The sequence below is a fragment of the Ovis canadensis genome, chromosome 22 (genome assembly GCF_042477335.2).
Source record: "Ovis canadensis isolate MfBH-ARS-UI-01 breed Bighorn chromosome 22, ARS-UI_OviCan_v2, whole genome shotgun sequence".
In the NCBI taxonomy this organism is placed as follows: Eukaryota; Metazoa; Chordata; class Mammalia; order Artiodactyla; family Bovidae; genus Ovis; species Ovis canadensis.
In genome coordinates this window covers 13,201,031-13,343,035 of record NC_091266.1, presented here as the reverse complement: position 1 = coordinate 13,343,035, position 142,005 = coordinate 13,201,031, and positions in this window count along the sequence as shown.

Genomic DNA, 142,005 nt, shown 5'->3' with positions numbered 1-142,005 from the left:
GATCCACGCGGCGGACTGCGTGAAACTGCGGCTACCGCTCTGGGGGAAATCGCAAGTGCATGCCCGCATTCGAGACGAGGACTGACTCCCCTGGGGAGACTCCAGAAGTACCCCAAGATCCATGTCAGCACTGGAGAGGAATCCTCAGGTTCCGGCCCCGACTCCACACAAGGTCTTAGGCCCCGGAATCGACGGGAGAGGAATCCCAAGAGGTCCCCGAGGAACTCGCATGGGGACTTGCCTTTCCTGAGGCCACCAGAGCGGGTCCCTGAGGTCCCCGTCGTAAGTCGAGAGCACCTGCCCCAACTCGAGAAAATCCAGGAGGTTTTGCCCTCCAGGCGAGATGAGGCCCATTTCCGCTGAGGCTTCTCGAGGCTAATCACATCTAACCACTGGAACTTCCAAAGGGTCCTTCACACCCTTGCTGCAACTCACGAAGTTCCCCGACATACCCGTCACCACTCGAGAGGAAGCACGAGGGTCCCGCACACATCCAGGGGAGCCCCGTTTCCGCCTCCTAGCTCGAGATGAGGGATCCTTCTCTCTTTCGTAGGGAAAGAATTCCCGGTGTTCCCGTCGCATCTCAAGAGGAGGCGCTCTCCACAGGAAAGGCGAGAGGAATTCCTGGGTCGTGCCACCATTCAAAGAGTCCCCCAGATGTGTCAGTCCATTCCAGAGGAACCTGTTTTCCCTGCGCTGCCTTGACGTTCAAGCCGAGGATCGACTCCCACCACGTGTGCACGTGGGACAGCCCTGTGGAAAGGCTCGTGGGAAAGCCTCGTGGGAAAGACTCGAGGGAAATCCATAGATCCTTTGATCCACGCGGCGGACTGCGTGACACTGCTGCTACCGCTCTGGAGGAAAGCGCAAGTGCATGCCCGCATTCGAGACGAGGACTGACTCCCCTGGGGAGACTCCAGAAGTACCCCAAGATCCATGTCAGCACTGGAGAGGAATCCTCAGGTTCCGGCCCCGACTGCACACAAGGTCTTAGGCCCCGGCATCGACGGGAGAGGAATCCCGAGAGGCCACCGAGGAACTCGCATGGGGACTGGCCTTTCCTGAGGCCACCAGAGCGGGTCCCTGAGGTCCCCGTCATAAGTCGAGAGCACCTGCCCCAACTCGAGAAAATCCAGGAGGTTTTGCCCTCCAGGCGAGATGAGGCCCATTTCCGCTGAGTCTTCTCGAGGCTAAACACGTCTAACCACTGGAACTTCCTAAGGGTCCTTCACACCCTTGCTGCAACTCAAGAAGTTCCCCGACATACCCGTCTCCACTCGAGAGGAAGCACAAGGGTCCCGCACACATCCAGGGGAGCCCCGTTTCCGCCTCTTTGCTCGAGATGAGGGATCCGTTCCCTGTTTCATAGGGAAAGAATTCCCGGCGTTCCCGTCGCATCTCAAGAGGAGGCGCTCTCCACAGGAAAGGCGAGAGGAACTCCAGGGTCGGGCCACCATTCCAAGAGTCCCCCAGATGTGTCAGTCCATTCCAGAGGAACCTGTTTTCCCTGCGCTGCCTTGACGTTCAAGCCGAGGATCGACTCCCACCACGTGTGCACGTGGGACAGCCCTGGGGAAAGCCTCGTGGGAAAGCCTCGTGGGAAAGACTCGAGGGAAAACCTTAGATCCTTTGATCCACGCGGCGGACTGCGTGAAACTGCTGCTACCGCTCTGGGGGAAAGCGCAAGTGCATGCCCGCATTCGAGACGAGGACTGACTCCCCTGGGGAGACTCCAGAAGTACCCCAAGATCCATGTCAGCACTGGAGAGGAATCCTCAGGTTCCGTCCCTCACTCCACACAAGGTCTTAGGCCCCGGCATCGATGGGAGAGGAATCCGGAGAGGCCCCCGAGGAACTGGTATGGGGACTGGCCTTTCCTGAGGCCACCAGAGCGGGTCCCTGAGGTCCCCGTCGTAAGTCGAGAGCACCTGCCGCAACTCGAGAAAATCCAGGAGGTTTTGCCCTCCAGGCGAGATGAGGCCCATTTCCGCTGAGGCTTCTCGAGGCCAATCACGTCTAACCACTGGAACTTCCAAAGGGTCCTTCACACCCTTGCTGCAATTCAAGAAGTTCCCCGACCTACCCGTCTCCACTCGAGAGGAAACACGTGGAGTCCCGCACACATCCAGGGGAGCCCCGTTTCCGCCTCCTAGCTCCGGATGACGGATCCTTTCCCTGATTCCTAGGGAAAGATTCCCGGCGTTCCCGTCGCATCTCAAGAGGAGGCGCTCTCCACAGGAAAGGCGAGAGAAACTCCAGGGTCGTGCCACCATTCCAAGAGTCCCCCAGATGTGTCAGTCCATTCCAGAGGAACCTGTTTTCCCTGCACTGCCTTGACGTTCAAGCCGAGGATCGACTCCCACCACGTGTGCACGTGGGACAGCCCTGTGGGAAAGCCTCGTGGGAAAGCCTCGTGGGAAAGACTCGAGGGAAAACCATAGATCCTTTGATGCACGCGGCGGACTGCGTGACACTGCTGCTACCGCTCTGGAGGAAAGCGCAAGTGCATGCACGCATTCGAGACGAGGACTGACTCCCCTGGGGAGTCTCCAGAAGTACCCCAAGATCCATGTCAGCACTGAAGAGGAATCCTCAGGTTCCGGCCCCGACTCCACACAAGGTCTTAGGCCCCGGCATCGACGGGAGAGGAATCCCGAGAGGCCCCCGAGGAACTCGCATGGGGACTGGCCTTTCCTGAGGCCTCCAGAGCGGGTCCCTCTGGTCCCCTTGGTAAGTCGAGAGCACCTGCCGCAACTCGAGAAAATCCAGGAGGTTTTGCCCTCCAGGCGAGATGAGGCCCATTTCCGCTGAGGCTTCTCGAGGCTAATCACATCTAACCACTGGAACTTCCAAAGGGTCCTTCACACCCTAGCTGCAAGCAGTTCCGCGACATACCCATCTCCACTCGAAAGGAAGCACGTGGGGTGCCGCACACATCCAGGGGAGCCCCGTATCCGCCTCCTAGTTCGAGGTGAAGGATCCTATCCCTGTTTCGTAGGGAAAGAATTCCCCGGGTTCCCATCGCATCTCAAGAGGAGGTGCTCTCCACAGGAAAGGCGAGAGGAACTCCAGGGTCGTGCCACCATTCCAAGAGTACCCCAGATGTGTCAGTCCATTCCAGAGGAACCTGTTTTCCCTAAACTGCCTTGACGTTCAAGCCGAGGATCGACTCCCACCACGTGTGTACGTGGGACAGCGCTTGGGAAAACCGCGTGGGACAGCCTCGTGGGAAAGACTCGAGGGAAAACCATAGATCCTTTGATCCACGCGGCGGACTGCGTGACACTGCTGCTACCGCTCTGGAGCAAAGCGCAAGTGCATGCCCGCATTCGAGACGAAGACTGACTCCCCTGGGGAGAATCCAGAAGTACCCCAAGATCCATGTCAGCACTGGAGAGGAATCCTCAGGTTCCGGCCCCGACTCCACACAAGGTCTTAGGCCCCGGAATCGACGGGAGAGGAATCCCGAGAGGCCCCCGAGGAACTCGTATGGGGACTGGCCTTTCCTGAGGCCTCCAGAGCGGGTCCCTGAGGTCCCCGTCGTAAGTCGAGAGCACCTGCCGCAACTCGAGAAAATCCAGGAGGTTTTGCCCTCCAGGCGAGATGAGGCCCATTTCCGCTGAGGCTCCTCTAGGCTAATCACATCTAACCACTGGAACTTCCAAAGGGTCCTTCACACCCTTGCTGCAACTAAAGAAGTTCCCCGACATACCCGTCTCCACTCGAGTGGAAGCACGTGGGGTCCCGCACACATCCAGGGGAGCCCCGTTACCGCCTCCTAGCTCGAGATGAGGGATCCTTTCCCTGTTTCGTAGGGAAAGAATTCCCGGCGTTCCCGTCGCATCTCAAGAGGAGGCGCTCTCCACAGGAAAGGCGAGAGGAACTCCAGGGTCGTGCCACCATTCCAAGAGTCCCCCAGATGTGTCTGTCCATTCCAGAGGAATCTGTTTTCCCTGCGCTGCCTTGACGTTCAAGCCGAGTATCGACTCCCACCACGTGTGCACGTGGGACAGCCCTGGGGAAAGCCTCGTGGGAAAGCCTCGTGGGAAAGACTCGAGGGAAAACCATAGATCCTTTGATCCACGCGGCGGACTGCGTGACACTGCTGCTACCGCTCTGGAGGAAAGCGCAAGTGCATGCCCGCATTCGAGACGAGGACTGACTCCCCTGGGGAGACTCCAGAAGTACCCCAAGATCCATGTCAGCACTGGAGAGGAATCCTCAGGTTCCGGCCCCGACTCCACACAAGGTCTTAGGCCCCGGCATCGACGGGAGAGGAATCCCGAGAGGCCCCCGAGGAACTCGCATGGGGACTGGCCTTTCCTGAGGCCTCCAGAGCGGGTCCCTCTGGTCCCCTTGGTAAGTCGAGAGCACCTGCCGCAACTCGAGAAAATCCAGGAGGTTTTGCCCTCCAGGCGAGATGAGGCCCATTTCCGCTGAGGCTTCTCGAGGCTAATCACATCTAACCACTGGAACTTCCAAAGGGTCCTTCACACCCTAGCTGCAAGCAGTTCCGCGACATACCCGTCTCCACTCGAAAGGAAGCACGTGGGGTGCCGCACACATCCAGGAGAGCCCCGTATCCGCCTCCTAGTTCGAGGTGAAGGATCCTATCCCTGTTTCGTAGGGAAAGAATTCCCGGGGTTCCCATCGCATCTCAAGAGGAGGCGCTCTCCACAGGAAAGGCGAGAGGAACTCCAGGGTCGTGCCACCATTCCAAGAGTCCCCCAGATGTGTCAGTCCATTCCAGAGGAACCTGTTTTCCCTAAACTGCCTTGACGTTCAAGCCGAGGATCGATTCCCACCACGTGTGTACGTGGGACAGCCCTTGGGTAAACCGCGTGGGACAGCCTCGTGGGAAAGACTCGAGGGAAAACCATAGATCCTTTGATCCACGCGGCGGACTGCGTGACACTGCTGCTACCGCTATGGAGCAAAGCGCAAGTGCATGCCCGCATTCGAGACGAAGACTGACTCCCCTGGGGAGAATCCAGAAGTACCCCAAGATCCATGTCAGCACTGGAGAGGAATCCTCAGGTTCCGGCCCCGACTCCACACAAGGTCTTAGGCCCCGGAATCGACGGGAGAGGAATCCCGAGAGGCCCCCGAGGAACTCGTATGGGGACTGGCCTTTCCTGAGGCCTCCAGAGCGGGTCCCTGAGGTCCCCGTCGTAAGTCGAGAGCACCTGCCGCAACTCGAGAAAATCCAGGAGGTTTTGCCCTCCAGGCGAGATGAGGCCCATTTCCGCTGAGGCTCCTCTAGGCTAATCACATCTAACCACTGGAACTTCCAAAGGGTCCTTCACACCCTTGCTGCAACTAAAGAAGTTCCCCGACATACCCGTCTCCACTCGAGTGGAAGCACGTGGGGTCCCGCACACATCCAGGGGAGCCCCGTTACCGCCTCCTAGCTCGAGATGAGGGATCCTTTCCCTGTTTCGTAGGGAAAGAATTCCCGGCGTTCCCGTCGCATCTCAAGAGGAGGCGCTCTCCACAGGAAAGGCGAGAGGAACTCCAGGGTCGTGCCACCATTCCAAGAGTCCCCCAGATGTGTCTGTCCATTCCAGAGGAACCTGTTTTCCCTGCGCTGCCTTGACGTTCAAGCCGAGTATCGACTCCCACCACGTGTGCACGTGGGACAGCCCTGGGGAAAGCCTCGTGGGAAAGCCTCGTGGGAAAGACTCGAGGGAAAACCATAGATCCTTTGATCCACGCGGCGGACTGCGTGACACTGCTGCTACCGCTCTGGAGGAAAGCGCAAGTGCATGCCCGCATTCGAGACGAGGACTGACTCCCCTGGGGAGACTCCAGAAGTACCCCAAGATCCATGTCAGCACTGGAGAGGAATCCTCAGGTTCCGGCCCCGACTCCACACAAGGTCTTAGGCCCCGGCATCGACGGGAGAGGAATCCCGAGAGGCCCCCGAGGAACTCGCATGGGGACTGGCCTTTCCTGAGGCCTCCAGAGCGGGTCCCTCTGGTCCCCTTGGTAAGTCGAGAGCACCTGCCGCAACTCGAGAAAATCCAGGAGGTTTTGCCCTCCAGGCGAGATGAGGCCCATTTCCGCTGAGGCTTCTCGAGGCTAATCACATCTAACCACTGGAACTTCCAAAGGGTCCTTCACACCCTAGCTGCAAGCAGTTCCGCGACATACCCGTCTCCACTCGAAAGGAAGCACGTGGGGTGCCGCACACATCCAGGAGAGCCCCGTATCCGCCTCCTAGTTCGAGGTGAAGGATCCTATCCCTGTTTCGTAGGGAAAGAATTCCCGGGGTTCCCATCGCATCTCAAGAGGAGGCGCTCTCCACAGGAAAGGCGAGAGGAACTCCAGGGTCGTGCCACCATTCCAAGAGTCCCCCAGATGTGTCAGTCCATTCCAGAGGAACCTGTTTTCCCTAAACTGCCTTGACGTTCAAGCCGAGGATCGATTCCCACCACGTGTGTACGTGGGACAGCCCTTGGGTAAACCGCGTGGGACAGCCTCGTGGGAAAGACTCGAGGGAAAACCATAGATCCTTTGATCCACGCGGCGGACTGCGTGACACTGCTGCTACCGCTATGGAGCAAAGCGCAAGTGCATGCCCGCATTCGAGACGAGGACTGACTCCCCTGGGGAGACTCCAGAAGTACCCCAAGATCCATGTCAGCACTGGAGAGGAATCCTCAGGTTCTGGCCGCGACTCCACACAAGGTCTTAGGCCCCGGCATCGACGGGAGAGGAATCCCGAGAGGCCCCCGAGGAACTCGTATGGGGACTGGCCTTTCCTGAGGCCTCCAGAGCGGGTCCCTGAGGTCCCCGTCGTAAGTCGAGAGCACCTGCCGCAACTCGAGAAAATCCAGGAGGTTTTGCCCTCCAGGCGAGATGAGGCCCATTTCCGCTGAGGCTTCTCGAGGCTAATCACATCTAACCACTGGAACTTCCAAAGGGTCCTTCACACCCTTGCTGCAACTAAAGAAGTTCCCCGACATACCCGTCTCCACTCGAGAGGAAGCACGTGGGGTCCCGCACACATCCAGGGGAGCCCCGTTACCGCCTCCTAGCTCGAGATGAGGGATCCTTTCCCTGTTTCGTAGGGAAAGAATTCCCGGCGTTCCCGTCGCATCTCAAGAGGAGGCGCTCTCCACAGGAAAGGCGAGAGGAACTCAAGGGTCGTGCCACCATTCCCAGAGTCCCCCAGATGTGTCAGTCCATTCCAGAGGAACCTGTTTTCCCTGCGCTGCCTTGACGTTCAAGCCGAGGATCGACTCCCACCACGTGTGCACGTGGGACAGCCCTGGGGAAAGCCTCGTGGGAAAGCCTCGTGGGAAAGACTCGAGGGAAAACCATAGATCCTTTGATCCACGCGGCGTACTGCGTGAAACTGCTGCTACCGCTCTGGGGGAAAGCGCAAGTGCATGCCCGCATTCGAGACGAAGACTGACTCCCCTGGGGAGACTCCAGAAGTACCCCAAGATCCATGTCAGCACTGGAGAGGAATCCTCAGGTTCCGGCCCCGACTCCACACAAGGTCTTAGGCCCCGGCATCGACAGGAGAGGAATCCCAAGAGGTCCCCGAGGAACTCGCATGGGGACTTGCCTTTCCTGAGGCCACCAGAGCGGGTCCCTGAGGTCCCCGTCGTAAGTCGAGAGCACCTGCCGCAACTCGAGAAAATCCAGGAGGTTTGCCCTCCAGGCGAGATGAGGCCCATTTCCGCTGAGGCTTCTCGTGGATAATCACATCTAACCACTGGAACTTCCAAAAGGTCCTTCACACCCTTGCTGCAACTCAAGAGGTTCCCCGACATACCCGTCTCCACTCGAGAGGAAGCACGAGGGTCCCGCACACATCCAGGGGAGCCCCGTTTCCGGCTCCTAGCTCGAGATGAGGGATCCTTTCCCTGTTTCGTAGGGAAAGAATTCCCGGCGTTCCCGTCGCATCTCAAGAGGAGGCACTCTCCACAGGAAAGGCGAGAGGAACTCCAGGGTCTTGCCACCATTCCAAGAGTCCCCCAGATGTGTCAGTCCATTCCTGAGGAACCTGTTTTCCCTGCGCTGCCTTGACGTTCAAGCCGAGGATCGACTCCCACCACGTGTGCACGTGGGACAGCCCTGGGGAAAGCCTCGTGGGAAAGCCTCGTGGGAAAGACTCGAGGGAAAACCATAGATCCTTTGATCCACGCGGCGGACTGCGTGAAACTGCTGCTACCGCTCTGGGGGAAAGCGCAAGTGCATGCCCGCATTCGAGACGAAGACTGACTCCCCTGGGGAGACTCCAGAAGTACCCCAAGATCCATGTCAGCACTGGAGAGGAATCCTCAGGTTCCGGCCCCGACTCCACACAAGGTCTTAGGCCCCGGCATCGACGGGAGAGGAATCCCAAGAGGTCCCCGAGGAACTCGCATGGGGACTTGCCTTTCCTGAGGCCACCAGAGCGGGTCCCTGAGGTCCCCGTCGTAAGTCGAGAGCACCTGCCGCAACTCGAGAAAATCCAGGAGGTTTTGCCCTCCAGGCGAGATGAGGCCCATTTCCGCTGAGGCTTCTCGAGGCTAATCACATCTAACCACTGGAACTTCCAAAGGGTCCTTCACACCCTTGCTGCAACTCACGAAGTTCCCCGACATACCCGTCTCCACTCGAGAGGAAGCACGAGGGTCCCTCACACATCCAGGGGAGCCCCGTTTCCGCCTCCTAGCTCGAGATGAGGGATCCTTCTCTCTTTCGTAGGGAAAGAATTCCCGGTGTTCCCGTCGCATCTCAAGAGGAGGCGCTCTCCACAGGAAAGGCGAGAGGAATTCCTGGGTCGTGCCACCATTCAAAGAGTCCCCCAGATGTGTCAGTCCATTCCAGAGGAACCTGTTTTCCCTGCACTGCCTTGACGTTCAAGCCGAGGATCGACTCCCACCACGTGTGCACGTGGGACAGCCCTGTGGAAAGGCTCGTGGGAAAGCCTCGTGGGAAAGACTCGAGGGAAATCCATAGATCCTTTGATCCACGCGGCTGACTGCGTGACACTGCTGCTACCGCTCTGGAGGAAAGCGCAAGTGCATGCCCGCATTCGAGACGAGGACTGACTCCCCTGGGGAGACTCCAGAAGTACCCCAAGATCCATGTCAGCACTGGAGAGGTATCCTCAGGTTCCGGCTCCGACACCACACAAGGTCTTAGGCCCCGGCATCGACGGGAGAGGAATCCCGAGAGGCCCCCGAGGAACTCGCATGGGGACTGGCCTTTCCTGAGGCCACCAGAGCGGGTCCCTGAGGTCCCCGTCATAAGTCGAGAGCACCTGCCCCAACTCGAGAAAATCCAGGAGGTTTTACCCTCCAGGCGAGATGAGGCCCATTTCCGCTGAGTCTTCTCGAGGCTAAACACGTCTAACCACTGGAACTTCCTAAGGGTCCTTCACACTCTTGCTGCAACTCAAGAAGTTCCCCGACATACCCGTCTCCACTCGAGAGGAAGCACGAGGGTCCCGCACACATCCAGGGGAGCCCCGTTTCCGCCTCTTAGCTCGAGATGAGGGATCCGTTCCCTGTTTCATAGGGAAAGAATTCCCGGCGTTCAGGTCGCATCTCAAGAGGAGGCGCTCTCCACAGGAAAGGCGAGAGGAACTCCAGGGTCGTGCCACCATTCCAAGAGTCCCCCGGATATGTCAGTCCATTCCAGAGGAACCTGTTTTCCCTGCACTGCCTTGACGTTCAAGCCGAGGATCGACTCCCACCACGTATGCACCTGGGACAGCCCTGTGGGAAAGACTCGTGGGAAAGCCTCGTGGGAAAGACTCGAGGGAAAACCATAGATCCTTTGATCCACGCGGCGGTCTGCGTGACACTGCTGCTACCGCTCTGGAGGAAAGCGCAAGTGCATGCCTGCATTCGAGACGAGGACTGACTCCCCTGGGGAGACTCCAGAAGTACCCCAAGATCCATGTCAGCACTGGAGAGGAATACTCAGGTTTCGGCCCTCACTCCACACAAGGTCTTAGGCCCCGGCATCGATGGGAGAGGAATCCGGAGAGGCCCCCGAGGAACTGGCATGGGGACTGGCCTTTCCTGAGGCCACCAGAGCGGGTCCCTGAGGTCCCCGTCGTAAGTCGAGAGTACCTGCCGCAACTCGAGAAAATCCAGGAGGTTTTGCCCTCCAGGCGAGATGAGGCCCATTTCCGCTGAGGCTTCTCGAGGCCAATCACGTCTAACCACTGGAACTTCCTAAGGGTCCTTCACACCCTTGCTGCAACTCAAGACGTTCCCCAACATACCCGTCTCCACTCGAGAGGAAGCCCGTGGGGTCCCGCACACATCCAGGGGAGCCCCGTTTCCGCCTCCTAGCTCGAGATGAGGGATCCTTTCCCTGTTTCGTAGGGAAAGAATTCCCGGCGTTCCCGTCGCATCTCAAGAGGAGGCGTTCTCCACAGGAAAGGCGAGAGGAACTCCAGGGTCGTGCCACCATTCCAAGAGACCCCAGATGTGTCAGTCCATTCCAGAGGAACCTGTTTTCCATGTACTGCGTTTACGTTCAAGCCGAAGATATACTCCCACCACGTGTGCACGTGGGACAGCCCTGTGGGAAAGCCTCGTAGGAAAGCCTCGTGGGAAAGACTCGAGGGAAAACCATAGATCTTTTGATCCACACGGCGGACTGCGTGACACTGCTGCTACCGCTCTGGAGGAAAGCGCAAGTGCATGCCCGCATTCGAGACGAGGATTGACTCACCTGGGGAGACTCCAGAAGTACCCCAAGATCCATGTCAGCACTGGAGAGGAATCCTCAGGTTCCGGGACCGACTCCACACAAGGTCTTAGGCCCCGGCATCGACGGGAGAGGAATCCCAAGAGGCCCCAGAGGAAGTCGCATGGGGACTGGCCTTTCCTGAGGCCTTCAGAGCGGGTCCCTGAGGTCCCCGTCGTAGGTCGAGAGCACCTGCCGCAACTCGAGAAAATCTAGGAGGTGTTGCCCTCCAGGCGAGATGAGGCCCATTTCCGCTGAGGCTTGTCGAGGCTAATCACATCTAACCACTGGAACTTCCCAAGGGTCCTTCACACCCTTGCTGCAACTCAAGAAGTTCCCCGACATACCCGTCTCCACTCGAGAGGAAGCACGAGGGTCCCGCACACATCCAGGGGAGCCCCGTTTCCGCCTCCTAGCTCGAGATGAGGGATCCTTTCCCTGTTTCGTAGGGAAAGAATTCCCGGCGTTCCCGTCGCATCTCAAGAGGAGGCACTCTCCACAGGAAAGGCGAGAGGAACTCCAGGGTCGTGTCACCATTCCAAGAGACCCCCAGATGTGTCAGTCCATTCCAGAGGAACCTGATTTCCCAGCACTGCCTTGACTTTCAAGCCGAAGATCGAGTCCCACCAAGTGTGCACGTGGTACAGCCCTGTGGAAAAGCCTCGTGGGAAAGCCTCGTGGGAAAGTCTCGAGGGAAAACCATAGATCCTTTGATCCACGCGGCGGACTGCGTGACACTGCTGCTACCGCTCTGGAGGAAAGCACAACTGCATGCCCGCATACGAGGCGAGGACTGACTCCCCTGGGGAGACTCCAGAAGTACCCCAAGATCCATGTCAGCACTGGAGAGGAATATTCAGGTTCCGGCCCCGACACCACACTATGTCCTAGGCCCCGGCATCGACGGGAGAGGAATCCCGAGAGGCCCCCGAGGAACTCGCATGGGGACTGGCCTTTCCTGAGGCCACCAGAGCGGGTCCCTGAGGTCCCCGTCGTAAGTCGAGAGCACCTGCCGCAACTCGAGAAAATCCAGGAGGTTTTGCCCTCCAGGCGAGATGAGGCCCATTTCCGCTGAGGCTTCTCGAGGCTAATCACATCTAACCACTGGAACTTCCAAAGGGTCCTTCACACCCTTGCTGCAACTCAAGAAGTTCCCCGACATACCCGTCTCCACTCGAGAGGAAGCACGTGGGGAACCGCAACATCCAGGGGAGCCCCGTTTCCGCCTCCTAGCTCGAGATGAGGGATCCTTTCCTTGTTTCGTAGGGAAAGAATTCCCGGCGTTCCCGTCGCATCTCAAGAGGAGGCACTCTCCACAGGAAAGGCGAGAGGAACTCCAGGGTCGTGCCACCATTCCAGGAGTCCCCCAGATGTGTCAGTCCATTCCAGAGGAACCTGTTTTCCCTGCACTTCCTTGACGTTCAAGCCGTGGATCGACTCCCACCACGTGTGCACGTGGGACAGCCCTGTGGGAAAGCCTCGTGGGAAAGCCTCGTGGGAAAGCCTCGAGGGAAAACCATAGATCCTTTGATCTAAGAGGCGGACTGCCTGACACTGCTGCTACCGCTCTGGAGGAAAGCGCAAGTGCATGCCGCTTTCGAGACGAGGACTGACTCCCCTGGGGAGACTCCAGAAGTACCCCAAGATCGATGTCAACACTGGAGAGGAATCCTCAGGATCCGGCCCCGAATCCACACAAGGTCTTAGGGCCCGGCATCGACGGGAGAGGAATCCCGAGAGGCCCCTGAGGAACTCGCATGGGGACTGGCCTTTCCTGAGGCCTCCAGAGCGGGTCGCTGAGGTCCCCGTCGTAAGTCGAGAGCACCTGCCGCAATTCGAGAAAATTCAGGAGGTTTTGCCCTCCAGGCGAGATGAGGCCCATTTCCGCTGAGGCTTCTCGAGGCTAATCACATCTAACCACTGGAACTTCCAAAGGGTCCTTCACACCCTTGCTGCAACTCAAGCAGTTCCGCGACATACCCGTCTCCACTCGAGAGGAAGCACGAGGGTCCAGCACACATCCAGGGGAGCCCCGTTTCCGCCTCCTAGCTCGAGATGAGGGATCCTTTCCCTGTTTCGTAGGGAAAGAATTCCCGGCGTTCCCGTCGCATCTCAAGAGGAGGCGCTCTCCACAGGATAGGCGAGAGGAACTCCAGGGTCGTGTCACCATTTCAAGAGACCCCAGATGTGTCAGTCCATTCCAGAGGAACCTGTTTTCCCTGTACTGCCTTGACGTTCAAGCCGAGGATCGACTCCCACCACGTGTGCACGTGGGACAGCCCTGTGGGAAAGCCTCGTGGGAAAGACTCGAGGGAAAACCATAGATCCTTTGATCCACGCGGCGGACTGCGTGACACTGCTGCTACCGCTCTGGAGGAAAGCGCAAGTGCATGCCCGCATGCGAGACGAGGACTGACTCCCCTGGGGAGACTCCAGAAGTACCCCAAGATCCATGTCAGCACTGGAGAGGAATCCTCAGGTTCCGCCCCCGACTCCACACAAGGTCTTAGGCCCCGGCATCGACGGGAGAGGAATCCCGAGAGGCCCCCGAGGAACTCGCATGGGGACTGGCCTTTCCTGAGGCCACCAGAGCGTGTCCCTGTGGTCCCCGTCGTAAGTCTAGAGCACCTGCCGCAACTCGAGAAAATCCAGGAGGTTTTGCCCTCCAGGCGAGATGAGGCCCATTTCCACTGAGGCTTCTCGAGGCTAATCACATCTAACCAATGGAACTTCCAAAGGGTCCTTCACACCCTTCCTGCAACTCAAGAAGTTCCCCAACATACCCGTCTCCACTCGAGAGGAAGCCCGTGGGGTCCCGCACACATCCAGGGGAGCCCCGTTTCCGCCTCCTAGCTCCAGATGAGGGATCCTTTCCCTGTTTCGTAGGGAAAGAATTCCCGGCGATCCCGTCGCATCTCAAGAGGAGGCGCTCTCCACAGGAAAGGCGAGAGGAACTCCAGGGTCGTGCCACCATTCCAAGAGACCCCAGATGTGTCAGTCCATTCCAGAGGAACCTGTTTTCCATGTACTGCCTTGACGTTCAAGCCGAAGATAGACTCCCACGACGTGTGCACGTGGGACAGCACTGTGGGAAAGCCTCGTAGGAAAGCCTCGTGGGAAAGACTCGATGGAAAACCATAGATCTTTTGATCCACACGGCGGACTGCGTGACACTGCTGCTAACGCTCTGGAGGAAAGCGCAAGTGCATGCCCGCATTCGAGACGAGGACTGACTCCCCTGGGGAGACTCCAGAAGTACCCCAAGATCGATGTCAGCACTGGAGAGGAATCCTCAGGTTCCGGCCCCGACTCCTCACAAGGTCTTAGGCCCCGGCATCTTCGGGAGAGGAATCCCGAGAGGCCCCCGAGGAACTCACATGCGGACTGGCCTTTCCTGAGGCCTCCAGAGCGGGTCCCTGAGGTCCCCGTCGTAAGTCGAGAGCACCTGCCGCAACTCGAGAAAATCCAGGAGGTTTTGCCCTCCAGGCGAGATGAGGCCCATTTCCGCTGAGGCTTCTCGAGGCCAATCACGTCTAACCACTGGAACTTCCTAAGGGTCCTTCACACCCTTGCTGCAACTCAAGAAGTTCCCCAACATACCCGTCTCCACTCGAGAGGAAGCCCGTGGGGTCCCGCACACATCCAGGGGAGCCCCGTTTCCGCCTCCTAGCTCGAGATGAGGGATCCTTTCCCTGTTTCGTAGGGAAAGAATTCCCGGTGTTCCCATCGCTTCTCAAGAGGAGGCGCTCTCCACAGGAAAGGCGAGAGGAACTCCAGGGTCGTGCCACCATTCCAAGAGACCCCAGATGTGTCAGTCCATTCCAGAGGAACCTGTTTTCCATGTACTGCCTTGACGTTCAAGCCGAAGATAGACTCCCACCACGTGTGCACGTGGGACAGCCCTGTGGGAAAGCCTCGTAGGAAAGCCTCGTGGGAAAGACTCGAGGGAAAACCATAGATCTTTTGATCCACACGGCGGACTGCGTGACACTGCTGCTACCGCTCTGGAGGAAAGCGCAAGTGCATGCCCGCATTCGAGACGAGGATTGACTCACCTGGGGAGACTCCAGAAGTACCCCAAGATCCATGTCAGCACTGGAGAGGAATCCTCAGGTTCCGGGACCGACTCCACACAAGGTCTTAGGCCCCGGCATCGACGGGAGAGGAATCCCAAGAGGCCCCAGAGGAAGTCGCATGGGGACTGGCCTTTCCTGAGGCCACCAGAGCGGGTCCCTGAGGTCCCCGTCGTAAGTCGAGAGCACCTGCCGCAACTCGAGAAAATCCAGGAGGTGTTGCCCTCCAGGCGAGATGAGGCCCATTTCTGCTGAGGCTTCTCGAGGCTAATCACATCTAACCACTGGAACTTCCCAAGGGTCCTTCACACCCTTGCTGCAACTCAAGAAGTTCCCCGACATACCCGTCTCCACTCGAGAGGAAGCACGAGGGTCCCGCACACATCCAGGGGAGCCCCGTTTCCGCCTCCTAGCTCGAGATGAGGGATCCTTTCCCTGTTTCGTAGGGAAAGAATTCCCGGCGTTCCCGTCGCATCTCAAGAGGAGGCACTCTCCACAGGAAAGGCGAGAGGAACTCCAGGGTCGTGCCACCATTCCAAGAGACCCCCAGATGTGTCAGTCCATTCCAGAGGAACCTGATTTCCCTGCACTGCCTTGACTTTCAAGCCGAAGATCGAGTCCCACCAAGTGTGCACGTGGTACAGCCCTGTGGAAAAGCCTCGTGGGAAAGCCTCGTGGGAAAGTCTCGAGGGAAAACCATAGATCCTTTGATCCACGCGGCGGACTGCGTGACACTGCTGCTACCGCTCTGGAGGAAAGCACAACTGCATGCCCGCATAAGAGGCGAGGACTGACTCCCCTGGGGAGACTCCAGAAGTACCCCAAGATCCATGTCAGCACTGGAGAGGAATCCTCAGGTTCCGGCCCCGACACCACACTATATCCTAGGCCCCGGCATCGACGGGAGAGGAATCCCGAGAGGCCCCCGAGGAACTCGCATGGGGACTGGCCTTTCCTGAGGCCACCAGAGCGGGTCCCTGAGGTCCCCGTCGTAAGTCGAGAGCACCTGCCGCAACTCGAGAAAATCCAGGAGGTTTTGCCCTCCAGGCGAGATGAGGCCCATTTCCGCTGAGGCTTCTCGAGGCTAATCACATCTAACCACTGGAACTTCCAAAGGGTCCTTCACACCCTTGCTGCAACTCAAGAAGTTCCCCGACATACCCGTCTCCACTCGAGAGGAAGCACGTGGGGAACCGCAACATCCAGGGGAGCCCCGTTTCCGCCTCCTAGCTCGAGATGAGGGATCCTTTCCTTGTTTCGTAGGGAAAGAATTCCCGGCGTTCCCGTCGCATCTCAAGAGGAGGCGCTATCCACAGGAAAGGCGAGAGGAACTCCAGGGTCGTGCCACCATTCCAGGAGTCCCCCAGATGTGTCAGTCCATTCCAGAGGAACCTGTTTTCCCTGTACTGCCTTGACGTTCAAGCCGAGGATCGACTCCCACCACGTGTGCACGTGGGACAGCCCTGTGGGAAAGCCTCGTGGGAAAGACTCGAGGGAAAACCATAGATCCTTTGATCCACGCGGCGGACTGCGTGACACTGCTGCTACCGCTCTGGAGGAAAGCGCAAGTGCATGCCCGCATGCGAGACGAGGACTGACTCCCCTGGGGAGACTCCAGAAGTACCCCAAGATCCATGTCAGCACTGGAGAGGAATCCTCAGGTTCCGCCCCCGACTCCACACAAGGTCTTAGGCCCCGGCATCGACGGGAGAGGAATCCCGAGAGGCCCCCGAGGAACTCGCATGGGGACTGGCCTTTCCTGAGGCCACCAGAGCGTGTCCCTGTGGTCCCCGTCGTAAGTCTAGAGCACCTGCCGCAACTCGAGAAAATCCAGGAGGTTTTGCCCTCCAGGCGAGATGAGGCCCATTTCCACTGAGGCTTCTCGAGGCTAATCACATCTAACCAATGGAACTTCCAAAGGGTCCTTCACACCCTTCCTGCAACTCAAGAAGTTCCCCAACATACCCGTCTCCACTCGAGAGAAGCCCGTGGGGTCCCGCACACATCCAGGGGAGCCCCGTTTCCGCCTCCTAGCTCCAGATGAGGGATCCTTTCCCTGTTTCGTAGGGAAAGAATTCCCGGCGTTCCCGTCGCATCTCAAGAGGAGGCGCTCTCCACAGGAAAGGCGAGAGGAACTCCAGGGTCGTGCCACCATTCCAAGAGACCCCAGATGTGTCAGTCCATTCCAGAGGAACCTGTTTTCCATGTACTGCCTTGACGTTCAAGCCGAAGATAGACTCCCACCACGTGTGCACGTGGGACAGCCCTGTGGGAAAGCCTCGTAGGAAAGCCTCGTGGGAAAGACTCGAGGGAAAACCATAGATCTTTTGATCCACACGGCGGACTGCGTGACACTGCTGCTAACGCTCTGGAGGAAAGCGCAAGTGCATGCCCGCATTCGAGACGAGGACTGACTCCCCTGGGGAGACTCCAGAAGTACCCCAAGATCCATGTCAGCACTGGAGAGGAATCCTCAGGTTCCGGCCCCGACTCCTCACAAGGTCTTAGGCCCCGGCATCGACGGGAGAGGAATCCCGAGAGGCCCCCGAGGAACTCACATGCGGACTGGCCTTTCCTGAGGCCTCCAGAGCGGGTCCCTGAGGTCCCCGTCGTAAGTCGAGAGCACCTGCCGCAACTCGAGAAAATCCAGGAGGTTTTGCCCTCCAGGCGAGATGAGGCCCATTTCCGCTGAGGCTTCTCGAGGCCAATCACGTCTAACCACTGGAACTTCCTAAGGGTCCTTCACACCCTTGCTGCAACTCAAGAAGTTCCCCGACATACACGTCTCCACTCGAGAGGAAGCCCGTGGGGTCCCGCACACATCCAGGGGAGCCCCGTTTCCGCCTCCTAGCTCGAGATGAGGGATCCTTTCCCTGTTTCGTAGGGAAAGAATTCCCGGTGTTCCCATCGCTTCTCAAGAGGAGGCGCTCTCCACAGGAAAGGCGAGAGGAACTCCAGGGTCGTGCCACCATTCCAAGAGACCCCAGATGTGTCAGTCCATTCCAGAGGAACCTGTTTTCCATGTACTGCCTTGACGTTCAAGCCGAAGATAGACTCCCACCACGTGTGCACGTGGGACAGCCCTGTGGGAAAGCCTCGTAGGAAAGCCTCGTGGGAAAGACTCGAGGGAAAACCATAGATCTTTTGATCCACACGGCGGACTGCGTGACACTGCTGCTACCGCTCTGGAGGAAAGCGCAAGTGCATGCCCGCATTCGAGACGAGGATTGACTCACCTGGGGAGACTCCAGAAGTACCCCAAGATCCATGTCAGCACTGGAGAGGAATCCTCAGGTTCCGGGACCGACTCCACACAAGGTCTTAGGCCCCGGCATCGACGGGAGAGGAATCCCAAGAGGCCCCAGAGGAAGTCGCATGGGGACTGGCCTTTCCTGAGGCCACCAGAGCGGGTCCCTGAGGTCCCCGTCGTAAGTCGAGAGCACCTGCCGCAACTCGAGAAAATCCAGGAGGTGTTGCCCTCCAGGCGAGATGAGGCCCATTTCTGCTGAGGCTTCTCGAGGCTAATCACATCTAACCACTGGAACTTCCCAAGGGTCCTTCACACCCTTGCTGCAACTCAAGAAGTTCCCCGACATACCCGTCTCCACTCGAGAGGAAGCACGAGGGTCCCGCACACATCCAGGGGAGCCCCGTTTCCGCCTCCTAGCTCGAGATGAGGGATCCTTTCCCTGTTTCGTAGGGAAAGAATTCCCGGCGTTCCCGTCGCATCTCAAGAGGAGGCACTCTCCACAGGAAAGGCGAGAGGAACTCCAGGGTCGTGTCACCATTCCAAGAGACCCCCAGATGTGTCAGTCCATTCCAGAGGAACCTGATTTCCCTGCACTGCCTTGACTTTCAAGCCGAAGATCGAGTCCCACCAAGTGTGCACGTGGTACAGCCCTGTGGAAAAGCCTCGTGGGAAAGCCTCGTGGGAAAGTCTCGAGGGAAAACCATAGATCCTTTGATCCACGCGGCGGACTGCGTGACACAGCTGCTACCGCTCTGGAGGAAAGCACAACTGCATGCCCGCATAAGAGGCGAGGACTGACTCCCCTGGGGAGACTCCAGAAGTACCCCAAGATCCATGTCAGCACTGGAGAGGAATCCTCAGGTTCCGGCCCCGACACCACACTATGTCCTAGGCCCCGGCATCGACGGGAGAGGAATCCCGAGAGGCCCCCGAGGAACTCGCATGGGGACTGGCCTTTCCTGAGGCCACCAGAGCGGGTCCCTGAGGTCCCCGTCGTAAGTCGAGAGCACCTGCCGCAACTCGAGAAAATCCAGGAGGTTTTGCCCTCCAGGCGAGATGAGGCCCATTTCCGCTGAGGCTTCTCGAGGCTAATCACATCTAACCACTGGAACTTCCAAAGGGTCCTTCACACCCTTGCTGCAACTCAAGAAGTTCCCCGACATACCCGTCTCCACTCGAGAGGAAGCACGTGGGGAACCGCAACATCCAGGGGAGCCCCGTTTCCGCCTCCTAGCTCGAGATGAGGGATCCTTTCCTTGTTTCGTAGGGAAAGAATTCCCGGCGTTCCCGTCGCATCTCAAGAGGAGGCGCTATCCACAGGAAAGGCGAGAGGAACTCCAGGGTCGTGCCACCATTCCAGGAGTCCCCCAGATGTGTCAGTCCATTCCAGAGGAACCTGTTTTCCCTGCACTTCCTTGACGTTCAAGCCGTGGATCGACTCCCACCACGTGTGCACGTGGGACAGCCCTGTGGGAAAGCCTCGTGGGAAAGCCTCGTGGGAAAGACTCGAGGGAAAACCATAGATCCTTTGATCTAAGAGGCGGACTGCCTGACACTGCTGCTACCGCTCTGGAGGAAAGCGCAAGTGCATGCCGCATTCGAGACGAGGACTGACTCCCCTGGGGAGACTTCAGAAGTACCCCAAGATCGATGTCAACACTGGAGAGGAATCCTCAGGTTCCGGCCCCGAATCCACACAAGGTGTTAGGGCCCGGCATCGACGGGAGAGGAATCCCGAGAGGCCCCTGAGGAACTCGCATGGGGACTGGCCTTTCCTGAAGCCTTCAGAGCGGGTCGCTGAGGTCCCCGTCGTAAGTCGAGAGCACCTGCCGCAATTCGAGAAAATTCAGGAGGTTTTGCCCTGCAGGCGAGATGAGGCCCATTTCCGCTGAGGCTTCTGGAGGCTAATCACATCTAACCACTGGAACTTCCAAAGGGTCCTTCACACCCTTGCTGCAACTCAAGCAGTTCCGCGACATACCCGTCTCCACTCGAGAGGAAGCACGAGGGTCCAGCACACATCCAGGGGAGCCCCGTTTCCGCCTCCTAGCTCGAGATGAGGGATCCTTTCCCTGGTTCGTAGGGAAAGAATTCCCGGCGTTCCCGTCGCATCTCAAGAGGAGGCGCTCTCCACAGGATAGGCGAGAGGAACTCCAGGGTCGTGTCACCATTCCAAGAGACCCCAGATGTGTCAGTCCATTCCAGAGGAACCTGTTTTCCCTGTACTGCCTTGACGTTCAAGCCGAGGATCGACTCCCACCACGTGTGCACGTGGGACAGCCCTGTGGGAAAGCCTCGTGGGAAAGACTCGAGGGAAAACCATAGATCCTTTGATCCACGCGGCGGACTGCGTGACACTGCTGCTACCGCTCTGGAGGAAAGCGCAAGTGCATGCCCGCATTCGAGACGAGGACTGACTCCCCTGGGGAGACTCCAGAAGTACCCCAAGATCCATGTCAGCACTGGAGAGGAATCCTCAGGTTCCGGCCCCGACTCCACACAAGGTCTTAGGCCCCGGCATCGACGGGAGAGGAATCCCAAGAGGTCCCCGAGGAACTCGCATGGGGACTTGCCTTTCCTGAGGCCACCAGAGCGGGTCCCTGAGGTCCCCGTCGTAAGTCTAGAGCACCTGCCGCAAGTCGAGAAAATCCAGGAGGTTTTGCCCTCCAGGCGAGATGAGGCCCATTTCCGCTGAGGCTCTCGAGGCTAATCACATCTAACCACTGGAACTTCCAAAGGGTCCTTCACACCCTTGCTGCAACTCAAGAAGTTCCCCGACATACCCGTCTCCACTCGAGAGGAAGTACGTGGGGTCCCGCACATATCCAGGGGAGCCCCGTTTCCGCCTCCTAGCTCGAGATGAGGGATCCTTTCCCTGTTTCGTAGGGAAAGAATTCCCGGCGTTCCCGTCGCATCTCAAGAGGAGGCACTTTCCACAGGAAAGGCGAGAGGAACTCCAGGGTCGTGTCACCATTCCAAGAGACCCACAGATGTGTCAGTCCATTCCAGAGGAACCTGTTTTCCCTGCACTGCCTTGACGTTCAAGCCGAGGATCGACTCCCACCACGTGTGCACGTGGGACAGCCCTGTGGGAAAGCCTCGTGGGAAAGCCTCGTGGGAAACACTCGAGGGAAAACCATAGATCCTTTGATCCAGGCGGCGGACTGTGTGACACTGCGGCTACCGCTCTGGAGGAAAGCGCAAGTGCATTCCCGCATTCGAGACGAGGACTGACTCCCCTGGGGAGACTCCAGAAGAAGCCCAAGATCCATGTCAGCACTGGAGAGGAATCCTCAGGTTCTGGCCCCGACTCCACACAAGGTCTTAGGCCCCGACATCGACGGGAGAGGAATCCCGAGACTCCCCCGAGGAACTCGCATGGGGACTGGCCTTTCCTGAGGCCACCAGAGCGGGTCCCTGAGGTCCCCGTCGTAAGTCGAGAGCACCTGCCGCAACTCGGGAAAATCCAGGAGGTTTTACCCTCCAGGCGAGATGAGGCCCATTTCCGCTGAGGCTTCTCGAGGCTAATCACATCTAACCACAGGAACTTCCCAAGGGTCCTTCACACCCTTGCTGCAACTCAAGAAGTTCCCCGACATAGCCGTCTCCACTCGAGAGAAAGAACGAGGGTCCCGCACACATCCAGGGGAGCCCCGTTTCCGCCTCCTAGCTCGAGATGAGGGATCCTTTCCCTGTTTCGTAGAGAAAGAATTCCCGGCGTTCCCGTCGCATCTCAAGAGGAGGCGCTTTCCACAGGAAAGGCGAGAGGAATTCCAGGGTCGTGCCACCATTCCAAGAGTCCCCCAGATGTGTCAGTCCATTCCAGAGGAACCTGTTTTTCTTGCACTGCCTTGACGTTCAAGCCGAGGATCGACTCCCACCACGTGTGCACGTGGGACAGCCCTGGGGAACGCCTCGTGGGAAAGCCTCGTGGGAAAGACTCGAGGGAAAACTATAGATCCTTTGATCCACGCTGCAGACTGCGTGACCCTGCTCCTACCGCACTGGAGGGAAGCGCAAGTGCATGCCCGCACTCGAGACGAGGACTGACTCCCCTGGGGAGACTCCAGAAGTACCCCAAGATCCATGTCAGCACTGGAGAGGAATCCTCAGGTTACGGCCCCGACTCCACACAAGGTCTTAGGCCCCGGCATCGACGGGAGAGGAATCCCGAGAGGCCCCCGAGGAACTCGCATGGGGACTGGCCTTTCCTGAGGCCACCAGAGCGGGTCCCTGAGGTCCCCGACGTAAGTCGAGAGCACCTGCCACAACTCGAGAAAATCCAGGAGGTTTTGCCCTCCAGGCGAGATGAGGTTCATTTCCGCTGAGGCTTCTCGAGGCTAATCACATCTAACCACTGGAACTTTCAAAGGGTCCTTCACACCCTTGCTGCAACTCAAGAAGTTCCCCGACATACCCGTGTCCACTCGAGAGGAAGCACGAGGGTCCCGCACACATCCAGGGGAGCCCCGTTTCCGCCTCCTAGCTCGAGATGAGGGATCCTTTCCCTGTTTCGTAGGGAAAGAATTCCCGGCGTTCCCGTCGCATCTCAAGAGGAGGCGCTCTCCACAGGAAAGGCGGGAGGAACTCCAGGGTCGTACCACCATTCCAAGAGACCCCAGATGTGTCAGTCCATTCCAGAGGAACCTGTTTTCCCTGCACTGCCTTGACGTTCAAGCCGATGATCGACTCCCACCACGTGTGCACGTAGGACAGCCCTGTGGGAAAGCCTCGTGGGAAAGCCTCGTGGGAAAGACTCGAGGGAAAACCATAGATCCTTTGATCCACGCGGCGGACTGCGTGACACTGCTGCTACCACTCTGGAGGAAAGCGCAAGTACATGCCCGCATTCGAGCCGATGACTGACTCCCCTGGGGAGACTCCAGAAGTCGCCCATGATCCATGTCTGCAGTGGAGAGGAATCCTCAGCTTCGGGCCCAGACTCCACACAAGGTCTTAGGCCCCGGCATCGACGGGAGAGGAATCCCGAGATGCCCCCGAGGAACTCGCATGGGGACTGGCCTTTCCTGAGGCCACCAGAGCGGGTACCTGAGGTCCCCGTCGTAAGTCGAGAGCACCTGCCACAACTCGAGAAAATCCAGGAGGTTTTGCCCTCCAGGAGAGATGAGGCCCATTCAGCTGAGTCTTCTCGAGGCTAATCACATCTCACCACTGGAACTTCCAAAGGGTCCTTCACACCCTTGCTGCAACTTAAGCAGTTCCACGACATACCCGTCTCCACTCGAGAGGAAGCACTAGGGTCCCGCACACATCCAGGGGAGCCCCGTTTCCGCCTCCCAGCTTGAGATGAGGGATCCTATCCCTGTTTCGTAGGGAAAGAATTCCCGGCGTTCCCGTCGCATCTCAAGAGGAGGCGCTCTCCACAGGAAAGGCGAGAGGAACTCCAGGGTCGTGCCACCATTCCAAGAGACCCCAGATGTGTCAGTCCATTCCAGAGGAACCTGTTTTCCCTGCACTGCCTTGACGTTCAAGCCGAGGATCGACTCTCACCACGTGTGCACGTGGGACAGCCCTGTGGGAAAGCCTCGTGGGAAAGCCTCGTGGGAAAGACTCGAGGGAAAACCATAGATCCTTTGATCCACGCGGCGGACTGCGTGACACTGCTGCTACCGCTCTGGAGGAAAGCGCAAGTGCATGCCCGCATGCGAGACGAGGACTGACTCCCCTGGGGAGACTCCAGAAGTACCCCAAGATCCATGTCAGCACTGGAGAGGAATCCTCAGGTTCCGCCCCCGACTCCACACAAGGTCTTAGGCCCCGGCATCGACGGGAGAGGAATCCCGAGAGGCCCCCGAGGAACTCGCATGGGGACTGGCCTTTCCTGAGGCCACCAGAGCTTGTCCCTGAGGTCCCAGTCGTAAGTCGAGAGCACCTGCCGCAACTCGAGAAAATCCAGGAGATTTTGCCCTCCAGGCGAGATGAGGCCCATTTCCGCTGAGGCTTCTCGAGGCTAATCACATCTAACCACTGGATCTTCCAAAGGGTCCTTCACACCCTTGCTGCAACTCAAGCAGTTCCGCGACATACCCGTCTCCACTCGAGAGGAAGCACTTGGGGTCCCGCACACATCCAGGGGAGCCCCGTTTCCGCCTCCTAGCTCGAGATGAGGGATCCTTTCCCTGTTTCGTAGGGAAAGAATTCCCGGCGTTCCCGTCGCATCTCAAGAGGAGGCGCTCTCCACAGGAAAGGCGAGAGGAACTCCAGGGTCGTGCCACCATTCCAAGAGTCCCCCAGATGTGTCAGTCCATTCCAGAGGAACCTGTTTTCCCCGCACTGCCTTGACGTTCAAGCCGAGGATCGACTCCCACCACGTGTGCACGTGGGACAGCCCTGTGGGAAGCCTCGTGGGAAAGCCTCGTGGGAAAGACTCGAGGGAAAACCATAGATCCTTTGATCCACGCGGCGGACTGCGTGACACTGCTGCTACTGCTCTGGAGGAAAGCTCAAGTGCATGCCCGCATTCGAGACGAGTACTGACTCCCATGGGGAGACTCCAGAAGTACCCCAAGATCCATGTCAGCACTGGAGAGGAATCCTCAGGTTCCGGCCCCGACTCCACACAAGGTCTTAGGCCCCGGCATCGACGGGAGAGGAATCCCGAGAGGCCCCCGAGGAACTCACATGGGGACTGGCCTTTCCTGAGGCCACCAGAGCGGGTCCCTGAGGTCCCCGTCGTAAGTCGAGAGCACCTGCCGCAACTCGAGAAAATCCAGGAGGTTTTGCCCTCCAGGCGAGATGAGGCCCATTTCCGCTGAGGCTTCTCGAAGCTAATCACATCTAACCACTGGAACTTCCAAAGGGTCCTTCACACCCTTGCTGCAACTCAAGAAGTTACCCGACATAACCGTCTCCACTCGAGAGGAAGCACGTGGGGTCCCGCACACATCCAGGGGAGCCCCGTTTCCGCCTCCTAGCTCGAGATGAGGGATCCTTTCCCTGTTTCGTAGGGAAAGAATTCCCGGCGTTCCCGTCGCATCTCAAGAAGAGGCGCTCTCCACAGGAAAGGCGAGAGGAACTCCAGGGTCGTGCCACCATTCCAAGAGTCCCCCAGATGTGTCAGTCCATTCCAGGGGAACCTGTTTTCCCTGCACTGCCTTGACGTTCAAGCCGAGGATCGACTCCCACCACGTGTGCACGTGGGACAGCCCTGTGGGAAAGCCTCGTGGGAAAGCCTCGTGGGAAAGACTCGAGGGAAAACCATAGATCCTTTGATCCACGCGGCGGACTGCGTGACACTGCTGCTACCGCTCTGGAGGAAAGCGCAAGTGCATGCCCGCATTCGAGACGAGGACTGACTCCCCTGGGGAGACTCCAGAAGTACCCCAAGATCCATGTCAGCACTGGAGAGGAATCCTCAGGTTCCGGCCCTGACTCCACACAAGGGCTTCGGCCCCGGCATCGATGAGAGAGGAATCCCGAGAGGCCCCCGAGGAACTCGCATGGGGACTGGCCTTTCCTGAGGCCACCAGAGCGGGTCCCTGAGGTCCCCGTCGTAAGTCGAGAGCACCTGCCGCAACTCGAGAAAATCCAGGAGGTTTTGCCCTCCAGGCCAGATGAGGCCCATTTCCACTGAGGCTTCTCGAGGCTAATCACGTCTAACCACTGGAACTTCCAAAGGGTCCTTCACACCCTTGCTGCAACTCAAGAAGTTCCCCGACATACCCGTTTCCACTAGAGAGGAAGCACGAGGGTCCCGCAAACATCCAGGGGAGCCCCGTTTCCGCCTCCTAGCTCGAGATGAGGGATCCTTTCCCTGTTTCGTAGGGAAAGAATTCCCGGCGTTCCCTTCGCATCTCAAGAGGAGGCGCTCTCCACAGGAAAGGCGAAAGGAACTCCAGGGTCATGCCACCATTCCAAGAGTCCCCCAGATGTGTCAGTCCATTCCAGAGGAACCTGTTTTCCCTGCACTGCCTTGACGTTCAAGCCGAGAATCGACTCCCACCACGTGTGCACGTGGGACAGCCCTGTGGGAAAGCCTCGTGGGAAAGCCTCGTGGGAAAGACTCGAGGGAAAACCATAGATCCTTTGATCCACGCGGCGGACTGCGTGACACTGCTGCTACCGCTCTGGAGGAAAGCGCAAGTGCATGCCCGCATTCGAGACGAGGACTGACTCCCCTGGGGAGACTCCAGAAGTACCCCAAGATCCATGTCAGCACTGGAGAGGAAACCTCAGGTTCCGGCCCCGACTCCACACAAGGTCTTAGGCCTCAGCATCGACGGGAGAGGAATCCCGAGAGGCCCCCGAGGAACTCGCATGGGGACTGGCCTTTCCTGAGACCACCAGAGCTGGTCCCTGAGGTCCCCGTCGTAAGTCGAGAGCACCTGCCGCAACTCGAGAAAATCCAGGAGGTTTTGCCCTCCAGGCGAGATGAGGCCCATTTCCGCTGAGGCTTCTCGAGGCTAATCACGTCTAACCACTGGAACTTCCAAAGGGTCCTTCACACCCTTGCTGCAACTCAAGAAGTTCCCCGACATACGCGTCTCCACTCGAGAGGAAGCACGTGGGTCCCGCACACATCCAGGGGAGCCCCGTTTCCGCCTCCTAGCTCGAGATGAGGGATCCTTTCCGTGTTTCTTAGGGAAAGAATTCCCGGCGTTCCCGTCGCATCTCAAGAGGAGGCGCTCTCCACAGGAAAGGCGAGAGGAACTCCAGGGTCGTGCCACCATTCCAAGAGTCCCCCAGATGTGTCAGTCCATTCAAGAGGAACCTGTTTTCCCTGCACTGCCTTGACGTTCAAGCCGAGGATCGACTCCCACCACGTGTGCACGTGGGACAGCCCTGTGGGAAAGCCTCTTGGGAAAGCCTCGTGGGAAAGACTCGAGGAAAAACCATAGATCCTTTGATCCACGTGGCAGACTGCGTGACTCTGCTGCTACCGCTCTGGAGGAAAGCGCAAGTGCATGCCCGCATTCGAGACGAGGACTGACTCCACTGGGGAGACTCCAGAAGTACCCCAAGATCCATGTCAGCACTGGAGAGGAATCCTCCGGTTCCGGCCCCGACTCCACGCAAGGTCTTAGGCCCCAGCATCGACGGGAGAGGAATCCCAAGAGGCCCCCGAGGAACTCGCAAGGGGACTGGCCTTTCCTGAGGCCACCAGAGCGGGTCCCCGAGGTCCCCGTCGTAAGTCGAGAGCACCTGCCGCAACTCGAGAAAATCCAGGAGGTTTTGCCCTCCAGGCGAGATGAGGCCCATTTCCGCTGAGGCTTCTCGAGGCTAATCACATCTAACCACTGGAACTTCCAAAGGGTCCTTCACACCCTTGCTGCAACTCAAGAAGTTCCCCGACATAGCCGTCTGCACTCGAGAGGAAGCACGTGGTGTCCCGCACACATCCAGGGGAGCCCCGTTTCCGCCTCCTAGCTCGAGATGAGGGATCCTTTCCCTGTTTCGTAGGGAAAGAATTCCCGGCGTTCCCGTCGCATCTCAAGAGGAGGCGCTCTCCACAGGAAAGGCGAGAAGAACTCCAGGGTCGTGCCACCATTCCAAGAGTCCCCCAGATGTGTCAGTCCAATCCAGAGCAACCTGTTTTCCCTGCACTGCCTTGACGTTCAAGCCGAGGATCGACTCCCACCACGTGTGCACGTGGGACAGCCCTGTGGGAAAGCCTCGTGGGAAAGCCTCGTGGGAAAGACTCGAGGGAAAACCATAGATCCTTTGATCCACGCGGCGGACTCGTGACACTGCTGCTACCGCTCTGGAGGAAAGCGCAAGTGCATGCCCGCATTCGAGACGAGGACTGACTCCCCTGGGGAGACTCCAGAAGTACCCCAAGATCCATGTCAGCACTGGAGAGGAATCCTCAGGTTCCGGCCCCGACTCCACACAAGGTCTTAGGCCCCGGCATCGATGGGAGAGGAATCCCGAGAGGCCCCCGAGGAACTCGCATGGGGACTGGCCTTTCCTGAGGCCACCAGGGCGGTTCCCTGAGGTCCCCGTCGTAAGTCGAGAGCACCTGCCGCAACTCGAGAAAATCCAGGAGGTTTTGCCCTCCAGGCGAGATGAGGCCCATTTCCGCTGAGGCTTCTCGAGGCTAATCACATCTAACCACTGGAACTTCCAAAGGGTCCTTCTCACCCTTGCTGCAACTCAAGAAGTTCCCCGACATACGCGTCTCCACTCGAGAGGAAGCACGTGGGTCCCGCACACATCCAAGGGAGCCCCGTTTCCGCCTCCTAGCTCGAGATGAGGGATCCTTTCCCTGTTTCGTAGGGAAAGAATTCCCGGCGTTCCCGTCGCATCTCAAGAGGAGGCGCTCTCCACAGGAAAGGCGAGAGGAACTCCAGGGTCGTGCCACCATTCCAAGAGTCCCCCAGATGTGTCAGTCCATTCCAGAGGAACCTGTTTTCCCTGCACTGCCTTGACGTTCAAGCCGAGGATCGACTCCCACCACGTGTGCACGTGGGACAGCCCTGTGGGAAAGCCTCGTGGGAAAGCCTCGTGGGAAAGACTCGAGGGAAAACCATAGATCCTTTGATCCACGCGGCGGACTGCGTGACACTGCTGCTACCGCTCTGGAGGAAAGCACAACTGCATGCCCGCATTCGAGACGAGGACTGACTCCCCTGGGGAGACTCCAGAAGTACCCCAAGATCCATGTCAGCACTGGAGAGGAATCCTCAGGTTCCGGCCCCGACTCCACACAAGGTCTTAGGCCCCGGCATCGATGGGAGAGGAATCCCGAGAGGCCCCCGAGGAACTCGCATGGGGACTGGCCTTTCCTGAGGCCACCAGAGCGTGTCCCTGAGGTCCCCGTCGTAAGTCGAGAGCACCTGCCGCAACTCGAGAAAATCCAGGAGGTTTTGCCCTCCAGGCGAGATGAGGCCCATTTCCGCTGAGGCTTCTCGAGGCCAATCACATCTAACCACTGGAACTTCCAAAGGGTCCTTCACACCCTTGCTGCAACTCAAGAAGTTCCCGGACATACCCGTCTGCACTCGAGAGGAAGCACGTGGTGTCCCGCACACATCCAGGGGAGCCCCGTTTCCGCCTCCTAGCTCGAGATGAGGGATCCTTTCCCTGTTTCATAGGGAAAGAATTCTCGGTGTTCCCGTCGCATCTCAAGAGGAGGTGCTCTCCACAGGAAAGGCGAGAGGAACTCCAGGGTCATGCCACCATTCCAAGAGTCCCCCAGATGTGTCAGTCCATTCCAGAGGAACCTGTTTTCCCAGCACTGCCTTGACGTTCAAGCCGAGGATCGACTCCCACCACGTGTGCACGTCGGACAGCCCTGTGGGAAAGCCTCGTGGGAAAGCCTCGTGGGAAAGACTCGAGGGAAAACCATAGATCCTTTGATCCACGCGGCGGACTGCGTGACACTGCTGCTACCGCTCTGGAGGAAAGCGCAAGTGCATGCCCGCATTCGAGACGAGGACTGACTCCCCTGGGGAGACTCCAGAAGTACCCCAAGATCCATGTCAGCACTGGAGAGGAATCCTCAGGTTCCGGCCCTAACTCCACACAAGGTCTTCGGCCCCGGCATCGATGAGAGAGGAATCCCGAGAGGCCCCCGAGGAACTCGCATGGGGACTGGCCTTTCCTGAGGCCACCAGAGCGGGTCCCTGAGGTCCCCGTCGTAAGTCGAGAGCACCTGCCGCAACTCGAGAAAATCCAGGAGGTTTTGCCCTCCAGGCCAGATGAGGCCCATTTCCACTGAGGCTTCTCGAGGCTAATCACGTCTAACCACTGGAACTTCCAAAGGGTCCTTCACACCCTTGCTGCAACTCAAGAAGTTCCCCGACATACCCGTTTCCACTAGAGAGGAAGCACGAGGGTCCCGCACACATCCAGGGGAGCCCCGTTACCGCCTCCTAGCTCGAGATGAGGGATCCTTTCCCTGTTTCGTAGGGAAAGAATTCCCGGCGTTCCCTTCGCATCTCAAGAGGAGGCGCTCTCCACAGGAAAGGCGAAAGGAACTCCAGGGTCATGCCACCATTCCAAGAGTCCCCCAGATGTGTCAGTCCATTCCAGAGGAACCTGTTTTCCCTGCACTGCCTTGACGTTCAAGCCGAGGATCGACTCCCACCACGTGTGCACGTGGGACAGCCCTGTGGGAAAGCCTCGTGGGAAAGCCTCGTGGGAAAGACTCGAGGGAAAACCATAGATCCTTTGATCCACGCGGCGGACTGCGTGACACTGCTGCTACCGCTCTGGAGGAAAGCGCAAGTGCATGCCCGCATTCGAGACGAGGACTGACTCCCCTGGGGAGACTCCAGAAGTACCCCAAGATCCATGTCAGCACTGGAGAGGAAACCTCAGGTTCCGGCCCCGACTCCACACAAGGTCTTAGGCCTCAGCATCGACGGGAGAGGAATCCCGAGAGGCCCCCGAGGAACTCGCATGGGGACTGGCCTTTCCTGAGACCACCAGAGCTGGTCCCTGAGGTCCCCGTCGTAAGTCGAGAGCACCTGCCGCAACTCGAGAAAATCCAGGAGGTTTTGCCCTCCAGGCGAGATGAGGCCCATTTCCGCTGAGGCTTCTCGAGGCTAATCACGTCTAACCACTGGAACTTCCAAAGGGTCCTTCACACCCTTGCTGCAACTCAAGAAGTTCCCCGACATACGCGTCTCCACTCGAGAGGAAGCACGTGGGTCCCGCACACATCCAGGGGAGCCCCGTTTCCGCCTCCTAGCTCGAGATGAGGGATCCTTTCCGTGTTTCTTAGGGAAAGAATTCCCGGCGTTCCCGTCGCATCTCAAGAGGAGGCGCTCTCCACAGGAAAGGCGAGAGGAACTCCAGGGTCGTGCCACCATTCCAAGAGTCCCCCAGATGTGTCAGTCCATTCCAGAGGAACCTGTTTTCCCTGCACTGCCTTGACGTTCAAGCCGAGGATCGACTCCCACCACGTATGCACGTGGGACAGCCCTGTGGGAAAGCCTCTTGGGAAAGCCTCGTGGGAAAGACTCGAGGAAAAACCATAGATCCTTTGATCCACGTGGCAGACTGCGTGACACTGCTGCTACCGCTCTGGAGGAAAGCGCAAGTGCATGCCCGCATTCGAGACGAGCACTGACTCCCCTGGGGAGACTCCAGAAGTACCCCAAGATCCATGTCAGCACTGGAGAGGAATCCTCAGGTTCCGGCCCCGATTCCACACAAGGTCTTAGGCCCCGGCATCGACGGGAGAGGAATCCCGAGAGGCCCCCGAGGAACTCGCATGGGGACTGGCCTTTCCTGAGGCCACCAGAGCAGGTCCCTGAGGTCCCCGTCGTAAGTCGAGAGCACCTGCCGCAACTCGAGAAAATCCAGGAGGTTTTGCCCTCCAGGCGAGATGAGGCCCATTTCCGCTGAGGCTTCTCGAGGCTAATCACATCTAACCACTGGAACTTCCAAAGGGTCCTTCACACCCTTGCTGCAACTCAAGAAGTTCCCCGACTTACCCGTCTCCACTCGAGAGGAAGCACGAGGGTCCCGCACACATCCATGGGAGCCCCGTTTCCGCCTCCTAGCTCGAGATGAGGGATCCTTTCCCTGTTTCGTAGGGAAAGAATTCCCGGTGTTCCCGTCGCATCTCAAGAGGAGGCGCTCTCCACAGGAAAGGCGAGAGGAACTCCAGGGTCGTGCCACCATTCCAAGAGTCCCCCAGATGTGTCAGTCCATTCCAGAGGAACCTGCTTTCCCTGCACTGCCCTGACGTTCAAGCCGAGGATCGACTCCCACCACGTGTGCACGGGGGACAGCCCTGTGGGAAAGCCTCGTGGGAAAGCCTCGTGGGAAAGACTCGAGGGAAAACCATAGATCCTTTGATCCACGCGGCGGACTGGGTGACATTGCTGCTACCGCTCTGGAGGAAAGCGCAAGTGCATGCCCGCATTTGAGACGAGGACTGACTCCCCTGGGGAGACTCCAGAAGTACCCCAAGATCCATGTCAGCACTGGAGAGCAATCCTGAGGTTCCGGCCACGACTCCACACAAGGTCTTAGGCCCCGGCATCGACGGGAGAGGAATCCCGAGAGGCCCCCGAGGAACTCGCATGGGGACTGGCCTTTCCTGATGCCACCAGAGCAGGTCCCTGAGGTCCCCGTCGTAAGTCGAGAGCACCTGCCGCAACTCGAGAAAATCCAGGAGGTTTTGCCCTCCAGGCGAGATGAGGCCCATTTCTGCTGAGGCTTCTCGAGGCTAATCACATCTAACCACTGGAACTTCCAAAGGGTCCTTCACACCCTTGCTGCAACTCAAGAAGTTCTCCGACATACCCGTCTCCACTCGAGAGGAAGCACGAGGGTCCCGCACACATCCAGGGGAGCCCCGTTTCCGCCTCCTACCTCGAGATGAGGGATCCTTTCCCTGTTTCGTAGGGAAAGAATTCCCGGCGTTCCCGTCGCATCTCAAGAGGAGGCGCTCTCCACAGGAAAGGCGAGAGGAACTCCAGGGTCGTGCCACCATTCCAAGAGTCCCCCAGATGTGTCAGTCCATTCCAGAGGAACCTGTTTTCCCTGCACTGCCCTGACGTTCAAGCCGAGGATCGACTCCCACCACGTGTGCACGTGGGACCGCCCTGTGGGAAAGCCTCGTGGGAAAGCCTCGTGGGAAAGACTCGAGGGAAAACCATAGATCCTTTGATCCACGCGGCGGACTGGGTGACACTGCTGCTACCGCTCTGGAGGAAAGCGCAAGTGCATGCCCGCATTCGAACGAGGACTGACTCCCCTGGGGAGACTCCAGAAGTACCCCAAGATCCATGTCAGCACTGGAGAGGAATACTCAGGTTCCGGCCCCGATTCCACACAAGGTCTTAGGCCCCGGCATCGACGGGAGAGGAATCCCGACAGGCCCCCGAGGAACTCGCATGGGGACTGGCCTTTCCTGAGGCCACCAGAGCGGGTCCCTGAGGTCCCCGTCGTAAGTCGAGAGCACCTGCCGCAACTCGAGAAAATCCAGGAGGTTTTGCCCTCCAGGCCAGATGAGGCCCATTTCCGCTGAGGCTTCTCGAGGCTAATCACATCTAACCACTGGAACTTCCAAAGGGTCCTTCACACCCTTGCTGCAACTCAAGAAGTTCCACGACATACCCGTCTCCACTGTAGAGGAAGCACGAGGGTCCCGCACACATCCAGGGGAGCCCCGTTTCCGCCTCCTAGCTCGAGATGAGGGATCCTTTCCCTGTTTCGTAGGGAAAGAATTCCCGGCGTTCCGGTCGCATCTCAAGAGGAGGCGCTCTCCACAGGAAAGGCGAGAGGAACTCCAGGGTCGTGCCACCATTCCAAGAGTCCCCCAGATGTGTCAGTCCATTCCAGAGGAACCTGTTTTCCCTGCACTGCCTTGACGTTCAAGCCGAGGATCGACTCCCACCACGTGTGCACGTGGGACCGCCCTTGGGAAAGCCTCGTGGGAAAGCCTCGTGGGAAAGACTCGAGGGAAAACCATAGATCCTTTGATCCACGCGGCGGACTGCGTGACACTGCTGCTACCGCTCTGGAGGAAAGCGCAAGTGCATGCCCGCATTTGAGACGAGCACTGACTCCCCTGGGGAGACTCCAGAAGTACCCCAAGATCCATGTCAGCACTGGAGAGGAATCCTCAAGTTCCGGCCACGACTCCACACAAGGTCTTAGGCCCCGGCATCGACGGGAGAGGAATCCCGAGAGGCCCCCGAGGAACTCGCATGGGGACTGGCCTTTCCTGAGGCCACCAGAGCAGGTCCCTGAGGTCCCCGTCGTAAGTCGAGAGCACCTGCCGCAACTCGAGAAAATCCAGGAGGTTTTGCAATCCAGGCGAGATGAGGGCCATTTCCGCTGAGGCTTCTCGAGGCTAATCACGTCTAACCACTGGAACTTCCAAAGGGTCCTTCACACCCTTGCTGCAACTCAAGAAGTTCCCCGACATACCCGTCTCCACTCGAGAGGAAGCACGAGGGTCCCGCACACATCCACGGGAGCCCCGTTTCCGCCTCCTAGCTCGAGATGAGGGATCCGTTCCCTGTTTCGTAGGGAAAGAATTCCCGGCGTTCCCGTCGCATCTCAAGAGGAGGCGCTCTCCACAAGAAAGGCGAGAGGAACTCCAGGGTCGTGCCACCATTCCAAGAGTCCCCCAGATGTGTCAGTCCATTCCAGAGGTACCTGTTTTCCCTGCACTGCCTTGACGTTAAAGCCGCGGATTGACTCCCACCACTTGTGCACATGGGACCGCCCTGTGGGAAAGCCTCGTCAGAAAGCCTCGTGGGAAAGACTCGAGGGAAAACCATAGATCCTTTGATCCACGCGGCGGACTGCGTGACACTGCTGCTACCGCTCTGGACGAAAGCGCAAGTGCATGCCTGCATTCGAGACGAGCACTGACACCCCTGGGGAGACTCCAGAAGTACCCCAAGATCCATGTCAGCACTGGAGAGGAATCCTCATGTTCCGGCCCCGACTCCACACAAGGTCAAAGGCCCTGGCATCGACGGGAGAGGAATCCCGAGAGGCCCCCGAGGAACTCGCATGGGGACTGGCCTTTCCTGAGGCCACCAGAGTGGGTTCCCGAGGTCCCCGTCGAAAGTCGAGAGCACCTGCCGCAACTCAAGAAAATCCAGGAGGTTTTGCCCTCCAGGGGAGATGAGGCCCATTTCCGCTGAGGCTTCTCGAGGCTAATCACATCTAACCACTGGAACTTCCAAAGGGTCCTTCACACCCTTGCTGCAACTCAAGAAGTTCCCCGACATACCCGTCTCCACTCGAGAGGAAGCACGTGGGGTCCCGCACACATCCAGGGGAGCCCCGTTTCCGCCTCCTAGCTCGAGATGAGCGGTCCTTTCCCTGTTTCGTAGGGAAAGAATTCCCGGCGTTCCCGTCGCATCTCAAGAGGAGGCGTTCTCCACAGGAAAGGCGAGAGGAACTCCAGGGTCGTGCCACCATTCCAAGAGTCCCCCAGATGTGTCAGTCCAATCCAGAGGAACCTGTCTTCAATGCACTGCCTTGGCTTTCAAGCCGAGGATCGACTCCCACCACGTGTGCACGTGGGACAGCCCTGTGGGAAAGCCTCTTGGGAAAGCCTCGTGGGAAAGACTCGAGGGAAAACCATAGATCCTTTGATCCACGCGGCGGACTGCGTGACACTGCTGCTACCGCTCTGGAGGAAAGCGCAAGTGCATGCCCGCATTCGAGACGAGGACTGACTCCCCTGGGGAGACTCCAGAAGTACCCCCAGATCCATGTCAGCACTGGAGAGGAATCCTCAGGTTCTGGCCCCGACTCCACACAAGGTCTTAGGCCCCGGCATCGACGGGAGAGGAATCCCGACAAGCCCCAAGGAAGTCGCATGGGGACTGGCCTTTCCTGAGGCCACCAGAGCGGGTCCCTGTGGTCCCCGCCGTAAGTCGAGAGCACCTGCCGCAACTCGAGAAAATCCAGGAGGTTTTGCCCTCCAGGTGAGATGAGGCCCATTTCCGCTGAGGCTTCTCGAGGCTATCACATCTAACCACTGGAACTTCCAAAGGGTCCTTCACACCCTTGCTGCAACTCAAGAAGTTCCCCGACATACCCGTCTCCACTCGAGAGGAAGCACGAGGGTCCCGCACACATCCATGGGAGCCGCGTTTCCGCCTCCTAGCTCGAGATGAGGGATCCTTTCCTGTTTCTTAGGGAAAGATTTCCCGGCGTTCCCGTGGCATCTCAAGAGGAGGCGCTCTCCACAGGAAAGGCGAGAGGAACTCCAGGGTCGTGCCACCATTCCAAGAGTCCCCCAGATGTGTCAGTCCATTGCAGAGGAACCTGTTTTCCCTGCACTGCCTTAACGTTCAAGCTGCGGATCGACTCCCACCACTTGTGCACGTGGACAGCCCTGTGGGAAATCCTCGTGGGAAAGCCTCGTGGGAAAGACTCGAGGGAAAACCATCGATCGTTTGATCCACGCGGCAGACTGCGTGACACTGCTGCTACCGCTCTGGAGGAAAGGGCAAGTGCATGCCCGCATTCGAGACTAGGACTGACTCCCCTGGGGAGACTCCAGAAGTACCCCAAGATCCATGTCAGCACTGGAGAAGAATCCTCAGGTTCCGGCCCCGACTCCACACAAGGTCATTGGCCCCGGCATCGACGTGAAAGGAATTCCGAAAGGCCCCTGTGGAACTCGCATGAGGACTGGCCTTTCCTGTGGCCACCAGAGCGGGTCCCTGGGGTCCCCGTCGTAAGTCGAGAGCACCTGCCGCAACTCGAGAAAATCCAGGAGGTCTTGCCCTCCAGGCGAGATGAGGCCCATTTCCGCTGAGGCTTCTGGAGGCTAATCACATCTAACGACTGGAACTTCCAAAGGCTCCTTCACACCCTTGCTGCAACTCAAGAAGTTCCCCGACATACCCGTCTCCACTCGAGAGGAAGCATGAGGATCCCGCACACATCCAGGGGAGCCCCGTTTCCGCCTCCTAGCTCGAGATGAGGGATCCTTTCCCTGTTTCATAGGGAAAGAATTCCCGGCGTTCCCGTCGCATCTCAAGAGGAGGCGCTCTCCACAGAAAAGTCGAGAGGAACTCCAGGGTCGAGCCACCATTCCAAGAGTCCCCCAGATGTGTCAGTCCATTGCAGAGGAACCTGTTTTCCCTGCACTGCCTTGAGGGTCAAGCCGAGGATCGACTCCCACCACGTGTGCACGTGGGACAGCCCTGTGGGAAAGCCTCGTGGGAAAGCCTCGTGGGAAAGACTCGAGGGAAGACCATAGATCCTTTGATCCACGCGGCGAAATGCGGGACACTGCTGCTACCGCTCTGGAATAAAGCGCAAGTGCATGCCCGCATTGGTGACGAGGACTGACTCCCCTGGGGAGACTCCCGAAGTACCCCAAGATCCATTTCTGCACTGGAGAGGATTCCTCAGGTTCCGGCCCCGACTCCACACAAGGTCTTAGGCCCCGGCATCGACGGGAGAGGAATTCCCAGAGGCCCCCGAGGAACTCGCATGGGGACTGTCCTTTCCTGAGGCCACCAGAGCGGGTCCCTGAGGTCCCCGTCGTAAGTCGAGAGCACCTGCCGCAACTCGAGAAAATCCAGGAGGTTTTGCCCTCCAGGCGAGACGAGTCCCATTTCGGCTGAGGCTTCTCGAGGCTAATCAAATCTAACCACTGGAACTTCCAAAGGGTCCGTCACACCCTTGCTGCAAGTCAAGAAGTTCCCCGACAGGCCCGTCTCCACTCGAGAGAAAGCACGAGGTTCCCGCACACATCCAGGGGAGCCCCGTTTCCGCCTCCTAGCTGGAGATGAGGGATCCTTTCCTTGTTTCGTAGGGAAAGAATTCCCGGCGTTCCCGGCGCATCTCAAGAGGAGGCGCTCTCCACAGGAAAGGCGAGAGGAACTCCAGGGTCGTGCCACCATTCCAAGAGTCCCCCAGATGTGTCAGTCCATTGCAGAGGAACCTTTTTTCCCTGCACTGCCTTGACGTTCATGCGGAGGATCGACCCCCACCACGTGTGCACGTGGGACAGCCCTGTGGGAAAGCCTCGTGGGAAAGCCTCGTGGGAAGGACTCGAGGGAAAACCATAGATCCTTTGATCCGCGGGGCGGACAGCGTGACACTGCTGCTACCGCTCTGGAGGAAAGGGCAAGTGCATGCCCGCATTGGTGATTGGACTGACTCCCCTGGGGAGACTCCAGAAGTACCCCAAGATCCATGTCAGCACTGGAGTGGAACCTCAGGTTCCGGCCCCGACTCCGCACAAGGTCTTAGGCCCTGGCATCGAAGGGAGAGGAATCCCGAGAGGCCCCCGAGGAACTCATATGGGGACTGGCCTTTCCTGAGGCCACCAGAGTGGGTCCCCGAGGTCCCCGTTGTAAGTCGAGAGCAGCTGCCGCAACTCGAGAAAATCCAGGAGGTTTTGCCCTCCAGGCGAGACGAGGCCCATTTCCGCTGAGGCTTCTCGAGGCCAATCACATCTAACCACTGGAATTTCCAAAGGGTCCTTCACACCCTTGCTGCAACTGAAGAAGTTCCCCGACATACCCGTCTCCACTCGAGAGGAAGCACGAGGGTCCCGCACACATCCAGGGGAGCCCCGTTTCCGCCTCCTAGCTCGAGGTGAGGGATCCTTTCCCTGTTTCGTAGGGAAAGAGTTCCCGGCATTCCCGTCGCATCTCAAGTGGAGGCGCTCTCCACAGGAAAAGCGAGAGGAACTCCAGGGTCGTGCCACCATTCCAAGAGTCCCCCAGATGTGTCAGTCCATTCCAGAGGAACCTGTTTTCCCTGCACTGCCTTGACGTTCAAGCCGAGGATCGACTCCCACTACATGTGCATGTGGGACATCCCTGTGGGAAAGCCTCGTGGGAAAGCCTCGAGGGAAAGACATAGATCCCTGGATCCACACGGCCAACTGCGTGACACTGCTGCTACCGCTCTGGAGGAAAGCGGAAGTGCATACCCGCATTCGAGTCGAGAACTGACTCCCCTGGGGAGACTCCAGAAGTACCCCAAGATCCATGTCAGCACTGGAGAGGAATCCTCAGGTTCCGGCCCCGACTCCACACTAGGTCTTAGGCCCCGGCATCGACGGGAGAGGAATCCCGAGGGGCCCCCGAGGAACTCGCGTGGGGACTGGCCTTTCCTGAAGCCACCAGTGTGGGTCCCTGAGGGCCCCGTCGTAAGTCAAGAGCAGCTGCAGCAACTCGAGAAAATCCAGGAGGGTTTGCCCTCTAGGCAAGATGAGGCCCATGTCCGCTGAGGCTTCTCGAGGCTAATCACATCTAACCACTGGAACTTCCAAAGGGTCCTTCACACCCTTGCTGCAACTCAAGAAGTTCCCCGACATACCCGTCTCCACTCGAGAGGAAGCACGAGGGTCCCGCACACATCCAGGGGAGCCCCGTTTCCGCCTCCTAGCTCGAGATGAGGGATCCTTTCCCTGTTTCTTAGGGAAATTTTTCCCGGCGTTCCCGTCGCATCTCAAGATGAGGCGCTCTCCACAGGAAAGGCGAGAGGAACTCCAGGGTCGTGCCACCATTCCAAGAGTCCCCCAGATGTGTCAGTCCATTCCAGAGGAACCTTTTTTCTCTGCACTGCCTTGACGTTCAAGCCGAGGATCGAATCCCACCACGTGTGCCCGTGGGACAAGCCTGTGGGAAAGCCTCGTGGGAAAGCCTCGTGGGAAAGACTCGAGGGAAAAAAAATAGATCCTTTGATCCACGCGGCAGACTGCGTGACACTGCTGCCGCCGCCCTGGTTGAAAGCGCAAGTGCATGCCCGCATTCGAGACGAGGACTGACTCCCCTGGGGAGACTCCAGAAGTACCCCAAGATCCATGTCAGCACCGGAGAGGAATCCTGAGGTTCCCGCCCCGACTCCACACAAGGTCTTAGGCCCCGGCATCGACGGGAGAGGAATCCCGAGAGGCCCCCGAAGAAGTCGCATGGGGACTGGCCTTTCCTGAGGCCACCAGAGCGGGTCCCTGAAGTCCCCATTGTAAGTCGAGAGCACCTGCCGCAACTCGAGAAAACCCAGGAGGTTTTGCCCTCCAGGCGAGATGAGGCCCATTTCCGCTGAGGCTTCTCGAGGCTAATCACATCTAACCACTGGAACTTCCAAAGGGTCATTCACACCCTTGCTGCAACTCAAGAAGTTCCCCGACATTGCCGTCTCCACTCGAGAGGAAGCACGAGGGTCCAGCACAATCCAGGGGAGCCGCGTTTCCCCCTCCTAGCTCTAGATGAGGGATCCTTTAACTGTTTCGTAGGTAAAGAATTCCCGGCGTTCCCGACGCATCTCAAGAAGAGGCGCTCTCCACAGGAAAGGCGAGAGGAACTCCAGGGTCGTGCCACCATTCCAAGAGTCCCCCAGATGTGTTAGTCCATTGCAGAGGAACCTGTTTTCCCTGCACTGCCTTGACGTTCAAGCCGAGGATCGACTCCCACCACGTGTGCATGTGGGACAGCCCTGTGGGAAAGCCTCGGATGAAAGCCTCGTGGGAAAGATTCGAGGGAAAACCATAGATCCTTTGATCCACGCGGCGAAATGCGGGACACTGCTGCTACCGCTCTGGAGGAAAGCGTAAGTGCATGCCCGCATTCGAGACGAGGACTGACACCCTGGGGATACTCCAGAAGTTCCCCAAGATCCATGTCAGCACTGGAGAGGAATCCTCAGGTTCTGGCCCACACTCCACAAAAGGTTTAGGCCCCGGCATCGACGGGAGAGGAATCCCGAGAGGCCCCCGAGGAACTCGCAAGGGTACTGGCCTTTCCTGAGGCCACCAGAGCGGGTCCCTGTGGTCCCCATCGTAAGTCGAGAGCACCTGCCGCAACTCGTGAAAATCCAGGAGGTTTTGACCTCCAGGCGAGATGAGGCCCATTTCCACTGAGGATCCTTAAGGCTAATCACATCTAACCACTGGAACTTCCAAAGGGTCCTTCACACCCTTGCTGCAACTCTAGAATTCCCCCGACATACGCGTCTCCACTCGAGAGGAAGCACGAGGGTCCCGCACACATCCAGGGGAGACCCGTTTCCGCCTCCTAGCTTGAGATGAGGGATCCTTTCCCTGTTTCGTAGGGAAAGAATTCCCGGCGTTCCCGTCGCATCTCAAGAGGAGGCCTCTCCACAGGAAAGGCGAGAGGATCTCCAGGGTCGTGCTAAGATTCCAAGAGTCCCCCCGATGTGTCAGTCCATTCCAGATGAACCTGTTTTCCCTGCACTGCTTTGACGTTCAAGCCGAGGATCGACTCCCACCACGTGTGCACGTGGGACAGCCCTGAGGGAAAGCCTCGTGGGAAAGCCTCGTGGGAAAGACTCGAGGGAAAACCATAGATCCTTTGATCCACGCGGCGGACTGCATGACACTGCTGCCGCCGCTCTGGAGGAAAGCGCAAGTGCATGCCCGCATTCGAGACGAGGACTGACTCCCCTGGGGAGACTCCAGAAGTACCCCAAGATCCATGTCAGCACTGGAGAGGAATCCTCAGGTTCCGGCCCCGACTCCACACAAGGTCTTAGGCCCCGGCATCGACGGGAGAGGAATCCCGAGAGGCCCCCGAGGAACTCGAATGCGGACTGGCCTTTCGTGAGGCCACCAGAGCAGGTCCCTGAGGTCCCCGTCGTAAGTCGAGAACACCTGCCGCAACTCGAGAAAATCCAGGAGGTTTTGCCCTCCAGGCGAGATGAGGCCCTTTTCCGCTGAGGCTTCTCGTGGCTAATCACATCTAACCACTGGAACTTCCAAAGGGTCCTTCACACCCTTGTAGCAACTCAAGAAGTTCCCCGACATAGACGTCTCCACTCGAGAGGAAGCACCAGGGTCCTGCACACTTCCAAGGGAGCCCCGTTTCCGCTTCCTAGCTCGAGATGAGGAATCCTTTCCCTGTTTCGTAGGTAAAGAATTCCCGGCGTTCCCGACCCATCTCAAGAGGAGGCGCTCTCCACAGGAAAGGCGAGAGGAACTCCAGGGTCGTGCCACCATTCCAAGAGACCCAAGATGTGTCAGTCCATTCCAGAGGAACCTGATTTCCCTGCATCGCCGTGACGTTCAAGCCGAGGATCGACTCTCACCACAGTGCCACGTGGGACAGCCCTGTGGGAAAGCCTTTTGGGAAAGCCTCGTGGGAAAGACTCGAGGGAAAACCATAGATCCTTTGATCCATGCGGCGGACAGCATGACACTGCTGCTACCGCTCTGGAGGAAAGGGCAAGTGCATGCCCGCATTGGTGACGAGGACTGACTCCCCTGGGGAGACTCCAGAAGTACCCCAAGATCCATGTCAGCACTGGAGTGGAACCTCAGGTTCCGGCCCCGACTCCACACAAGGTCTTAGGCCCTGGCATCGAAGGGAGAGGAATCACGAGAAGCCCCCGAGGAACTCATATGGGGACTGGCCTTTCCTGAGGCCACCAGAGTGGGTCCCCGAGGTCCCCGTCGTACGTCGAGAGCAGCTGCCGCAACTCGAGAAAATCCAGGAGGTTTTGCCCTCCAGGCGAGACGAGGCCCATTTCCGCTGAGGCTTCTCGAGGCTAATCACATCTAACCACTGGAACTTCCAAAGGGTCCTTCACACCCTTGCTGCAACTGAAGAAGTTTCCCGACATAACCGTCTCCACTCGAGAGGAAGCACGAGGGTCCCGCACACATCCAGGGGAGCCCCGTTTCCGCCTCCTAGCTCGAGATGAGGGATCCTTTCCCTGTTTCGTAGGGAAAGAATTCCCGGCATTCCCGTCGCATCTCAAGTGGAGGCGCTCTCCACAGGAAAAGCGAGAGGAACTCCAGGGACGTGGCACCATTCCAAGAGTCCCCCAGATGTGTCAGTCCATTCCAGAGGAACCTGTTTTCCCTGAACTGCCTTGACGTTCAAGCCGAGGATCGACTCCCACTACATGTGCATGTGGGACATCCCTGTGGGAAAGCCTCGTGGGAAAGCCTCGAGGGAAAGACATAGATCCCTGGATCCACACGGCCAACTGCGTGACACTGCTGCTACCGCTCTGGAGGAAAGCGCAAGTGCATGCCCGCATTCGAGACGAGGACTGACTCCCCTGGGGAGACTCCAGAAGTACCCCAAGATCCATGTCAGCACTGGAGAGGAATCCTCAGGTTCCGGCCCCGACTCCACACTAGGTCTTAGGCCCCGGTATTGACGGGAGAGGAATCCCGAGAAGCCCCCGAGGAACTCGCGTGGGGACTGGCCTTTCCTGAAGCCACCAGTGTGGGTCCCTGAGGGCCCCGTCGTAAGTCAAGAGCAGCTGCAGCAACTCGAGAAAATACAGGAGGTTTTGCCCTCCAGGCGAGATGAGGCCCATTTCCGCTGAGGCTTCTCGAGGCTAATAACATCTAACCACTGGAACTTCCAAAGGGTCCTTCACACCCTTGCTGCAACTCAATAAGTCCCCCAACATACCCGTCTCCACTCGAGAGGAAGCACGAGGGTCCCGCACACATCCAGGGGAGCCCCGTTTCCGCCTCCTAGCTCGAGATGAGGGATCCTTTCCCTGTTTCGTAGGGAAAGAATTCCCGGCGTTCCCGTCGCATCTCAAGAGGAGGCGCTCTCCACAGGAAAGGCGAGAGGAACTCCAGGGTCGTGCCACCATTCCAAGAGTCCCCCAGATGTGTCAGTCCATTCCAGACGAACCTGTTTTCCCTGCACTGCCTTTACGTTCAAGCCGAGGATCGACTCCCACCACGTGTGAATGTGGGACAGCCCTGTGGGAAAGCCTTATGGGAAAGCCTCTTGGGAAAGCCTCGTAGGAAAGACTCGAGGGAAAACCATAGATCCTTTGCTCCACGCGGCGGACTGCGTGACACTGCTGCTACCGCTCTGGAGGAAAGCACAAGTTCATGCGCGCATTCGAGACGAGGACTGACTCCCCTGGGTGAATCCAGAAGTACCGCAAGATACATGTCAGCACTGGAGAGGAATCCTCAGGTTCTGGTCCCGAATCCACACAAGGTCTTAGGCCCCGGCATCGACGGGAGAGCAATCCCGAGAGGCCCCCGAGGAACTCGCATGGGGACTGGCCTTTCCTGAGGCCACCAGAGCGGGTCCCTGAGGTCCCCGTCGTAAGTCGAGAGCACCTGCCGCAACTCGAGAAAATCCAGGAGTTTTGCCCTTCAGGCGAGATGAGGCCCATTTCCGCTGAGGCATCTCGAGGCTAATCACATCTAACCACTGGAACTTCCAAAGGGTCCTTCACACCCTTACTGCAACTCAAGAAGTTCCCCGACATAGCCGTCTCCACTCGAGAGGAAGCACGAGGGTCCCGCACACATCCAGGGGAGCCCCGTTTCCGCCTCCTAGCTCGAGATGAGGGATCCTTTCCCTGTTTCATAGGGAAAGAATTCCCGGCGTTCCCGTCGCATCTCAGGAGGAGGCGCTCTCCACAGGAAAGGCGAGAGGAACTCCAGGGTCGTGCCACCATTCCAAGAGTCCCCCAGATGTGTCAGTCCATTCCAGAGGAACCTGTTTTCCCTGCACTGCCTTGACGTTGACGCCGAGGATCGACTCCCACCACGTGTGCACGTGGGACAGCCCTGTGGGATAGCCTCGTGGGAAAGCCTCGTGGGAAAGACTCGAGGGAAAACCACAGATCCTTTGCTCCACGCGGCGGACTGCGTGACACTGCTGCTACCGCTCTGGAGGAAAGCGCAAGTGCATGCCCGCATTCGAGACGAGGACTGACTCCCCTGGGGAGACTCCAGAAGTACCCCAAGATCTATGTCAGCACTGGAGAGGAATCCTCAAGTTCCGGCCCCGACTCCACACAAGGTCTTAGGCCCCGGCAACGACGGGAGAGGAATCCCGAGAGGCCCCCGAGGAACTCGCATGGGAACTGGCCTTTCCTGAGGCCACCAGAGCGGGTCCCTGAGGTCCCGTCGTACGTCGAGAGCACCTGCCGCAACTCGAGAAAATCCAGGAGGTTTTGCCCTCCAGGCGAGATGAGGCCCATTTCCGCTGAGGCTTCTCGAGGCTAATCACATCTAACCACTGGAACTTCAAAAGGGTCCTTCACACCCTTGCTGCAACTCAAGAAGTTCCCCGAACTAGACGTCTCCACTCGAGTGGAAGCACGAAGGTCTCGCACACAACCAGGGGAGCCCCGTTTCCACCTCCTATCTCGAGATGAGGGATCCTTTCCCTGTTTCGTAGGGTAAGAATTCCCGGCGTGCCCGTCGCATCTCAAGAGGAGGCCCTCTCCAGCGGAAAGGCGAGAGGCACTCCAGGGTCGTGCCACCATTCCAAGAGTCCCCCAGATGTGTCAGTCCATTCCAGAGGAACCTGTTTTCCCTGCACTGCCTTGACGTTCAAGCCGAGGATCGTCTCCCAGCACGTGTGCACGTGGGACAGCCCTGTGGGAAAGCCTCGTGGGAAAGACTCGAGGGAAAACCAGAGATCCTTTGCTCCACACGGCGGGTTGCGTGACACTGCTGCTACCACTCTGGAGGAAAGCGCAAATGCATGCCCGCATTCGAGACGAGGACTGACTCCCCTGGGGAGACTCCAGAAGTACCCCAAGATCCATGTCAGCACTGGAGAGGAATCCTCAGGTTCCGGCCCCGACTCCACACAAGGTCTTAGGCCCCGGCATCGACGGGAGAGGAATCCCGAGAGGCCCCCGAGAAACTCGCATGGGGACTGGCCTTTCCTGAGGCCACCAGAGCGGGTCCCTGAGGTCCCCGTCGTAAGTCGAGAGCACCTGCCGCAACTCGAGAAAATCCAGGAGGTTTTGCCCTCCAGGCGAGATGAGGCCCATTTCCGCTGAGGCTTCTCGATGCTAATCACATCTAACCACTGGAGCTTCAATGGGTCCTTCACACCCTTGCTGCAACTCAAGATGTTCCCTAAATAGACGTCTCCACTCTCGAGGAAGCACGAGGGTCCCGCACACATCCAGGGGAGCCCCTTTTCCGCCTCCTAGCTCGAGATGAGGGATCCTTTCCCTGTTTCGTAGGGAAAGAATTCCCGGCGTTCCCGTCGCATCTCAAGAGGAGGCGCTCTCCACAGGAATGGCGAGAGGAACTCCAGGGTCGTGCCACCATTCCAAGAGTCCCGCAGATGTGTCAGTCCATTCCAGAGGAACCAGTTTTCCCTGCACTGCCTTGACGTTCAAGCCGAGGATCGACTCCCACAACGTGTGCACGTGGGACAGGCCTGTGGGAAAGCCTCGTGGGAAAGCCTCGTGGGAAAGACACGAGAGAAAACCATAGATCCTTTGCTCCACGCGGCGGACTGCGTGACACTGCTGCTACCGCTCTGGAGGAAAGCGCAAGTGCATGCCCGCATTCGAGACGAGGACTGACTCCCCTGGGGTGACTCCAGAAGTACCCCAAGATCCATGTCAGCACTGGAGAGGAATCCTCAGGTTCCGGCCCCGACTCCACACAAGGTCTTAGGCCCCGGTATCGACGGGAGAGCAATCCCGAGAGGCCCCCGAGGAACTCGCATGGGGACTGGCCTATCCTGAGGCCACCAGAACGTGTCCCTGAGGTCCCCTTCGTACGTCGAGAGCACCTGCCGCAACTCGATAAAATCCAGGAGGTTTTGCCCTCCAGGCGAGATGAGGCCCATTTCCCCTGAGGCTTCTCGAGGCTAATCACATCTAACCACTGGAACTTCAAAGGGTCCTTCACACACTTGCTGCAACTCAAGAAGTTCCCCGACATACCCGTCTCCACTCGAGAGGAAGCACGAGGGTCCCGCACACATCCAGGAGAGCCCCGTTTCCGCCTCCTAGCTCGAGATGAGGGATCCTTTCCCTGTTTCGTAGGGAAAGAATTCCCGGCGTTCCAGTCGCATCTCAAGAGGAGGTGCTCTAAAAAGGAAAGGCGAGAGGAACTCCAGGGTCGTGCCACCATTCCAAGAGTCCCCCAGATGTGTCAGTCCATTCCAGAGGAACCTGTTTTCCCTGCAATGCCTTGACATTCAAGCCGAGGATCGACTCCCACCACGTGTGCACGTGGGACAGCCCTGTGGGAAAGCCTCGTGGGAAAGCCTCGTGGGAAAGACTCGAGGGAAAACCATAGATCCTTTGCTCCACGCGGCGGACTGCGTGACACTGCTGCTACCGCTCTGGAAGAAAGCACAAGTGCATGCCTGCATTCGAGACGAGGAGTGACTCCCCTGGGGAGACTCCAGAAGTTCCCCAAGATCCATGTCAGCACTGGAGAGGAATCCTCAGATTCCGGCCCAGACTCCACACAAGGTCTTAGGCTCCGGCATCGACGGGAGAGCAAACCCGAGAGGCCCCCGAGGAGCTCGCATGGGGACTGGCCTTTCCTGAGGCCACCAGAGCTTGTCCCTGAGGTCCCCGTCGTACGTCGAGAGCACCTGCCGCAACTCGATAAAATCCAGGATGTTTTGTCCTCCAGGCGAGATGAGGCCCATTTCCGCTGAGGCTTCTCGAGGCTAATCACATCTAACCACTGGATCTTCCAAAGGGTCCTTCACACCATTGCTGCAACACAAGAAGTTCCCCGACATAGCCGTCTCCACTCGAGAGGAAGCACGAGGGTCCCGCACACATCCAGGGGAGCCCCGTTTCCGCCTCCTAGCTCGAGGTGAGGGATCCTTTCCTGTTTCGTAGGGAAAGAATTCCCGGCGTTCCCGTCGCATCTCAAGAGGAGGCGCTCTCCACAGGAAAGGCGAGAGGAACTCCAGGGTCGTGCCACCATTCCAAGAGTCCCCCAGATGTGTCAGTCCATTCCAGAGGAACCTGTTTTCCCTGCACTACCTTGACGTTCAAGGCCAGGATCGACTCCCACCAAGTGTGCAAGTGGGACAGCCCTGTGGGAAAACCTCGTGGGAAAGCCTCATGGGAAAGACTCGAGGGAAAACCATAGATCCTTTGCTCCACACGGCGGACTGCGTGACACTGCTGCTACCGCTCTGGAGGAAAGCGCAGGTGCATGCCCGCATTCAAGACGAGGACTGACTCCCCAGGGGAGAATCCAGAAGTACCCCAAGATCCATATCAGCGCTGGAGAGGAATCCTAGGTTCTGGCCCCGACTCCACACAAGGTCTTAGGCCCCGGCATCGAAGGGAGAGGAATCCCGAGAGGCCCCCGAGGAACTCGCAAAGGGACCGGCCTTTCCTGAGGCCACCAGAGCGGGTCCCTGAGGTCCCCGTCGTAAGTCGAGATCACCTGCCTCAACTCGAGAAAATCCAGGAGGTTTGGCCCTCCAGGCGAGATGAGGCCCATTTCCGTTGAGGCTTCTCGAGGCTAATCACATCTAACCACTGGAACTTCCAAAGGGTCCTTCACACCCTTGCTGCAACTCAAGAAGTTCCCCGACATACCTGTCTCCATTCGAGAGGAAGCACGAGGGTCCCGCACACATCCAGGGGAGCCCCGTTTCCGACTCCTAGCTAGAGATGAGGGATCCTTTCCCTGTTTGGTAGGGAAAGAATTCCCGGCGTTCCCGTCGCATCTCAAGAGGAGGCGCTCTCCACAGGAAAGGCGAGAGGAACTCCAGGGTCGTGCCACCATTCCAAGAGTCCCCCAGATGTGTCAGTCCATTCCAGAGGAACCTGTTTCCCTGCACTGCCTTGACGTTCAAGCCGAGGATCGACTCCCACCACGTGTGCACGTGGGACAGTATTGTGTGAAAGCCTCGTGGGAAAGCCTCGTGGGAAAGACTCGAGGGAAAACCATAGATCCTTTGCTCCACGCGACGGACTGCGTGACACTGCTGCTACCGCTCTGGAGGAAAGCGCAAGGGCATGCCCGCATTCGAGACGACGACTGACTCCCCTGAGGAGACTCCTGAAGTACCCCAAGATCCATGTCAGCACTGGAGAGGAATCCTCAGTTTCCGGCCCCGACTCCACACAAGGCCTTAGGCCCCGGAATCGATGGGAGAGGAATCCCGAGAGGCCCCCGAGGTACTCGCATGGGGACTGGCCTTTCCTGAGGCCACCAGAACGGGTCCCTGAGGTCCCCGTCGTACGTCGAGAGCACCTGCCGCAACTCGAGAAAATCCAGGAGGTTTTGCCCTCCAGGCGAGAAGAGGCCCATTTCCGCTGAGGCTTCTCGAGGCTAATCACATCTAACCACTGGAACTTCAAAGGGTCCTTCACACCCTTTCTGCAACTCAAGAAGTTCCCCAACATACCCGTCTCCACTCGAGAGGAAGCACGAGGGTCCCGCACACATCCAGGGGAGCCCCGTTTCCGCCTCCTAGCTCGAGATGAGGGATCCTTTCCCTGTTTCTTAGGGAAAGAATTCCCGGCGTTCCCGTCGCATCTCAAGAGGAGGCGCTCTCCACAGGAAAGGCGAGAGGAACTCCAGGGTCGTGCCACCATTCCAAGAGTCTCCCAGATGTGTCAGTCCATTCCAGAGGAACCTGGTTTCCCTGCACTGCCTTGACGTTCAAGCCGAGGATCGACTCCCACCACGTGTGCACGTGGGACAGCCCTGTGGGAAAGCCTCGTGGGAAAGCCTCGTGGGAAAGACTCGAGGGAAAACCATAGATCCTTTGCTCCACGCGGCGGACTGCATGACACTGCTGCCGCCCCTCTGGAGGAAAGCGCAAGTGCATGCCCGCATTCGAAACGAGGACTGACTCCCCTGGGGAGACTCCAGAAGTACCCCAAGATTCATGTCAGCACTGGAGAGGAATCCTCAGATTCCGGCCCAGACTCCACACAAGGTCTTAGGCCCCGGCATCGACGGGAGAGCAATCCCGAGAGGCCCCCGAGGAACTCGCATGGGGACTGGCCTTTCCTGAGGCCACCAGATCGCGTCCCTGAGGTCCCTGTCGTACGTCGAGAGCACCGACCGCAACTCGAGAAAATCCAGGAGGTTTTCCCCTCCATGCGAGATGAGGCCCATTTTCGCCGAGGCTTCTCTATGCTAATCACATCTAACCACTGGAACTTCCAAAGGGTCCTTCACACCCTTGCTGCAACTCAAGAAGTTCCCCGACATACACGTCTCCACTCGAGAGGAATCACGAGGATCCTGCACACATCCAGGGGAGCCCCTTTTCCGCCTCCTAGCTCGAGATGAGTGATCCTTTTCCTGTTTCGTAGGGAAAGAATTCGCGTTCCCGTCGCATCTCAAGAGGAGGTCTCTCCACAGGAAAGGCGAGAGGATCTCCAGGGTCGTACCACCATTCCAAGAGTCCCCCAGATGTGTCAGTCCATTCCAGAGGAACCTGTTTTCCCTGCACTGCCTTGACGTTCAAGCCGAGGATCGACTCCCACCACGTGTGCACGAGGGACAGCCCTGTGGGAAAGCCTCGTGGGAAAGCCTCGTGGGAAAGACTCGAGGGAAAACCACAGATCCTTTGATCCATTGGGCGGACTGCGTGACACTGCTGCTACCGCGCTGGAGGAAAGCGCAAGTGCATGCCCGCGTTCGAGACGAGGACTGACTCCCCTGGGGAGACTCCAGAAGTACCCCAAGATCCATGTCAGAATGGCAGAGGAATCCTAGGTACCGACCCCGACTCCACACAAGGTCTTAGGCCCCGACATCGACGGGAGAGGAATCCCGAGAGGCCCCCGAGGAACTCGCATGGGGACTGGCGTTTCCTGAGGCTACAAGAGAGGGTCCCTGAGGTCCCCGTCGTACGTCGAGAGCACCTGCCGCACTCGAGAAAATCCAGGAGGTTTTACGCTTCAGGCAAGATGAGGCCCATTTCCGCTGAGGCTTCTCGAGGCTAATCACATCTAACCACTGGAACTTCCAAAGGGTCCTTCACACCCTTGCTGCCACTCAAGAAGTTCCCCGACATACCAGTCTCCACTCGAGAGGAAGCACGAGGGTCCCGCACACCTCCAGGGGAGCTCCGTTTCCGCCTCCTAGCTCGAGATGAGGGATCCTTTCCCTGTTTCATAGGGAAAGAATTCCCGGCGTTCCCGTCGCATCTCAAGAGGAGGCGCTCTCCACAGGAAAGGCGAGAGGATCTCCAGGGTCGTACCACCATTCCAAGAGTCCCCCAGATGTGTCAGTCCATTCCAGAGGAACCTGTTTTCCCTGCACTGCCTTGACGTTCAAGCCGAGGATCGACTCCCACCACGTGTGCACGAGGGACAGCCCTGTGGGAAAGCCTCGTGGGAAAGGCTCGTGGGAAAGACTCGAGGGAAAACCACAGATCCTTTGATCCATTGGGCGGACTGCGTGACACTGCTGCTACCGCGCTGGAGGAAAGCGCAAGTGCATGCCCGCGTTCGAGACGAGGACTGACTCCCCTGGGGAGACTCCAGAAGTACCCCAAGATCCATGTCAGAATGGCAGAGGAATCCTAGGTACCGACCCCGACTCCACACAAGGTCTTAGGCCCCGACATCGACGGGAGAGGAATCCCGAGAGGCCCCCGAGGAACTCGCATGCGGACTGGCGTTTCCTGAGGCTACAAGAGAGGGTCCCTGAGGTCCCCGTCGTACGTCGAGAGCACCTGCCGCACTCGAGAAAATCCAGGAGGTTTTACGCTTCAGGCAAGATGAGGCCCATTTCCGCTGAGGCTTCTCGAGGCTAATCACATCTAACCACTGGAACTTCCAAAGGGTCCTTCACACCCTTGCTGCCACTCAAGAAGTTCCCCGACATACCAGTCTCCACTCGAGAGGAAGCACGAGGGTCCCGCACACCTCCAGGGGAGCACCGTTTCCGCCTCCTAGCTCGAGATGAGGGATCCTTTCCCTGTTTCATAGGGAAAGAATTCCCGGCGTTCCCGTCGCATCTCAAGAGGAGGCGCTCTCCACAGGAATGGCGAGAGGAACTCCAGGGTCGTGCCTCCATTCCAAGAGTCCCGCAGATGTGTCAGTCCATTCCAGAGGAACCAGTTTTCCCTGCACTGCCTTGACGTTCAAGCCGAGGATCGACTCCCACCACGTGTGCACGTGGGACAGCCCTGTGGGAAAGCCTCGTGGGAAAGCCTCGTGGGAAAGACTCGAGGGAAAACCATAGATCCTTTGCTCCACGCGGCGGACTGCGTGACACTGCAGCTACCGCTCTGGAGGAAAGCGCAAGTGCATGCCCGCATTCGAGACGAGGACTGACTGCCCTGGGGTGACTCCAGAAGTACCCCAAGATCCATGTCAGCACTGGAGAGGAATCCTCAGGTTCCGGCCCCGACTCCACACAAGGTCTTAGGCCCCGGTATCGACGAGAGAGCAATCCCGAGAGGCCCCCGAGGAACTCGCATGGGGACTGGCCTTCCCTGAGGCCACCAGAACGGGTCCCTGAGGTTCCCTTCGTACGTCGAGAGCACCTGCCTCAACTCGAGAAAATCCAGGAGGTTTGGCCCTCCAGGCGAGATGAGGCCCATTTCCCCTGAGGCTTCACGAGGCTAACCACATCTAACCACTGGAACTTCCAAAGGGTCCTTCACACCCTTGCTGCAACTCAAGAAGTTCCCCGACATACCTGTCTCCATTCGAGAGGAAGCACGAGGGTCCCGCACATATCCAGGGGAGCCCCGTTTCCGCCTCCGTGCTCGAGTTGAGGGATCATTTCCTTGTTTCGTAGGGAAAGAATTCCCGGCGTTCCTGTCGCATCTCAAGAGGAGGCGCTCTCCACAGGAAAGGCGAGAGGAACTCCAGGGACGTGACACCATTCCAAGAGTCCCCCAGATGTGTAAGTCCATTCCAGAGAAACCTGTTTCCCTGCACTGCTTTGACGTTCAAGCCGAGGATCGACTCCCACCACGTGTGCACGTGGGACAGTACTGTGTGAAAGCCTCGTGGGAAAGCCTCGTGGGAAAGACTCGAGGGAAACCCATAGATCCTTTGCTCCACGCGACGGACTGCGTGACACTGCTGCTACCGCTTTGGAGGAAAGCGCAAGTGCATGCCCGCATTCGACACGACGACTGACTCCCCTGAGGAGACTCCTGAAGTACCCCAAGATCCATGTCAGCACTGGAGAGGAATCCTCAGGATCCGGCCCCGACCCCACACAAGGTCTTAGGCCCCGGCATCGACGGGAGAGGAATCCCGAGAGGCCCCCGAGGAACTCGCAGGGGACTGGACATTCGTGAGGCCAGCAGAGCCGGTCCCTGAGGGCCCCGACGTAAGTCGAGAACTCCTGCCGCAAATGGAGAAAATCCAGGAGGTTTTGCCCTCCAGGCGAGATGAGGCCCATTTCCGCTGAGGTTTCTCGAGGCTAATCACATCTAACCACTGGAACTTCAAAGGGTCCTTCACACCCTTGCTGCAACTCAAGAAGATCCCAGACATACCCGTCTCCACTCGAGAGGAGGCACGAGGGTCCCGCACACATCCAGGCGAGCCCCGTTTCCGCCTCCTAGCTCGAGATGTGGGATCCTTTCCCTGTTTCGTAGGGAAAGAATTCCCGGCGTTCCCGTCGCATCTCAAGAGGAGGTGCTCTTAACGGGAAAGTCGAGAGGCACTCCAGGGTCGTGCCACCATTCCAAGAGTCCCCCAGATGTGTCAGTCCATTCCAGAGGAAACTGTTTTCCCTGCACTGCCTTCACGTTCAAGCCGAGGATCGACTCCCACCACGTGTGCACGTGGGACAGCCCTGTGGGAAAGCCTCGTGGGAAAGCCTCGTGGGAAAGACTCGAGGGAAAACCATAGATCCTTTGCTCCACGCGGCGGACTGCGTGACACTGCTGCTACCGCTCTGGAACAAAGCACAAGTGCATGCCCGCATTCGAGACGAGGAGTGACTCCCCTGGGGAGACTCCAGAAGTTCCCCAAGATCCATGTCAGCACTGGAGAGGAATCCTCAGGTTCCGGCCCAGACTCCACACAAGGTCTTAGGCTCCGGCATCGACGGGAGAGCAATCCCGAGAGGCCCCCGAGGAACTCGCATGGGGACTGGACATTCCTGAGGCCAGCAGAGCCGGTCCCTGAGGGCCCCGACGTAAGTCGAGAACACCTGCCGCAAATGGAGAAAATCCAGGAGGTTTTGCCCTCCAGGCGAGATGAGGCCCATTTCCGCTGAGGTTTCTCGAGGCTAATCACATCTAAGCACTGGAACTTCCAAAGGGTCCTTCACACCCTTGCTGCAACTCAAGAAGTTCCCCGACATACCCGTCTCCACTCGAGAGGAAGCACGAGGGTCTCGCACACATCCAGGGGAGCCCCGTTTCCGTCTCCTAGCTCAAGATGAGGGATCCTTTCCCTGTTTCGAAGGGAAAGAATTCCCGGCGTTCCCGTCGCATCTCAAGAGGAGGCGCTCTCCACAGGAAAGGCGAGAGGAACTCCAGGGTCGTGCCACCATTCCAAGAGTCCCCCAGATGTGTCAGTCCATTCCAGAGGAACCTGTTTTCCCTGCACTGCCTTGACGTTCAAGCCGAGGATCCACTCCCACCACGTGTGCACGAGGGACAGCCCTGTGGGAAAGCCTCGTGGGAAAGCCTCGTGGGAAAGACTCGAGGGAAAACCATAGATCCTTTGATCCACGCGGCGGACTGCGTGACACTGCTGCTACCGCTCTGGAGGAAAGCGCAAGTGCATGCCCGCATTCGAGACGAGCACTGACTCCCCTGGGGAGACTCCAGAAGTACCCCAAGATCCATGTCAGCACTGGAGAGGAATCCTCAGTTTCCGGCCCCGACTCCACACAAGGCCTTAGGCCCCGGAATCGATGGGAGAGGAATCCCGAGAGGCCCCCGAGGTACTCGCATGGGGACTGGCCTTTCCTGAGGCCACCAGAACGGGTCCCTGAGGTCCCCGTCGTACGTCGAGAGCACCTGCCGCAACTCGAGAAAATCCAGGAGGTTTTGCCCTCCAGGCGAGAAGAGGCCCATTTCCGATGAGGCTTCTCGAGGCTAATCACATCTAACCACTGGAACTTCAAAGGGTCCTTCACACCCTTTCTGCAACTCAAGAAGTTCCCCAACATACCCGTCTCCACTCGAGAGGAAGCACGAGGGTCCCGCACACATCCAGGGGAGCCCCGTTTCCGCCTCCTAGCTCGAGATGAGGGATCCTTTCCCTGTTTCTTAGGGAAAGAATTCCCGGCGTTCCCGTCGCATCTCAAGAGGAGGCGCTCTCCACAGGAAAGGCGAGAGGAACTCCAGGGTCGTGCCACCATTCCAAGAGTCTCCCAGATGTGTCAGTCCATTCCAGAGGAACCTGGTTTCCCTGCACTGCCTTGACGTTCAAGCCGAGGATCGACTCCCACCACGTGTGCACGTGGGACAGCCCTGTGGGAAAGCCTCGTGGGAAAGCCTCGTGGGAAAGACTCGAGGGAAAACCATAGATCCTTTGCACCACGCGGCGGACTGCATGACACTGCTGCCGCCCCTCTGGAGGAAAGCGCAAGTGCATGCCCGCATTCGAAACGAGGACTGACTCCCCTGGGGAGACTCCAGAAGTACCCCAAGATCCATGTCAGCACTGGAGAGGAATCCTCAGATTCCGGCCCAGACTCCACACAAGGTCTTAGGCCCCGGCATCGACGGGAGAGCAATCCCGAGAGGCCCCCGAGGAACTCGCATGGGGACTGGCCTTTCCTGAGGCCACCAGATCGCGTCCCTGAGGTCCCTGTCGTACGTCGAGAGCACCTACCGCAACTCGAGAAAATCCAGGAGGTTTTCCCCTCCAGGCGAGATGAGGCCCATTTTCGCCGAGGCTTCTCTAGGCTAATCACATCTAACCACTGGAACTTCCAAAGGGTCCTTCACACCCTTGCTGCAACTCAAGAAGTTCCCCGACATACACGTCTCCAATCGAGAGGAATCACGAGGATCCTGCACACATCCAGGGGAGCCCCTTTTCCGCCTCCTAGCTCGAGATGAGTGATCCTTTTCCTGTTTCGTAGGGAAAGAATTCCCGGCGTTCCCGTCGCATCTCAAGAGGAGGCCTCTCCACAGGAAAGGCGAGAGGATCTCCAGGGTCGTACCACCATTCCAAGAGTCCCCCAGATGTGTCAGTCCATTCCAGAGGAACCTGTTTTTCCTGCACTGCCTTGACGTTCAAGCCGAGGATGGACTCCCACCACTTGTGCTCGAGGGACAGCCCTGTGGGAAAGCCTCGTGGGAAAGCCTCGTGGGAAAGACTCGAGGGAAAACCACAGATCCTTTGATCCATTGGGCGGACTGCGTGACACTGCTGCTACCGCGCTGGAGGAAAGCGCAAGTGCATGCCCGCGTTCGAGACGAGGACTGACTGCCCTGGGGAGACTCCAGAAGTACCCCAAGATCCATGTCAGAATGGCAGAGTAATCCTAGGTACCGACCCCGAGTCCACACAAGGTCTTAGGCCCCGACATCGACGGGAGAGGAATCCCGAGAGGCCCCCGAGGAACTCGCATGGGGACTGGCGTTTCCTGAGGCTACAAGAGAGGGTCCCTGAGGTCCCCGTCGTACGTCGAGAGCACCTGCCGCACTCGAGAAAATCCAGGAGGTTTTACGCTTCAGGCAAGATGAGGCCCATTTCCGCTGAGGCTTCTCGAGGCTAATCACATCTAACCACTGGAACTTCCAAAGGGTCATTCACACCCTTGCTGCCACTCAAGAAGTTCCCCGACATACCAGTCTCCACTCGAGAGGAAGCACGAGGGTCCCGCACACCTCCAGGGGAGCACCGTTTCCGCCTCCTAGCTCGAGATGAGGGATCCTTTCCCTGTTTCATAGGGAAAGAATTCCCGGCGTTCCCGTCGCATCTCAAGAGGAGGCGCTCTCCACAGGAATGGCGAGAGGAACTCCAGGGTCGTGCCTCCATTCCAAGAGTCCCGCAGATGTGTCAGTCCATTCCAGAGGAACCAGTTTTCCCTGCACTGCCTTGACGTTCAAGCCGAGGATCGACTCCCACCACGTGTGCACGTGGGACAGCCCTGTGGGAAAGCCTCGTGGGAAAGCCTCGTGGGAAAGACTCGAGGGAAAACCATAGATCCTTTGATCCACGCGGCGGACTGCGTGACACTGCAGCTACCGCTCTGGAGGAAAGCGCAAGTGCATGCCCGCATTCGAGACGAGGACTGACTGCCCTGGGGTGACTCCAGAAGTACCCCAAGATCCATGTCAGCACTGGAGAGGAATCCTCAGGTTCCGGCCCCGACTCCACACAAGGTCTTAGGCACCGGCATCGATGGGAGAGGAATCCCGAGAGGCCCCCGTGGAACTCGCATGGGGACTGGCCTTTCCTGAGGTCACCAGAGCGGGTCCCTGAGGTCCCCGTCGTAAGTCGAGAGCACATGCCGCAACTCGAGAAAATCCAGGAGGTTTTGCCCTCCAGGCGAGATGAGGCCCATTTCCGCTGAGGCTTCTCGAGGCCAATCACATTTAACCACTGGAACTTCCAAAGGGTCCTTCACACCCTTGCTGCAACTCAAGAAGTTCCCCGACATACCCGTCTCCACTCGAGAGGAAGCACGTGGGGTCCCGCACACATCCAGGGGAGCCCCGTTTCCGCCTCCTAACTCGAGATGAGGGATCCTTTCCCTGTTTCGTAGGGAAAGAATTCCCGGCGTTCCCGTCGCATCTCAAGAGGAGGCGCTCTCCACAGGAGAGGCGAGAGGAACTCCAGGGTCGTGCCACCATTCCAAGAGACGCCCAGATGTGTCAGTCCATCCATTCCAGAGGAACCTGTTTTCCCTGCACTGCCTTGACGTTCATGCCGAGGATCGACTCCCACCACCTGTGCACGTGGGACAGCCCTGTGGGAAAGCCTCGTGGGAAAGCCTCGTGGGAAAAACTCGAGGGAAAACCATAGATCCTTTGATCCAAGCGGCGGACTGTGTGACACTGCTGCTACCGCTCTAGAGGAAAGCGCAAGTGCATGCCCGCATTCGAGACGAGGACTGACTCCCCTGGGGAGACTCCAGAAGTACCCCAAGATCCATGTCAGCACTGGAGAAGAATCCTCAGGTTCCGGCCCCGACTCCCCACAAGGTCTTAGGCCCCGGCATCGACGGGAGAGGAATTCCGAGAGGCCCCCGAGCAACTCGCATGGGGACTGGCCTTTCCTGAGGCCACCAGAGCGGGTCCCTGAGGTCCCCGTCGTAAGTCGAGAGCCCCTGCCGCAACTCGAGAAAATCCAGGAGGTTTTGCCCTCCAGGCGAGATGAGGCCCATTTCCGCTGAGGCTTCTCGAGGCCAATCACATCTAACCACTGGAACTTCCAAAGGATCCTTCACACCCTTGCTGCAACTCAAGAAGTTCCCGGACATACCCGTCTCCACTCGAGAGGAAGCACGTGGGGTCCCGCACACATCCAGGGGAGCCCCGTTTCCGCCTCCTAGCTCGAGATGAGGGATCCTTTCCCTGTTTCGTAGGGAAAGAATTCCCGGCGTTCCCGTCGCATCTCAAGAGTAGGCGCTCTCCACAGGAGAGGCGAGAGGAACTCCAGGGTCGTGCCACCATTCCAAGAGACGCCCAGATGTGTCAGTCCATCCATTCCAGAGGAACCTGTTTTCCCTGCACTGCCTTGACGTTCAAGCCGAGGATCGACTCCCACCACCTGTGCACGTGGGACAGCCCTGTGGGAAAGCCTCGTGGGAAAGCCTCGTGGGAAAGACTCGAGGGAAAACCATAGATCCTTTGATCCACGCGGCGGACTGCGTGACACTGCTGCTACCGCTCTGGAGGAAAGCGCAAGTGCATGCCCGCATTCGAGACGAGGACTGACTCCCCTGGGGAGACTCCAGAAGTACCCCAAGATCCATGTCAGCACTGGAGAGGAATCCTCAGGTTCCGGCCCCGACTCCACACAAGGTCTTAGGCACCGGCATCGATGGGAGAGGAATCCCGAGAGGCCCCCGTGGAACTCGCATGGGGACTGGCCTTTCCTGAGGTCACCAGAGCGGGTCCCTGAGGTCCCCGTCGTAAGTCGAGAGCACCTGCCGCAACTCGAGAAAATCCAGGAGGTTTTGCCCTCCAGGCGAGATGAGGCCCATTTCCGCTGAGGCTTCTCGAGGCCAATCACATCTAACCACTGGAACTTCCAAAGGGTCCTTCACACCCTTGCTGCAACTCAAGAAGTTCCCCGACATACCCGTCTCCACTCGAGAGGAAGCACGTGGGGTCCCGCACACATCCACGGGAGTCCCGTTTCCGCCTCCTAGCTCGAGATGAGGGATCCTTTCCCTGTTTCTTAGGGAAAGAATTCCCGGCGTTCCCGTCGCATCTCAAGAGGAGGCACTCTCCACAGGAGAGGCGAGAGGAACTCCAGGGTCGTGCCACCATTCCAAGAGACGCCCAGATGTGTCAGTCCATCCATTCCAGAGGAACCTGTTTTCCCTGCACTGCCTTGACGTTCAAGCCGAGGATCGACTCCCACCACCTGTGCACGTGGGACAGCCCTGTGGGAAAGCCTCGTGGGAAAGCCTCGTGGGAAAAACTCGAGGGAAAACCATAGATCCTTTGATCCAAGCGGCGGACTGCGTGACACTGCTGCTACCGCTCTAGAGGAAAGCGCAAGTGCATGCCCGCATTCGAGACGAGGACTGACTCCCCTGGGGAGACTCCAGAAGTACCCCAAGATCCATGTCAGCACTGGAGAAGAATCCTCAGGTTCCGGCCCCGACTCCCCACAAGGTCTTAGGCCCCGGCATCGACGGGAGAGGAATCCCGAGAGGCCCCCGAGGAACTCGCATGGGGACTGGCCTTTCCTGAGGCCACCAGAGCGGGTCCCTGAGGTCCCCGTCGTAAGTCGAGAGCCCCTGCCGCAACTCGAGAAAATCCAGGAGGTTTTGCCCTCCAGGCGAGATGAGGCCCATTTCCGCTGAGGCTTCTCGAGGCCAATCACATCTAACCACTGGAACTTCCAAAGGGTCCTTCACACCCTTGCTGCAACTCAAGAAGTTCCCCGACATACCCGTCTCCACTCGAGAGGAAGCACGTGGGGTCCCGCACACATCCAGGGGAGCCCCGTTTCCGCCTCCTAGCTCGAGATGAGGGATCCTTTCCCTATTTCGTAGGGAAAGAATTCCCGGCGTTCCCGTCGCATCTCAAGAGGAGGCGCTCTCCACAGGAAAGGCGAGAGGAACTCCAGGGTCGTGCCACCATTCCAAGAGTCCCCCAGATGTGTCAGTCCATTCCAGAGGAACCTGTTTTCCCTGCACTGCCTTGACGTTCAAGCCGAGGATCCACTCCCACCACGTGTGCACGTGGGACAGCCCTGTGGGAAAGCCTCGTGGGAAAGCCTCGTGGGAAAGACTCGAGGGAAAACCATAGATCCTTTGATCCACGCGGCGGACTGCGTGACACTGCTGCTACGGCTCTGGAGGAAAGCGCAAGTGCATGCCCGCATTCGAGACGAGGACTGACTCCCCTGGGGAGACTCCAGAAGTACCCCAAGATCCATGTCAGCACTGGAGAGGAATCCTCAGGTTCCGGCCCCGACTCCACACAAGGTCTTAGGCCCCGGCATCGATGGGAGAGTAATCCCGAGAGGCCCCCGAGGAACTCGCATGGGGACTGGCCTTTCCTGAGGTCACCAGAGCAGGTCCCTGAGGTCCCCGTCGTAAGTCGAGAGCACATGCCGCAACTCGAGAAAATCCAGGAGGTTTTGCCCTCCAGGCGAGATGAGGCCCATTTCCGCTGAGGCTTCTCGAGGCCAATCACATCTAACCACTGGAACTTCCAAAGGGTCCTTCACACCCTTGCTGCAACTCAAGAAGTTCCCCGACATACCCGTCTCCACTCGAGAGGAAGCACGTGGGGTCCCGCACACATGCAGGGGAGCCCCGTTTCCGCCTCCTAGCTCGAGATGAGGGATCCTTTCCCTGTTTCGTAGGGAAAGAATTCCCGGCGTTCCCGTCGCATCTCAAGAGGAGGCGCTCTCCACAGGAAAGGCGAGAGGAACTCCAGGGTCGTGCCACCATTCCAAGAGTCCCCCAGATGTGTCAGTCCATTCCAGAGGAACCTGTTTTCCCTGCACTGCCTTGACGTTCAAGCCGAGGATCCACTCCCACCACGTGTGCACGTGGGACAGCCATGTGGGAAAGCCTCGTGGGAAAGCCTCGTGGGAAAGACTCGAGGGAAAACCATAGATCCTTTGATCCACGCGGAGGACTGCGTGACACTGCTGCTACCGCTCTGGAGGAAAGCGCAAGTGCATGCCCGCATTCGAGACGAGGACTGACTCCCCTGGGGAGACTACAGAAGTACCCCAAGATCCATGTCAGCACTGGAGAGGAATCCTCAGGTTCCGGCCCCGACTCCACACAAGGTCTTAGGCCCCGGCATCGATGGGAGAGGAATCCCGAGAGGCCCCCGAGGAACTCGCATGGGGACTGGCCTTTCCTGAGGTCACCAGAGCGGGTCCTTGAGGTCCCCGTCGTAAGTCGAGAGCACATGCCGCAACTCGAGAAAATCCAGGAGGTTTTGCCCTCCAGGCGAGATGAGGCCCATTTCCGCTGAGGCTTCTCGAGGCCAATCACATCTAACCACTGGAACTTCCAAAGGGTCCTTCACACCCTTGCTGCAACTCAAGAAGTTCCCCGACATACCCGTCTCCACTCGAGAGGAAGCACGTGGGGTCCCGCACACATCCAGGGGAGCCCCGTTTCCGCCTCCTAGCTCGAGATGAGGGATCCTTTCCCTGTTTCTTAGGGAACGAATTCCCGGCGTTCCCGTCGCATTTCAAGAGGAGGCGCTCTCCACAGGAGAGGCGAGAGGAACTCCAGGGTCGTGCCACCATTCCAAGAGACGCCCAGATGTGTCAGTCCATCCATTCCAGAGGAACCTGTTTTCCCTGCACTGCCTTGACGTTCAAGCCGAGGATCGACTCCCACCACCTGTGCACGTGGGACAGCCCTGTGGGAAAGCCTCGTGGGAAAGCCTCGTGGGAAAGACTCGAGGGAAAACCATAGATCCTTTGATCCACGCGGCGGACTGCGTGACACTGCTGCTACCGCTCTAGAGGAAAGCGCAAGTGCATGCCCGCATTCGAGACGAGGACTGACTCCCCTGGGGAGACTCCAGAAGTACCCCAAGATCCATGTCAGCACTGGAGAAGAATCCTCAGGTTCCGGCCCCGACACCACACAAGGTCTTAGGCCCCGGCCTCGACGGGAGAGGAATCCCGAGAGGCCCCCGAGGAACTCGCATGGGGACTGGCCTTTCCTGAGGCCACCAGAGCGGGTCCCTGACGTCCCCGTCGTAAGTCGAGAGCACCTGCCGCAACTCGAGAAAATCCAGGAGGTTTTGCCCTCCAGGCGAGATGAGGCCCATTTCCGCTGAGGCTTCTCGAGGCCAATCACATCTAACCACTGGAACTTCCAAAGGGTCCTTCACACCCTTGCTGCAACTCAAGAAGTTCCCTGACATACCCGTCTCCACTCGAGAGGAAGCACGTGGGGTCCCGCACACATCCAGGGGAGCCCCGTTTCCGCCTCCTAGCTCGAGATGAGGGATCCTTTCCCTGTTTCGTAGGGAAAGAATTCCCGGCGTTCCCGTCGCATCTCAAGAGGAGGCGCTCTCCACAGGAGAGGCGAGAGGAACTCCAGGGTCGTGCCACCATTCCAAGAGTCCCCCAGATGTGTCAGTCCATTCCAGAGGAACCTGTTTTCCCTGCACTGCCATGACGTTCAAGCCGAGGATCGACTCCCACCACGTGTGCACGTGGGACAGCCCAGTGGGAAAGCCTCGTGGGAAAGCCTTGTGGGAAAGACTCGAGGGAAAACCATTTATCCTTTGATCCACGCGGCGGACTGCGTGACACTGCTGCTACCGCTCTGGAGGAAAGCGCAATGCATGCCCGCATTCGAGACGAGGACTGACTCCCCTGGGGTGACTCCAGAAGTACCCCAAGATCCATGTCAGCACTGGAGAGGAATCCTCAGGTTCCGGCCCCGACTCCACACAAGGTCTTAGGCTCCGGCATCGACGGGAGAGTAATCCTGAGACGCCCCCGAGGAACTCGCATGGGGCCTGGCCTTTCCTGAGGCCACCAGAGCGGTTCCCTGAGGTCCCCGTCGTAAGTCGAGAGCACCTGCCGTAACTCTAGAAAATCCAGGAGGTTTTGCCCTCCAGGTAAGATGAGGCCCATTTCCGCTGAGGCTTCTCGAGGCCAATCACGTCTAACCACTGGAACTTCCAAAGGGTCCTTCACACCCTTGCTGCAACTCAAGAAGTTCCCCGACATACCCGTCTCCACTCGAGAGGACGCACGTGGTGTCCCGCACACATCCAGGGGAGCCCCGTTTCCGCCTAATAGCTCGAGATGAGGGATCCTTTCCCTGTTTCGTAGGGAAAGAATTCCCGGCGTTCCTGTCGCATCTCAAGAGGAGGCGCTCTTCACAGGAAAGGAGAGAGGAACTCCAGGGTCGTGCCACCATTCCAATAGTCCCCCAGATGTGTCAGTCCATTCCAGAGGAACCTGTTTTCCCTGCACTGCCTTGACGTTCAAGCCGAGGATCGAGTCCCACCACGTGTGCACGTGGGACAGCCCTGTGGGAAAGCCTCGTGGGAAAGCCTCGTGGGAAAGACTCAAGGGAAAATCATAGATCCTTTGATCCACGCGGCGAACTGCGTGACACTGCTGCTACCGCTCTGGAGGAAAGCGCAATGCATGCCCGCATTCGAGACGAGGACTGACTCCCCTGGGGAGACTCCAGAAGTACCCCAAGATCCATGTCAGCACTGGAGAGGAATCCTCAGGTTCCGGCCCCGACTCCACACGAGGTCTTAGGCTCCGGCATCGACGGGAGAGGAATCCCGAGACGCCCCCGAGGAACTCGCATGGGGCCTGGCCTTTACTGACGCCACCAGAGCGGTTCCCTGAGGTCCCCGTCGTAAGTTGAGAGCACCTGCCGCAACTCTAGAAAATCCAGGAGGTTTTGCCCTCCAGGTGAGATGAGGCCCATTTCCGCTGAGGCTTCTCGAGGCCAATCACATCTAACCACTGGAACTTCCAAAGGGTCCTTCACACCATTGCTGCAAATCAAGAAGTTCCCCGACATACCCGTCTCCACTCGAGAGGAAGCACGTGGGGTCCCACACACATCCAGGGGAGCCCCGTTTCCGCCTCCTAGCTCGAGATGAGGGATCCTTTCCCTGTTTCGTAGGGAAAGAATTCCCGGCGTTCCCGTCGCATCTCAAGAGGAGGCGCTCTCCACAGGAAAGGCAAGAGGAACTCCAGGGTCGTGCCACCATTCCAAAGTCCCCCAGATGTGTCAGTCCATTCCAGAGGAACCTGTTTTCCTGCACTGCCTTGACGTTCAAGCCGAGGATCGACTCCCACCACGTGTGCACGTGGGACAGCCCTGTGGGAAAGCCTCGTGGGAAAGCCTCGTGGGAAAGACTCAAGGGAAAATCATAGATCCTTTGATCCACGCGGCGAACTGCGTGACACTGCTGCTACCGCTCTGGAGGAAAGCGCAATGCATGCCCGCATTCGAGACGAGGACTGACTCCCCTGGGGAGACTCCAGAAGTACCCCAAGATCCATGTCAGCACTGGAGAGGAATCCTCAGGTTCCGGCCCCGACTCCACACGAGGTCTTAGGCTCCGGCATCGACGGGAGAGGAATCCCGAGAGGCCCCCGAGGAACTCGCATGGGGACTGGCCTTTCCTGAGGCCACCAGAGCGGGTCCCTGAGGTCCCCGTCGTAAGTCGAGAGCACCTGCCGCAACTCGAGAAAATCCAGGAGGTTTTGCCCTCCAGGCGAGATGAGGCCCATTTCCGCTAAGGCTTCTCGAGGCTAATCACGTCTAACCACTGGAACTTCCAAAGGGTCCTTCACACCCTTGCTGCAACTCAAGAAGTTCCCCGACATACCCGTCTCCACTCGAGAGGAAGCACGTGGGTCCCGCACACATCCAGGAGAGCCCCGTTTCCGCCTCCTAGCTCGAGATGAGGGATCTTTTCCCTGTTTCGTAGGGAAAGAATTCCCGGCGTTCCCGTCGCATCTCAAGAGGAGGCGCTCTCCACAGGAAAGGCGAGAGGAAGTCCAGGGTCGTGACACCATTCCAAGAGTCCCCCAGATGTGTCAGTCCATTCCAGAGGAACCTGTTTTCCCTGCACTGCCTTGACGTTCAAGCCGAGGATCGAGTCCCACCACGTGTGCACGTGGGACAGCCCTGTGGGAAAGCCTCGTGGGAAAGCCTCGTGGGAAAGACTCGAGGGAAAACCATAGATCCTTTGATCCACGCGGCGGACTGCGTGACACTGCTGCTACCGCTCTGGAGGAAAGCGCAAGTGCATGCCCGCATTCGAGACGAGGACTGACTCCCCTGGGGAGACTCCAGAAGTACCCCAAGATCCATGTCAGCACTGGAGAGGAATCCTCAGGTTCCGGCCCCGACTCCACACAAGGTCTTAGGCCCCGGCATCCACGGGAGAGGAGTCTCGAGAGGCCCCCGAGGAACTCGCATGGGGACTGGCCTTTCCTGAGGTGACCAGAGCGGGTCCCAAGATCCCCGTCGTAAGTCGAGAGCACCTGCCGCAACTCGAGAAAATCCAGGAGGTTTTGCCCTCCAGGCGAGATGAGGCCCATTTCCGCTGAGGCTTCTCGAGGCTAATCACGTCTAACCACTGGAACTTCCAAAGGGTCCTTCACACCCTTGCTGCAACTCAAGAAGATCCCCGACATACCCGTCTCCACTCGAGAGGAAGCACGTGGGTCCCGCACACATCCAGGGGAGCCCCGTTTCCGCCTCCTAGCTCGAGATGAGGGATCCTTTCCCTGTTTCGTAGGGAAAGAATTCCCGGCGTTCCCGTCGCATCTCAAGAGGAGGCACTCTCCACAGGAAAGGCGAGAGGAACTCCAGGGTCGTGCCACCATTCCAAGAGTCCCCCAGATGTGTCAGTCCATTCCAGAGGAACCTGTTTTCCCTGCACTGCCTTGACGTTCAAGCCGAGGATCGACTCCCACCACGTGTGCACGTGGGACAGCCCTGTGGGAAAGCAACGTGGGAAAGCCTCGTGGGAAAGACTCGAGGGAAAACCATCGATCCTTTGATCCACGCGGCGGACTGCGTGACACTGCTGCTACCGCTCTGGAGGAAAACGCAATGCATACCCGCATTTGAGACGAGGACTGACTACCCTGGGGAGACTCCAGAAGTACCCCAAGATCCATGTCAGCACTGGAGAGGAATCCTCAGGTTCCGGCCCCGACTCCACACAAGGTCTTAGGCCCCGTCATCGACGGGAGAGGAATCCCGAGACGCCCCCGAGGTACTCGCATGGGGACTGGCCTTTCCTGAGGCCACCAGAGCGGGTCCCTGAGGTCCCCGTCGTAAGTCGAGAGCACCTGCCGCAACTCGAGAAAATCCAGGAGGTTTTGCCCTCCAGGCAAATGAGGTCCATTTCCGCTGAGGCTTCTCGAGGCCAATCACATCTAACCACTGGAACTTCCAAAGGGTCCTTCACACCCTTGCTGCAACTCAAGAAGTTCCCCGACATACCCGTCTCCACTCGAGAGGAAGCACGTGGGGTCCCGCACACATCCAGGGGAACCCCGTTTCCGCCTCCTAGCTCGAGATGAGGGATCCTTTCCCTGTTTCTTAGGGAACGAATTCCCGGCGTTCCCGTCGCATCTCAAGAGGAGGCGCTCTCCACAGGAAAGGCGAGAGGAACTCCAGGGTCGAGACACCATTCCAAGAGTCCCCCAGATGTGTCAGTCCATTCCAGAGGAACCTGTTTTCCCTGCACTGCCTTGACGTTCAAGCCGAGGATCGACTCCCACCACGTGTGCACGTGGGACAGCCCTGTGGGAAAGCCTCGTGGGAAAGCCTCGTGGGAAAGACTCGAGGGAAAACCATAGATCCTTTGATCCACGCGGCGGACTGCGTGACACTGCTGCTACCGATCTGGAGGAAAGCGCAAGTGCATGCCCGCATTCGAGACGAGGACTGACTCCCCTGGGGAGACTCCAGGAGTACCCCAAGATCCATGTCAGCACTGGAGAGGAATCCTCAGGTTCCGGCCCCGACTCCACACAAGGTCTTAGGCCCCGGCATCGACGGGAGAGGGATCCCGAGAGGCCCCCGAGGAACTCTCATGGGGACTGGCTTTTCCTGAGGCCACCAGAGCGGGTCCCTGAGGTCCCCGTCATATGTCGAGATCACTTGCCGCAACTCGAGAAAATCCAGGAGGTTTTGCCCTCCAGGCGAGATGAGGCCCATTTCCGCTGAGGCTTCTCGAGGCCAATCACATCTAACCACTGGAACTTCCAAAGGGTCCTTCACACCCTTGCTGCAAGTCAAGAAGTTCCCCGACATACCCGTCTGCACTCGAGAGGAAGCACGTGGTGTCCCGCACACATCCAGGGGAGCCCCGTTTCCGCCTCCTAGCTCGAGATGAGGGATCGTTTCCCTGTTTCGTAGGGAAAGAATTCCCGGCGTTCCCGTCGCATCTCAAGAGGAGGCGCTCTCCACAGGAAAGGCGAGAGGAACTCCAGGGTCATGCCACCATTCCAAGAGTCCCCCAGATGTGTCAGTCCATTCCAGAGGAACCTGTTTTCCCTGCACTGCCTTGACGTTCAAGCCGAGGATCGACTCCCACCACGTGTGCACGTGGGACAGTCCTGTGGGAAAGCAACGTGGGAAAGCCTCGTGGGAAAGACTCGAGGGAAAACCATCGATCCTTTGATCCACGCGGCAGACTGCGTGACACTGCTGCTACCGCTCTGGAGGAAAGCGCAATGCATACCCGCATTTGAGACGAGGACTGACTCCCCTGGGGAGACTCCAGAAGTACCCCAAGATCCATGTCAGCACTGGAGAGGAATCCTCAGGTTCCGGCCCCGACTCCACACAAGGTCTTAGGCCCCGGCATCGACGGCAGAGGAATCCCGAGACGCCCCCGAGGTACTCGCATGGGGACTGGCCTTTCCTGAGGCCACCAGAGCGGGTCCCTGAGGTCCCCGTCGTAAGTCGAGAGCACCTGCCGCAACTCGAGAAAATCCAGGAGGTTTTGCCCTCCAGGCAAATGAGGTCCATTTCCGCTGAGGCTTCTCGAGGCCAATCACATCTAACCACTGGAACTTCCAAAGGGTCCTTCACACCCTTGCTGCAACTCAAGAAGTTCCCCGACATACCCGTCTCCACTCGAGAGGAAGCACGTGGGGTCCCGCACACATCCAGGGGAACCCCGTTTCCGCCTCCTAGCTCGAGATGAGGGATCCTTTCCCTGTTTCTTAGGGAACGAATTCCCGGCGTTCCCGTCGCATCTCAAGAGGAGGCGCTCTCCACAGGAAAGGCGAGAGGAACTCCAGGGTCGAGACACCATTCCAAGAGTCCACCAGATGTGTCAGTCCATTCCAGAGGAACCTGTTTTCCCTGCACTGCCTTGACGTTCAAGCCGAGGATCGACTCCCACCACGTGTGCACGTGGGACAGCCCTGTGGGAAAGCCTCGTGGGAAAGCCTCGTGGGAAAGACTCGAGGGAAAACCATAGATCCTTTGATCCACGCGGCGGACTGCGTGACACTGCTGCTACCGCTCTGGAGGAAAGCGCAAGTGCATGCCCGCATTCGAGACGAGGACTGACTCCCCTGGGGAGACTCCAGGAGTACCCCAAGATCCATGTCAGCACTGGAGAGGAATCCTCAGGTTCCGGCCCCGACTCCACACAAGGTCTTAGGCCCCGGCATCGACGGGAGAGGGATCCCGAGAGGCCCCCGTGGAACTCTCATGGGGAATGGCTTTTCCTGAGGCCACCAGAGCGGGTCCCTGAGGTCCCCGTCATATGTCGAGGTCACTTGACGCAACTCGAGAAAATCCAGGAGGTTTTGCCCTCCAGGCGAGATAAGGCCCATTTCCGCTGAGGCTTCTCGAGGCCAATCACATCTAACCACTGGAACTTCCAAAGGGTCCTTCACACCCTTGCTGCAACTCAAGAAGTTCCCCGACATACCCGTCTGCACTCGAGAGGAAGCACGTGGTGTCCCGCACACATCCAGGGGAGCCCCGTTTCCGCCTCCTAGCTCGAGATGAGGGATCGTTTCCCTGTTTCGTAGGGAAAGAATTCCCGGCGTTCCCGTCGCATCTCAAGAGGAGGCGCTCTCCACAGGAAAGGCGAGAGGAACTCCAGGGTCATGCCACCATTCCAAGAGTCCCCCAGATGTGTCAGTCCATTCCAGAGGAACCTGTTTTCCCTACACTGCCTTGACGTTCAAGCCGAGGATCGACTCCCACCACGTGTGCACGTGGGACAGCCCTGTGGGAAAGCAACGTGGGAAAGCCTCGTGGGAAAGACTCGAGGGAAAACCATCGATCCTTTGATCCACGCGGCGGACTGCGTGACACTGCTGCTACCGCTCTGGAGGAAAGCGCAATGCATACCCGCATTTGAGACGAGGACTGACTCCCCTGGGGAGACTCCAGAAATACCCCAAGATCCATGTCAGCACTGGAGAGGAATCCTCAGGTTCCGGCCCCGACTCCACACAAGGTCTTAGGCCCCGGCAAAGACGGCAGAGGAATCCCGAGACGCCCCCGAGGTACTGGCATGGGGACTGGCCTTTCCTGAGGCCACCAGAGCGGGTCCCTGAGGTCCCCGTCGTAAGTCGAGAGCACCTGCCGCAACTCGAGAAAATCCAGGAGGTTTTGCCCTCCAGGCAAATGAGGTCCATTTCCGCTGAGGCTTCTCGAGGCCAATCTCATCTAACCACTGGAACTTCCAAAGGGTCCTTCACACCCTTGCTGCAACTCAAGAAGTTCCCCGACATACCCGTCTGCACTCGAGAGGAAGCACGTGGGGTCCCGCACACATCCAGGGGAACCCCGTTTCCGCCTCCTAGCTCGAGATGAGGGATCCTTTCCCTGTTTCGTAGGGAAAGAATTCCCGGCGTTCCCGTCGCATCTCAAGAGGAGGCGCTCTCCACAGGAAAGGCGAGAGGAACTCCAGGGTCGAGACACCATTCCAAGAGTCCCCCAGATGTGTCAGTCCATTCCAGAGGAACCTGTTTTCCCTGCACTGCCTTGACGTTCAAGCCGAGGATCGACTCCCACCACGTGTGCACGTGGGACAGCCCTGTGGGAAAGCCTCGTGGGAAAGCCTCGTGGGAAAGACTCGAGGGAAAACCATAGATCGTTTGCTCCACGCGGCGGACTGCGTGACACTGCTGCTACCGCTCTGGAGGAAAGCGCAAGTGCATGCCCGCATTCGAGACGAGGACTGACTCCCCTGGGGAGACTCCAGAAGTACCCCAAGATCCATGTAAGCACTGGAGAGGAATCCTCAGGTTCCGGCCCCGACTCCACACAAGGTCTTAAGCCCCGGCATCGACGGGAGAGGAATTCCGAGAGGCCCCCGAGGAACTCGCATGGGGACTGGCCTTTCCTGAGGCCACCAGAGCGGGTCCCTGAGGTCCCCGTCGTAAGTCGAGAGCACCTGCCCCAACTCGAGAAAATCCAGGAGGTTTTGCCCTCCAGGCGAGATGAGGCCCATTTCTGCTGAGGCTTCTGGAGGCCAATCACATCTAACCACTGGAACTTCCAAAGGGTCCTTCACACCCTTGCTGCAACTCAAGAAGTTCCCCGACATACCCGTCTGCACTCGAGAGGAAGCACGTGGTGTCCCGCACACATCCAGGGGAGCCCCGTTTCCGCCTCCTAGCTCGAGATGAGGGATCGTTTCCCTGTTTCGTAGGGAAAGAATTCCCGGCGTTCCTGTCCCATCTCAAGAGGAGGCGCTCTCCACAGGAAAGGCGAGAGGAACTCCAGGGTCGTGCCACCATTCCAAGAGTCCCCCAGATGTGTCAGTCCATTCCAGAGGAACCTGTTTTCCCTGCACTGCGTTGACGTTCAAGCCGAGGATCGAATCCCACCACGTGTGCGCGTGGGACAGCCCTGTGGGAAAGCCTCGTGGGAAAGCCTCGTGGGAAAGACTCGAGGGAAAAGAATAGATCCTTTGATCCACGCGGCGGACTGCGTGACACTGCTGCTACCGCTCTGGAGGAAAGCGCAAGGGCATGCCCGCATTCGAGATGAGGTCAGACTCCCCTGGGGAGAGTCCAGAAGTACCCCAAGATCCATGTCAGCACTGGAGAGGAATCCTCAGGTTCCGGCCCCGACTCCACACAAGGTATTAGGCCCCGGCATCGACGGGAGAGGAATCCCGAGACGCCCCCGAGGAACTCGCATGGGGACTGGCCTTTCCAGAGGCCACCAGAGCGGGTCCCTGAGGTCCCCGTCGTAAGTCGAGAGCACCTGCCGCAACTCGAGAAAATCCAGGTGGTTTTGCCCTCCAGGCGAGATGAGGCCCATTTCCGCTGAGGCTTCTCGAGGCTAATCACATCTAACCACTGGAACTTCCAAAGGGTCCTTCACACCATTGCTGCAACTCAAGAAGTTCCCCGACATACCCGTCTCCACTCGAAAGGAAGCGCGTGGGGTCCCGCACACATCCAGGGGAGCCCCGTTTCCGCCTCCTAGCTCGAGATGAGGGATCCTTTCCCTGTTTCGTAGGGAAAGAATTCCCGGCGTTCCCGTCGCATCTCAAGAGGAGGCGCTCTCCACAGGAAAGGCGAGAGGAACTCCAGGGTCGTGACACCATTCCAAGAGTCCCCCAGATGTGTCAGTCCATTCCAGAGGAACCTGTTTTCCCTGCACTGCCTTGACGTTCAAGCCAAGGATCGACTCCCACCACGTGTGCACGTGGGACAGCCCTGTGGGAAAGCCTCGTGGGAAAGCCTCGTGGGAAAGACTCGAGGGAAAACCATAGATCCTTTGATCCATGCGGCGGACTGTGAGACACTGCTGCTACCGCTCTGGAGGAAAGCGCAAGTGCATGCCTGCATTCGAGACGAGGACTGACTCCCCTGGGGAGACTCCAGAAGTACCCCACGATCCATGTCAGCACTGGAGAGGAATCCTCAGGTTCCGGCCCCGACTCCACACAAGGTCTTAGGACCCGGCATCGACGGGAGAGGAATCCCCAGAGGAACTCGCATGGGGACTGGCCTTTCCTGAGGCTACCAGAGCGGGTACCTGAGGTCCTCGTCGTTAGTCGAGAGCACCTGCCGCAACTCGAGAAAATCCAGGCGGTTTTGCCTCCAGGCGAGACGAGGCCCATTTCCGCTGAGGCTTCTCGAGGCCAATCACATCTAACCACTGGAACTTCCAAAGGGTCCTTCACACCCTTGCTGCAACTCAAGAAGTTCCCCGACATACCCGTCTGCACTCGAGAGGAAGCACGTGGTGTCCCGCACACATCCAGGGGAGACCCGTTTCCGCCTCCTAGCTCGAGATAAGGGATCCTTTCCCTCTTTCGTAGGGAAAGAATTCCCGGCGTTCCCGTCGCATCTCAAGAGGAGGCTCTCTCCACAGGAAAGGCGAGAGGAACTCCAGGGTCGTGCCACCATTCCAAGAGTCCCCCAGATGTGTCAGTCCATTCCAGAGGAACCTGTTTTCCCTGCACTGCCTTGACGTTCAAGCCGAGGATCGACTCCCACCACGTGTGCACGTGGGACAGCCCTGTGGGAAAGCCTCGTGGGAAAGCCTCTTGGGAAAGACTCGAGGGAAAACCATAGATCCTTTGATCCACGCGGCAGACTGCGTGACACTGCTGCTACCGCTCTGGAGGAAAGCGCAAGTGCATGCCCGCATTCGAGACGAGGACTGACTCCCGTGGGGAGACTCCAGAAGTACCCCAAGATCCATGTCAGCACCGGAGAGGAATCCTCAGGTTCCGGCCCCGACTCCACACAAGGTCTTAGGCACCGGCATCGATGGGAGAGGAATCCCCAGAGGCCCCCGAGGAACTCGCATGGGGACTGGCCTTTCCTGAGGCCACCAGAGCGAGTCCCTGAGGTCCCCGTCGTAAGTCGAGAGCACCTGCCGCAACTCGAGAAAATCCAGGCGGTTTTGCCCTCCAGGGGAGATGAGGCCCATTTCCGCTGAGGCTTCTCGATGCTAATCACGTCTAAATACTGGAACTTCCAACGGGTCCTTCACACCCTTGCTGCGACTAAAGAAGTTCCCCACCATACCCGTCTCCACTCCAGAGGAAGCACGTGGGGTCCCGCACACATCCAGGGGAGCACCGATTCCGCCTCCTAGCTCGAGATGAGGGATCCTTTCCCTGTTTCATAGGGAAAGAATTCCCGGCGTTCCCGTCGCATCTCAAGAGGAGGCGCTCTCCACAGGAAAGGCGAGAGGAACTCCAGGGTCGTGCCACCATTCCAAGACACCCCCAGATATGTCAGTCCATTCCAGAGGAACCTGTTTTCCCTGCACTGCTTTGACGTTCAAGCCGAGGATCGACTCCCACCACGTGTGCACGTGGGCAGCCCTGTGGGAAAGCCTCGTGGGAAAGCCTCGTGGGAAAGACTGGAGGGAAAACCATAGATCCTTTGATCCACGCGGCGGACTGCGTGACACTGCTGCTACCGCTCTGGAGGAAAGCGCAAGTGCATGCCCGCATTCGAGACGAGGACTGACTCCCCTGGGGAGACTCCAGAAGTACCCCAAGATCCATGTCAGCACTGGAGAGGAATCCTCAGGTTCCGCCCCGACTCCACACAAGGTCTTAGGCCCCGGCATCGACGGGAGAGGAATCCCGAGACGCCCCCGAGGAACTCGCATGGGGACTGGCCTTTCCTGAGGCCACCAGAGCGGGTCCCTGAGGTCCCTGTCGTAAGTCGAGAGCACCTGCCACAATTGGAGAAAATCCAGGAGGTTTTGCCCTCCAGGCGAGATGAGGCCCATTTCCGCTGAGGCTTCTCGAGGCTAATCACATCTAACCACTGGAACTTCCAAAGGGTCCTTCACACCTTTACTGCAACTCAAGAAGGTCCCCGACATACCCGTCTCCACTCGAGAGGAAGCACGTGGGGTCCCGCACACATCCAGGGGAGCCCCTTTTCCGCCTCCTAGCTCGAGATGAGGGATCCTTTCCCTGTTTCGTAGGGAAAGAATTCCCGGCGTTCCCGTCGCATCTCAAGAGGAGGCGCTCTCCACAGGAAAGGCGAGAGGAACTCCATGGTCATGCCACCATTCCAAGAGTCCCCCAGATGTGTCAGTCCATTCCAGAGGAACCTGTTTTCCCGGCACTGCCTTGACGTTCAAGCCGAGGATCGACTCCCACCACGTGTGCACGTGTGACAGCCCTGTGGGAAAGCCTCGTGGGAAAGCCTCGTGGGAAAGACTGGAGGGAAAACTATAGATCCTTTGATCCACGCGGCGGACTGCGTGTCACTGCTGCTACCGCTCTGGAGGAAAGCGCAAGTGCATGCCCGCATTCGAGACGAGGACTGACTCCCCTGGGGAGACTCCAGAAGTACCCCAAGATCCATGTCAGCACTGGAGAGGAATCCTCAGGTTCCGGCCCCGACTCCACACAAGGTCTTAGGCCCCGGCATCGATGGGAGAGGAATCCCGAGAGGCCCCCGAGGAACTCGCATGGGGACTGGCCTTTCCTGAGGCCACCAGAGCGGGTCCCTGAGGTCCCTGTCGTAAGTCGAGAGCACCTGCCGCAACTCGAGAAAATCCAGGAGGTTTTGCCCTCCAGGCGAGATGAGGCCCATTTCCGCTGAGGCTTCTCGAGGCTAATCACGTCTAACCACTGGAATTTCCAAAGGGTCCTTCACACCCTTGCTGCAACTCAAGAAGCTCCCCGACATAACCGTCTCCACTCGAGAGGAAGCACGTGGGTCCCGCACACATCCAGGGGAGCCCGGTTTCCGCCTCCTAGCTCGAGATGAGGGATCCTTTCCCTGTTTCGTAGGGATCCTTTCCCTGTTTCGTAGGGAAAGAATTCCCGGCGTTCCCGTCGCATCTCAAGAGGAGGCGCTCTCCACAGGAAAGGGGAGAGGAACTCCAGGGTCGTGCCACCATTCCAAGAGACCCCCAGATGTGTCAGTCCATTCCAGAGGAACCGGTTTTCCCTGCACTGCCTTGACGTTCAAGCCGAGGATCGAGTCCCACCACGTGTGCACGTGGGACAGCCCTGAGGGAAAGCCTCGTGGGAAAGCCTCGTGGGAAAGACTCGAAGGAAAACCATAAATCCTTTGATCCATTGGGCGGACTGCGTGACACTGCTGCTACCGCTCTGGAGGAAAGCGCAAGTGCATGCCCGCATTCGAGACGAGGACTGACTCCCCTGGGGAGACTCCAGAAGTACCCCAAGAACCATGTGAGCACTGGAGAGGAATCCTCAGGTTCCGGCCCCGACTTCACACAAGGCCTTAGGCCCCGGCATCGACGGGAGAGGAATCCCCAGAGGAACTCGCCTGGGGACTGGCCTTTCCTGAGGCCACCAGAGCGGGTCCCTGAGGTCCTCGTCGTAAATCGAGAGCACCTGCCGCAACTCGAGAAAATCCAGGCGGTTTTGCCCTCCAGGCAAGATGAGGCCCATTTCCGCTGAGGCTTCTCGAGGCCAATCACATCTAACCACGGGAACTTCCAAAGGGTCCTTCACACCCTTGCTGCAACTCAAGAAGTTCCGCGACATACCCGTCTCCACTCGAGAGGAAGCACGTGGGGTCCCGCACACATCCAGGGGAGCCCCTTTTCCGCCTCCTAGCTCGAGATGAGGGATCCTTTCCCTGTTTCGTAGGGAAAGAATTCCCAGCGTTCCCGTCGCATCTCAAGAGGAGGCGCTCTCCACAGGAAAGGCGAGAGGAACTCCAGGGTCGTGTCACCATTCCAAGAGTCCCCCAGATGTGTCAGTCCATTCCAGAGGAACCTGTTTTCCCTGCACTGCCTTGACGTTCAAGCCGAGGATCGACTCCCACCACGTGTGCACGTGGGACAGCCCTGTGGGAAAGCCTCGTGGGAAAGCCTCGTGGGAAAGACTCGAGGGAAAACCATAGATCCTTTGATCCACGCGGCGGAGTGCGTGACACTGCTGCTACCGCTCTGGAAGAAAGCGCAAGTGCATGCCCGCATTCGAGACGAGGACTGACTCCCCTGGGGAGACTCCAGAAGTACCCCAAGATCCATGTCAGCACTGGAGAGGAATCCCCAGGTTCCGGCCCCGACTCCACAGAAGGTCTTAGGCCCCGGCATCGACGGGAGAGGAATCCCGAGAGGCCCCCGAGGAACTCGCATGGGGACTGGCCTTTCCTGAGGCCACCAGAGCGGGTCCCTGAGGTCCCCGTCGTAACTCGAGAGCACCTGCCGCAACTCGAGAAAATCCAGGAGGTTTTGCCCTCCAGGCGAGATGAGGCCCATTTCCGCTGAGGCTTCTCGAGGCCAATCACATCTAACCACTGGAACTTCCAAAGGGTCCTTCACACCATTGCTGCAACTCAAGAAGTTCCCCGACATACCCGTCTCCACTCGAGAGGAAGCACGTGGTGTCCCGCCCACATCCAGGGGAGCTCCGTTTCCGACTCCTAGCTCGAGATGTGGGATCCTTTCCCTGTTTCGTAGGGAAAGAATTCCCTGCGTTCCCGTCGCATCTCAAGAGGAGGCGCTCTCCACAGGAAAGGCGAGAGGAACTCCAGGGTCGTGCCACCATTCCAAGAGTCCCCCAGATGTGTCAGTCCATTCCAGAGGAACCTGTTTTCCCTGCACTGCCTTGACGTTCAAGCCGAGGATCGACTCCCACCACGTGTGCACGTGGGACAGCCCTGTGGGAAAGCCTCTTGGGAAAGCCTCGTGGGAAAGACTCGAGGGAAAACCATAGATCCTTTGATCCACGCGGCGGACTGCGTGACACTGCTGCTACCGCTCTGGAGGAAAGCGCAAGTGCATGCCCGCATTCGAGACGAGGACTGACTCCCCTGGGGAGACTCCAGAAGTACCCCAAGATCCATGTCAGCACTGGAGAGGAATCCTCAGGTTCCGGCCCCGACTCCACACAAGGTCTAAGGCCCCGGCATCGACGGGAGAGGAATCCCGAGAGGCCCCCGAAGAACTCGCATGGGGATTGGCCTTTCATGAGGCCACCAGAGCGGGTCCCTGAGGTCCCCGTCGTAAGTCGAGAGCACCTGCCGCAACTCGAGAAAATCCAGGAGGTTTTGCCCTCCAGGCGAGATGAGGCCCATTTCCGCTGAGGCTTCTCGAGGCTAATCACGTCTAACCACTGGAACTTCCAAAGGGTCCTTCACACCCTTGCTGCAACTCAAGAACTTCCCCGACATACCCGTCTCCACTCGAGAGGAAGCACGTGGTGTCCCGCACACATCCAGGGGAGCCCCTTTTCCGCCTCCTAGCTCGAGATGAGGGATCCTTTCCCTGTTTCGTAGGGAAAGAAATCCCGGCGTTCCCGTCGCATCTCAAGAGGAGGCGCTCTCCACAGGAAAGGGGAGAGGAACTCCAGGGTCGTGCCACCATTCCAAGAGACCCCCAGATGTGTCAGTCCATTCCAGAGGACCCTGTTTTCCCTGCACTGCATTGACGTTCAAGCCGAGGATCGAGTCCCACCACGTGTGCACGTGGGACAGCCTGAGGGAAAGCCTCGTGGGAAAGCCTCGTGGGAAAGACTCGAGGGAAAACCATAAATCCTTTGATCCATTGGGCGGACTGCGTGACACTGCTGCTACCGCTCTGGAGGAAAGCGCAAGTGCATGCCCGCATTCGAGACGAGGACTGACTCCCCTGTGGAGACTCCAGAAGTACCCCAAGAACCATGTGAGCACTGGAGAGGAATCCTCAGGTTCCGGCCCCGACTTCACACAAGGTCTTAGGCCCCGGCATCGACGGGAGAGGAATACCCAGAGGAACTCGCATAGGGACTGGCCTTTCCTGAGGCCACCAGAGCGGGTCCCTGAGGTCCTCGTCGTAAGTCGAGAGCACCAGCCGCAACTCGAGAAAATCCAGGCGGTTTTGCCCTCCAGGCAAGATGAGGCCCATTTCCGCTGAGGCTTCTCGAGGCCAATCACATCTAACCACGGGAACTTCCAAAGGGTCCTTCACACCCTTGCTGCAACTCAAGAAGTTCCCCGACATACCCGTCTCCACTCGAGAGGAAGCACGTGGGGTCCCGCACACATCCAGGGGAGCCCCTTTTCCGCCTCCTAGCTCGAGATGAGGGATCCTTTCCCTGTTTCGTAGGGAAAGAATTCCCGGCGTTCCCGTCGCATCTCAAGAGGAGGCGCTCTCCACAGGAAAGGCGAGAGGAACTCCAGGGTCGTGTCACCATTCTAAGAGTCCCCCAGATGTGTCAGTCCATTCCAGAGGAACCTGTTTTCCCTGCACTGCCTTGACGTTCAAGCCGAGGATCGACTCCCACCACGTGTGCACGTGGGACAGCCCTATGGGAAAGCCTCGTGGGAAAGCCTCGTGGGAAAGACTCGAGGGAAAAACATAGATCCTTTGATCCACGCGGCGGAGTGCGTGACACTGCTGCTACCGCTCTGGAAGAAAGCGCAAGTGCATGCCCGCATTCGAGACGAGGACTGACTCCCCTGGGGAGACTCCAGAATTACCCCAAGATCCATGTCAGCACTGGAGAGGAATCCTCAGGTTCCGGCCCCGACTCCACACAAGGACTTAGGCCCCGGCATTGACGGGAGAGGAATCCCCAGAGGCCCCCGAGGAACTCGCATGGGGACTGGCCTTTCCTGAGGCCACCAGAGCGGGTCCCTGAGGTCCCCGTCGTAAGTCGAGAGCACCTGCCGCAACTCGAGAAAATCCAGGAGGTTTTGCACTCCAGGCGAGATGAGGCCCATTTCCGCTGAGGCTTCTCGAGGCTAATCACGTCTAACCACTGGAACTTCCAAAGGGTCCTTCACACCCTTGCTGCAACTCAAGAAGTTCCCCGACATACCCGTCTCCACTCGAGAGGATGCACGTGGTGTCCCGCACACATCCAGGGGAGCCCCTTTTCCGCCTCCTAGCTCGAGATGAGGGATCCTTTCCCTGTTTCGTAGGGAAAGAATTCCCGGCGTTCCCGTCGCATCTCAAGAGGAGGCGCTCTCCACAGGAAAGGGGAGAGGAACTCCAGGGTCGTGCCACCATTCCAAGAGACCCCCAGATGTGTCAGTCCATTCCAGAGGAACCTGTTTTCCCTGCACTGCCTTGACGTACAAGCCGAGGATAGAGTCCCACCACGTGTGCACGTGGGACAGCCCTGAGGGAAAGCCTCGTGGGAAAGCCTCGTGGGAAAGACTCGAGGGAAAACCATAGATCCTTTGATCCACGCGGCGGACTGCGTGACACTGCTGCTACCGCTCTGGAGGAAAGCACAAGTGCATGCCCGCATTCGAGACGAGGACTGACTCCCCTGGGGAGACTCCAGAAGTACCCCAAGATCCATGTCAGCACTGGAGAGTAATCCTCAGGTTCCGGCCCCGACTCCACACAAGGTCTTAGGCCCCGGCATCGACGGGAGAGGAATTCCGAAAGGCCCCCGAGGAATTCGCATGGGGACTGGCCTTTCCTGAGGCCACCAGAGCGGGTCCCTGAGGTCCCCGTCGTAAGTCGAGAGCACCTGCCGCAACTCGAGAAAATCCAGGAGGTTTTGCCCTCCAGGCGAGATGAGGCCCATTTCCGCTGAGGCTTCTCGAGGCTAATCACGTCTAACCACTGGAACTTCCAAAGGGTCCTTCACACCCTTGCTGCAACTCAAGAACTTCCCCGACATACCCGTCTCCACTCGAGAGGAAGCACGTGGTGTCCCGCAGACATCCAGGGGAGCCCCTTTTCCGCCTCCTAGCTCGAGATGAGGGATCCTTTCCCTGTTTCGTAGGGAAAGAATTCCCGGCGTTCCCGTCGCATCTCAAGAGGAGGCGCTCTCCACAGGAAAGGGGAGAGGAACTCCAGGGTCGTGCCACCATTCCAAGAGACCCCCAGATGTGTCAGTCCATTCCAGAGGACCCTGTTTTTCCTGCACTGCCTTGACGTTCAAGCCGAGGATCGAGTCCCACCACGTGTGCACGTGGGACAGCCTGAGGGAAAGCCTCGTGGGAAAGCCTCGTGGGAAAGACTCGAGGGAAAACCATAAATCCTTTGATCCATTGGGCGGACTGCGTGACACTGCTGCTACTGCTCTTGGGGAAAGCGCAAGTGCATGCCCGCATTCGAGACGAAGACTGACTCCCCTGGGGAGACTCCAGAAGTACCCCAAGAACCATGTGAGCACTGGAGAGGAATCCTCAGGTTCCGGCCCCGACTTCACACAAGGCCTTAGGCCCCGGCATCGACGGGAGAGGAATCCCCAGAGGAACCCGCATGGGGACTGGCCTTTCCTGAGGCCACCAGAGCGGGTCCCTGAGGTCCTCGTCGTAAGTCGAGAGCACCTGCCGCAACTCGAGAAAATCCAGGCGGTTTTGCCCTCCAGGCAAGATGAGGCCCATTTCCGCTGAGGCTTCTCGAGGCCAATCACATCTAACCACGGGAACTTCCAAAGGGTCCTTCACACCCTTGCTGCAACTCAAGAAGTTCCCCGACATACCCGTCTCCACTCGAGAGGAAGCACGTGGGGTCCCGCACACATCCAGGGGAGCCCCTTTTCCGCCTCCTAGCTCGAGATGAGGGATCCTTTCCCTGTTTCGTAGGGAAAGAATTCCCGGCGTTCCCGTCGCATCTCAAGAGGAGGCGCTCTCCACAGGAAAGGCGAGAGGAACTCCAGGGTCGTGCCACCATTCCAAGAGTCCCCCAGATGTGTCAGTCCATTCCAGAGGAACCTGTTTTCCCTGCACTGCCTTGACGTTCAAGCCGAGGATCGACTCCCACCACGTGTGCATGTGGGACAGCCCTGTGGGAAAGCCTCGTGGGAAAGCCTCGTGGGAAAGACTCGAGGGAAAACCATAGATCCTTTGATCCACGCGGCGGACTGCGTGACACTGCTGCTACCGCTCTGGAGGAAAGCGCAAGTGCATGCCCGCATTCGAGACGAGGACTGACTCCCCTGGGGAGACTCCAGAAGTACCCCAAGATCCATGTCAGCACTGGAGAGGAATCCTCAGGTTCCGGCCCCGACTCCACACAAGGTCTTAGGCCCCGGCATAGACGGGAGAGGAATCCCGAGAGGCCCCCGAGGAACTCGCATGGGGACTGGCCTTTCCTGAGGCCACCAGAGCGGGTCCCTGAGGTCCCCGTCGTAAGTCGAGAGCACCTGCCGCAACTCGAGAAAATCCAGGACGTTTTGCCCTCCAGGCGAGATGAGGCCCATTTCCGCTGAGGCTTCTCGAGGCTAATCACGTCTAACCACTGGAACTTCCAAAGGGTCCTTCACACCCTTGCTGCAACTCAAGAAGTTCCCCGACATAACCGTCTCCACTCGAGAGGAAGCACGTGGGTCCCGCACACATCCAGGGGAGCCCCGTTTCCACCTCCTAGCTCGAGATGAGGGAGCCTTTCCCTGTTTCGTAGGGAAAGAATTCCCAGCGTTCCCGTCGCATCTCAAGAGGAGGCGCTCTCCACAGGAAAGGCGAGAGGAACTCCAGGGTCGTGCCACCATTCCAAGAGTCCCCCAGATGTGTCAGTCCATTACAGAGGAACCTGTTTTCCCTGCACTGCCTTGACGTTCAAGCCGAGGATCGACTAACACCACGTGTGCACGTGGGACAGTCCTGTGGGAAAGCCTCGTGGGAAAGCCTCGTGGGAAAGACTCAAGGGAAAACCATAGATCCTTTGATCCACGCGGCGGACTGCGTGACACTGCTGCTACCGCTCTGGAGGAAAGCGCAAGTGCATGCCCGCATTCGAGACGAGGACTGACTCCCCTGGGGAGACTCCAGAATTACCCCAAGATCCATGTCAGCACTGGAGAGGAATCCTCAGGTTCCTGCCCCGACTCCACACAAGGACTTAGGCCCCGGCATCGACGGGAGAGGAATCCCCAGAGGCCCCCGAGGAACTCGCATGGGGACTGGCCTTTCCTGAGGCCACCAGAGCGGGTCCCTGAGGTCCCCGTCGTAAGTCGAGAGCACCTGCCGCAACTCGAGAAAATCCAGGAGGTTTTGCACTCCAGGCGAGATGAGGCCCATTTCCGCTGAGGCTTCTCGAGGCTAATCACGTCTAACCACTGGAACTTCCAAAGGGTCCTTCACACCCTTGCTGCAACTCAAGAAGTTCCCCGACATACCCGTCTCCACTCGAGAGGAAGCACGTGGGGTCCCGCACACATCCAGGGGAGCCCCTTTTCCGCCTCCTAGCTCGAGATGAGGGATCCTTTCCCTGTTTCGTAGGGAAAGAATTCCCGGCGTTCCCGTCGCATCTCAAGAGGAGGCGCTCTCCACAGGAAAGGCGAGAGGAACTCCAGGGTCGTGCCACCATTCCAAGAGACCCCCAGATGTGTCAGTCCATTCCAGAGGACCCTGTTTTCCCTGCACTGCCTTGACGTTCAAGCCGAGGATCGAGTCCCACCACGTGTGCACGTGGGACAGCCCTGTGGGAAAGCCTCGTGGGAAAGCCTCGTGGGAAAGCCTCGTGGGAAAGACTCGAGGGAAAACCATAAATCCTTTGATCCATTGGGCGGACTGCGTGACACTGCTGCTACCGCTCTGGAGGAAAGCGCAAGTGCATGCCCGCATTCGAGACCAGGACTGACTCCCCTGGGGAGACTCCAGAAGTACCCCAAGAACCATGTGAGCACTGGAGAGGAATCGTCAGGTTCCGGCCCCGACTTCACACAAGGTCTTAGGCCCCGGCATCGACGGGAGAGGAATACCCAGAGGAACTCGCATGGGGACTGGCCTTTCCTGAGGCCACCAGAGCGGGTCCCTGAGGTCCTCGTCGTAAGTCGAGAGCACCTGCCGCAACTCGAGAAAATCCAGGCGGTTTTGCCCTCCAGGCAAGATGAGGCCCATTTCCGCTGAGGCTTCTCGAGGCCAATCACATCTAACCACGGGAACTTCCAAAGGGTCCTTCACACCCTTGCTGCAACTCAAGAAGTTCCCCGACATACCCGTCTCCACTCGAGAGGAAGCACGTGGGTCCCGCACACATCCAGGGGAGCCCCGTTTCCGCCTCCTAGCTCGAGATGAGGGATCCTTTCCCTGTTTCGTAGGGAAAGAATTCCCGGCGTTCCCGTCGCATCTCAAGAGGAGGTGCTCTCCACAGAAAAGGCGAGAGGAACTGAAGGGTCGTGCCACCATTCCAAGAGTCCCCCAGATGTGTCAGTCCATTCCAGAGGAACCTGTTTTCCCTGCACTGCCTTGACGTTCAAGCCGAGGATCGACTCCCACCACGTGTGCAAGTGGGACAGCCCTGTGGGAAAGCCTCGTGGGAAAGCCTCGTGGGAAAGACTCGAGGGAAAACCATAGATCCTTTGATCCACGCGGCGGACTGCGTGACACTGCTGCTACCGCTCTGGAGGAAAGCGCAAGTGCATGCCCGCATTCGAGACGAGGACTGACTCCCCTGGGGAGACTCCAGAAGTACCCCAAGATCCATGTCAGCACTGGAGAGGAATCCTCAGGTTCCGGCCCCGACTCCACACAAAGTCTTAGGCCCCGGCATCGACGGGAGAGGAATCCCGAGAGGCCAACCGAGGAACTCGCATGGGGACTGGCCTTTCCTGAGGCCAACAGAGCGGGTCCCTGAGGTCCCCGTCGTAAGTCGAGAGCACCTGCCGCAACTCGAGAAAATCCAGGAGATTTTACCCTCCAGGCGAGATGAGGCCCATTTCCGCTGAGGCTTCTCGAGGCCAATCACATCTAACCACTGGAACTTCCAAAGGGTCCTTCACACCATTGCTGCAACTCAAGAAGTTCCCCGACATACCCGTCTCCACTCGAGAGGAAGCACGTGGGGTCCCTCACACATCCAGGGGAGCCCCGTTTCCGCCTCCTAGCTCAAGATGAGGGATCCTTTCCCTTTTTCGTAGGGAAAGAATTCCCGGCGTTCCAGTCGCATCTCAAGAGGAGGCGCTCTCCACAGGAAAGGCGAGAGGAACTGCAGGGTCGTGCCACCATTCCAAGAGTCCCCCAGATGTGTCAGTCCATTCCAGAGGAACCTGTTTTCCCTGCACTTCCTTGACGTTCAAGCCGAGGATCGACTCCCACCACGTGTGCACGTGGGACAGCCCAGTGGGAAAGCCTCGTGGGAAAGCCTCGTGGGAAAGACTCGAGGGAAAACCATAGATCCTTTGATCCACGCGGAGGACTGCGTGACACTGCTGCTACCGCTCTGGAGGAAAGCGCAAGTGCATGCCCGCATTCGAGACGAGGACTGACTCCCCTGGGGAGACTCCAGAAGTACCCCAAGATCCATGTCAGCACTGGAGAGGAATCCTCAGGTTCCGGCCCCGACTCCACACAAGGTCTTAGGCCCCGGCATCGACGGGAGAGGAATCCCGAGAGGCCCCCAAGGAACTCGCATGGGGACTGGCCTTTCCTGAGGCCACCAGAGCGGGTCCCTGAGGTCCCCGTCATAAGTCGAGAGCACCTGCCGCAACTCGAAAAAATCCAGGCGGTTTTGCCCTCCAGGCGAGATGAGGCCCATTTCCGCTGAGGCTTCTCGAGGCCAATCACATCTAACCACTGGAACTTCCAAAGGGTCCTTCACACCATTGCTGCAACTCAAGAAGTTCCCCGACATACCCGTCTCCACTCGAGAGGAAGCACGTGGTGTCCCGCCCACATCCAGGGGAGCTCCGTTTCCGACTCCTAGCTCGAGATGTGGGATCCTTTCCCTGTTTTGTAGGGAAAGAATTCCCTGCGTTCCCGTCGCATCTCAAGAGGAGGCGCTCTCCACAGGAAAGGCGAGAGGAACTCCAGGGTCGTGCCACCATTCCAAGAGTCCCCCAGATGTGTCAGTCCATTCCAGAGGAACCTGTTTTCCCGGCACTGCCTTGACGTTCAAGCCGAGGATCGACTCCCACCACGTGTGCACGTGGGACAGCCCTGTGGGAAAGCCTCTTGGGAAAGCCTCGTGGGAAAGACTCGAGGGAAAACCATAGATCCTTTGATCCACGCGGCGGACTGCGTGACACTGCTGCTACCGCTCTGGAGGAAAGCGCAAGTGCATGCCCGCATTCGAGACGAGGACTGACTCCCCTGGGGAGACTCCAGAAGTACCCCAAGATCCATGTCAGGACTGGAGAGGAATCCTCAGGTTCCGGCCCCGACTCCACACAAGGTCTAAGGCCCCGGCATCGACGGGAGAGGAATCCCGAGAGGCCCCCGAGGAACTCGCATGGGGACTGGCCTTTCCTGAGGCCACCCGAGCGGTTCCCTGAGGTCCCCGTCGTAAGTCGAGAGCACCTGCCTCAACTCGAGAAAATCCAGGAGGTTTTGCCCTCCAGGCGAGATGAGGCCCATTTCCGCTGAGGCTTCTCGAGGCCAATCACATCTAACCACTGGAACTTCCAAAGGGTCCTTCACACCATTGCTGCAACTCAAGAAGTTCCCCGACATACCCCTCTCCACTCGAGAGGAAGCACGTGGGGTCCCGCAGACATCCATGGGAGCCCCGTTTCCGCCTCCTAGCTCGAGATGAGGGATCCTTTCCCTGTTTCGTAGGGAAAGAATTCCCGGCGTTCCCGTCGCATCTCAAGAGGAGGCGCTCTCCACAGGAAAGGCGAGAGGAACTCCAGGGTCGTGCCACGATTCCAAGAGTCCCCCAGATGTGTCAGTCCATTCCAGAGGAACCTGTTTTCCCTGCACTGCCTTGACGTTCAAGCCGAGGATCGACTCCCACCACGTGTGCACGTGGGACAGCCCTGTGGGAAAGCCTCGTGGGAAAGCCTCGTGGGAAAGACTCGAGGGAAAACCATAGATCCTTTGATCCACGCGAAGGACTGCGTGACACTGCTGCTACCGCTCTGGAGGAAAGCGCAAGTGCATGCCCGCATTCGAGACGAGGACTGACTCCCCTGGGGAGACTCCAGACGTACCCCAAGATCCATGTCAGCACTGGAGAGGAATCCTCAGGTTCTGGCCCTGACTCCACACAAGGTCTTAGGCCCCGGCATCGACGGGAGAGGAATCCCGAGACGCCCCCGAGGAACTCGCATGGGGACTGGCCTTTCCTGAGGCCACCAGAGCGGGTCCCTGAAGTCCCCGTCGTAAGTCGAGAGCACCTGCCGCAACTCGAGAAAATCCAGGAGGTTTTGCCCTCCAGGCGAGATGAGGCCCATTTCCGCTGAGGCTTCTCGAGGCTAATCACGTCTAACCACTGGAACTTCCAAAGGGTCCTTCACACCCTTGCTGCAACGCAAGAACTTCCCCGACATACCCGTCTCCACTCGAGAGGAAGCACGTGGTGTCCCGCACACATCCAGGGGAGCCCCTTTTCCGCCTCCTAGCTCGAGATGAGGGATCCTTTCCCTGTTTCGTAGGGAAAGAATTCCCGGCGTTCCCGTCGCATCTCAAGAGGAGGCGCTCTCCACAGGAAAGGCGAGAGGAACTCCAGGGTCGTGCCCCCATTCCAAGAGACCCCCAGATGTGTCAGTCCATTCCAGAGGACCCTGTTTTCCCTGCACTGCCTTGACGTTCAAGCCGAGGATCGAGTCCCACCACGTGTGCACGTGGGACAGCCTGAGGGAAAGCCTCGTGGGAAAGCCTCGTGGGAAAGACTCGAGGGAAAACCATAAATCCTTTGATACACGCGGCGGACTGCGTGACACTGCTGCTACCGCTCTGGAGGAAAGCGCAAGTGCATGCCCGCATTCGAGACGAGGACTGACTCCCCTGGGGAGACTCCAGAAGTACCCCAAGATCCATGTCAGCACTGGAGAGGAATCCTCAGGTTCCGGCCCCGACTTCACACAAGGTCTTAGGCCCCGGCATCGACGGGAGAGGAATACCCAGAGGAACTCGCATGGGGACTGGCCTTTCCTGAGGCCACCCGAGCGGTTCCCTGAGGTCCCCGTCGTAAGTCGAGAGCACCTGCCGCAACTCGAGAAAATCCAGGAGGTTTTGCCCTCCAGGCGAGATGAGGCCCATTTCCGCTGAGGCTTCTCGAGGCCAATCACATCTAACCACTGGAACTTCCAAAGGGTCCTTCACACCATTGCTGCAACTCAAGAAGTTCCCCGACATACCCCTCTCCACTCGAGAGGAAGCACGTGGGGTCCCGCACACATCCATGGGAGCCCCGTTTCCGCCTCCTAACTCGAGATGAGGGATCCTTTCCCTGTTTCGTAGGGAAAGAATTCCCGGCGTTCCCGTCGCATCTCAAGAGGAGGCGCTCTCCACAGGAAAGGCGAGAGGAACTCCAGGGTCGTGCCACCATTCCAAGAGTCCCCCAGATGTGTCAGTCCATTCCAGAGGAACCTGTTTTCCCTGCACTGCCTTGACGTTCAAGCCGAGGATCGACTCCCACCACGTGTGCACGTGGGACAGCCCTGTCGGAAAGCCTCGTGGGAAAGCCTCGTGGGAAAGCCTCGTGGGAAAGACTCGAGGGAAAACCATAGATCCTTTGATCCACGCGGCGGACTGCGTGACACTGCTGCTACCGCTCTGGAGGAAAGCGCAAGTGCATGCCCGCATTCGAGACGAGGACTGACTCCCCTGGGGAGACTCCAGACGTACCCCAAGATCCATGTCAGCACTGGAGAGGAATCCTCAGGTTTTGGCCCCGACTCCACACAAGGTCTTAGGCCCCGGCATCGACGGGAGAGGAATCCCGAGACGCCCCCGAGGAACTCGCATGGGGACTGGCCTTTCCTGAGGCCACCAGAGCGGGTCCCTGAGGTCCCCGTCGTAAGTCGAGAGCACCTGCCGCAACTCGAGAAAATCCAGGAGGTTTTGCCCTCCAGGCGAGATGAGGCCCATTTCCGCTGAGGCTTCTCGAGGCTAATCACGTCTAACCACTGGAACTTCCAAAGGGTCCTTCACACCCTTGCTGCAACTCAAGAAGTTCCCCGACATACCCGTCTCCACTCGAGAGGAAGCACGTGGTGTCCCGCCCACATACAGGGGAGCTCCGTTTCCGACTCCTATCTCGAGATGAGGGATCCTTTCCCTGTTTCGTAGGGAAAGAATTCCCGGCGTTCCCGTCGCATCTCAAGAGGAGGCGCTCTCCACAGGACAGGCGAGAGGAACTCCAGGGTCGTGCCACCATTCCAAGAGTCCCCCAGATGTGTCAGTCCATTCCAGAGGAACCTGTTTTCCCTGCACTGCCTTGACGTTCAAGCCGAGGATTGACTCCCACCACGTGTGCACGTGGGACAGCCCTGTGGGAAAGCCTCGTGGGAAAGCCTCGTGGAAAAGACTCGAGGGAAAACCATAGATCCTTTGATCCACGCGGCTGACTGTGTGACACTGCTGCTACCGCTCTGGAGGAAAGCGCAAGTGCATGCCCGCATTCGAGACGAAGACTGACTCCCCTTGGGAGACTCCAGAAGTACCCCAAGATCCATGTCAGCACTGGAGAGGAATCCTCAGGTTCCGACCCCGACTCCACACAAGGACTTAGGCCCCGGCATCGACGGGAAATGAATCCCCAGAGGCCCCCTAGGAACTCGCATGGGGACTGGCCTTTCCTGAGGCCACCAGAGCGGGTCCCTGAGGTCCCCGTCGTAAGTCGAGAGCACCTGCCGCAACTCGAGAAAATCCAGGAGGTTTTGCCCTCCAGGCGAGATGAGGCCCATTTCCGCTGAGGCTTCTCGAGGCTAATCACGTCTAACCACTGGAACTTCCAAAGGGTCCTTCACACCCTTGCTGCAACTCAAGAAGTTCCCCGACATACCCGTCTCCACTCGAGAGGAAGCACGTGGGTCCCGCACACATCCAGAGGAGTCCCGTTTCCGCCTCCTAGCTCGAGATGAGGGATCCTTTCCCTGTTTCGTAGGGAAAGAATTCCCGGCGTTCCCGTCGCATCTCAAGAGGAGGTGCTCTCCACAGAAAAGGCGAGAGGAACTGAAGGGTCGTGCCACCATTCCAAGAGTCCCCCAGATGTGTCAGTCCATTCCAGAGGAACCTGTTTTCCCTGAACTGCCTTGACGTTCAAGCCGAGGATCGACTCCCACCACGTGTGCACGGGGGACAGCCCTGTGGGAAAGCCTCGTGGGAAAGCCTCGTGGGAAAGACTCGAGGGAAAACCATAGATCCTTTGATCCACGCGGCGGACTGCGTGACACTGCTGCTACCGCTCTGGAGGAAAGCGCAAGTGCATGCCCGCATTCGAGACGAGGACTGACTCCCCTGGGGAGACTCCAGAAGTACCCCAAGATCCATGTCAGCACTGGAGAGGAATCCTCAGGTTCCGGCCCCGACTCCACACAAAGTCTTAGGCCCCGGCATCGACGGGAGAGGAATCCCGAGAGGCCAACCGAGGAACTCGCATGGGGACTGGCCTTTCCTGAGGCCAACAGAGCGGGTCCCTGAGGTCCCCGTCGTAAGTCGAGAGCACCTGCCGCAACTCGAGAAAATCCAGGAGATTTTGCCCTCCAGGCGAGATGAGGCCCATTTCCGCTGAGGCTTCTCGAGGCCAATCACATCTAACCACTGGAACTTCCAAAGGGTCCTTCACACCATTGCTGCAACTCAAGAAGTTCCCCGACATACCCGTCTCCACTCGAGAGGAAGCACGTGGGGTCCCTCACACATCCAGGGGAGCCCCGTTTCCGCCTCCTAGCTCGAGATGAGGGATCCTTTCCCTTTTTCGTAGGGAAAGAATTCCCGGCGTTCCAGTCGCATCTCAAGAGGAGGCGCTCTCCACAGGAAAGGCGAGAGGAACTGCAGGGTCGTGCCACCATTCCAAGAGTCCCCCAGATGTGTCAGTCCATTCCAGAGGAACCTGTTTTCCCTGCACTGCCTTGACGTTCAAGCCGAGGATCGACTCCCACCACGTGTGCACGTGGGACAGCCCAGTGGGAAAGCCTCGTGGGAAAGCCTCGTGGGAAAGACTCGAGGGAAAACCATAGATCCTTTGATCCACGCGGAGGACTGCGTGACACTGCTGCTACCGCTCTGGAGGAAAGCGCAAGTGCATGCCCGCATTCGAGACGAGGACTCACTCCCCTGGGGAGACTCCAGAAGTACCCCAAGATCCATGTCAGCACTGGAGAGGAATCCTCAGGTTCCGGCCCCGACTCCACACAAGGTCTCAGGCCCCGGCATCGACGGGAGAGGTATCCCGAGAGGCCCCCGAGGAACTCGCATGGGGACTGGCCTTTCCTGAGGCCACCAGAGCGGGTCCCTGAGGTCCCCGTCGTAAGTCGAGAGCACCTGCCGCAACTCGAAAAAATCCAGGCGGTTTTGCCCTCCAGGCGAGATGAGGCCCATTTCCGCTGAGGCTTCTCGAGGCCAATCACATCTAACCACTGGAACTTCCAAAGGGTCCTTCACACCATTGCTGCAACTCAAGAAGATCCCCGACATACCCGTCTCCACTCGAGAGGAAGCACGTGGTGTCCCGCCCACATCCAGGGGAGCTCCGTTTCCGACTCCTAGCTCGAGATGTGGGATCCATTCCCTGTTTCGTAGGGAAAGAATTCCCGGCGTTCCCGTCGCATCTCAAGAGGAGGCGCTCTCCACAGGAAAGGCGAGAGGAACTCCAGGGTCGTGCCACCATTCCAAGAGTCCCCCAGATGTGTCAGTCCATTCCAGAGGAACCTGTTTTCCCTGCACTGCCTTGACGTTCAAGCCGAGGATCGACTCCCACCACGTGTGCGCGTGGGACAGCCCTGTGGGAAAGCCTCGTGGGAAAGCCTCGTGGGAAAGATTCGAGGGAAAACCATAGATCCTTTGATCCACGCGAAGGACTGCGTGACACTGCTGCTACCGCTCTGGAGGAAAGCGCAAGTGCATGCCCGCATTCGAGACGAGGACTGACTCCCCTGGGGAGACTCCAGACGTACCCCAAGATCCATGTCAGCACTGGAGAGGAATCCTCAGGTTCTGGCCCCGACTCCACACAAGGTCTTAGGCCCCGGCATCGACGGGAGAGGAATCCCGAGACGCCCCCGAGGAACTCGCATGGGGACTGGCCTTTCCTGAGGCCACCAGAGCGGGTCCCTGAGGTCCCCGTCGTAAGTCGAGAGCACCTGCCGCAACTCGAGAAAATCCAGGAGGTTTTGCCCTCCAGGCGAGATGAGGCCCATTTCCGCTGAGGCTTCTCGAGGCTAATTACGTCTAACCACTGGAACTTCCAAAGGGTCCTTCACACCCTTGCTGCAACTCAAGAAGTTCCCCGACATACCCGTCTCCACTCGAGAGGAAGCACGTGGTGTCCCGCCACATACAGGGGAGCTCCGTTTCCGACTCCTATCTCGAGATGAGGGATCCTTTCCCTGTTTCGTAGGGAAAGAATTCCCGGCGTTCCCGTCGCATCTCAAGAGGAGGCGCTCTCCACAGGAAAGGCGAGAGGAACTCCAGGGTCGTGCCACCATTCCAAGAGTCCCCCAGATGTGTCAGTCCATTCCAGAGGAACCTGTTTTCCCTGCACTGCCTTGACGTTCAAGCCAAGGATTGACTCCCACCACGTGTGCACGTGGGACAGCCCTGTGGGAAAGCCTCGTGGGAAGGCCTCGTGGAAAAGACTCGAGGGAAAACCATAGATCCTTTGATCCACGCGGCGGACTGCGTGACACTGCTGCTACCGCTCTGGAGGAAAGCGCAAGTGCATGCCCACATTCGAGACGAAGACTGACTCCCCTTGGGAGACTCCAGAAGTACCCCAAGATCCATGTCAGCACTGGAGAGGAATCCTCAGGTTCCGACCCCGACTTCACACAAGGACTTAGGCCCCGGCATCGACGGGAGAGGAATCCCCAGAGGCCCCCTAGGAACTCGCATGCGGACTGGCCTTTCCTGAGGCCACCAGAGCGGGTCCCTGAGGTCCCCGTCGTAAGTCGAGAGCACCTGCCGCAACTCGAGAAAATCCAGGAGGTTTTGCCCTCCAGGCGAGATGAGGCCCATTTCCGCTGAGGCTTCTCGAGGCTAATCACATCTAACCACTGGAACTTCCCAAGGGTCCTTCACACCCTTGCTGCAACTCAAGAAGTTCCCCGACATACCCGTCTCCACTCGAGAGGAAGCACGTGGGTCCCGCACACATCCAGGGGAGCCCCGTTTCCGTCTCCTAGCTCGAGATGAGGGATCCTTTCCCTGTTTCGTAGGGAAAGAATTCCCGGCGTTCCCGTCGCATCTCAAGAGGAGGTGCTCTCCACAGAAAAGGCGAGAGGAACTGAAGGGTCGTGCCACCATTCCAAGAGTCCCCCAGATGTGTCAGTCCATTCCAGAGGAACCTGTTTTCCCAGAACGGCCTTGACGTTCAAGCCGAGGATCGACTCCCACCACGTGTGCACGTGGGACAGCCCTGTGGGAAAGCCTCGTGGGAAAGCCTCGTGGGAAAAACTCGAGGGAAAACCATAGATCCTTTGATCCACGCGGCGGACTGCGTGATACTGCTGCTACCGCTCTGGAGGAAAGCGCAAGTGCATGCCCGCATTCGAGACGAGGACTGACTCCCCTGGGGAGACTCCAGAAGTACCCCAAGATCCATGTCAGCACTGGAGAGGAATCCTCAGGTTCCGGCCCCGACTCCACACAAGGTCTTAGGCCCCGGCATCGACGGGAGAGGAATCCCGAGAGGCCAACCGAGGAACTCGCATGGGGACTGGCCTTTCCTGAGGCCACCAGAGCGGGTCCCTGAGGTCCCCGTCGTAAGTCGAGAGCACCTGCCGCAACTCGAGAAAATCCAGGAGGTTTTGCCCTCCAGGCGAGATGAGGCCCATTTCCGCTGAGGCTTCTCGAGGCTAATCACGTCTAACCACTGGAACTTCCAAAGGGTCCTTCACACCCTTGCTGCAACTCAAGAAGTTCCCCGACATACCCGTCTCCACTCGAGAGGAAGCACGTGGGTCCCGCACACATCCAGGGGAGTCCCGTTTCCGCCTCCTAGCTCGAGATGAGGGATCCTTTCCCTGTTTCGTAGGGAAAGAATTCCCGGCGTTCCCGTCGCATCTCAAGAGGAGGTGCTCTCCACAGAAAAGGCGAGAGGAACTGAAGGGTCGTGCCACCATTCCAAGAGTCCCCCAGATGTGTCAGTCCATTCCAGAGGAACCTGTTTTCCCTGAACTGCCTTGACGTTCAAGCCGAGGATCGACTCCCACCACGTGTGCACGGGGGACAGCCCTGTGGGAAAGCCTCGTGGGAAAGCCTCGTGGGAAAGACTCGAGGGAAAACCATAGATCCTTTGATCCACGCGGCGGACTGCGTGACACTGCTGCTACCGCTCTGGAGGAAAGCGCAAGTGCATGCCCGCATTCGAGACGAGGACTGACTCCCCTGGGGAGACTCCAGAAGTACGCCAAGATCCATGTCAGCACTGGAGAGGAATCCTCAGGTTCCGGCCCCGACTCCACACAAAGTCTTAGGCCCCGGCATCGACGGGAGAGGAATCCCGAGAGGCCAACCGAGGAACTCGCATGGGGACTGGCCTTTCCTGAGGCCAACAGAGCGGGTCCCTGAGGTCCCCGTCGTAAGTCGAGAGCACCTGCCGCAACTCGAGAAAATCCAGGAGATTTTGCCCTCCAGGCGAGATGAGGCCCATTTCCGCTGAGGCTTCTCGAGGCCAATCACATCTAACCACTGGAACTTCCAAAGGGTCCTTCACACCATTGCTGCAACTCAAGAAGTTCCACGACATACCCGTCTCCACTCGAGAGGAAGCACGTGGGGTCCCTCACACATCCAGGGGAGCCCCGTTTCCGCCTCCTAGCTCGAGATGAGGGATCCTTTCCCTTTTTCGTAGGGAAAGAATTCCCGGCGTTCCAGTCGCATCTCAAGAGGAGGCGCTCTCCACAGGAAAGGCGAGAGGAACTGCAGGGTCGTGCCACCATTCCAAGAGTCCCCCAGATGTGTCAGTCCATTCCAGAGGAACCTGTTTTCCCTGCACTGCCTTGACGTTCAAGCCGAGGATCGACTCCCACCACGTGTGCACGTGGGACAGCCCAGTGGGAAAGCCTCGTGGGAAAGCCTCGTGGGAAAGACTCGAGGGAAAACCATAGATCCTTTGATCCACGCGGAGGACTGCGTGACACTGCTGCTACCGCTCTGGAGGAAAGCGCAAGTGCATGCCCGCATTCGAGACGAGGACTGACTCCCCTGGGGAGACTCCAGAAGTACCCCAAGATCCATGTCAGCACTGGAGAGGAATCCTCAGGTTCCGGCCCCGACTCCACACAAGGTCTCAGGCCCCGGCATCGACGGGAGAGGTATCCCGAGAGGCCCCCGAGGAACTCGCATGGGGACTGGCCTTTCCTGAGGCCACCAGAGCGGGTCCCTGAGGTCCCCGTCGTAAGTCGAGAGCACCTGCCGCAACTCGAAAAAATCCAGGCGGTTTTGCCCTCCAGGCGAGATGAGGCCCATTTCCGCTGAGGCTTCTCGAGGCCAATCACATCTAACCACTGGAACTTCCAAAGGGTCCTTCACACCATTGCTGCAACTCAAGAAGATCCCCGACATACCCGTCTCCACTCGAGAGGAAGCACGTGGTGTCCCGCCCACATCCAGGGGAGCTCCGTTTCCGACTCCTAGCTCGAGATGTGGGATCCTTTCCCTGTTTCGTAGGGAAAGAATTCCCGGCGTTCCCGTCGCATCTCAAGAGGAGGCGCTCTCCACAGGAAAGGCGAGAGGAACTCCAGGGTCGTGCCACCATTCCAAGAGTCCCCCAGATGTGTCAGTCCATTCCAGAGGAACCTGTTTTCCCTGCACTGCCTTGACGTTCAAGCCGAGGATCGACTCCCACCACGTGTGCGCGTGGGACAGCCCTGTGGGAAAGCCTCGTGGGAAAGCCTCGTGGGAAAGACTCGAGGGAAAACCATAGATCCTTTGATCCACGCGAAGGACTGCGTGACACTGCTGCTACCGCTCTGGAGGAAAGCGCAAGTGCATGCCCGCATTCGAGACGAGGACTGACTCCCCTGGGGAGACTCCAGACGTACCCCAAGATCCATGTCAGCACTGGAGAGGAATCCTCAGGTTCTGGCCCCGACTCCACACAAGGTCTTAGGCCCCGGCATCGACGGGAGAGGAATCCCGAGACGCCCCCGAGGAACTCGCATGGGGACTGGCCTTTCCTGAGGCCACCAGAGCGGGTCCCTGAGGTCCCCGTCGTAAGTCGAGAGCACCTGCCGCAACTCGAGAAAATCCAGGAGGTTTTGCCCTCCAGGCGAGATGAGGCCCATTTCCGCTGAGGCTTCTCGAGGCTAATTACGTCTAACCACTGGAACTTCCAAAGGGTCCTTCACACCCTTGCTGCAACTCAAGAAGTTCCCCGACATACCCGTCTCCACTCGAGAGGAAGCACGTGGTGTCCCGCCACATACAGGGGAGCTCCGTTTCCGACTCCTATCTCGAGATGAGGGATCCTTTCCCTGTTTCGTAGGGAAAGAATTCCCGGCGTTCCCGTCGCATCTCAAGAGGAGGCGCTCTCCACAGGAAAGGCGAGAGGAACTCCAGGGTCGTGCCACCATTCCAAGAGTCCCCCAGATGTGTCAGTCCATTCCAGAGGAACCTGTTTTCCCTGCACTGCCTTGACGTTCAAGCCAAGGATTGACTCCCACCACGTGTGCACGTGGGACAGCCCTGTGGGAAAGCCTCGTGGGAAGGCCTCGTGGAAAAGACTCGAGGGAAAACCATAGATCCTTTGATCCACGCGGCGGACTGCGTGACACTGCTGCTACCGCTCTGGAGGAAAGCGCAAGTGCATGCCCGCATTCGAGACGAAGACTGACTCCCCTTGGGAGACTCCAGAAGTACCCCAAGATCCATGTCAGCACTGGAGAGGAATCCTCAGGTTCCGACCCCGACTTCACACAAGGACTTAGGCCCCGGCATCGACGGGAGAGGAATCCCCAGAGGCCCCCTAGGAACTCGCATGCGGACTGGCCTTTCCTGAGGCCACCAGAGCGGGTCCCTGAGGTCCCCGTCTTAAGTCGAGAGCACCTGCCGCAACTCGAGAAAATCCAGGAGGTTTTGCCCTCCAGGCGAGATGAGGCCCATTTCCGCTGAGGCTTCTCGAGGCTAATCACGTCTAACCACTGGAACTTCCCAAGGGTCCTTCACACCCTTGCTGCAACTCAAGAAGTTCCCCGACATACCCGTCTCCACTCGAGAGGAAGCACGTGGGTCCCGCACACATCCAGGGGAGCCCCGTTTCCGCCTCCTAGCTCGAGATGAGGGATCCTTTCCCTGTTTCGTAGGGAAAGAATTCCCGGCGTTCCCGTCGCATCTCAAGAGGAGGTGCTCTCCACAGAAAACTCGAGAGGAACTGAAGGGTCGTGCCACCATTCCAAGAGTCCCCCAGATGTGTCAGTCCATTCCAGAGGAACCTGTTTTCCCAGAACGGCCTTGACGTTCAAGCCGAGGATCGACTCCCACCACGTGTGCACGTGGGACAGCCCTGTGGGAAAGCCTCGTGGGAAAGCCTCGTGGGAAAGACTCGAGGGAAAACCATAGATCCTTTGATCCACGCGGCGGACTGCGTGATACTGCTGCTACCGCTCTGGAGGAAAGCGCAAGTGCATGCCCGCATTCGAGACGAGGACTGACTCCCCTGGGGAGACTCCAGAAGTACCCCAAGATCCATGTCAGCACTGGAGAGGAATCCTCAGGTTCCGGCCCCGACTCCACACAAGGTCTTAGGCCCCGGCATCGACGGGAGAGGAATCCCGAGAGGCCAACCGAGGAACTCGCATGGGGACTGGCCTTTCCTGAGGCCACCAGAGCGGGTCCCTGAGGTCCCCGTCGTAAGTCGAGAGCACCTGCCGCAACTCGAGAAAATCCAGGAGATTTTGCCCTCCAGGCGAGATGAGTCCCATTTCCGCTGAGGCTTCTCGAGGCCAATCACATCTAACCACTGGAACTTCCAAAGGGTCCTTCACACCATTGCTGCAACTCAAGAAGTTCCCCGACATACCCGTCTCCACTCGAGAGGAAGCACGTGGGTCCCGCACACATCCAGGGGAGCCCCGTTTCCGCCTCCTAGCTCGAGATGAGGGATCCTTTCCCTGTTTCGTAGGGAAAGAATTCCCGGCGTTCCCGTCGCATCTCAAGAGGAGGCGCTCTCCATAGGAAAGGCGAGAGGAACTCCAGGGTCGTGCCACCATTCCAAGAGTCAACAAAGATGTGTCAGTCCATTCCAGAGGAACCTGTTTTCCCTGCACTGCCTTGACGTTCAAGCCGAGGATCGACTCCCACCACGTGTGCACGTGGGACAGCCCTGTGGGAAAGCCTCGTGGGAAAGCCTCGTGGGAAAGACTCGAGGGAAAACCATAGATCCTTTGATCCACGCGGCGGACTGTGTGACACTGCTGCTACCGCTCTGGAGGAAAGCGCAAGTGCATGCCCGCATTCGAGACGAGGACTGACTCCCCTGGGGAGACTCCAGACGTACCCCAAGATCCATGTCAGCACTGGAGAGGAATCCTCAAGTTCCGGCCCCGACTCCACACAAGGTCTTAGGCCCCGGCATCGACGGGAGAGGAATCCCGAGACGCCCCCGAGGAACTCGCATGGGTACTGGCCTTTCCAGAGGCCACCAGAGCGGGTCCCTGAGGTCCCCGTCTTAAGTCGAGAGCACCTGCCGCAACTCGAGAAAATCCAGGAGGTTTTGCCCTCCAGGCGAGATGAGGCCCATTTCCGCTGAGGCTTCTCGAGGCTAATCACGTCTAACCACTGGAACTTCCAAAGGGTCCTTCACACCCTTGCTGCAACTCAAGAAGTTCCCCGACATACCCGTCTCCACTCGAGAGGAAGCACGTGGTGTCCCGCCCACATACAGGGGAGCTCCGTTTCCGACTCCTAGCTCGAGATGAGGGATCCTTTCCCTGTTTCGTAGGGAAAGAATTCCCGGCGTTCCCGTCGCATCTCAAGAGGAGGCGCTCTCCACAGGAAAGGCGAGAGGAACTCCAGGGTCGTGCCACCATTCCAAGAGTCCCCCAGATGTGTCAGTCCATTCCAGAGGAACCTGTTTTCCCTGCACTGCCTTGACGTTCAAGCCAAGGATCGACTCCCACCACGTGTGCACGTGGGACAGCCCTGTGGGAAAGCCTCGTGGGAAAGCCTCGTGGAAAAGACTCGAGGGAAAACCATATATCCTTTGATCCACGCGGCGGACTGCGTGACACTGCTGCTACCGCTCTGGAGGAAAGCGCAAGTGCATGCCCGCATTCGAGACGAGGACTGACTCCCCTGGGGAGACTCCAGAAGTACCCCAAGATCCATGTCAGCACTGGAGATGAATCCTCAGGTTCCGACCCCGACTCCACACAAGGACTTAGGCCCCGGCATCGACGGGAGAGGAATCCCCAGAGGCCCCCTAGGAACTCGCATGGGGACTGGCCTTTCCTGAGGCCACCAGAGCGGGTCCCTGAGGTCCCCGTCGTAAGTCGAGAGCACCTGCCGCAACTCGAGAAAATCCAGGAGGTTTTGCCCTCCAGGCGAGATGAGGCCCATTTCCGCTGAGGCTTCTCGAGGCTAATCACGTCTAACCACTGGAACTTCCAAAGGGTCCTTCACACCCTTGCTGCAACTCAAGAAGTTCCCCGACATACCCGTCTCCACTCGAGAGGAAGAACGTGGGTTCCGCACACATCCAGGGGAGCCCCGTTTCCGCCTCCTAACTCGAGATGAGGGATCCTTTCCCTGTTTCGTAGGGAAAGAATTCCCGGCGTTCCCGTCGCATCTCAAGAGGAGGCGCTCTCCATAGGAAAGGCGAGAGGAACTGAAGGGTCGTGCCACCATTCCAAGAGTCCCCCAGATGTGTCAGTCCATTCCAGAGGAACCTGTTTTCCCTTCACTGCCTTGACGTTCAAGCCGAGGATCCACTCCCACCACGTGTGCACGTGGGACAGCCCTGTGGGAAAGCCTCGTGGGAAAGCCTCGTGGGAAAGACTCGAGGGAAAACCATAGATCCTTTGATCCACGCGGCGGACTGCGTGACACTGCTGCTACCGCTCTGGAGGAAAGCGCAAGTGCATGCCCGCATTGGAGACGAGGACTGACTCCCCTGGGGAGACTCCAGAAGTACCCCAAGATCCATGTCAGCACTGGAGAGGAATCCTCAGGTTCCGGCCCCGACTCCACACAAGGTCTTAGGCCCCGGCATCGACGGGAGAGGAATCCCGAGAGGCCAACCGAGGAACTCGCATGGGGACTGGCCTTTCCTGAGGCCACCAGAGCGGGTCCCTGAGGTCCCCGTCGTAAGTCGAGAGCACCTGCCGCAACTCGAGAAAATCCAGGAGGTTTTCCCCTCCAGGCGAGATGAGGCCCATTTCCGCTGAGGCTTCTCGAGGCCAATCACATCTAACCACTGGAACTTCCAAAGGGTCCTTCACACCCTTGCTGCAACTCAAGAACTTCCCCGACATACCCGTCTGCACTCGAGAGGAAGCAAGTGGTGTCACTCACACATCCAGGGGAGACCCGGTTCCGTCTCCTAGCTCGAGATGAGGGATCCTTTCCCTGTTTCGTAGGGAAAGAATTCCCGGCGGTCCCATCGCATCTCAAGAGGAGGCGCTCTCCACAGGAAAGGCGAGAGGAACTCCAGGGTCATGCCACCATTCCAAGAGTCCCCCAGATGTGTCAGTCCATTCCAGAGGAACCTGTTTTCCCTGCACTGCCTTGACGTTCAAGCCGAGGATCGACTCCCACCACGTGTGCACGTGGGACAGCCCTGTGGGAAAGCCTCGTGGGAAAGCCTCGTGGGAAAGACTCAAGGGAAAACCATAGATCTTTTGATCCACGCGGCGGACTGCGTGACACTGCTGCTACCGCTCTGGAGGAAAGCGCAAGTGCATGCCCGCATTCGAGACGAGGACTGACTCCCCTGGGGAGACTCCAGAAGTACCCCAAGATCCATGTCAGCACTGGAGAGGAATCCTCAGCTTCCGGCCCCGACTCCACACATGGTCTTAGGCCCCGGCATCGACGGGAGAGGAATCCCGAGAGGCCCCCGAGGAACTCGCATAGGGAATGGTCTTTCCTGAGGCCACCAGAGCGGGTCCCTGAGGTCCCCGTCGTAAGTCGAGAGCACCTGCCGCACCTCGAGAAAATCCAGGCGGTTTTGCCCTCCAGGCGAGATGAGGCCCATTTCCGCTGAGGCTTCTCGAGGCTAATCACGTCTAACCACTGGAACGTCCAAAGGGTCCTTCACACCCTTGCTGCAACTCAAGAAGTTCCCCGACATACCCGTCTCCACTCGAGAGGAAGCACGTGGGTCCCGCACACATCCAGGGGAGCCCCGTTTCCGCCTCCTAGCTCGAGATGAGGGATCCTTTCCCTGTTTCGTAGGGAAAGAATTCCCGGCGTTCCCGTCGCATCTCAAGAGGAGGCGCTCTCCACAGGAAAGGCGAGAGGAACTCCAGGGTCGTGCCACCATTCCAAGAGTCCCCCAGATGTGTCAGTCCATTCCAGAGGAACCTGTTTTCCCTGCACTGCCTTGACGTTCAAGCCAAGGATCGACTCCCACCACGTGTGCACGTGGGACAGCCCTGTGGGAAAGCCTCGTTGGAAAGCCTCGTGGAAAAGACTCGAGGGAAAACCATAGATCCTTTGATCCACGCGGCGGACTGCGTGACACTGCTGCTACCGCTCTGGAGGAAAGCGCAAGTGCATGCCCGCATTCGAGACGAAGACTGACTCCCCTGGGGAGACTCCAGAAGTACCCAAGATCCATGTCAGCACTGGAGAGGAATCCTCAGGTTCCGACCCCGACTCCACACAAGGACTTAGGCCCCGGCATCGACGGGAGAGGAATCCCCAGAGGCCCCCTAGGAACTCGCATGGGGACTGGCCTTTCCTGAGGCCACCAGAGCGGGTCCCTGAGGTCCCCGTCGTAAGTCGAGAGCACCTGCCGCAACTCGAGAAAATCCAGGAGGTTTTGCCCTCCAGGCGAGATGAGGCCATTTCCGCTGAGGCTTCTCGAGGCTAATCACGTCTAACCACTGGAACTTCCATAGGGTCCTTCACACCCTTGCTGCAACTCAAGAAGTTCCCCGACATACCCGTCTCCACTCGAGAGGAAGCACGTGGGTCCCGCACACATCCAGGGGAGCCCCGTTTCCGCCTCCTAGCTCGAGATGAGGGATCCTTTCCCTGTTTCGTAGAGAAAGAATTCCCGGCGTTCCCGTCGCATCTCAAGAGGAGGCGCTCTCCACAGGAAAGGCGAGAGGAACTGAAGGGTCGTGCCACCATTCCAAGAGTCCCCCAGATGTGTCAGTCCATTCCAGAGGAACCTGTTTTCCCTGCACTGCCTTGACGTTCAAGCCGAGGATCGAATCCCACCACGTGTGCACGTGGGACAGCCCTGTGGGAAAGCCTCGTGGGAAAGCCTCGTGGGAAAGACTCGAGGGAAAACCATAGATCCTTTGATCCACGCGGCGGACTGCGTGACACTGCTGCTACCGCTCTGTAGGAAAGCGCAAGTGCATGCCCGCATTCGAGACGAGTACTGACTCCCCTGGGGAGACTCCAGAAGTACCCCAAGATCCATGTCAGCACTGGAGAGGAATCCTCAGGTTCCGGCCCCGACTCCACACAAGGTCTTAGGCCCCGGCATCGACGGGAGAGGAATCCCGAGAGGCCAACCGAGAAACTCGCATGGGGACTGGCCTTTCCTGAGGCCACCAGAGCGGGTCCCTGAGGTCCCCGTCGTAAGTCGAGAGCACCTGCCGCAACTCGAGAAAATCCATGCGGTTTTGCCCTCCAGGCGAGATGAGGCCCATTTCCGCTGAGGCTTCTCGAGGCTAATCAGGTCTAACCACTGGAACTTCCAAAGGGTCCTTCACAACCTTGCTGCAACTCAAGAAGTTCCCCGACATACCCGTCTCCACTCGAGAGGAAGCACGTGGGTCCCGCACACATCCAGGGGCGCCCCGTTTCCGCCTCCTAGCTCGAGATGAGGGATCCTTTCCCTGTTTCGTAGGGAAAGAATTCCCGGCGTTCCCGTCGCATCTCAAGTGGAGGCGCTCTCCACAGGAAAGGAGAGAGGAACTCCAGGGTCGTGCCACCATTCCAAGAGTCCCCCAGATGTGTCAGTCCATTCCAGAGGAACCTGTTTTCCCTGCACTGCCTTGACGATCAAGCCGAGGATCGACTCCCACCACGTGTGCACGTGGGACAGCCCTGTGGGAAAGCCTCGTGGGAAAGCCTCGTGGGAAAGACTCGAGGGAAAACCATAGATCCTTTGATCCACGCGGCGGACTGTGTGACACTGCTGCTACCGCTCTGGAGGAAAGCGCAAGTGCATGCCCGCATTCGAGACGAGGACTGACTCACCTGGGGAGACTCCAGACGTACCCCAAGATCCATGTCAGCACTGGAGAGGAATCCTCAGGTTCCGGCCCCGACTCCACACAAGGTCTTAGGCCCCGGCATCGACGGGAGAGGAATCCCGAGACGCCCCCGAGGAACTCTCATGGGGACTGGCCTTTCCTGAGGCCACCAGAGCGGGTCCCTGAGGTCCCCGTCGTAAGTCGAGAGCACCTGCCGCAACTCGAGAAAGTCCAGGAGGTTTTGCCCTCCAGGCGAGATGAGGCCCATTTCCGCTGAGGCTTCTCGAGGCCAATCACATCTAACCACTGGGACTTCCAAAGGGTCCTTCACACCCTTGCTGCCACTCAAGAAGTTCCCCGACATACCCGTCTCCACTCGAGAGGAAGCATGTGGTGTCCCGCACACATCAAGGGGAGCCCCGTTTCCGCCTCCTAGCTCGAGATGAGGTATCCTTTCCCTGTTTCGTAGGGAAAGAATTCCCGGCGTTCCCGTCCCATCTCAAGAGGAGGCGCTCTCCACAGGAAAGGCGAGAGGAACTCCAGGGTCGTGCCACCATTCCAAGAGTCCCCCAGATGTGTCAGTCCATTCCAGAGGAACCTGTTTTCCCTGCACTGCCTTGACGTTCAAGCCGAGGATCGACTCCCACCACGTGTGCACGTGGGACAGCCCTGTGGGAAAGCCTCGTGGGAAAGCCTCGTGGGAAAGACTCGAGGGAAAACCATAGATCCTTTGATCCACGCGGCGGACTGCGTGACACTGCTGCTACCGCTCTGGAGGAAAGCGCAAGTGCATGCCCGCATTCGAGACGAGGACTGACTCCCCTGGGGAAACTCCAGAAGTACCCCAAGATCCATGTCAGCACTGGAGAGGAATCCTCAGGTTCCGGCCCCGACTCCACCCAAGGTCTTAGGCCCCGGCATCGACGGGAGAGGAATCCCGAGACGCCCCCGAGGAACTCGCATGGGGACTGGCCTTTCCTGAGGCCACCAGAGCGGGTCCCTGAGGTCCCCGTCGTAAGTCGAGAGCACCTGCCGCAACTCGAGAAAATCCAGGAGGTTTTGCCCTCCAGGCGAGATGAGGCCCATTTCCGCTGAGGCTTCTCGAGGCCAATCACATCTAACCACTGGAACATCCAAAGGGTCCTTCACACCACTGCTGCAACTCAAGAAGTTCCCCGACATACCCGTCTCCACTCGAGAGGAAGCACGTGGGGTCCCGCACACATCCAGGGGAGCCCCGTTTCGCCTCCTAGCTCGAGATGAGGGATCCTTTCCCTGTTTCGTAGGTAAAGAATTCCCGGCGTTCCCGTCGCATCTCAAGAGCAGGCGCTCTCCACAGGAAAGGCGAGAGGAACTGCAGGGTCGTGCCACCATTCCAAGAGTCCCCCAGATGTGTCAGTCCATTCCAGAGGAACCTGTTTTCCCTGCACTGCCTTGACGTTCAAGCCGAGGATTGACTCCCACCACGTGTGCACGTGGCACAGCCCTGTGGGAAAGCCTCGTGGGAAAGCCTCGTGGGAAAGACTCGAGGGAAAACCATAGATCCTTTGATCCACGCGGAGGACTGCGTGACACTGCTGCTACCGCTCTGGAGGAAAGCGCAAGTGCATGCCCGCATTCGAGACGAGGACTGACTCCCCTGGGGAGACTCCAGAAGTACCCCAAGATCCATGTCAGCACTGGAGAGGAATCCTCAGGTTCCGGCCCCTACTCCACACAAGGTCTTAGGCCCCGGCATCGAAGGGAGAGGTATCCCGAGAGGCCCCCGAGGAACTCGCATGGGGACTGGCCTTTCCTGAGGCCACCAGAGCGGGTCCCTGAGGTCCCCGTCGTAAGTCGAGAGCACCTGCCGCAACTCGAAAAAATCCAGGCGGTTTTGCCCTCCAGGCGAGATGAGGCCCATTTCCGCTGAGGCTTCACGAGGCTAATCACGTCTAACCACTGGAACTTCCAAAGGGTCCTTCACACCCTTGCTGCAACTCAAGAAGTTCCCCGACATACCCGTCTCCACTCGAGAGGAAGCACGTGGGTCCCGCACACATCCAGGGGAGCCCCGTTTCCGCCTGCTAGCTCGAGATGAGGGATCCTTTCCCTGTTTCGTAGGGAAAGAATTCCCGGCGTTCCCGTCGCATCTCAAGAGGAGGCGCTCTCCATAGGAAAGGCGAGAGGAACTCCAGGGTCGTGCCACCATTCCAAGAGTCAACAAAGATGTGTCAGTCCATTCCAGAGGAACCTGTTTTCCCTGCACTGCCTTGACGTTCAAGCCGAGGATCGACTCCCACCACGTGTGCAAGTGGGACAGCCCTGTGGGAAAGCCTCGTGGGAAAGCCTCGTGGGAAAGACTCGAGGGAAAACCATAGATCCTTTGATCCACGCGGCGGACTGTGTGACACTGCTGCTACCGCTCTGGAGGAAAGCGCAAGTGCATGCCCGCATTCGAGACGAGGACTGACTCCCCTGGGGAGACTCCAGACGTACCCCAAGATCCATGTCAGCACTGGAGAGGAATCCTCAAGTTCCGGCCCCGACTCCACACAAGGTCTTAGGCCCCGGCATCGACGGGAGAGGAATCCCGAGACGCCCCCGAGGAACTCGCATGGGTACTGGCCTTTCCTGAGGCCACCAGAGCGGGTCCCTGAGGTCCCCGTCGTAAGTCGAGAGCACCTGCCGCACCTCGAGAAAATCCAGGCGGTTTTGCCCTCCAGGCGAGATGAGGCCCATTTCCGCTGAGGCTTCTCGAGGCTAATCACGTCTAACCACTGGAACTTCCAAAGGGTCCTTCACACCCTTGCTGCAACTCAAGAAGTTCCCCGACATACCCGTCTCCACTCGAGAGGAAGCACGTGGTGTCCCGCCCACATACAGGGGAGCTCCGTTTCCGACTCCTAGCTCGAGATGAGGGATCCTTTCCCTGTTTCGTAGGGAAAGAATTCCCGGCGGTCCCATCGCATCTCAAGAGGAGGCGCTCTCCACAGGAAAGGCGAGAGGAACTCCAGGGTCATGCCACCATTCCAAGAGTCCCCCAGATGTGTCAGTCCATTCCAGAGGAACCTGTTTTCCCTGCACTGCCTTGACGTTCAAGCCGAGGATCGACTCCCACCACGTGTGCACGTGGGACAGCCCTGTGGGAAAGCCTCGTGGGAAAGCCTCGTGGGAAAGACTCGAGGGAAAACCATAGATCTTTTGATCCACGCGGCGGACTGCGTGACACTGCTGCTACCGCTCTGGAGGAAAGCGCAAGTGCATGCCCGCATTCGAGACGAGGACTGACTCCCCTGGGGAGACTCCAGAAGTACCCCAAGATCCATGTCAGCACTGGAGAGGAATCCTCAGGTTCCGGCCCCGACTCCACACATGGTCTTAGGCCCCGGCATCGACGGGAGAGGAATCCCGAGAGGCCCCCGAGGAACTCGCATAGGGAATGGTCTTTCCTGAGGCCACCAGAGCGGGTCCCTGAGGTCCCCGTCGTAAGTCGAGAGCACCTGCCGCACCTCGAGAAAATCCAGGCGGTTTTGCCCTCCAGGCGAGATGAGGCCCATTTCCGCTGAGGCTTCTCGAGGCTAATCACGTCTAACCACTGGAACGTCCAAAGGGTCCTTCACACCCTTGCTGCAACTCAAGAAGTTCCCCGACATACCCGTCTCCACTCGAGAGGAAGCACGTGGGTCCCGCACACATCCAGGGGAGCCCCGTTTCCGCCTCCTAGCTCGAGATGAGGGATCCTTTCCCTGTTTCGTAGGGAAAGAATTCCCGGCGTTCCCGTCGCATCTCAAGAGGAGGCGCTCTCCACAGGAAAGGCGAGAGGAACTCCAGGGTCGTGCCACCATTCCAAGAGTCCCCCAGATGTGTCAGTCCATTCCAGAGGAACCTGTTTTCCCTGCACTGCCTTGACGTTCAAGCCAAGGATCGACTCCCACCACGTGTGCACGTGGGACAGCCCTGTGGGAAAGCCTCGTTGGAAAGCCTCGTGGAAAAGACTCGAGGGAAAACCATAGATCCTTTGATCCACGCGGCGGACTGCGTGACACTGCTGCTACCGCTCTGGAGGAAAGCGCAAGTGCATGCCCGCATTCGAGACGAAGACTGACTCCCCTGGGGAGACTCCAGAAGTACCCCAAGATCCATGTCAGCACTGGAGAGGAATCCTCAGGTTCCGACCCCGACTCCACACAAGGACTTAGGCCCCGGCATCGACGGGAGAGGAATCCCCAGAGGCCCCCTAGGAACTCGCATGGGGACTGGCCTTTCCTGAGGCCACCAGAGCGGGTCCCTGAGGTCCCCGTCGTAAGTCAAGAGCACCTGCCGCAACTCGAGAAAATCCAGGAGGTTTTGCCCTCCAGGCGAGATGAGGCCATTTCCGCTGAGGCTTCTCCAGGCTAATCACGTCTAACCACTGGAACTTCCATAGGGTCCTTCACACCCTTGCTGCAACTCAAGAAGTTCCCCGACATAACCGTCTCCACTCGAGAGGAAGCACGTGGGTCCCGCACACATCCAGGGGAGCCCCGTTTCCGCCTCCTAGCTCGAGATGAGGGATCCTTTCCCTGTTTCGTAGAGAAAGAATTCCCGGCGTTCCCGTCGCATCTCAAGAGGAGGCGCTCTCCACAGGAAAGGCGAGAGGAACTGAAGGGTCGTGCCACCATTCCAAGAGTCCCCCAGATGTGTCAGTCCATTCCAGAGGAACCTGTTTTCCCTGCACTGCCTTGACGTTCAAGCCGAGGATCGAATCCCACCACGTGTGCACGTGGGACAGCCCTGTGGGAAAGCCTCGTGGGAAAGCCTCGTGGGAAAGACTCGAGGGAAAACCATAGATCCTTTGATCCACGCGGCGGACTGCGTGACACTGCTGCTACCGCTCTGGAGGAAAGCGCAAGTGCATGCCCGCATTCGAGACGAGTACTGACTCCCCTGGGGAGACTCCAGAAGTACCCCAAGATCCATGTCAGCACTGGAGAGGAATCCTCAGGTTCCGGCCCCGACTCCACACAAGGTCTTAGGCCCCGGCATCGACGGGAGAGGAATCCCGAGAGGCCAACCGAGAAACTCGCATGGGGACTGGCCTTTCCTGAGGCCACCAGAGCGGGTCCCTGAGGTCCCCGTCGTAAGTCGAGAGCACCTGCCGCAACTCGAGAAAATCCAGGAGGTCTTGCCCTCCAGGCGAGATGAGGCCCATTTCCGCTGAGGCTTCTCGAGGCCAATCACATCTAACCACTGGAACTTCCAAAGGGTCCTTCACACCCTTGCTGCAACTCAAGAACTTCCCCGACATACCCGTCTGCACTCGAGAGGAAGCAAGTGGTGTCACTCACACATCCAGGGGAGACCCGGTTCCGCCTCCTAGCTCGAGATGAGGGATCCTTTCCCTGTTTCGTAGGGAAAGAATTCCCGGCGGTCCCATCGCATCTCAAGAGGAGGCGCTCTCCACAGGAAAGGCGAGAGGAACTCCAGGGTCATGCCACCATTCCAAGAGTCCCCCAGATGTGTCAGTCCATTCCAGAGGAACCTGTTTTCCCTGCACTGCCTTGACGTTCAAGCCGAGGATCGACTCCCACCACGTGTGCACGTGGGACAGCCCTGTGGGAAAGCCTCGTGGGAAAGCCTCGTGGGAAAGACTCGAGGGAAAACCATAGATCTTTTGATCCACGCGGCGGACTGCGTGACACTGCTGCTACCGCTCTGGAGGAAAGCGCAAGTGCATGCCCGCATTCGAGACGAGGACTGACTCCCCTGGGGAGACTCCAGAAGTACCCCAAGATCCATGTCAGCACTGGAGAGGAATCCTCAGGTTCCGGCCCCGACTCCACACATGGTCTTAGGCCCCGGCATCGACGGGAGAGGAATCCCGAGAGGCCCCCGAGGAACTCGCATAGGGAATGGTCTTTCCTGAGGCCACCAGAGCGGGTCCCTGAGGTCCCCGTCGTAAGTCGAGAGCACCTGCCGCACCTCGAGAAAATCCAGGCGGTTTTGCCCTCCAGGCGAGATGAGGCCCATTTCCGCTGAGGCTTCTCGAGGCTAATCACGTCTAACCACTGGAACGTCCAAAGGGTCCTTCACACCCTTGCTGCAACTCAAGAAGTTCCCCGACATACCCGTCTCCACTCGAGAGGAAGCACGTGGGTCCCGCACACATCCAGGGGAGCCCCGTTTCCGCCTCCTAGCTCGAGATGAGGGATCCTTTCCCTGTTTCGTAGGAAAAGAATTCCCGGCGTTCCCGTCGCATCTCAAGAGGAGGCGCTCTCCACAGGAAAGGCGAGAGGAACTCCAGGGTCGTGCCACCATTCCAAGAGTCCCCCAGATGTGTCAGTCCATTCCAGAGGAACCTGTTTTCCCTGCACTGCCTTGACGTTCAAGCCAAGGATCGACTCCCACCACGTGTGCACGTGGGACAGCCCTGTGGGAAAGCCTCGTTGGAAAGCCTCGTGGAAAAGACTCGAGGGAAAACCATAGATCCTTTGATCCACGCGGCGGACTGCGTGACACTGCTGCTACCGCTCTGGAGGAAAGCGCAAGTGCATGCCCGCATTCGAGACGAAGACTGACTCCCCTGGGGAGACTCCAGAAGTACCCCAAGATCCATGTCAGCACTGGAGAGGAATCCTCAGGTTCCGACCCCGACTCCACACAAGGACTTAGGCCCCGGCATCGACGGGAGAGGAATCCCGAGAGGCCCCCGAGGAACTCGCATGGGGACTGGCCTTTCCTGAGGCCACCAGAGCGGGTCCCTGAGTTCCCCGTCGTACGTCGAGAGCACCTGCCACAACTCGAGAAAATCCAGGAGGTTTTGCCCTCCAGGCGAGATGAGGCCCTTTTCCGCTGAGGCTTCTCGAGGCTAATCACGTCTAACCACTGGAACTTCCAAAGGGTCCTTCACACCCTTACTGCAACTCAAGAAGTTCCCCGACATACCCGTCTCCACTCGAGAGGAAGCACGTGGGGTCCCGCACACATCCAGGGGAGCCCCGTTTCCGCCTCCTAGCTCGAGATGAGGGATCCTTTCCCTGTTTCGTAGGGAAAGAATTCCCGGCGTTCCCGTCGCATCTCAAGAGGAGGCGCTCTCCACAGGAAAGGCGAGAGGAACTCCAGGGTCGTGCCACCATTCCAAGAGTCCCCCAGATGTGTCAGTCCATTCCAGAGGAACCTGTTTTCCCTGCACTGCCTTGACGTTCAAGCTGAGGATCGACTCCCACCACGTGTGCACGTGGGACAGCCCTGTGGGAAAGCCTCGTGGGAAAGCCTCGTGGGAAAGACTCGAGGGAAAACCATAGATCCTTTGATCCACGCGGCGGACTGCGTGACACTGCTGCTACCGCTCTGGAGGAAAGCGCAAGTGCATGCCCGCATTCGAGACGAGGACTGACTCCCCTGGGGAGACTCCAGAAGTACCCCAAGATCCATGTCAGCACTGCAGAGGAATCCTCAGGTTCCGGCCCCGACTCCACACAAGGTCTTAGGCCCCGGCATCGACGGGAGAGGAATGCCGAGAGGCCCCCGAGGAACTCGCATGGGGACTGGCCTTTCCTGAGGCCACCAGAGCCGGTCCCTGAGGTCCCCGTCATAAGTCGAGAGCACCTGCCGCAACTCGAGAAAATCCAGGAGGTTTTGCCCTCCAGGCGAGATGAGGCCCATTTCCGCTGAGGCTTCTCGAGGCTAATCACGTCTAACCACTGGAACTTCCAAAGGGTCCTTCACACCCTTGCTGCAACTCAAGAAGTTCCCCGACATACCCGTCTCCACTCGAGAGGAAGCACGTGGGGTCCCGCACACATCCAGGGGAGCCCCGTTTCCGCCTCCTAGCTCGAGATGAGGGATCCTTTCCCTGTTTCGTAGGGAGAGAATTCCTGGCGTTCCCGTCGCATCTCAAGAGAAGGCGCTCTCCACAGGAAAGGCGAGAGGAACTCCAGGGTCATGCCACCATTCCAAGAGTCCCCCAGATGTGTCAGTCCATTCCAGAGGAACCTGTTTTCCCTGCACTGCCTTGACGTTCAAGCCGAGGATCGACTCCCACCACGTGTGCACGTGGGACAGCCCTGTGGGAAAGCCTCGTGGGAAAGCCTCGTGGGAAAGACTCGAGGGAAAACCATAGATCTTTTGATCCACGCGGCGGACTGCGTGACACTGCTGCTACCGCTCTGGAGGAAAGCGCAAGTGCATGCCCGCATTCGAGACGAGGACTGACTCCCCTGGGGAGACTCCAGAAGTACCCCAAGATCCATGTCAGCACTGGAGAGGAATCCTCAGGTTCACGCCCCGACTCCACACATGGTCTTAGGCCCCGGCATCGACGGGAGAGGAATCCCGAGAGGCCCCCGAGGAACTCGCATAGGGAATGGTCTTTCCTGAGGCCACCAGAGCGGGTCCCTGAGGTCCCCGTCGTAAGTCGAGAGCACCTGCCGCACCTCGAGAAAATCCAGGCGGTTTTGCCCTCCAGGCGAGATGAGGCCCATTTCCGCTGAGGCTTCTCGAGGCTAATCACGTCTAACCACTGGAACGTCCAAAGGGTCCTTCACACCCTTGCTGCAACTCAAGAAGTTCCCCGACATACCCGTATCCACTCGAGAGGAAGCACGTGGGTCCCGCACACATCCAGGGGAGCCCCGTTTCCGCCTCCTAGCTCGAGATGAGGGATCCTTTCCCTGTTTCGTAGGGAAAGAATTCCCGGCGTTCCCGTCGCATCTCAAGAGGAGGCGCTCTCCACAGGAAAGGCGAGAGGAACTCCAGGGTCGTGCCACCATTCCAAGAGTCCCCCAGATGTGTCAGTCCATTCCAGAGGAACCTGTTTTCCCTGCACTGCCTTGACGTTCAAGCCAAGGATCGACTCCCACCACGTGTGCACGTGGGACAGCCCTGTGGGAAAGCCTCGTTGGAAAGCCTCGTGGAAAAGACTCGAGGGAAAACCATAGATCCTTTGATCCACGCGGCGGACTGCGTGACACTGCTGCTACCGCTCTGGAGGAAAGCGCAAGTGCATGCCCGCATTCGAGACGAAGACTGACTCCCCTGGGGAGACTCCAGAAGTACCCCAAGATCCATGTCAGCACTGGAGAGGAATCCTCAGGTTCCGACCCCGACTCCACACAAGGACTTAGGCCCCGGCATCGACGGGAGAGGAATCCCCAGAGGCCCCCTAGGAACTCGCATGGGGACTGGCCTTTCCTGAGGCCACCAGAGCGGGTCCCTGAGGTCCCCGTCGTAAGTCGAGAGCACCTGCCGCAACTCGAGAAAATCCAGGAGGTTTTGCCCTCCAGGCGAGATGAGGCCATTTCCGCTGAGGCTTCTCGAGGCTAATCACGTCTAACCACTGGAACTTCCATAGGGTCCTTCACACCCTTGCTGCAACTCAAGAAGTTCCCCGACATACCCGTCTCCACTCGAGAGGAAGCACGTGGGTCCCGCACACATCCAGGGGAGCCCCGTTTCCGCCTCCTAGCTCGAGATGAGGGATCCTTTCCCTGTTTCGTAGAGAAAGAATTCCCGGCGTTCCCGTCGCATCTCAAGAGGAGGCGCTCTCCACAGGAAAGGCGAGAGGAACTGAAGGGTCGTGCCACCATTCCAAGAGTCCCCCAGATGTGTCAGTCCATTCCAGAGGAACCTGTTTTCCCTGCACTGCCTTGACGTTCAAGCCGAGGATCGAATCCCACCACGTGTGCACGTGGGACAGCCCTGTGGGAAAGCCTCGTGGGAAAGCCTCGTGGGAAAGACTCGAGGGAAAACCATAGATCCTTTGATCCACGCGGCGGACTGCGTGACACTGCTGCTACCGCTCTGTAGGAAAGCGCAAGTGCATGCCCGCATTCGAGACGAGTACTGACTCCCCTGGGGAGACTCCAGAAGTACCCCAAGATCCATGTCAGCACTGGAGAGGAATCCTCAGGTTCCGGCCCCGACTCCACACAAGGTCTTAGGCCCCGGCATCGACGGGAGAGGAATCCCGAGAGGCCAACCGAGAAACTCGCATGGGGACTGGCCTTTCCTGAGGCCACCAGAGCGGGTCCCTGAGGTCCCCGTCGTAAGTCGAGAGCACCTGCCGCAACTCGAGAAAATCCAGGCGGTTTTGCCCTCCAGGCGAGATGAGGCCCATTTCCGCTGAGGCTTCTCGAGGCTAATCAGGTCTAACCACTGGAACTTCCAAAGGGTCCTTCACAACCTTGCTGCAACTCAAGAAGTTCCCCGACATACCCGTCTCCACTCGAGAGGAAGCACGTGGGTCCCGCACACATCCAGGGGCGCCCCGTTTCCGCCTCCTAGCTCGAGATGAGGGATCCTGTCCCTGTTTCGTAGGGAAAGAATTCCCGGCGTTCCCGTCGCATCTCAAGTGGAGGCGCTCTCCACAGGAAAGGAGAGAGGAACTCCAGGGTCGTGCCACCATTCCAAGAGTCCCCCAGATGTGTCAGTCCATTCCAGAGGAACCTGTTTTCCCTGCACTGCCTTGACGTTCAAGCCGAGGATCGACTCCCACCACGTGTGCACGTGGGACAGCCCTGTGGGAAAGCCTCGTGGGAAAGCCTCGTGGGAAAGACTCGAGGGAAAACCATAGATCCTTTGATCCACGCGGCGGACTGTGTGACACTACTGCTACCGCTCTGGAGGAAAGCGCAAGTGCATGCCCGCATTCGAGACGAGGACTGACTCCCCTGGGGAGTCTCCAGACGTACCCCAAGATCCATGTCAGCACTGGAGAGGAATCCTCAGGTTCCGGCCCCGACTCCACACAAGGTCTTAGGCCCCGGCATCGACGGGAGAGGAATCCCGAGACGCCCCCGAGGAACTCTCATGGGGACTGGCCTTTCCTGAGGCCACCAGAGCGGGTCCCTGAGGTCCCCGTCGTAAGTCGAGAGCACCTGCCGCAACTCGAGAAAATCCAGGAGGTTTTGCCCTCCAGGCGAGATGAGGCCCATTTCCGCTGAGGCTTCTCGAGGCCAATCACATCTAACCACTGGAACTTCCAAAGGGTCCTTCACACCCTTGCTGCCACTCAAGAAGTTCCCCGACATACCCGTCTCCACTCGAGAGGAAGCATGTGGTGTCCCGCACACATCAAGGGGAGCCCCGTTTCCGCCTCCTAGCTCGAGATGAGGGATCCTTTCCCTGTTTCGTAGGGAAAGAATTCCCGGCGTTCCCGTCCCATCTCAAGAGGAGGCGCTCTCCACAGGAAAGGCGAGAGGAACTCCAGGGTCGTGCCACCATTCCAAGAGTCCCCCAGATGTGTCAGTCCATTCCAGAGGAACCTGTTTTCCCTGCACTGCCTTGACGTTCAAGCCGAGGATCGACTCCCACCACGTGTGCACGTGGGACAGCCCTGTGGGAAAGCCTCGTGGGAAAGCCTCGTGGGAAAGACTCGAGGGAAAACCATAGATCCTTTGATCCACGCGGCGGACTGCGTGACACTGCTGCTACCGCTCTGGAGGAAAGCGCAAGTGCATGCCCGCATTCGAGACGAGGACTGACTCCCCTGGGGAGACTCCAGAAGTACCCCAAGATCCATGTCAGCACTGGAGAGGAATCCTCAGGTTCCGGCCCCGACTCCACACATGGTCTTAGGCCCCGGCATCGACGGGAGAGGAATCCCGAGAGGCCCCCGAGGAACTCGCATAGGGAATGGTCTTTCCTGAGGCCACCAGAGCGGGTCCCTGAGGTCCCCGTCGTAAGTCGAGAGCACCTGCCGCACCTCGAGAAAATCCAGGCGGTTTTGCCCTCCAGGCGAGATGAGGCCCATTTCCGCTGAGGCTTCTCGAGGCTAATCACGTCTAACCACTGGAACGTCCAAAGGGTCCTTCACACCCTTGCTGCAACTCAAGAAGTTCCCCGACATACCCGTCTCCACTCGAGAGGAAGCACGTGGGTCCCGCACACATCCAGGGGAGCCCCGTTTCCGCCTCCTAGCTCGAGATGAGGGATCCTTTCCCTGTTTCGTAGGGAAAGAATTCCCGGCGTTCCCGTCGCATCTCAAGAGGAGGCGCTCTCCACAGGAAAGGCGAGAGGAACTCCAGGGTCGTGCCACCATTCCAAGAGTCCCCCAGATGTGTCAGTCCATTCCAGAGGAACCTGTTTTCCCTGCACTGCCTTGACGTTCAAGCCAAGGATCGACTCCCACCACGTGTGCACGTGGGACAGCCCTGTGGGAAAGCCTCGTTGGAAAGCCTCGTGGAAAAGACTCGAGGGAAAACCATAGATCCTTTGATCCACGCGGCGGACTGCGTGACACTGCTGCTACCGCTCTGGAGGAAAGCGCAAGTGCATGCCCGCATTCGAGACGAAGACTGACTCCCCTGGGGAGACTCCAGAAGTACCCCAAGATCCATGTCAGCACTGGAGAGGAATCCTCAGGTTCCGACCCCGACTCCACACAAGGACTTAGGCCCCGGCATCGACGGGAGAGGAATCCCCAGAGGCCCCCTAGGAACTCGCATGGGGACTGGCCTTTCCTGAGGCCACCAGAGCGGGTCCCTGAGGTCCCCGTCGTAAGTCGAGAGCACCTGCCGCAACTCGAGAAAATCCAGGAGGTTTTGCCCTCCAGGCGAGATGAGGCCATTTCCGCTGAGGCTTCTCCAGGCTAATCACGTCTAACCACTGGAACTTCCATAGGGTCCTTCACACCCTTGCTGCAACTCAAGAAGTTCCCCGACATACCCCTCTCCACTCGAGAGGAAGCACGTGGGTCCCGCACACATCCAGGGGAGCCCCGTTTCCGCCTCCTAGCTCGAGATGAGGGATCCTTTCCCTGTTTCGTAGAGAAAGAATTCCCGGCGTTCCCGTCGCATCTCAAGAGGAGGCGCTCTCCACAGGAAAGGCGAGAGGAACTGAAGGGTCGTGCCACCATTCCAAGAGTCCCCCAGATGTGTCAGTCCATTCCAGAGGAACCTGTTTTCCCTGCACTGCCTTGACGTTCAAGCCGAGGATCGAATCCCACCACGTGTGCACGTGGGACAGCCCTGTGGGAAAGCCTCGTGGGAAAGCCTCGTGGGAAAGACTCGAGGGAAAACCATAGATCCTTTGATCCACGCGGCGGACTGCGTGACACTGCTGCTACCGCTCTGGAGGAAAGCGCAAGTGCATGCCCGCATTCGAGACGAGGACTGACTCCCCTGGGGAGACTCCAGAAGTACCCCAAGATCCATGTCAGCACTGGAGAGGAATCCTCAGGTTCCGGCCCCGACTCCACACAAGGTCTTAGGCCCCGGCATCGACGGGAGAGGAATCCCGAGAGGCCAACCGAGAAACTCGCATGGGGACTGGCCTTTCCTGAGGCCACCAGAGCGGGTCCCTGAGGTCCCCGTCGTAAGTCGAGAGCACCTGCCGCAACTCGAGAAAATCCAGGAGGTCTTGCCCTCCAGGCGAGATGAGGCCCATTTCCGCTGAGGCTTCTCGAGGCTAATCACGTCTAACCACTGGAACTTCCAAAGGGTCCTTCACACCCTTGCTGCAACTCAAGAAGTTCCCCGACATACCCGTCTCCACTCGAGAGGAAGCACGTGGGGTCCCGCACACATCCAGGGGAGCCCCGTTTCCGCCTCCTAGCTCGAGATGAGGGATCCGTTCCCTGTTTCGTAGGGAAAGAATTCCCGGCGTTCCCGTCGCATCTCAAGAGGAGGCGCTCTCCACAGGAAAGGCGAGAGGAACTGAAGGGTCGTGCCACCATTCCAAGAGTCCCCCAGATGTGTCAGTCCATTCCAGAGGAACCTGTTTTCCCTGCACTGCCTTGACGTTCAAGCCGAGGATCGACTCCCACCACGTGTGCACGTGGGACAGCCCTGTGGGAAAGCCTCGTGGGAAAGCCTCGTGGGAAAGACTCGAGGGAAAACCATAGATCCTTTGATCCACGCGGCGGACTGCGTGACACTGCTGCTACCGCTCTGGTGGAAAGCGCAAGTGCATGCCCGCATTCGAGACGAGGACTGACTCCCCTGGGGAGACTCCAGAAGTACCCCAAGATCCATGTCAGCACTGGAGAGGAATCCTCAGGTTCCGGCCCCGACTCCACACAAGGTCTTAGGCCCCGGCATCGACGGGAGAGGAATGCCGAGAGGCCCCCGAGGAACTCGCATGGGGACTGGCCTTTCCTGAGGCCACCAGAGCGGGTCCCTGAGGTCCCCGTCGTAAGTCGAGAGCACCTGCCGCAACTCGAGAAAATCCAGGAGGTTTTGCCCTCCAGGCGAGATGAGGCCCATTTCCGCTGAGGCTTCTCGAGGCTAATCACGTCTAACCACTGGAACTTCCAAAGGGTCCTTCACACCCTTGCTGCAACTCAAGAAGTTCCCCGACATACCCGTCTCCACTCGAGAGGAAGCACGTGGGGTCCCGCACACATCCAGGGGAGCCCCGTTTCCGCCTCCTAGCTCGAGATGAGGGATCCTTTCCCTGTTTCGTAGGGAAAGAATTCCCGGCGTTCCCGTCGCATCTCAAGAGGAGGCGCTCTCCACAGGAAAGGCGAGAGGAACTCCAGGGTCATGCCACCATTCCAAGAGTCCCCCAGATGTGTCAGTCCATTCCAGAGGAACCTGTTTTCCCTGCACTGCCTTGACGTTCAAGCCGAGGATCGACTCCCACCACGTGTGCACGTGGGACAGCCCTGTGGGAAAGCCTCGTGGGAAAGCCTCGTGGGAAAGACTCGAGGGAAAACCGTAGATCCTTTGATCCACGCGGCGGACTGCGTGACACTGCTGCTACCGCTCTGGAGGAAAGCGCAAGTGCATGCCCGCATTCGAGACGAGGACTGACTCCCCTGGGGAGACTCCAGAAGTACCCCAAGATCCATGTCAGCACTGGAGAGGAATCCTCAGGTTCCGGCCCCGACTCCACACAAGGTCTTAGGCCCCGGCATCGACGGGAGAGGAATCCCGAGAGGCCAACCGAGGAACTCGCATGGGGACTGGCCTTTCCTGAGGCCACCAGAGCGGGTCCCTGAGGTCCCCGTCGTAAGTCGAGAGCACCTGCCGCAACTCGAGAAAATCCAGGAGGTTTTCCCCTCCAGGCGAGATGAGGCCCATTTCCGCTGAGGCTTCTCGAGGCCAATCACATCTAACCACTGGAACTTCCAAAGGGTCCTTCACACCCTTGCTGCAACTCAAGAACTTCCCCGACATACCCGTCTGCACTCGAGAGGAAGCAAGTGGTGTCACTCACACATCCAGGGGAGACCCGGTTCCGCCTCCTAGCTCGAGATGAGGGATCCTTTCCCTGTTTCGTAGGGAAAGAATTCCCGGCGGTCCCATCGCATCTCAAGAGGAGGCGCTCTCCACAGGAAAGGCGAGAGGAACTCCAGGGTCATGCCACCATTCCAAGAGTCCCCCAGATGTGTCAGTCCATTCCAGAGGAACCTGTTTTCCCTGCACTGCCTTGACGTTCAAGCCGAGGATCGACTCCCACCACGTGTGCACGTGGGACAGCCCTGTGGGAAAGCCTCGTGGGAAAGCCTCGTGGGAAAGACTCGAGGGAAAACCATAGATCTTTTGATCCACGCGGCGGACTGCGTGACACTGCTGCTACCGCTCTGGAGGAAAGCGCAAGTGCATGCCCGCATTCGAGAGGAGGACTGACTCCCCTGGGGAGACTCCAGAAGTACCCCAAGATCCATGTCAGCACTGGAGAGGAATCCTTAGGTTCCGGCCCCGACTCCACACATGGTCTTAGGCCCCGGCATCGACGGGAGAGGAATCCCGAGAGGCCCCCGAGGAACTCGCATAGGGAATGGTCTTTCCTGAGGCCACCAGAGCGGGTCCCTGAGGTCCCCGTCGTAAGTCGAGAGCACCTGCCGCACCTCGAGAAAATCCAGGCGGTTTTGCCCTCCAGGCGAGATGAGGCCCATTTCCGCTGAGGCTTCTCGAGGCTAATCACGTCTAACCACTGGAACGTCCAAAGGGTCCTTCACACCCTTGCTGCAACTCAAGAAGTTCCCCGACATACCCGTCTCCACTCGAGAGGAAGCACGTGGGTCCCGCACACATCCAGGGGAGCCCCGTTTCCGCCTCGTAGCTCGAGATGAGGGATCCTTTCCCTGTTTCGTAGGGAAAGAATTCCCGGCGTTCCCGTCGCATCTCAAGAGGAGGCGCTCTCCACAGGAAAGGCGAGAGGAACTCCAGGGTCGTGCCACCATTCCAAGAGTCCCCCAGATGTGTCAGTCCATTCCAGAGGAACCTGTTTTCCCTGCACTGCCTTGACGTTCAAGCCAAGGATCGACTCCCACCACGTGTGCACGTGGGACAGCCCTGTGGGAAAGCCTCGTTGGAAAGCCTCGTGGAAAAGACTCGAGGGAAAACCATAGATCCTTTGATCCACGCGGCGGACTGCGTGACACTGCTGCTACCGCTCTGGAGGAAAGCGCAAGTGCATGCCCGCATTCGAGACGAAGACTGACTCCCCTGGGGAGACTCCAGAAGTACCCCAAGATCCATGTCAGCACTGGAGAGGAATCCTCAGGTTCCGACCCCGACTCCACACAAGGACTTAGGCCCCGGCATCGACGGGAGAGGAATCCCCAGAGGCCCCCTAGGAACTCGCATGGGGACTGGCCTTTCCTGAGGCCACCAGAGCGGGTCCCTGAGGTCCCCGTCGTAAGTCGAGAGCACCTGCCGCAACTCGAGAAAATCCAGGAGGTTTTGCCCTCCAGGCGAGATGAGGCCATTTCCGCTGAGGCTTCTCCAGGCTAATCACGTCTAACCACTGGAACTTCCATAGGGTCCTTCACACCCTTGCTGCAACTCAAGAAGTTCCCCGACATACCCGTCTCCACTCGAGAGGAAGCACGTGGGTCCCGCACACATCCAGGGGAGCCCCGTTTCCGCCTCCTAGCTCGAGATGAGGGATCCTTTCCCTGTTTCGTAGAGAAAGAATTCCCGGCGTTCCCGTCGCATCTCAAGAGGAGGCGCTCTCCACAGGAAAGGCGAGAGGAACTGAAGGGTCGTGCCACCATGCCAAGAGTCCCCCAGATGTGTCAGTCCATTCCAGAGGAACCTGTTTTCCCTGCACTGCCTTGACGTTCAAGCCGAGGATCGACTCCCACCACGTGTGCACGTGGGACAGCCCTGTGGGAAAGCCTCGTGGGAAAGCCTCGTGGGAAAGACTCGAGGGAAAACCATAGATCCTTTGATCCACGCGGCGGACTGCGTGACACTGCTGCTACCGCTCTGGTGGAAAGCGCAAGTGCATGCCCGCATTCGAGACGAGGACTGACTCCCCTGGGGAGACTCCAGAAGTACCCCAAGATCCATGTCAGCACTGGAGAGGAATCCTCAGGTTCCGGCCCCGACTCCACACAAGGTCTTAGGCCCCGGCATCGACGGGAGAGGAATGCCGAGAGGCCCCCGAGGAACTCGCATGGGGACTGGCCTTTCCTGAGGCCACCAGAGCGGGTCCCTGAGGTCCCCGTCGTAAGTCGAGAGCACCTGCCGCAACTCGAGAAAATCCAGGAGGTTTTGCCCTCCAGGCGAGATGAGGCCCATTTCCGCTGAGGCTTCTCGAGGCTAATCACGTCTAACCACTGGAACTTCCAAAGGGTCCTTCACACCCTTGCTGCAACTCAAGAAGTTCCCCGACATACCCGTCTCCACTCGAGAGGAAGCACGTGGGGTCCCGCACACATCCAGGGGAGCCCCGTTTCCGCCTCCTAGCTCGAGATGAGGGATCCTTTCCCTGTTTCGTAGGGAAAGAATTCCCGGCGTTCCCGTCGCATCTCAAGAGGAGGCGCTCTCCACAGGAAAGGCGAGAGGAACTCCAGGGTCGTGCCACCATTCCAAGAGTCCCCCAGATGTGTCAGTCCATTCCAGAGGAACCTGTTTTCCCTGCACTGCCTTGACGTTCAAGCCGAGGATCGACTCCCACCACGTGTGCACGTGGGACAGCCCTGTGGGAAAGCCTCGTGGGAAAGCCTCGTGGGAAAGACTCGAGGGAAAACCATAGATCCTTTGATCCACGCGGCGGACGGCGTGACACTGCTGCTACCGCTCTGGAGGAAAGCGCAAGTGCATGCCCGCATTCGAGACGAGGACTGACTCCCCTGGGGAGACTCCAGAAGTACCCCAAGATCCATGTCAGCACTGGAGAGGAATCCTCAGGTTCCGGCCCCGACTCCATACAAGGTCTTAGGCCCCGGCATCGACGGGAGAGGAATCCCGAGAGGCCCCCGAGGAACTCGCATGGGGACTGGCCTTTCCTGAGGCCACCAGAGCGGGTCCCTGAGGTCCCCGTCGTAAGTCGAGAGCACCTGCCGCAACTCGAGAAAATCCAGGAGGTTTTGCCCTCCAGGCGAGATGAGGCCCATTTCCGCTGAGGCTTCTCGAGGCTAATCACGTCTAACCACTGGAACTTCCAAAGGGTCCTTCACACCCTTGCTGCAACTCAAGAAGTTCCCCGACATACCCGTCTCCACTCGAGAGGAAGCACGTGGGGTCCCGCACACATCCAGGGGAGCCCCGTTTCCGCCTCCTAGCTCGAGATGAGGGATCCTTTCCCTGTTTCGTAGGGAAAGAATTCCCGGCGTTCCCGTCGCATCTCAAGAGGAGGCGCTCTCCACAGGAAAGGCGAGAGGAACTCCAGGGTCGTGCCACCATTCCAAGAGTCCCCCAGATGTGTCAGTCCATTCCAGAGGAACCTGTTTTCCCTGCACTGCCTTGACGTTCAAGCCGAGGATCCACTCCCACCACGTGTGCACGTGGGACAGCCCTGTGGGAAAGCCTCGTGGGAAAGCCTCGTGGGAAAGACTCGAGGGAAAACCATAGATCCTTTGATCCACGCGGCGGACTGCGTGACACTGCTGCTACCGCTCTGGAGGAAAGCGCAAGTGCATGCCCGCATTCGAGACGAGGACTGACTCCCCTGGGGAGACTCCAGAAGTACCCCAAGATCCATGTCAGCACTGGAGAGGAATCCTCAGGTTCCGGCCCCGACTCCACACAAGGTCTTAGGCCCCGGCATCGACGGGAGAGGAATCCCGAGAGGCCCCCGAGGAACTCGCATGGGGACTGGCCTTTCCTGAGGCCACCAGAGCGGGTCCCTGAGGTCCCCGTCGTAAGTCGAGAGCACCTGCCGCAACTCGAGAAAATCCAGGAGGTTTTGCCCTCCAGGCGAGATGAGGCCCATTTCCGCTGAGGCTTCTCGAGGCTAATCACGTCTAACCACTGGAACTTCCAAAGGGTCCTTCACACCCTTGCTGCAACTCAAGAAGTTCCCCGACATACCCGTCTCCACTCGAGAGGAAGCACGTGGGGTCCCGCACACATCCAGGGGAGCCCCGTTTCCGCCTCCTAGCTCGAGATGAGGGATCCTTTCCCTGTTTCGTAGGGAAAGAATTCCCGGCGTTCCCGTCGCATCTCAAGAGGAGGCGCTCTCCACAGGAAAGGCGAGAGGAACTCCAGGGTCGTGCCACCATTCCAAGAGTCCCCCAGATGTGTCAGTCCATTCCAGAGGAACCTGTTTTCCCTGCACTGCCTTGACGTTCAAGCCGAGGATCGACTCCCACCACGTGTGCACGTGGGACAGCCCTGTGGGAAAGCCTCGTGGGAAAGCCTCGTGGGAAAGACTCGAGGGAAAACCATAGATCCTATGATCCACGCGGCGGACTGCGTGACACTGCTGCTACCGCTCTGGTGGAAAGCGCAAGGGCATGCCTGCATTCGAGACGAGGACTGACTCCCCTGGGGAGACTCCAGAAGTACCCCAAGATCCATGTCAGCACTGGAGAGGAATCCTCAGGTTCCGGCCCCGACTCCACACAAGGTCTTAGGCCCCGGCATCGACGGGAGAGGAATCCCGAGAGGCCCCCGAGGAACTCGCATGGGGACTGGCCTTTCCTGAGGCCACCAGAGCGGGTCCCTGTGGTCCCCGTCGTAAGTCGAGAGCACCTGCCGCAACTCGAGAAAATCCAGGAGGTTTTGCCCTCCAGGCGAGATGAGGCCCATTTCCGCTGAGGCTTCTCGAGGCTAATCACGTCTAACCACTGGAACTTCCAAAGGGTCCTTCACACCCTTGCTGCAACTCAAGAAGTTCCCCGACATACCCGTCTCCACTCGAGAGGAAGCACGTGGGGTCCCGCACACATCCAGGGGAGCCCCGTTTCCGCCTCCTAGCTCGAGATGAGGGATCCTTTCCCTGTTTCGTAGGGAAAGAATTCCCGGCGTTCCCGTCGCATCTCAAGAGGAGGCGCTCTCCACAGGAAAGGCGAGAGGAACTCCAGGGTCGTGCCACCATTCCAAGAGTCCCCCAGATGTGTCAGTCCATTCCAGAGGAACCTGTTTTCCCTGCACTGCCTTGACGTTCAAGCCGAGGATCGACTCCCACCACGTGTGCACGTGGGACAGCCCTGTGGGAAAGCCTCGTGGGAAAGCCTCGTGGGAAAGACTCGAGGGAAAACCATAGATCCTTTGATCCACGCGGCGGACAGCGTGACACTGCTGCTACCGCTCTGGAGGAAAGCGCAAGTGCATGCCCGCATTCGAGACGAGGACTGACTCCCCTGGGGAGACTCCAGAAGTACCCCAAGATCCATGTCAGCACTGGAGAGGAATCCTCAGGTTCCGGCCCCGACTCCACACAAGGTCTTAGGCCCCGGCATCGACGGGAGAGGAATCCCGAGAGGCCCCCGAGGAACTCGCATGGGGACTGGCCTTTCCTGAGGCCACCAGAGCCGGTCCCTGAGGTCCCCGTCGTAAGTCGAGAGCACCTGACGCAACTCGAGAAAATCCAGGAGGTTTTGCCCTCCAGGCGTGATGAGGCCCATTTCCGCTGAGGCTTCTCGAGGCTAATCACGTCTAACCACTGGAACTTCCAAAGGGTCCTTCACACCCTTGCTGCAACTCAAGAAGTTCCCCGACATACCCGTCTCCACTCGAGAGGAAGCACGTGGGGTCCCGCACACATCCAGGGGAGCCCCGTTTCCGCCTCCTAGCTCGAGATGAGGGATCCTTTCCCTGTTTCGTAGGGAAAGAATTCCCGGCGTTCCCGTCGCATCTCAAGAGGAGGCGCTCTCCACAGGAAAGGCGAGAGGAACTCCAGGGTCGTGCCACCATTCCAAGAGTCCCCCAGATGTGTCAGTCCATTCCAGAGGAACCTGTTTTCCCTGCACTGCCTTGACGTTCAAGCCGAGGATCGACTCCCACCACGTGTGCACGTGGGACAGCCCTGTGGGAAAGCCTCGTGGGAAAGCCTCGTGGGAAAGACTCGAGGGAAAACCATAGATCCTTTGATCCATGCGGCGGACTGCGTGACACTGCTGCTACCGCTCTGGAGGAAAGCGCAAGTGCATGCCCGCATTCGAGACGAGGACTGACTCCCCTGGGGAGACTCCAGAAGTACCCCAAGATCCATGTCAGCACTGGAGAGGAATCCTCAGGTTCCGGCCCCGACTCCACACAAGGTCTTAGGCCCCGGCATCGACGGGAGAGGAATGCCGAGAGGCCCCCGAGGAACTCGCATGGGGACTGGCCTTTCCTGAGGCCACCAGAGCGGGTCCCTGAGGTCCCCGTCGTAAGTCGAGAGCACCTGCCGCAACTCGAGAAAATCCAGGAGGTTTTGCCCTCCAGGCGAGATGAGGCCCATTTCCGCTGAGGCTTCTCGAGGCTAATCACGTCTAACCACTGGAACTTCCAAAGGGTCCTTCACACCCTTGCTGCAACTCAAGAAGTTCCCCGACATACCCGTCTCCACTCGAGAGGAAGCACGTGGGGTCCCGCACACATCCAGGGGAGCCCCGTTTCCGCCTCCTAGCTCGAGATGAGGGATCCTTTCCCTGTTTCGTAGGGAAAGAATTCCCGGCGTTCCCGTCGCATCTCAAGAGGAGGCGCTCTCCACAGGAAAGGCGAGAGGAACTCCAGGGTCGTGCCACCATTCCAAGAGTCCCCCAGATGTGTCAGTCCATTCCAGAGGAACCTGTTTTCCCTGCACTGCCTTGACGTTCAAGCCGAGGATCGACTCCCACCACGTGTGCACGTGGGACAGCCCTGTGGGAAAGCCTCGTGGGAAAGCCTCGTGGGAAAGACTCGAGGGAAAACCATAGATCCTTCGATCCACGCGGCGGACTGCATGACACTGCTGCTACCGCTCTGGAGGAAAGCGCAAGTGCATGCCCGCATTCGAGACGAGGACTGACTCCCCTGGGGAGACTCCAGAAGTACCCCAAGATCCATGTCAGCACTGGAGAGGAATCCTCAGGTTCCGGCCCCGACTCCACACAAGGTCTTAGGCCCCGGCATTGACGGGAGAGGAATGCCGAGAGGCCCCCGAGGAACTCGCATGGGGACTGGCCTTTCCTGAGGCCACCAGAGCGGGTCCCTGAGGTCCGCGTCGTAAGTCGAGAGCACCTGCCGCAACTCGAGAAAATCCAGGCGGTTTTGCCCTCCAGGCGAGATGAGGCCCATTTCCGCTGAGGCTTCTCGAGGCTAATCACGTCTAACCACTGGAACTTCCAAAGGGTCCTTCACACCCTTGCTGCAACTCAAGAAGTTCCCCGACATACCCGTCTCCACTCGAGAGGAAGCACGTGGGGTCCCGCACACATCCAGGGGAGCCCCGTTTCCGCCTCCTAGCTCGAGATGAGGGATCCTTTCCCTGTTTCGAAGGGAAAGAATTCCCGGCGTTCCCGTCGCATCTCAAGAGGAGGCGCTCTCCACAGGAAAGGCGAGAGGAACTCCAGGGTCGTGCCACCATTCCAAGAGTCCCCCAGATGTGTCAGTCCATTCCAGAGGAACCTGTTTTCCCTGCACTGCCTTGACGTTCAAGCCGAGGATCGACTCCCACCACGTGTGCACGTGGGACAGCCCTGTGGGAAAGCCTCGTGGGAAAGCCTCGTGGGAAAGACTCGAGGGAAAAGCATAGATCCTTTGATCCACGCGGCGGACTGCGTGACACTGCTGCTACCGCTCTGGAGGAAAGCGCAAGTGCATGCCCGCATTCGAGACGAGGACTGACTCCCCTGGGGAGACTCCAGAAGTACCCCAAGATCCATGTCAGCACTGGAGAGGAATCCTCAGGTTCCGGCCCCGACTCCACACAAGGTCTTAGGCCCCGGCATCGACGGGAGAGGAATGCCGAGAGGCCCCCGAGGAACTCGCATGGGGACTGGCCTTTCCTGAGGCCACCAGAGCGGGTCCCTGAGGTCCCCGTCGTAAGTCGAGAGCACCTGCCGCAACTCGAGAAAATCCAGGAGGTTTTGCCCTCCAGGCGAGATGAGGCCCATTTCCGCTGAGGCTTCTCGAGGCTAATCACGTCTAACCACTGGAACTTCCAAAGGGTCCTTCACACCCTTGCTGCAACTCAAGAAGTTCCCCGACATACCCGTCTCCACTCGAGAGGAAGCACGTGGGGTCCCGCACACATCCAGGGGAGCCCCGTTTCCGCCTCCTAGCTCGAGATGAGGGATCCTTTCCCTGTTTCGTAGGGAAAGAATTCCCGGCGTTCCCGTCGCATCTCAAGAGGAGGCGCTCTCCACAGGAAAGGCGAGAGGAACTCCAGGGTCGTGCCACCATTCCAAGAGTCCCCCAGATGTGTCAGTCCATTCCAGAGGAACCTGTTTTCCCTGCACTGCCTTGACGTTCAAGCCGAGGATCGACTCCCACCACGTGTGCACGTGGGACAGCCCTGTGGGAAAGCCTCGTGGGAAAGCCTCGTGGGAAAGACTCGAGGGAAAACCATAGATCCTTTGATCCACGCGGCGGACTGCGTGACACTGCTGCTACCGCTCTGGAGGAAAGCGCAAGTGCATGCCCGCATTCGAGACGAGGACTGACTCCCCTGGGGAGACTCCAGAAGTACCCCAAGATCCATGTCAGCACTGGAGAGGAATCCTCAGGTTCCGGCCCCGACTCCACACAAGGTCTTAGGCCCCGGCATCGACGGGAGAGGAATGCCGAGAGGCCCCCGAGGAACTCGCATGGGGACTGGCCTTTCCTGAGGCCACCAGAGCGGGTCCCTGAGGTCCGCGTCGTAAGTCGAGAGCACCTGCCGCAACTCGAGAAAATCCAGGAGGTTTTGCCCTCCAGGCGAGATGAGGCCCATTTCCGCTGAGGCTTCTCGAGGCTAATCACGTCTAACCACTGGAACTTCCAAAGGGTCCTTCACACCCTTGCTGCAACTCAAGAAGTTCCCCGACATACCCGTCTCCACTCGAGAGGAAGCACGTGGGGTCCCGCACACATCCAGGGGAGCCCCGTTTCCGCCTCCTAGCTCGAGATGAGGGATCCTTTCCCTGTTTCGTAGGGAAAGAATTCCCGGCGTTCCCGTCGCATCTCAAGAGGATGCGCTCTCCACAGGAAAGGCGAGAGGAACTCCAGGGTCGTGCCACCATTCCAAGAGTCCCCCAGATGTGTCAGTCCATTCCAGAGGAACCTGTTTTCCCTGCACTGCCTTGACGTTCAAGCCGAGGATCCACTCCCACCACGTGTGCACGTGGGACAGCCCTGTGGGAAAGCCTCGTGGGAAAGCCTCGTGGGAAAGACTCGAGGGAAAAGCATAGATCCTTTGATCCACGCGGCGGACTGCGTGACACTGCTGCTACCGCTCTGGAGGAAAGCGCAAGTGCATGCCCGCATTCGAGACGAGGACTGACTCCCCTGGGGAGACTCCAGAAGTACCCCAAGATCCATGTCAGCACTGGAGAGGAATCCTCAGGTTCCGGCCCCGACTCCACACAAGGTCTTAGGCCCCGGCATCGACGGGAGAGGAATGCCGAGAGGCCCCCGAGGAACTCGCATGGGGACTGGCCTTTCCTGAGGCCACCAGAGCGGGTCCCTGAGGTCCCCGTCGTAAGTCGAGAGCACCTGCCGCAACTCGAGAAAATCCAGGAGGTTTTGCCCTCCAGGCGAGATGAGGCCCATTTCCGCTGAGGCTTCTCGAGGCTAATCACGTCTAACCACTGGAACTTCCAAAGGGTCCTTCACACCCTTGCTGCAACTCAAGAAGTTCCCGACATACCCGTCTCCACTCGAGAGGAAGCACGTGGGGTCCCGCACACATCCAGGGGAGCCCCGTTTCCGCCTCCTAGCTCGAGATGAGGGATCCTTTCCCTGTTTCGTAGGGAAAGAATTCCCGGCGTTCCCGTCGCATCTCAAGAGGAGGCGCTCTCCACAGGAAAGGCGAGAGGAACTCCAGGGTCGTGCCAACATTCCAAGAGTCCCCCAGATGTGTCAGTCCATTCCAGAGGAACCTGTTTTCCCTGCACTGCCCTGACGTTCAAGCCGAGGATCGACTCCCACCACGTGTGCACGTGGGACAGCCCTGTGGGAAAGCCTCGTGGGAAAGCCTCGTGGGAAAGATTCGAGGGAAAACCATAGATCCTTTGATCCACGCGGCGGACTGCGTGACACTGCTGCTACCGCTCTGGAGGAAAGCGCAAGTGCATGCCCGCATTCGAGACGAGGACTGACTCCCCTGGGGAGACTCCAGAAGTACCCCAAGATCCATGTCAGCACTGGAGAGGAATCCTCAGGTTCCGGCCCCGACTCCACACAAGGTCTTAGGCCCCGGCATCGACGGGAGAGGAATCCTGAGAGGCCCCCGAGGAACTCACATGGGGACTGGCCTTTCCTGAGGCCACCAGAGCGGGTCCCTGAGGTCCCCGTCGTAAGTCGAGTGCACCTGCCGCAACTCGAGAAAATCCAGGAGGTTTTGCCCTCCAGGCGAGATGAGGCCCATTTCCGCTGAGGCTTCTCGAGGCTAATCACGTCTAACCACTGGAACTTCCAAAGGGTCCTTCACAACCTTGCTGCAACTCAAGAAGTTCCCTGACATACCCGTCTCCACTCGAGAGGAAGCACGTGGGGTCCCGCACACATCCAGGGGAGCCCCGTTTCCGCCTCCTAGCTCGAGATGAGGGATCCTTTCCTTGTTTCGTAGGGAAAGAATTCCCGGCGTTCCCGTCGCATCTCAAGAGGAGGCACTCTCCACAGGAAAGGCGAGAGGAACTCCAGGGTCGTTCCACCATTCCAATAGTCCCCCAGATGTGTCAGTCCGTTCCAGAGGAACCTGTTTTCCCTGCACTGCCTTGACGTTCAAGCCGAGGATCCACTCCCACCATGTGTGCACGTGGGACAGCCCTGTGGGAAAGCCTCGTGGGAAAGCCTCGTGGGAAAGACTCGAGGGAAAAGCATAGATCCTTTGATCCACGCGGCGGACTGCGTGACACTGCTGCTACCGCTCTGGAGGAAAGCGCAAGTGCATGCCCGCATTCGAGACGAGGACTGACTCCCCTGGGGAGACTCCAGAAGTACCCCAAGATCCATGTCAGCACTGGAGAGGAATCCTCAGGTTCCGGCTCCGACTCAACACAAGGTCTTAGGCCCCGGCATCGACGGGAGAGGAATCCCGAGAGGCCCCCGAGGAACTCGCATGGGGACTGGCCTTTCCTGAGGCCACCCGAGCGGGTCCCTGAGGTCCCCGTCGTAAGTCGAGAGCACCTGCCGCAACTCGAGAAAATCCAGGAGGTTTTGCCCTCCAGGCGAGATGAGGCCCATTTCCGCTGAGGCTTCTCGAGGCTAATCACGTCTAACCACTGGAACTTCCAAAGGGTCCTTCACACCCTTGCTGCAACTCAAGAAGTTCCCCGACATACCCGTCTCCACTCGAGAGGAAGAACGTGGGGTCCCGCACACATCCAGGGGAGCCCCGTTTCCGCCTCCTAGCTCGAGATGAGGGATCCTTTCCCTGTTTCGTAGGGAAAGAATTCCCGGCGTTCCCGTCGCATCTCAAGAGGAGGCGCTCTCCACAGGAAAGGCGAGAGGAACTCCAGGGTCGTGCCACCATTCCAAGAGTACCCCAGATGTGTCAGTCCATTCCAGAGGAACCTGTTTTCCCTGCACTGCCTTGACGTTCAAGCCGAGGATCGACTCCCACCATGTGTGCACGTGGGACAGCCCTGTGGGAAAGCCTCGTGGGAAAGCCTCGTGGGAAAGACTCGAGGGAAAACCATAGATCCTTTGATCCACGCGGCGGACTGCGTGACACTGCTGCTACCGCTCTGGAGGAAAGCGCAAGTGCATGCCCGCATTCGAGACGAGGACTGACTCCCCAGGGGAGACTCCAGAAGTACCCCAAGATCCATGTCAGCACTGGAGAGGAATCCTCAGGTTCCGGCCCCGATTCCACACAAGGTCTTAGGCCCCGGCATCGACGGGAGAGGAATCCGGAGAGGCCCCCGAGGAACTCGCATGGGGACTGGCCTTTCCTGAGGCCACCAGAGACGGTCCCTGAGGTCCCCGTCGTAAGTCGAGAGCACCTGCCGCAACTCGAGAAAATCCAGGAGGTTTTGCCCTCCAGGCGAGATGAGGCCCATTTCCGCTGAGGCTTCTCGAGGCTAATCACGTCTAACCACTGGAACTTCCAAAGGGTCCTTCACACCCTTGATGCAACTCAAGAAGTTCCCCGACATACCCGTCTCCACTCGAGAGGAAGCACGTGGGGTCCCGCACACATCCAGGGGAGCCCCGTTTCCGCCTCCTAGCTTGAGATGAGGGATCCTTTCCCTGTTTCGTAGGGAAAGAATTCCCGGCGTTCCCGTCGCATCTCAAGAGGAGGCGCTCTCCACAGGAAAGGCGAGAGGAACTCCAGGGTCGTGCCACCATTCCAAGAGTCCCCCAGATGTGTCAGTCCATTCCAGAGGAACCTGTTTTCCCTGCACTGCCTTGACGTTCAAGCCGAGGATCGACTCCCACCACGTGTGCACGTGGGACAGCCCTGTGGGAAAGCCTCGTGGGAAAGCCTCGTGGGAAAGACTCGAGGGAAAACCATAGATCCTTTGATCCACGCGGCGGACAGCGTGACACTGCTGCTACCGCTCTGGAGGAAAGCGCAAGTGCATGCCCGCATTCGAGACGAGGACTGACTCCCCTGGGGAGACTCCAGAAGTACCCCAAGATGCATGTCAGCACTGGAGAGGAATCCTCAGGTTCCGGCCCCGACTCCACACAAGGTCTTAGGCCCCGGCATCGACGGGAGAGGAATGCCGAGAGGCCCCCGAGGAACTCGCATGGGGACTGGCCTTTCCTGAGGCCATCAGAGCGGGTCCCTGAGGTCCCCGTCGTAAGTCGAGAGCACCTGCCGCAACTCGAGAAAATCCAGGAGGTTTTGCCCTCCAGGCGAGATGAGGCCCATTTCCGCTGAGGCTTCTCGAGGCTAATCACGTCTAACCACTGGAACTTCCAAAGGGTCCTTCACACCCTTGCTGCAACTCAAGAAGTTCCCGACATACCCGTCTCCACTCGAGAGGAAGCACGTGGGGTCCCGCACACATCCAGGGGAGCCCCGTTTCCGCCTCCTAGCTCGAGATGAGGGATCCTTTCCCTGTTTCGTAGGGAAAGAATTCCCGGCGTTCCCGTCGCATCTCAAGAGGAGGTGCTCTCCACAGGAAAGGCGAGAGGAACTACAGGGTCGTGCCACCATTCCAAGAGTCCCCCAGATGTGTCAGTCCATTCCAGAGGAACCTGTTTTCCCTGCACTGCCCTGACGTTCAAGCCGAGGATCGACTCCCACCACGTGTGCACGTGGGACAGCCCTGTGGGAAAGCCTCGTGGGAAAGCCTCGTGGGAAAGACTCGAGGGAAAACCATAGATCCTTTGATCCACGCGGCGGACTGCGTGACACTGCTGCTACCGCTCTGGAGGAAAGCGCAAGTGCATGCCCGCATTCGAGACGAGGACTGATTCCCCTGGGGAGACTCCAGAAGTACCCCAAGATCCATGTCAGCACTGGAGAGGAATCCTCAGGTTCCGGCCCCGACTCCACACAAGGTCTTAGGCCCCGGCATCGACGGGAGAGGAATCCCGAGAGGCCCCCGAGGAACTCACATGGGGACTGGCCTTTCCTGAGGCCACCAGAGCGGGTCCCTGAGGTCCCCGTCGTAAGTCGAGTGCACCTGCCGCAACTCGAGAAAATCCAGGAGGTTTTGCCCTCCAGGCGAGATGAGGCCCATTTCCGCTGAGGCTTCTCGAGGCTAATCACGTCTAACCACTGGAACTTCCAAAGGGTCCTTCACAACCTTGCTGCAACTCAACAAGTTCCCTGACATACCCGTCTCCACTCGAGAGGAAGCACGTGGGGTCCCGCACACATCCAGGGGAGCCCCGTTTCCGCCTCCTAGCTCGAGATGAGGGATCCTTTCCCTGTTTCGTAGGGAAAGAATTCCCGGCGTTCCCGTCGCATCTCAAGAGGAGGCGCTCTCCACAGGAAAGGCGAGAGGAACTCCAGGGTCGTGCCACCATTCCAAGAGTCCCCCAGATGTGTCAGTCCATTCCAGAGGAACCTGTTTTCCCTGCACTGCCTTGACGTTCAAGCCGAGGATCCACTCCCACCACGTGTGCACGTGGGACAGCCCTGTGGGAAAGCCTCGTGGGAAAGCCTCGTGGGAAAGACTCGAGGGAAAACCATAGATCCTTTGATCCACGCGGCGGACTGCGTGACACTGCTGCTACCGCTCTGGAGGAAAGCGCAAGTGCATGCCCGCATTCGAGACGAGGACTGACTCCCCTGGGGAGACTCCAGAAGTACCCCAAGATCCATGTCAGCACTGGAGAGGAATCCTCAGATTCCGGCCCCGACTCCACACAAGGTCTTAGGCCCCGGCATCGACGGGAGAGGAATCCCGAGAGGCCCCCGAGGAACTCGCATGGGGACTGGCCTTTCCTGAGGCCACCAGAGCGGGTCCCTGAGGTCCCCGTCGTAAGTCGAGAGCACCTGCCGCAACTCGAGAAAATCCAGGAGGTTTTGCCCTCCAGGCGAGATGAGGCCCATTTGCGCTGAGGCTTCTCGAGGCTAATCACGTCTAACCACTGGAACTTCCAAAGGGTCCTTCACACCCTTGCTGCAAGTCAAGAAGTTCCCCGACATACCCGTCTCCACTCGAGAGGAAGCACGTGGGGTCCCGCACACATCCAGGGGAACCCCGTTTCCGCCTCCTAGCTCGAGATGAGGGATCCTTTCCCTGTTTCGTAGGGAAAGAATTCCCGGAGTTCCCGTCGCATCTCAAGAGGAGGCGCTCTCCACAGGAAAGGCGAGAGGAACTCCAGTGCGTGCCACCATTCCAAGAGTCCCCCAGATGTGTCAGTCCATTCCAGAAGAACCTGTTTTCCCTGCACTGCCTTGACGTTCAAGCCGAGGATCCACTCCCACCACGTGTGCACGTGGGACAGCCCTGTGGGAAAGCCTCGTGGGAAAGCCTCGTGGGAAAGACTCGAGGGAAAACCATAGATCCTTTGATCCACGCGGCGGACTGCGTGACACTGCTGCTACCGCTCTGGAGGAAAGCGCAAGTGCATGCCCGCATTCGAGACGAGGACTGACTCCCCTGGGGAGACTCCAGAAGTACCCCAAGATCCATGTCAGCACTGGAGAGGAATCCTCAGGTTCCGTCCCCGACTCCACACAAGGTCTTAGGCCCCGGCATCGACGGGAGAGGAATGCCGAGAGGCCCCCGAGGAACTCGCATGGGGACTGGCCTTTCCTGAGGCCACCAGAGCGGGTCCCTGAGGTCCCCGTCGTAAGTCGAGAGCACCTGCCGCAACTCGAGAAAATCCAGGAGGTTTTGCCCTCCAGGCGAGATGAGGCCCATTTCCGCTGAGGCTTCTCGAGGCTAATCACGTCTAACCACTGGAACTTCCAAAGGGTCCTTCACACCCTTGCTGCAACTCAAGAAGTTCCCCGACATACCCGTCTCCACTCGAGAGGAAGCACGTGGGGTCCCGCACACATCCAGGGGAGCCCCGTTTCCGCCTCCTAGCTCGAGATGAGGGATCCTTTCCCTGTTTCGTAGGGAAAGAATTCCCGGCGTTCCCGTCGCATCTCAAGAGGAGGCGCTCTCCACAGGAAAGGCGAGAGGAACTCCAGGGTCGTGCCACCATTCCAAGAGTCCCCCAGATGTGTCAGTCCATTCCAGAGGAACCTGTTTTCCCTGCACTGCCTTGACGTTCAAGCCGAGGATCGACTCCCACCACGTGTGCACGTGGGACAGCCCTGTGGGAAAGCCTCGTGGGAAAGCCTCGTGGGAAAGTCTCGAGGGAAAACCATAGATCCTTTGATCCACGCGGCGGACTGCGTGACACTGCTGCTACCACTCTGGAGGAAAGCGCAAGTGCATGCCCACATTCGAGACGAGGACTGACTCCCCTGGGGAGACTCCAGAAGTACCCCAAGATCCATGTCAGCACTGGAGAGGAATCCTCAGTTTCCGGCCCCGACTCCACACAAGGTCTTAGGCCCCGGCATCGACGGGAGAGGAATGCCGAGAGGCCCCCGAGGAACTCGCATGGGGACTGGCCTTTCCTGAGGCCACCAGAGCGGGTCCCTGAGGTCCCCGTCGTAAGTCGAGAGCACCTGCCGCAACTCGAGAAAATCCAGGAGGTTTTGCCCTCCAGGCGAGATGAGGCCCATTTCCGCTGAGGCTTCTCGAGGCTAATCACGTCTAACCACTGGAACTTCCAAAGGGTCCTTCACACCCTTGCTGCAACTCAAGAAGTTCCCTGACATACCCGTCTCCACTCGAGAGGAAGCAGGTGGGTCCCGCACACATCCAGGGGAGCCCCGTTTCCGCCTCCTAGCTCGAGATGAGGGATCCTTTCCCTGTTTCGTAGGGAAAGAATTCCCGGCGTTCCCGTCGCATCTCAAGAGGAGGCGCTCTCCACAGGAAAGGCGAGAGGAACTCCAGGGTCGTGCCACCATTCCAAGAGTCCCCCAGATGTGTCAGTCCATTCCAGAGGAACCTGTTTTCCCTGCACTGCCTTGACGTTCAAGCCGAGGATCGACTCCCACCACGTGTGCACGTGGGACAGCCCTGTGGGAAAGCCTCGTGGGAAAGCCTCGTGGGAAAGACTCGAGGGAAAACCATAGATCCTTTGATCCACGCGGCGGACAGCGTGACACTGCTGCTACCACTCTGGAGGAAAGCTCAAGTGCATGCCCGCATTCGAGACGAGGACTGACTCCCCTGGGGAGACTCCAGAAGTACCCGAAGATCCATGTCAGCACTGGAGAGGAATCCTCAGGTTCCGGCCCCGACTCCACACAAGGTCTTAGGCCCCGGCATCGACGGGAGAGGAATCCCGAGAGGCCCCCGAGGAACTCGCATGGGGACTGGCCTTTCCTGAGGCCACCAGAGCGGGTCCCTGAGGTCCCCGTCGTAAGTCGAGAGCACCTGCCGCAACTCGAGAAAATCCAGGAGGTTTTGCCCTCCAGGCGAGATGAGGCCCATTTCCGCTGAGGCTTCTCGAGGCTAATCACGTCTAACCACTGGAACTTCCAAAGGGTCCTTCACACCCTTGCTGCAACTCAAGAAGTTCCCCGACATACCCGTCTCCACTCGAGAGGAAGCACGTGGGGTCCCGCACACATCCAGGGGAGCCCCGTTTCCGCCTCCTAGCTCGAGATGAGGGATCCTTTCCCTGTTTCGTAGGGAAAGAATTCCCAGCGTTCCCTTCGCATCTCAAGAGGAGGCGCTCTCCACAGGAAAGGCGAGAGGAACTCCAGGGTCGTGCCACCATTCCAAGAGTCCCCCAGATGTGTCAGTCCATTCCAGAGGAACCTGTTTTCCCTGCACTGCCTTGACGTTCAAGCCGAGGATCCACTCCCACCACGTGTGCACGTGGGACAGCCCTGTGGGAAAGCCTCGTGGGAAAGCCTCGTGGGAAAGTCTCGAGGGAAAACCATAGATCCTTTGATCCACGCGGCGGACAGCGTGACACTGCTGCTACCGCTCTGGTGGAAAGCGCAAGTGCATGCCCGCATTCGAGACGAGGACTGACTCCCCTGGGGAGACTCCAGAAGTACCCCAAGATCCATGTCAGCACTGGAGAGGAATCCTCAGGTTCCGGCCCCGACTCCACACAAGGTCTTAGGCCCCGGCATCGACGGGAGAGGAATCCCGAGAGGCCCCCGAGGAACTCGCATGGGGACTGGCCTTTCCTGAGGCCACCAGAGCGGGTCCCTGAGGTCCCTGTCGTAAGTCGAGAGCACCTGCCTCAACTCGAGAAAATCCAGGAGGTTTTGCCCTCCAGGCGAGATGAGGCCCATTTCCGCTGAGGCTTCTCGAGTCTAATCACGTCTAACCACTGGAACTTCCAAAGGGTCCTTCACACCCTTGCTGCAACTCAAGAAGTTCCCCGACATACCCGTCTCCACTCGAGAGGAAGCACGTGGGGTCCCGCACACATTCAGGGGAGCCCCGTTTCCGCCTCCTAGCTCGAGATGAGGGATCCTTTCCCTGTTTCGTAGGGAAAGAATTCCCGGCGTTCCCGTCGCATCTCAAGAGGAGGCGCTCTCCACAGGAAAGGCGAGAGGAACTCCAGGGTCGTGCCACCATTCCAAGAGTCCCCCAGATGTGTCAGTCCATTCAAGAGGAACCTGTTTTCCCTGCACTGCCTTGACGTTCAAGCCGAGGATCGACTCCCACCACGTGTGCACGTGGGACAGCCCTGTGGGAAAGCCTCGTGGGAAAGCCTCGTGGGAAAGACTCGAGGGAAAACCATAGATCCTTTGATCCACGCGGCGGACTGCGTGACACTGCTGCTACCGCTCTGGAGGAAAGCGCAAGTGCATGCCCGCATTCGAGACGATGACTGACTCCCCTGGGGAGACTCCAGAAGTACCCCAAGATCCATGTCAGCACTGGAGAGGAATTCTGAGGTTCCGGCCCCGACTCCACACAAGGTCTTAGGCCCCGGCATCGACGGGAGAGGAATCCTGAGAGGCCCCCGAGGAACTCGCATGGGGACTGGCCTTTCCTGAGGCTACCAGAGCGGGTCCCTGAGGTCCCCATCGTAAGTCGAGAGCACCTGCCGCAACTCGAGAAAATCCAAGAGGTTTTGCCCTCCAGGCGAGATGAGGCCCATTTCCGCTGAGGCTTCTCGAGGCTAATCACGTCTAACCACTGGAACTTCCAAAGGGTCCTTCACACCCTTGCTGCAACTCAAGAAGTTCCCCGACATACCCGTCTCCACTCGAGAGGAAGCACGTGGGGTCCCGCACACATCCAGGGGAGCCCCGTTTCCGCCTCCTAGCTCGAGATGAGGGATCCTTTCCCTGTTTCGTAGGGAAAGAATTCCCGGCGTTCCCGTCGCATCTCAAGAGGAGGCGCTCTCCACAGGAAAGGCGAGAGGAACTCCAGGGTCGTGCCACCATTCCAAGAGTCCCCCAGATGTGTCAGTCCATTCCAGAGGAACCTGTTTTCCCTGCACTGCCTTGACGTTCAAGCCGAGGATCCACTCCCACCACGTGTGCACGTGGGACAGCCCTGAGGGAAAGCCTCGTGGGAAAGCCTCGTGGGAAAGACTCGAGGGAAAACCATAGATCCTTTGATCCACGCGGAGGACTGCGTGACACTGCTGCTACCGCTCTGGAGGAAAGCGCAAGTGCATGCCCGCATTCGAGACGAGGACTGACTCCCCTGGGGAGACTCCAGAAGTACCCCAAGATCCATGTCAGCACTGGAGAGGAATCCTCAGGTTCCGGCCCCGACTCCACACAAGGTCTTAGGCCCCGGCATCGACGGGAGAGGAATGCCGAGAGGCCCCCGAGGAACTCGCATGGGGACTGGCCTTTCCTGAGGCCACCAGAGCGGGTCCCTGAGGTCCCCGTCGTAAGTCGAGAGCACCTGCCGCAACTCGAGAAAATCCAGGAGGTTTTGCCCTCCAGGCGAGATGAGGCCCATTTCCGCTGAGGCTTCTCGAGGCTAATCACGTCTAACCACTGGAACTTCCAAAGGGTCCTTCACACCCTTGCTGCAACTCAAGAAGTTCCCCGACATACCCGTCTCCACTCGACAGGAAGCACGTGGGGTCCCGCACACATCCAGGGGAGCCCCGTTTCCGCCTCCTAGCTCGAGATGAGGGATCCTTTAACTGTTTCGTAGGGAAAGAATTCCCGGCGTTCCCGTCGCATCTCAAGAGGAGGCGCTCTCCACAGGAAAGGCGAGAGGAACTCCAGGGTCGTGCCACCATTCCAAGAGTCCCCCAGATGTGTCAGTCCATTCCAGAGGAACCTGTTTTCCCTGCACTGCCTTGACGTTCAAGCCGAGGATCGACTCCCACCACGTGTGTACGTGGGACAGCCCTGTGGGAAAGCCTCGTGGGAAAGCCTCGTGGGAAAGACTCGAGGGAAAACCATAGATCCTTTGATCCACCCGGCGGACAGCGTGACACTGCTGCTACCCCTCTGGTGGAAAGCGCAAGTGCATGCCCGCATTCGAGACGAGGACTGACTCCCCTCGGGAGACTCCAGAAGTACCCCAAGATCCATGTCAGCACTGGAGAGGAATCCTCAGGTTCCGGCCCCGACTCCACACAAGGTCTTAGGCCCCGGCATCGACGGGAGAGGAATGCCGAGAGGCCCCCGAGGAACTCGCATGGGGACTGGCCTTTCCTGAGGCCACCAGAGCGGGTCCCTGAGGTCCCCGTCGTAAGTCGAGAGCACCTGCCGCAACTCGAGAAAATCCAGGAGGTTTTGCCCTCCAGGCGAGATGAGGCCCATTTCCGCTGAGGCTTCTCGAGGCTAATCACGTCTAACCACTGGAACTTCCAAAGGGTCCTTCACACCCTTGCTGCAACTCAAGAAGTTCCCCGACATACCCGTCTCCACTCGAGAGGAAGCACGTGGGGTCCCGCACACATCCAGGGGAGCCCCGTTTCCGCCTCCTAGCTCGAGATGAGGGATCCTTTCCCTGTTTCGTAGGGAAAGAATTCCCGGCGTTCCCGTCGCATCTCAAGAGTAGGCGCTCTCCACAGGAAAGGCGAGAGGAACTCCAGGGTCGTGCCACCATTCCAAGAGTCCCCCAGATGTGTCAGTCCATTCCAGAGGAACCTGTTTTCCCTGCACTGCCTTGACGTTCAAGCCGAGGATCGACTCCCACCACGTGTGCACGTGGGACAGCCCTGTGGGAAAGCCTCGTGGGAAAGCCTCGTGGGAAAGACTCGAGGGAAAACCATAGATCCTTTGATCCACGCGGCGGACTGCGTGACACTGCTGCTACCGCTCTGGAGGAAAGCGCAAGTGCATGCCCGCATTCGAGACGAGGACTGACTCCCCTGGGGAGACTCCAGAAGTACCCCAAGATCCATGTCAGCACTGGAGAGGAATTCTGAGGTTCCGGCCCCGACTCCACACAAGGTCTTAGGCTCCGGCATCGACGGGAGAGGAATCCCGAGAGGCCCCCGAGGAACTCGCATGGGGACTGGCCTTTCCTGAGGCCACCAGAGCGGGTCCCTGAGGTCCCCATCGTAAGTCGAGAGCACATGCCGCAACTCGAGAAAACCCAAGAGGTTTTGCCCTCCAGGCGAGATGAGGCCCATTTCCGCTGAGGCTTCTCGAGGCTAATCACGTCTAACCACTGGAACTTCCAAAGGGTCCTTCACACCCTTGCTGCAACTCAAGAAGTTCCCCGACATACCCGTCTCCACTCGACAGGAAGCACGTGGGGTCCCGCACACATCCAGGGGAGCCCCGTTTCCGCCTCCTAGCTCGAGATGAGGGATCCTTTCCCTGTTTCGTAGGGAAAGAATTCCCGGCGTTCCCGTCGCATCTCAAGAGGAGGCGCTCTCCACAGGAAAGGCGAGAGGAACTCCAGGGTCGTGCCACCATTCCAAGAGTCCCCCAGATATGTCAGTCCATTCCAGAGGAACCTGTTTTCCCTGCACTGCCTTGACGTTCAAGCCGAGGATCGACTCCCACCACGTGTGCACGTGGGACAGCCCTGTGGGAAAGCCTCGTGGGAAAGCCTCGTGGGAAAGACTCGAGGGAAAACCATAGATCCTTTGATCCACGCGGCGGACTGCGTGACACTGCTGCTACCGCTCTGGAGGAAAGCGCAAGTGCATGCCCGCATTCGAGACGAGGACTGACTCCCCTGGGGAGACTCCAGAAGTACCCCAAGATCCATGTCAGCACTGGAGAGGAATCCTCAGGTTCCGGCCCCGACTCCACACAAGGTCTTAGGCCCCGGCATCGACGGGAGAGGAATCCCGAGAGGCCCCCGAGGAACTCGCATGGGGACTGGCCTTTCCTGAGGCCACCAGAGCGGGTCCCTGAGGTCCCCGTCGTAAGTCGAGAGCACCTGCCGCAACTCGAGAAAATCCAGGAGGTTTTGCCCTCCAGGCGAGATGAGGCCCATTTCCGCTGAGGCTTCTCGAGGCTAATCACGTCTAACCACTGGAACTTCCAAAGGGTCCTTCACACCCTTGCTGCAACTCAAGAAGTTCCCCGACATACCCGTCTCCACTCGACAGGAAGCACGTGGGGTCCCGCACACATCCAGGGGAGCCCCGTTTCCGCCTCCTAGCTCGAGATGAGGGATCCTTTCCCTGTTTCGTAGGGAAAGAATTCCCGGCGTTCCCGTCGCATCTCAAGAGGAGGCGCTCTCCACAGGAAAGGCGAGAGGAACTCCAGGGTCGTGCCACCATTCCAAGAGTCCCCCAGATGTGTCAGTCCATTCCAGAGGAACCTGTTTTCCCTGCACTGCCTTGACGTTCAAGCCGAGGATCGACTCCCACCACGTGTGTACGTGGGACAGCCCTGTGGGAAAGCCTCGTGGGAAAGCCTCGTGGGAAAGACTCGAGGGAAAACCATAGATCCTTTGATCCACGCGGCGGACAGCGTGACACTGCTGCTACCGCTCTGGTGGAAAGCGCAAGTGCATGCCCGCATTCGAGACGAGGACTGACTCCCCTGGGGAGACTCCAGAAGTACCCCAAGATCCATGTCAGCACTGGAGAGGAATCCTCAGGTTCCGGCCCCGACTCCACACAAGGTCTTAGGCCCCGGCATCGACGGGAGAGGAATCCCGAGAGGCCCCCGAGGAACTCGCATGGGGACTGGCCTTTCCTGAGGCCACCAGAGCGGGTCCCTGTGGTCCCTGTCGTAAGTCGAGAGCACCTGCCGCAACTCGAGAAAATCCAGGAGGTTTTGCCCTCCAGGCGAGATGAGGCCCATTTCCGCTGAGGCTTCTCGAGGCTAATCACGTCTAACCACTGGAACTTCCAAAGGGTCCTTCACACCCTTGCTGCAACTCAAGAAGTTCCCCGACATACCCGTCTCCACTCGAGAGGAAGCACGTGGGGTCCCGCACACATCCAGGGGAGCCCCGTTTCCGCCTCCTAGCTCGAGATGAGGGATCCTTTCCCTGTTTCGTAGGGAAAGAATTCCCGGCGTTCCCGTCGCATCTCAAGAGGAGGCGCTCTCCACAGGAAAGGCGAGAGGAACTCCAGGGTCGTGCCACCATTCCAAGAGTCCCCCAGATGTGTCAGTCCATTCCAGAGGAACCTGTTTTCCCTGCACTGCCTTGACGTTCAAGCCGAGGATCGACTCCCACCACGTGTGCACGTGGGACAGCCCTGTGGGAAAGCCTCGTGGGAAAGCCTCGTGGGAAAGACTCGAGGGAAAACCATAGATCCTTTGATCCACGCGGCGGACTGCGTGACACTGCTGCTTCCGCTCTGGAGGAAAGCGCAAGTGCATGCCCGCATTCGAGACGAGGACTGACTCCCCTGGGGAGACTCCAGAAGTACCCCAAGATCCATGTCAGCACTGGAGAGGAATCCTCAGGTTCCGGCCCCGACTCCACACAAGGTCTTAGGCCCCGGCATCGACGGGAGAGGAATCCCGAGAGGCCCCCGAGGAACTCGCATGGGGACTGGCCTTTCCTGAGGCCACCAGAGCGGGTCCCTGAGGTCCCCGTCGTAAGTCGAGAGCACCTGCCGCAACTCGAGAAAATCCAGGAGGTTTTGCCCTCCAGGCGAGATGAGGCCCATTTCCGCTGAGGCTTCTCGAGGCTAATCACGTCTAACCACTGGAACTTCCAAAGGGTCCTTCACACCCTTGCTGCAACTCAAGAAGTTCCCCGACATACCCGTCTCCACTCGACAGGAAGCACGTGGGGTCCCGCACACATCCAGGGGAGCCCCGTTTCCGCCTCCTAGCTCGAGATGAGGGATCCTTTCCCTGTTTCGTAGGGAAAGAATTCCCGGCGTTCCCGTCGCATCTCAAGAGGAGGCGCTCTCCACAGGAAAGGCGAGAGGAACTCCAGGGTCGTGCCACCATTCCAAGAGTCCCCCAGATGTGTCAGTCCATTCCAGAGGAACCTGTTTTCCCTGCACTGCCTTGACGTTCAAGCCGAGGATCGACTCCCACCACGTGTGCACGTGGGACAGCCCTGTGGGAAAGCCTCGTGGGAAAGCCTCGTGGGAAAGTCTCGAGGGAAAACCATAGATCCTTTGATCCACGCGGCGGACTGCGTGACACTGCTGCTACCACTCTGGAGGAAAGCGCAAGTGCATGCCCGCATTCGAGACGAGGACTGACTCCCCTGGGGAGACTCCAGAAGTACCCCAAGATCCATGTCAGCACTGGAGAGGAATCCTCAGGTTCCGGCCCCGACTCCACACAAGGTCTTAGGCCCCGGCATCGACGGGAGAGGAATCCCGAGAGGCCCCCGAGAAACTTGCATGGGGACTGGCCTTTCCTGAGGCCACCAGAGCGGGTCCCTGAGGTCCCCGTCGTAAGTCGAGAGCACCTGCCGCAACTCGAGAAAATCCAGGAGGTTTTGCCCTCCAGGCGAGATGAGGCCCATTTCCGCTGAGGCTTCTCGAGGCTAATCACGTCTAACCACTGGAACTTCCAAAGGGTCCTTCACACCCTTGCTGCAACTCAAGAAGTTCCCCGACATACCCGTCTCCACTCGAGAGGAAGCACGTGGGGTCCCGCACACATCCAGGGGAGCCCCGTTTCCGCCTCCTAGCTCGAGATGAGGGATCCTTTTCCTGTTTCGTAGGGAAAGAATTCCCGGCGTTCCCGTCGCATCTCAAGAGGAGGCGCTCTCCACAGGAAAGGCGAGAGGAACTCCAGGGTCGTGCCACCATTCCAAGAGTCCCCCAGATGTGTCAGTCCATTCCAGAGGAACCTGTTTTCCCTGCACTGCCTTGACGTTCAAGCCGAGGATCGACTCCCACCACGTGTGCACGTGGGACAGCCCTGTGGGAAAGCCTCGTGGGAAAGCCTCGTGGGAAAGACTCCAGGGAAAACCATAGATCCTTTGATCCACGCGGCAGACTGCGTGACACTGCTGCTACCGCTCTGGAGGAAAGCGCAAGTGCATGCCCGCATTCGAGACGAGGACTGACTCCCCTGGGGAGACTCCAGAAGTACCCCAAGATCCATGTCAGCACTGGAGAGGAATCCTCAGGTTCCGGCCCCGACTCCACACAAGGTCTTAGGCCCCGGCATCGACGGGAGAGGAATGCCGAGAGGCCCCCGAGGAACTCGCATGGGGACTGGCCTTTCCTGAGGCCACCAGAGCGGGTCCCTGAGGTCCCCGTCGTAAGTCGAGAGCACCTGCCGCAACTCGAGAAAATCCAGGAGGTTTTGCCCTCCAGGCGAGATGAGGCCCATTTCCGCTGAGGCTTCTCGAGGCTAATCACGTCTAACCACTGGAACTTCCAAAGGGTCCTTCACACCCTTGCTGCAACTCAAGAAGTTCCCCGACATACCCGTCTCCACTCGAGAGGAAGCACGTGGGGTCCCTCACACATCCAGGGGAGCCCCGTTTCCGCCTCCTAGCTCGAGATGAGGGATCCTTTCCCTGTTTCGTAGGGAAAGAATTCCCGGCGTTCCCGTCGCATCTCAAGAGGAGGCGCTCTCCACAGGAAAGGCGAGAGGAACTCCAGGGTCGTGCCACCATTCCAAGAGTCCCCCAGATGTGTCAGTCCATTCCAGAGGAACCTGTTTTCCCTGCACTGCCTTGACGTTCAAGCCGAGGATC